Source organism: Oryx dammah, unplaced genomic scaffold, assembly GCF_014754425.2.
Source record: "Oryx dammah isolate SB20612 unplaced genomic scaffold, SCBI_Odam_1.1 HiC_scaffold_28, whole genome shotgun sequence".
Lineage (NCBI taxonomy): Eukaryota > Metazoa > Chordata > Mammalia > Artiodactyla > Bovidae > Oryx > Oryx dammah.
Window position 1 is genome coordinate 13,480,034 of NW_024070212.1, and position 133,231 is coordinate 13,613,264.

A 133,231-nucleotide genomic window follows, 5' to 3' on the forward strand; every position below is an offset into this window, starting at 1 on the left:
AGAATACTGGAGTGGGTTGCCATGTCCTCCTCCAGGGGGTCCTCCCAGCCCAGGGATCGAACTGGTGTCTCTTACACCTACCCGCATCAGCAGGCATGTTCTTTACCACTAGTGCCGTCTGGGAAGCTCCTATGACCACACAGGGGCTCCCTTGTAACCAGCTGATAGATGTGCCAGGATGACCTGTTGGCACTGGCATCAGTATGGCCTCACACAGAGTGCCCTAATGAACAGTGCTAAAGGGAAACCCTCCCAAGGGCCAGAGCTGCAACATACATCAGTCGTCCACTTTGCGTATGGGGAAAGGTGGTCCAGAGTAAGAATGGGCATGGACTACTAGGGAGTGGCAAGTGACTTGGTTAGTTGGTCAGGAATGTCTGGGACATCTCTTAGTACTTCCATGACTGGTGATGGGGCTTCCCAGGTGGCTCAGTGATAAAGAATCCATCTGCCGACGCAGGAGATACAGGAAATGAAGGTTCAGTCCCTGGATCAGGAAGAGCCCCTGGAGGAGCAAATGGCAACCCATTCCAGTATTCTTGCCTGGAGAAGTCCGCGGATAGAGGATCCTGGCAGGCTACAGTCCATGAGGTTGCAAAGAGTTGAATACGACGGAGTGATTAAGCATGCACTTAGTGAGGACTTACTGAATAGCTACCCTGGAAAATCCCATGGACCGAGGAGCCTGGTGGGCTACAGTCCGTGAGGTCGCAAAGAGTTGGATATGACTGACTAAGCATGTGCACACGCCTAGTGAGGACTGTTACTGAATAGCTGCAACCAACAAGAGCAGGGCAACTAGAGCATCTACACCTTTGGGGAATCAAAGTCTGACTCACCCCACCAGAAAACAATCCAGACCAGATGAAATGCTAAGTGAAGGTAAGGGCATCTAGAATGAGTAGCAGAGGAGGGAGATAATGACTGTCAAGCAGAGTTTTTGGATTAGTCACAGCTATGAGGATTGTAGCTTTTTTCATGAATCTTCTCACGTCAGTCTTTGAGAAAGACACCCTTGACCTCCACCTGGAAGGAGGCTATGTGACTGATTGTAGCTTCCCTCTTGGAGAGTAAGGATGTCTCTATTTGTGCAGAACAAACATAAGCCCTCTCTTGGGAGTGTAAGATCTGTACATAATGAGAAGGCACAGGGGGTAGACTGTGCAGGACCCAAAACTCGCACACCTCCTTAGACCCTTTTCATTGACTCCTTGGCTGCCTGCCTCCCAAACCACTTCCACTTTTATCAGAGCCCTTTTTTGTGACCTGAGCTGACAAGAGCCCAAGTTGAAGTCCTAGGATTGCATGGACTTCATACCTCACTTGTTGAACCTACCTCCTGAGTCACCCCTCCATTTCTGGTTAATATGAAACACCACACCATGGTCCATGGATCTGGCTTCCATAGTGGATACCAAGGGACAGGGCGTGAGGTCTCTAAGTTCCTGTGAGATCATCTTGACCAACAGGAAGTGGGAAGCATGAGCCAAAATAAGTTCCTCCTCCTTTCTCCCCTCTGTGAGTTACTGTGTGTGTGTGTGTCTGTGTGTTAGTTGCTCAGTCGTGTCCAACTCTTTGTGACCCCATGGACTGTAGCCCACTAGGCTCCTCTGCCCATGGCATCCTCCAGGCAAGAACACTGGAATGGATTCCCATTCCTTTCTCCAGAAGAACTTCCTGACCCAGGGTTACTCTAAGGGGTGGTTTCATCTTGTACCCTGTCTGGAGAAAGTCCTCAAGTGAAAATGCTTGTCAAGCAGGCGGATGTTTCTCTTTTCAGCTCATTTTGAGGATCTTATCTCAAGATGTCAAGAGGAGAGAAATGACTTGCCAACAGTTACCTAAGGGAGATTGTGGTGGCTTAGTGGTATGGGCTGGCGCTATGAGAGCCCACCTCAGAGGCTCCTAATCTAGCCATGTGTGTGCATGTGCGTGTGTGTGTATACAGGGTTGGGACATCAGAAGAGGGGACTGAGCTGAGCTGTGGAGGATGAGTAAGGTTGAAGAAGTTGGGGAAAGGTATTTGTAGAAGAAGGACGAGCATGTTCAGCTTCATGGAAGAAGGAAATGCGGTGGAGCAGTGGCTGTATGGTTGGAGCAGTGGCTGTATGGTTGGAGCGGAAGCTGGCTCAGGGGCTGGCAGCCAGGGTTTACCTAGCTGGAGGGTGCCAGAGCCAGAGTGCATGCTGCCTTGCACCCGAGAAGGACTCTGGAGTCCTGATTTAGCCTGCAGAGCTACTTCCCTAGCACCTCTGAGAAGTAAAGACGACCCCCAACATCACTGCTGGCCCAGTCACACCCACACTCCAAGGCCTCGCCTTCCCCATGAAGTTGAACATGCTCATCTTTCTTCTACAAATACCTTTCCCCAACTTCTTCTGATCCCTCTTCCCTTCCTTCAAAACTGCTGCCTTAGGGAATTTCCTGGTGGCCCAGTGGCTGAGACTCTAAGCGCCCAGTGCAGGAGGCCCCGGTTCCATCCTGGTCAGTGAACTAGATCCCACATGCCGCTACCAATGTTTGCATGCCCCAACTCAAGATCCCACGTGCCGCAACAAAGACAGACGATCCCACATGCTACAGCTGAGACCTGGTGCGGCCAAATAAATAAACATTAAAACAGAACAAAACGAAAAAACCTGTTGCCTTAGCCTTGATCCCATCCTCTTTCTCTCTGGACTCTCAGCACCAAGAACAGTGCCTGGCACGTAGTCACGGACCGTTGGCCTAAATCACAGTGAAGTTAGTCAAAGAAGATCTAGTTTTTAGTCTCAGTTCTGCCATGAACACCTGAGACACTGAAAGACCCAAGCCAGGGCACGTAACTTCTCTGAGCTTCAGTTTGCCCGTCTGGAAAATGGGGATAATGTTCCCCCATCTCCCCTTCATTAGTGAGGATCACAAGACAGAAATAGGACTGGTCCTCTAGGGTGGCAGGAGATGCAAGGCCACTGCAGATTTAAGGCATCAGCCTGGAAGTCATCAATAACAACTGCTGATAGTTTTGCTATTAATAATGACCTGCTTAATTGAAGGAAATCCCCTCTCCCTTTCTCCAGGATGGTTGGTTTTGTCCTAACCCAGTTCCATTACCTGCCTGAAGATGAAGCCAGGCTTCCTCCTCCATACCTCCTTGTCTCACAGGTTTCATAAGACCTCAGAAGGTCCTTCAAAAGTCTGACCCACATTCTTCCTGTTGCAGCTCTGCCCCCTCCCCTCCTCACGTGTCCTAAGAGCAAAGTCCTGCGTATGAATCTTTGACGAGCCTGAAGCCCCATCACATTACAAGGCTTAGTCTTCTGAAGTTGATGTTCCCACTGCCACTGCTAATACAGAGAGAGAGACAAGAGAGAGCGTGAGGAAGGGAAGCCCCAGTCTGGAGCGAGGGCGTGGAGAAAGAATCAGGAGGGATGGAGATAAGACAGCAGCACACCCAGACACACAATGACACAAACACCACACCGCCACCACCTCCAGTGCCTGGCTTCCGGGGGAGGGACAACTGTCTTACGGCTTTCCATGACGCGAGTCCTCCGCGAGGGCCGGGGCTGTGGGTGAGGCGACACTTCCTGCCCCAGGGGGCTGGGGTGAGAGGAGAGATGAGTTGCTGAGTATGCACACCTTCTGAGAGCCCATACACACACACCCTGCTCCAGGGGCTCCTTTCTCAGGCTGCCCCCCATGGAGTTCCCTCTGGCCCAGATATGCCCCCAAGGTAAGTGTGAAGTTGGAGAATGTGGGTAGGAGGGAACCTCAAGACCCCCACGACCCCTGCTCTCCTCCCCTCTGGGCCTAAGCTCCCACCTCGGAGGTGAGGGGCCACACCCTGGCCACACTCCTTGCCATACTCTGGCAAGGCTGACTGGCAGGAGGCCCGCAGCCCCTGCTCCTCCTCCTCGGATGCCACTTCCACACAGCCCTGAGGATAAAGGGGACAGGGTCTGCTGAGAGCTTCTTCGACAGGAGAGAGGAGGAAGCATGAGAATGAAGTGGGGTGGGAGGCAGAGGACCCTGGGCCAGAAGAGGGGCCTGCACTGAAGACATCTGCCTCCATTCCCGGATTCCGGAACTGCTGGGCCAGCTGGCTTCCCTGCGCTCCTCCCTGTGCCCAGCTTCCCTGACAACCCCTATGTCACCTCAGCCCTCTACGCCTCCTGGGCTCCTTACTCCTCCCTGAGAAACAATCTCTGCCATCCCTCCTGCCTTTCTCCAGCTGTCATGACTGTGCCTGTCCTTCAGGTCCCCGAAGCCTGGACTGCCGGGGCGGCGGGGGAAGTGGAGGGCCTGAGCCTGAGCCTGGGAGTGGTGGGCAGCAGAGAGGGACGCAGGCCCTGACTGAGAAACCTCTCTGTGCTGACAGGGAGCCGAGAAGCCCCGGCCATAACCTTCAGCACCTTCCAGCCCCTGAACTTGAACCGCAGGACCTGCCAGGGCCCGGGCTTGCTTCTGGGACCACGACTCCAGGCCCCCGAGGAAGCCTGGCCCAGCCCCAGGGGCCCAGCTGGCCAGGCTGTGGTGAGTGGAAACCTGCAGGGTGCCGCTCCCTCCTCTACTCCCGCCCTCCCCCGGGGGTGGGCTTGCAGGTGGACAGAGGCCAAAGCAGGAACGAGCAGGGGCTGCCGCCATGGCCGGGGGCCCAGAGGAAGGGCAAGGAGATGAGGAGCATCTCCTCCAGTTGCTGAATGGCCCACCCGCTTCTCCTCTGTCGGGGACAGGGAGCTTTCTCCACAAGTCGAAGAGCAAGTAGGTGTAAGGATAAGGAGGCAGCAGCTGACTTAGAGTCAGAGGAAGGGCTGCTAATCATGGCCACCTCTCCCCTCCTTGACCTCTTCTCTTATGCAGGCACCTCTACAGGCCCCAGGAGCTGCCTGCAGTCCGAAGGATGTTGGGAAGGAGGAGGTGCCAAGGGAAGAAGCTCTGATCCTACAGGCCGAGACTCGGGCTTGGTTCCAGAAGACCCAGGCCCATGAGCTCCTACAGCACGGGGCGGCCCCCATCTGGTTCCACGGTTTCATCACCCGGAGGTGAGTCACAGAGGAAGAAACAGGCTCAGAGCAGGGCAGGGGCCAGTCCTGGGTCCTGCCGTCAGTCAGGAGCAGATTGAGGCTACAAGCCAGGCTGTGACTCCTGGAGGCTCTGAGGCAACTTGCTAAGGCAGCTCTCCTGGGGGAGACCACGGAAGAGGCACAAGCCCAAAGGCCCTGCCCCGCGCCTCCACTTTCCTCCTGTCTGTAAGGATCCTAGTGCTCATTCTCCTCCTCGGCCTCCGTCTCTCTCCCTCCATCTTTACCCCGGGCTTTCTCCAGCCCTCTCCCCTCTCTTCCCTCCCTTGCATTTCCTCCCTTCTCCTCCACTTCTCAGCTTCATTCTCCTGCATCTATCTCTATGCTTACCTCCTCCATGCAACTTGTGACTTCTGAAGTCTAGAAATCTAATACCATCCCCACTGCTGCCGCCACAGCGCTGACCCCCTGAACCCCCCCCCACACTCCAGGCTGCCTTTCCAGGATGGGGCCAGGAGGAGGATGCAGGGCCAGGAGGTCTCCTGAGTGGAACGCCCAGTCCCTGCAGCGGGAGTGCGGTGACCACATCCTCTCTCTCCCGCCTCCACCCTTCTCTGTCCACTTAAGCAGGCTTGGTTGGGTGTAGGGGTCCCCTATGAGAGCCGAGGAGACAGGAGGTGAGGCTGGAGAAGTCTGAGCAGCCCCCTGTGTCTTCTCCATCATCCTCAGAGAGGCCGAGAGGCTGCTGGAGACTAAGCCTCAGGGATGCTACTTGGTGCGTTTCAGTGAGAGCGCCGTGACCTTTGTGCTGACTTACAGGTGAGGGGCCAGCACTGCGCGGGGGTGTGGGGTGTGGGACAACAAGAAGGCGGGACTTTGGGCTAATCAGGGGGCGGGACTTGGTGCCGGAAGAACGCGTGAGGGGCAGACTTCATGATGACCCCCAGCAGGGGCGGACGGGTCTAAGCCTAGCCCCCAGGCTACTAAGTATGGGAGACCCTGGCATTCGGGCGGATAGAGATCACGCCTCGTGCTGGTGTCCTGGCCAGAAAGAGGGAGCAGATCTGATCCTGACTGGTGTCTCCAGGAGCCGGACTTGCTGCCGCCACTTCCTGCTGGCCCAGCTAGGGGACGGGCGCCACGTGGTGCTGGGCGAGGACAGCGCCCACGCGCGGCTGCAGGACCTACTGCGGCACTACACTGCGTGCCCGCTCAGCCCGTACGGGGAGACGCTAACTGAACCACTCGCCCGCCAGGTACGCCATACCCACCCCTGGCCCTGACACTGACCCTGACCCCGGGGACCCAGGCCAGGGCCCCCCCAGCCTCACCCCAAGCAGAACTCAGGCCGCAGGACCTCGCCCTCGCCAGGCACTTTCCTATTCCCACAGAGGACGCAAACATCCCTTTTCCACACATCTCCACTGGTTGCCCTTCCAGAAAGATGCGTGCTGGTGCAGGGGTCCTTGAGAAACCAGCTCAGTCACACAAAGACTGGAGGGACTGGGAGTGGCCAGCTAGGCCCAAGAGTTATTTGTTTCTGTGGTTTCATTTTGGCCTTGCTGCCCGGCTTGTGGGATCTTGGTTCCCAGACCAGGGACTGAAGTCTGCAGTGAAAGCGCCAAGTCCTAACCACTGGACCACCAGGGAATTCCCGGGGCCATTTGTTTTTTAAATTAAGAGATATTTACTGAGACAAGACAGATGGGTGTCAAACCCACAAAGCTTACTTACCAGCGGCAAAGACAAACAATAGGAATCAAGTGTGAGAGTGTGATGAGAGAGGAAATACAGAGTGGGGTGCCATTTGGCTCGCATGGTGGGGAGCCATGTCAGAGAGTGCCTCCCCCAGGACGTTCAGGCAGTTCTGAGGGCCCACTCTTTGCCAGGCATTGGTCTGGACAGTGGGAACTAGCACCAAACAAAACTGACCCAAATGTCCCTACCTTCATAGAGCTTTCCGTCTAGTGACAGGAGACAGACAGTGAATGCGTAATACAGATAACAAACAGAGAATACTGGGGTTATTTTACACAGGGACCTTAGGGAAGGCTACTCGGGTAAGGGGACATTTGAACAGAGGTCTGAATAAAGTAAGGGGGAAAGTCATGCAGATAACTAGAGGAAAAACATTCTAGGTAGATGGCACAGCAGGTGCAAAGGCCCTATGGTAGAAGGATCCTTGATGTGTGTGAATAAGAGTAAGAGCACTGAGGAAGCTAGCATGAGCAGAGAGGTAGAAAATGAAATCACAGGGGCGAAGGACTGCCCAGTGGACTCTGGTGTGATTTGGGATTTTATTCTACATGAGATGCACTGGGCAGTTACAAGCTAAAGAGTGACATGATCTGGAAAGTTTGGGAGGGGCATAGGTGATCAGATGGAGGCCACTACAATACTCCAGGAGAGAAGACAGCAGCCTGGACCATGTTGGTAAGGGTGAAGGGGTGCAGAGCTGGAACACTGGGTCTGTTTGGAAGGTGGACCCAAGAGGGTTTTTGCAGGATTGAGTGAGGAACGTTAAAAGATGGAGTTGTATTGATTGAGATGAGGAAGGCTACAAGAAGACTAAGTCTGGGAGAGACGGGAGATCATGAGTTAGTTCAGTTTTGACATTCATGGTTTGAGACATTCATTCAGTATCCAAATGGAGATGTCAGTTAGGCAGTTGCAATATACGGACTGGGATTTGAGGACAGAAGTCTAGTTTGGAAATCAACATTTGGGAGCCATCAGTAATGTAGACGGATTCATTCTAAAGCCTTCAGGAGGGGTGAAATCTCAGGAATGAGCATAGATGGAAAAGAAAAGATACCAAGTCTCCAGCATTGAGAGTTTGCAGAAATGAGGGGGAACCTACAAAGACAATTGAGAAGGAGCAGCCAGGGAGAGAGGAGAAGAACCAGGAGTGTGATGCTCTAGACGTCAAGCAAAGAAAATCCATCAGGGAAGAGCAGATGCCAGAGGGTCTAGAATTAACCATTGGATTTGGCCAACAGAAGGTCATTGATGACCTGGGCAAGAATAGTGTCCTGAAGCTTGATTGGAGTCCGTTCAAAGAAGTTGGTAAGGGACTGTGCCTAGCGATGACTATTGTGTGGAATTTTGTGAGGAATAAGCAGAGACCTGAAGATTCCTAAGCAGTGGGAACAGGATGTAGGAAAGACTGGTAGACAGGGGAGCCAGCTGGAGTTGTGAGAACCAAAGGCACAGCTGTCAGAGACCAAGCTTTATGACCAGCCCTCGGAAGGTCTTGTCGCTCACATTCTCTGGAGTTTGGGCTTTATCCTGGAGCAACGGGCAGCCATGGAAGGATTGCTAGAGGAACTTCTGCAGGTTCATTCTGCTCATGGAGTGGAGAATGGGTTGGCAGGGCAAGATGATGAAGGAGGAGGTGATGGATTTAGGAGGCCTGAACGGGATCAGCAGCTGTGGGCAGGGAGAACGTGGGCAGATGTGAAGATATTTAGGCAGTAGAAGGAGCAGGGCTTGTGTTCCATGAGATGTAGGGAGGAAAGGAGGGAGGTGTCCAGGTTGACTCCTAAGGTGCTGCTGTTTCAGCAGCAGGGTACAGCTGCTTTTTTTTTTGGCTATGCCAGGTCTTAGTTGCAACATGTCAGATCTAGTTCCCCAACCCAGGAATTAAACCCAGGTCCCCTACATTGGGAGCGCAGAGTCTTAGCCACTGGACCACCTGGGAAGTCCCAGAGGTACTACTTTATATTCATAAAAGTAATGCTAAGACCTCTTAGGGGGTTAGGGCAGGGAAAAAGAATTCTGATTTGAATCCATGCAGTAAGTGCCTGAATACCGTCAGATAGGGACACACACTTGGCAGATTGCAGAAAAATGAGAAAAGCCCTATGGGCTGAGCCTCGCAAAAGTATCACATGTGTGGAGAACATTCGTGAACCCAGTGATAAATGCTGAGCTAAAGCACACCTAACATGGGAAGGAATCCTATAAGGCTCATCTCCCCTGAGGCAGTGTCTCTGTCCCTAAAATATCTAGCTGTTAGCTGTATAATGTACTCCTCTTGCAGCTGCAGAAGTAAACATGGGCACGGAAGTCTTGGAGATCTATCCCCAAGGTGAAAAATTTTAGGCTAAAGACTTGTAAAGCCTGGTTGCAGTTTTACAACCACAGGCACACATGGTCTGGGCCTGTGTTCCAGATGAAGTTAACATAAGTGCTAAATATCGCCTGTGAACAGAGCAATTGTCCCACCTCCCAGTCTCCTTGCCATCTCCATGCCCTCTGCCTCACTCAGAAACCCAGCGCCACCCAAATTTCTCTGCTGCACCCCGACCCTGACACTCTCTACATGGACCAGATTATTTTGCCCTCCTTGGATCACCTGTCCACTCTCACCAGCCATCCCTCCGGCACCACATCCCCAAGGCCTCTTTCTTCTCTCCACCCGCCCCCACCCCGTTCTCCCCGCTTCCCTCCCCTCCCAACCCCCGCAGACACCTGAGCCCGCAGGACTGTCCCTAAGGACTGAAGAATCAGACTTTGGAAGCAAAAGCCAGGACTCACAGTTTCAGTATAGCCCGATTCTCAAAAAGGAGCAAAGTACAGCCCCCACGCAGAAAGATGGAGCTGGAGAGCCAAAGCAGGTACATGACCCAAAGCGCTGGGAGAGAAGGCGGGGCCTGAGAGAGGGGCGGAGCCGGGGACGAAAAGGAGGGCGCGGCCTGTGGGGTAGGAAGAAGGCTTGCAGGGGCGGAGGCTCAGACTGGGTTCCAGCTCTGGCCCTGCGTGGGTTAGGGTGACCCACTCTCTGCCTTGGCATCACTGACTCAGAGTTTCACCAAACTCTGGGAGATAGTGAAGGACAGGGAAGCCTGGCGTGCTGCAGTCCAAGGGGTGGCAAAGTGTTGGTCGCGACTGAGCGACTGAACAATTCTCCTCCCTGCTCGCCTTCTCCCCTAGCCCTTCCAGCGGCCCAGGCCCAAGCCGCCCATCCCCGCCAAACCTCAGCTGCAGCCCGAAGTCTACACAAGCCCTGCTCCGAGACCGCGCCCGGCCCTGCCGCCCAATCCCTCCAACCCCATCTACAATGAACCTGATGAACCCATCGACTTCTATGCCATGGGCCGTGGCAGCCCTGGGGAAGCCCCCAGCAACATTTATGGCAGCCCTGGGGAAGCCCCCAGCAACATTTATGCCGAGGTAGAGGTGAGGGAGCCTGATTCAAGGAGTGAGGACCCGCAGTTCATCCTCAGGCATGAAGTCCTACGGAAGTGCCAGTCCAGGCCTGTCCTAGGCAGCCAGGTAAATGGGGCTGCAGAGAAAAGTGAGACCCCTAAGGAAGACTTCCTGAAAGCTAGATTGAGAACGTGTTCAGACTGGATGTCTGGGTCAGGGTGAATGAAGGTCAGAGATGGGAAGAACAGAGGGTTGCGACTGCCGACAACCCTCTTGCAGGCCCCTCTGTATTTGGAGTTACTGGGACCTGCCTCCCCTGTGTCAGGCCCCCACCCTCTCCACTTCTCAGAGAAAGCAGAGGGCCGTGCAGGTCCCCTCGGCCTTCGCCCACCTGCGCCTGTGTCCCTCTCACCAGGCTGACCCTCTTCAGAACCCCCTGAGATTGACCCCACCCTATGGCAGGACTCTTGACCTCCACCTCCCCTCTCCTCCCCAGTCTGAACTTGGGCCTCTCTCGTTCTGGCTCCCTCCCCTCAGCCTTCAGGGCCCTGCCTTCCTGGAGAGCACCTGAAGATGAGCTCAGGGGAGGGGGTGCCTGCATGTCCCCTCTTTCTGCACATGCCCCCTCTCCTGCAATCCTCACACCTGCCCAGTCTTCTCACTGATCAAGTGAGATCTCGTTTCGTTAGACTGCAGCTCCCACGCAGTCCCTCTGCCCCTGCCCCCCTCTTCCATCCCCCGCCCCAATCTGGCACCTCAGGCTCCCCCTCAGCCCTTGTGCCTGCTCACACTTATCCACACCCCTGACTGCCATCCTAGAGCTGATGTCAGCAGTCCACGTCTCTGTGTGAATTTCTCTCCCGGCTTCTGCTCAGCTCCCCAACATCCCACAGCCTTCTGGACTCAGCACAGCCAAGCGTCCTCACCTGATTCGCCTGATTGTTCCCTCCTGTGTTCCCTCTCCCAGCTGGTATCTCATCCAACTATTCAAGCCAGGTTCGCAGGGCTACCTTGACATGTCCCCGCTCTTCACCTCACTCCCCTATAAGTACTGATTCCTGCTGGGTCTTTTCCTAAATATATGTTTCCTTTCCTCAGTTTTAGCTCCCATCATCTCTCATCAGGACTTTCCAAGAGCTTCTTAAGTGATCTCCTGGCCAACAATCTTGCTACTTCTGATCCACTGCCCCAAGAAAGTCAGAATGGTCTTTCTAAACAGCTACCAGGCCCATGAAGCTCTCCATAATCAGGTGGGGTGGGGAGCCACCCCCTCAGGCTTACCACCAGCTGCACCATCCACCCTGAACTGGTCACATTTCTCCAAACTCACCAAATGGTTTCAAACCTTCCAAGGTTTTACACACGCCATTCCCTCTGCCTATAGCTACTTCCTACAAACATACCTTCCTACTGCCCAGCAACCTTCTAATCCTCTCCAGCTTGCCCACCCTTCCCCGCTTCTGCAAAGACTTCCCTGACCTCACCACAGAAGCTTTCTACATACCTGTCACTGATTGTTGATACCCATACCCACCTCCCCCAGCAGAGTATTAGCTCCCTGAGGGCAGGGATAGGACTTGTTCATCTCATTTCCAGAGGACCAGGCACAGTGCCTGGCAGAGAGCAGGTGCTCATGAAATGTTTGTTGAATGGATGAGAGAGGTTTAGACCTCCTCTTTGCAAGCCAATTTCTGTTAAGATCAGAGGCTGCAGGTAAGTCTAGGAGGCAGAAGGTAGAGGGTATGACCTGGGACCATCCTTCTCTCCACAGAATCCAGGTGGCCAGCAACTGCATTCTGAGAACTCCATGGCTGAACAAGGCCATACTGTGCCCCACCGGCCCCTACCCCGCTGGGGTCACACTCTCCCCCACAACCTTTCTAGACAAGTGCTTCAGGACAGAGGACAAGCGTGGCTCCCCCTGGGGCCTCCTCAGTAGCTGGTGAGTCTGAGCTGGGGAAGGATAACTTGGAACAGCAGGTCCAGAGACCTTCACACATACCTAGCCATCCTTCTCAGGAAATGTGAATGGAACAAACTGTAGGTGATCAAAGCTGGAAAGGACCTCAGCCATCATCTACTGCAAAGATGGCGAAAAGTGTCACCTTGGATGCCAACTCCAATCCATTGATTGTGGCTGCCTAGAGCACTGCTTTGGAAAGGATGTTAGGGTCATATCTGAACTCAGCAGAAAAGAACACCGTGATTGATTAGTGATGTCTGCCACGGGTGAGAGAAGAGGAGCAGCATCTCCTTTGCCCTTACTGATCAAGTCCAACTCCAGCTTTGTTTTTAGAAACAAACCCAGAAAGGGATGGTGGCTTAGTCAAGGTCAAGGACTAGAACCCAGGCTTCCTGATTCTTCTGTTTAGTGCCCTGTTCTGTACCCCACTCTACTAACTCTTCTCCATGGGAAATGTCTGAGATTTCCTTAGATAAGAAATCTGGCTGCTTTCCAGAGTTCTGCTGCATAGGGGCCTGGGTGCTGGTTCCCTTCCTCTAGATCCCAGCGTAGCCCTGTTCCCCTAACTGGTCTGGGCCCACACAAAGAAACCTGGAGGCCAGAGGAGCAAATGTGGGGTCTGCTTCCTTTTAGGGACACACCCTCTGGTTCCCTCCCAAGAATCCAGTGGCTCAGTGCTTGCCTCTAAGGAAGAGGGCTAGGAGGGCCCTGCTGGATCCCACTGCCCTGGTTTCCCCTCCTGAAGTCTGATTTCCTTGGCCCTTGAGCCTTTGAGTCTGGGCCCTGGTCCAATGCTGCTGCTGTCTGAGGAATGGTTTGGCGAGAACAGATGTTAGAACTTGTTTGTTGATTCTTGTCTGGCTAATAAATCATCACCAACCACCTCCCCCAACAGGGATTCAAGTACTCCAGGCTCCTTCTGTTCTGACTCTTATATTGTGGAAGGCAAGTTGTCAAACGGCCATTACAGTCAGGGGAGAACGGTTGGTGGTTGAAAGATACCTGGGCAAGGGTCACAGATCTACGGGCTGGGGGTGGGGAGACACCAAGGCAAGGGACACAGACTGCTCTCTGAAAAGTATTCCTTCCCTGACTGGGGTGGGCTAGGCAGCTAGGGGCAGAGGGGTGACTACATCGCCTGGGGGCTGCCAGGAGAGATAGAGGGGCAGGGAGGGGAGTGGTTGAAAGGTAGCCCCCGCACCTCCTTCCTCAACGCCCCTGCCAAGCACAGGACTGGAAGGGGGAGGGGCCTTCTTAACCTTTGTGTGTGAGCCCCTTAGAAGCATAGGGCCCCCCCTGGCAGCGGCTACCCCATCTTGGGCTTAGGCCTCCCCCATTCCTCTTATGAGGCTTCCTCTTCTCTCCCAGACCCACTTCAGGGCCTCTTGCCCCAGTGGCCAAGCTCCATAGTCTAAGCTTCAACCACCTAGAAGAATCTGCCTTGGGTTTTATTTTTGTCTCAGATGGGGGACTCTCTGAGGCAGGGCCGTGTCTGCCCCTGGATCACCCTGACGACTCACAGCAGAGACTGCCCCCCACCCCCACCCCAGGAACCCCTCACAAGGCTTCTGGTACTCCTGTGGTCCCACCCTGTTCTTACTTTCATTTCTAGGACAGTTCAGTCAAGACAATCAGTGTCCATCAGGGTCTCTCTCCCTCCCAAGGGCCGCTGTGTACTTTCCGAATCACAGAAGTCCCCCAGACCCCTCCCTGAAGACACAGTCCCTAGGTCTAGGTGCTGCTACCACCATGCCCCCTCCCCAGCCTGGGGCAGGGCCAGCCCCAGTGACTAGTGAATTCCCCTCGTTTCCACTCTGTGCTAATCAGCTCAAGGAGAAATACAGTTGCTGAGTCAACAGAGTGGGGTTCCACTTCCTTCTGTCTATAGGTCTAAACTCCCTCCTTAGCAAGAGAAGAGGTGGGAGGGAAAACAGGGTGGGGGGGGGAGGTAGGGGGGTGTGGAGGGGAGGGGAGGGAAGCAGATGGCTTTGGGGAGGGGAGGCTGAAAGTGCAAGAAAGGTCTTAGATTAGACTCAGGGAGTCACCTGGTGGCTGATTCCTTGTGGCAGTGGAGGAGGTAGAAAAAGGAGAGGCTTGCTGTATGGCAAGAGCTGGAAATCAAAGTCAGCAGATGAGATTTCCTTCGACTTCATGACAGAACAGGATGGGCAGGCTTGGGGAGGGGACCCACTCAGTGTCTCTGAAGGAGCAGAGCCTGCTTTAGGAAGGGGTGAGCGCTCCTCATTGCTAGGGGCAGGCTCAGCACGTGGGTGGGGAGACCCTGACCACCAGCATCGATCGGCAGACCGTGCTTCTTTGCTAGCACACTGCCCAATCTTTAACAGGGAAGCTTTTTTCTGCGCCACTGTTCCCTACATTCCTTTGAAATGGAGGGAATGTCTTATTTGCCTGTGGGGCTGCTGTACTCATCAGATGAGACCAGGCAAGCAAGGGGCTTGGCAGTGCAGGACTGTGGGGCTAGAAAGGACTTCGAACCCTTTGTGGCTTTTTGGTTCAACCAAAGAAAATGAGTTCTAGAGAGGGGAAATGACAGGGAACTGGAGGTAGTCAGGGAGGATCCTGTCATCCCAAGCACGTGCTTCCCCTTACACTGTGGGGCCCCTCCCAGGCCCTGGGATAAGGCCCAGGTCCTCCCCCGGGCTCCAGGTGCAGGCCCAGCCTTGATGGCGCAGGCAGTGGAACCTCCCTTCTCCCCGCTCTCCACAGCCACAGGCACCCCCACACCATCCTGCTGATTTCACTCCCTCGGAGGCCGGGGGCTACAGCAAGACCTCAGATGGAGAAGCCAAGTAACGTACAGGAAAGGGAGCCTTGCGATTGTGCTGGGCAGGTTACTCTGCCCCAGCAGGGACCACTCGGGCCAGGAGGCGAAGGGCATTTCCCAGCTGACTCAGTCTCCCCATGGTTATTCCATCCTACCAGCCTCCTCTAGGCAGGGCTCTCTCGGGCTCAAAACCCTCATATCAGAGAGGAGTCTCCTCCGGACCCCCAGATCCCCTTCATAGCCTGCAGAAGGCCCTGCGGCAAGTAAAGTTTCCAGCTTTGTCCTCTGGTTCCAGGCCCTTGAGCACCATCGGCCTGTTTCCTCCCCGTCTCCCTTAAGCTGTCCCCTTTATCAGGTCAGCTCCCTCAGCTAATGTAGTAGACAATCTTAGTAAGATACCCTGTAACTCTGGCTCAGGGGACCAGGGCAGGGGCAGGGGGCTGAAAGATGTTAACCCCCCCAATCTTAGCTATCCTAATTCTACAGCATGAACCCACTCAAGGAGGGCTGGGGGCAGTTACCACTTAGTCTCTACCCTTAGCTACCCCTACTGGCCTTAGAACATCTGTCCCCACCTGAAATGAAGCTGAGCAGAGGCAGAGGGAATACAAAAAAGGTTGGGAGCAGGCAGCAGAGCATTCCACCACCCTGCCACCCCTCAGAACTTCAGCCATCCCTGGAAGACTGCGGCTTCCTGGTCAGTAAGCTCAGCACCCAGCCTGAACAAAGACATGGCTGGGTTCCTGCCCAGGGGTCAGAGCACTGGGGTAGGAGCTGAAATGCCCTCTTCTGTGACAGCTGGGCCATCTCTGTGTAGTTCCTAAGTCTGCTCCTTGTGGATCCCAGCTTCCTCAGCTCCGTTGTCCTGGTCAACTTGGGCTTTGCCCCAGGCCCCTCCAACACCTTATAGGGCCATTTGAATCCATTTCCGACCAACACCTCCACCACCCTGTCCCCCGCTCCAGGCCCTCGGCTGCTGCTGCCATGCCAATTTTAGCCAAGTTATCCTTCTTTCCTCCTTTCATCTCCCTTATCCCTGTCTTCTCTTTCCTGTTTATGACGACTTGAGGTTATCACCTCAGGAAGCCCTCCCATTTTCTATTTCTCTTGGTGACCAGGAAATTCCAACCATCAAGTAAAATGTCATCTTATAGTAGGAATAAAAAGTGGCTTGGAACTTCCCTGGTGGTAGGTATTCTGCACTTCCACTGCAGCGGCATGGGTTCAATCCCTGGTCGGGGAACTAGGATCCCCCATGCTGCTCTGCCGTTTAAAGTTTACTACTTGTGGAGAACCAAAGGAGATGGGACACAAGAGGACGCTGCAAGATGTCTGGCTTCGATCTGTCCATTCGCAGAAGACACCAGGACCCTCCCTACCCACATGCCAGCCTCCCAACCCAGAGCACTGCCAGGTCCCCATGACGCAGCCCCTAAAACGACAAAGTTGAACCACTGAGTCCCAGGAGTCTGGCAACTCGGGAGGGAGTGTGGCAACCCCATCTACAGAGCCCTGGATACAGAAAAAGCAGCTGACTCCTTGGGACCTCAGACTTTGGGGCCCTGCTGAGCCTACGTCACCACCTCACTTCACTGTGACACCCAAGGGGCGACCTTAGTCCTCAGTGCCTCTGTGGATGGTGGGAGTGGTGGTACGGGCTGAAGGCTGGCTGGATGCAGTGACTTGGACAACTACAGCCTGCATGTCCCTGTGGGATGCAGGAGCCCGGTCTGGCTCCAACCCAAAGTAGGTCAGATTTCAGATAAGCGGGTGGTTTTCCTGTAAGTGATGAAACCCTCCTCTGTACTTAATGAGAAACAGACTCCTCAACTTACCCCAGCTCACAAGACCAGAAGCATGGTGAGATTCCTCACTTCCTTCTCATCCCCAAGTCCCCACCACACACTTCTTCAAAACTGCCCCTCAGGTCTCAGCCTCCCTCTGTCACCAAGACTGTCAAACACCAATTCCTCCCAGTGTTTTTCCTGTTCAGAATCTGCATCTTCATTCAGTCAGCGTTCCCTTGCCTGGCATCCAAGGCCTTTCTTTCCACAGGAGTTTAACACTCCCTTCCTGCACAAAGTCACTGCAATTAAGCCCTACTGGATTTCCAAGTCCCCTCAGTGTCTACAGTAGGATGTGCTTGCTGCTTTGTGACCAATATTCAGTATCTTCCATCTCTATCTGAACTGTGCTCTGAGAAGGAGGCATCATGCCACCATCTTGTGGCTCCTGGGCACCTTGGTGCCATAGAGCCAACTCAAGTCCACAGACCCTGCCATCTCCCTTCCTCATCCACCACCCTCCCCCTACCTACCCCATCCTCTCAAGCAAAAAGCTCGGAGTCCCAGTGGAGGCTCCAAGGGTATCTGTCTAACCCCCAATCTCCATGCAAAGCTTCCAAACCAGTCAGGCCAATAACAACCAGTAAAAATTTGAGTCATCTTTGGGGACAGGCATTTCACTACTTTTTCATGTCCAACAACTCTTTCACATCCCAGAAACAATCTCCTTGACTTCAAGATACCTGAGATCAGCAATACTTTCCATATTTGGGGTCACAGGCCCCTGTCCCAAACAAAACTGTACACACACTTCCTAGAGTCTTCAGTGGCCATGACCCCAGTTAAGATGGCCAGCACTCAGAAAAAATACAAAGTAATCACAAGATAGCTCACAACAGTTTGGAGGCTGCTTTACCCAAGGTAAAAACTAAGATCTAAGGACAGGACAACAAAAGAGAAGCGTCCAAACAAAAAAAAAAAAGAGAGAGAGAGACCTCACTTAAAAGTAGGAAAAGGTTCAGGGCACGCAGTGTCTGTTGGACTGAATATTTTATTTCAACAGACATCCCTGGTTTAAAAAAAAAAAAAAAGATGGAGGGAGGGGGGGATATCATCACACCCAACAGGGAGCAAAACTCCCATCCAAGAACTCAGAGCCCCTTCTGAGGCATCACTTGAGTCTTTGCTAGCTCCAAGACAGAAAGGAGCTGAATTTTCTAACTTTTGTTAAGAAAAATCTATCAAATATGTTCATTCTCGCAGAGGCGAGGGCTGGGTCCTCAGGGAAAGAGATCCTGGGCTTGGATCAGCTGGGGTCCCAGAGATGAAGCTGGGGGCCGAGCCAGCTGGGCTGCAGGAGATCCAGAGGCAGTCAGGTCCAGAGCCCTAGAATCCATATTTGGCTTGGGTCTGCCGGCGGCTGAGCTTGTTCTCCGACCAGGTGTTCTTCAGTTCCAGCTCCCGCTCCTTAGCCTGTGCAAGGAAGAGGGGGCAGGGGAGAGTCACACCAAGGCCCTAAGAAACGAGCTTCTCTTGCCTCTGTGTGCTTCCCAGTTTAAAGTCTTTCTGCCATCAAAGCAATTATGAGGAAAAAGTAAATCCCTTGAAGGATTTAATTTTCTTAATCAAGCAGAAGGGGAGGACCCTCAGAAAGCAAAGGAAAACCATCTCTTTGGGGAATTAATAGGATTCAAGCAGAAATTCAAGAATGCTGGTCCTGGGACTTCCCCGGTGGTCCAGTGGCTAAGACGCCATGCTCTCAGTGCAGGAGGCCAGAGTTCAATCCCTGGTCAAAGCTGCATGCCACAACTAAAAAACCTGCATGCACAAGAAAGACCTGCTGCAGTCAAATAACTAACTAAATAAAAGAATGCTGGTCCTTCATCAGCTAGATTTAAAACTGAAATGCTCAAATGGGAAATGACCAAATGAGAACTTGAATTTGGCATCTGAAAGGCACACAATCAGCTGCCTTGGATACCTAATGAGCGATGTGGGAGAAGACAGCATTAAAGTCCTGGACAGGTCAGAATAGGACACACCTACCAACAATGACTTAGTCTGGAGCCACTGTTTCGCTATTGTGTTGAATACAGTATATATGGTACCCAAGAAATTCACACCACTTTAGAGCACAAATTGAAGCTATGAAAAACTGACTGGACTGCTTTCCCCTTCTGACTGTGACAACTCCTAGCTCTAGGCTGCATCCTGCGAATGTACAAATGCCACCCTAGAAACGGGGCTCCTCAACCCCACGCCACCTGCTCATTTCCCCTGGGCTGGAGTAGGGTGCTGAGAGTTTGGATTTAAAAAAAGACCCCACAGGGGAACAGCAAGTAAAAAATAATTTAAAATTTAAAAAAAAATTTTTTTAAGACACTACCCTTAAATTCTTTCCCTACAAATAACAAGATAGGGCAAGGGTACAAAGGAGTCCATGAAAAAGAAGGTGAAAATATGGTAAGAACAATGAATGCAAGTTCTGGCACTGAAACCACTACCAGCATATACACTCTCCGGAAGTGACCAGGAAAGAGTCTTACTCCTTCTGTACTCTTGACAGCATTTAGTACACTAGATCTCAAAAAGTTATTTAATGACACAATAAATATTTGAAAGCTGCCATGTCCTGTCAAATAAATACCAAGAAATATTCCAATTCCAAAAGATATTTTTTAGATTATCTGTAAATTTGAATTACTTGCATTGATGTTTCCTGCCACAGAAATGAAGAACACAAAACCAACCTTACCTCTTGAGGTGTCTGTTCTGCTAAAAGTTGCTGAACCAGTCTTTCTTCAGTTTTTTAAATTACCAGATGAACTTGATATTTGAAAGAACCTTGTAAGAAACCATTTCACCCCCCCCACCTTTATATTTTAAATACCTGAATGTTCATTTACAGTTTATTCCAAGCACCTGTACTTGAGTCTTAATGAAGTGAGCCTGAGGCAGAGTAGGATAATTCTGAAGGACACATCCCCACCTAGTGGCCATGTGGAGAACTGGGGAGGGTGCCTGCTGGAAGCAGGTGTCTGACAGAGATCTCAGCCTTCAAATCCCCAGGTTTACAGGGCCCTCAGGCCTCTCACCTGATGAATCAGATACGTAATCTGGTGTTTCCGCCGCTGCTGGCCTGTTGGCTGCTCCCCTTTCTTCTGTAAGGGAAGAGAACAGTCATTAACACATTGAAAGAAAAGTGGACGTTTCTCATGTGCCCCAGTGGGACAAGGATGGGTATTAACAAAAAAACTACACAGCCCAAATCCTAGGGGGAAGAAGTCAGCTTGGAGCAGTTTTTAAGTCTATACACTTACAAGATAGTTATTTTTATTAAAGTTATTATGTAAAATTCTCAAGCTTAGAATACTTGCCTAAAAGAGTCTGCCAATATCCTCATTAGACTGGAAATACTTTGCGGTCAGGACTGCCTTCTGTATCTTTGGTAACCCACCACCCTCAGCACCAAGCATGGGACTCTGCCCACAGTGAACAGTTGACACCAGCTTTACCGCTTGCAGTCCGTCTAAAACAGTTTAAAGGTACAGGAGACCTCCCTCCCTTCTTATGTCCCGCCACGTCCTCTGCCCTTAAGGACCTCTTCATCTCTGTCCACTTCTCCCCAGTCAGGCCAGATGTCTAGTCTATCTCCTGCCTACTGCTTACTAAGCTCTCTCCCATCAATCACCTTTGGCTGAAACCCTACTCCCTCATTCTAGTAAGTACCAACAAGCAGCTTCCCTGGAATTAGATTTTCACAATCACCACGCCTCTCTCCAATTTTCCAGCCTTCACCCGTAACCGCACCGAACCCCTACCCAAACTTTGATGCAAATGATTTACTGTCAAAGTCTATATTGGTCTGGGCTTTCATTCTGCGGTTTTCCTGTCCTCTGCCAGTGCTAGTCTCAGACTAGAAGCTTCCTAATCAGCCCCACCCAACTCCCAAAACTCTCTGGAGTCTCCTCAGCACTTATGTAATCAATTTGCACCATAATCATTTATACTCAAGTGTCCTTAAAACTCTTTTTCTCAGCTACACTCTAAACCTGTCAAGGACAGGAACAGCATCCTTCTTTTTTTAAAAATCTAGCTCAATACAATGAGATGGTGGGAAAGAAATAAAAGACTTAAACCTGGGAAAACAGCAGACTCCAATTCCTTGATGCTATTTAATGTCATTTAATATGACAGTTAAAGATGACAAACATAAAACAGCCAGCTCCATCCCTGGTCTGCAGTGAGCACCAGCAACAGCAGCTACTACTGTGTGAGGATGCCTCTCCACCCAGTTAGCAGAGCATGCTCTCCTAAGTGGCTTTTCCGGTAAACAGTGATGGATCTATGCTGATCTAACCACAATCCTTTGCTCTGTCCTGTACGACCGCCAGCTTTCAGTTAAAACAAACGGCTGGGGCTCAGATGGCCATCTGTGGCCACAGAACAAAGCAAAGAAAATGGGTGGAGAAGAAGGGAATAAAATGCCCGACCTTGGCCCTGCTGGTGCTGGGCTAGAATCCAGGCTCCCCCACATCTTCCCCACTGTGGCAGGCTCATAAATGTCCATGTTTGCTGTACTCAGCTACTAGGGGAGGAGATGTTCATCATACTGACTGAAGAAACTAGCACAGAGAAGGCTGGAGTGTGGTGTGGGAAACGTGAGGAATAAAGCGTCTGAAAAGACCACAGCTGGGTACAATAAACAAGGGAAAGAAAGGGGAGAGAAGGGGATGCACACTCAGAACCCAGGACCCCAGGACTTCAGAGGCTCTGTTGTGCCCACACCTCAAAGATGTGCTGCACCAGGTCCCAACTGAACAGAATGGAGAGAGGGGTAGGACTGCGGAAAAGGGAAGAGCAGCTGTGGATTCTGTCCAGCCCGGAAGGAGCCGCACATACTGAGATCTTCCCAACTGCAGGACGGGAAACTGTTTCAGCCTTCCAGTCTCAGCAACCAGACTACCATCTAGATAGAGAGCGAAGTGCTGCAAACTTCTGGCAAGTAGGAGCTGTGCCTGGGAAGCTTGGTGTACACTGCAGTACCAAGCGGAACACGTGTTGCTCAAGGTGTAGGGACAGTAACACTGAGGTGAGGGGTCAGATTTTGCTCTGGGGACTCCAAGGTAGCCACCCAGTAGACCTTCCTTTCCCACTTACTTTGCTGAACGACTTCATGGTCTTCTCTTCTGTCAATGACTTGGTCATCCACTGCTGGGCCCCACTGAGCTGGTCATCACCTTTGATCTCCACAAAGTTGATCTCTTCCCTCCCTCGGTTCCTTTTGCCCTGCAGCCTCTTAAACTGGAAAAGGGGGGAAAAATTCAGGAGTCGGAGGTCTGGGTAGGGGATCAGGAGATATCACCAAGGATCCAGTTTATGGAATGATTTTGGGGCTCCCCAATTCCACTGTACCCTTAATTCTCTCTGTGCAGTATGTCCTTTCACCATGCCACCTACCAAGTTGACTGATGCCAGGTGAAGGGCTACTTCTCAGAAGTTCTCCTGGCCTCAGGGAAAAGAAGGCCAAAATGTATTCCCAAACGTGAGTGCAGAGATTCACTGGTATGAATTTTACTCAAATTATGTATAAACTGTATATGCCTAAAAGAACTGCACACTATTTTCAAATTAAGAATTAAAGGTACAAAAACAATTCTAGGGTTTCTCTTCTAAAAATTAGTTCTTTAACATGTCTGTTCTTTCTCATTGGTTCAGTATCACCAAATCAGCAGACCACACACCAGAATAGATATTAGAGGAGAATGTAATTCGAGATGCAGAGAGAGGAAGCCTCAAAAAAGAGCCTGGCAAAATTTCCAGGAGACTGCTACTCTTTCCCCTTCCTCCGAAAGAAAGAAAGCAAAATTATCACACTGTTAAGTCACCAGATGTGCCGAGGAGTGTCGGTGAAGAGGAATTAAATTCAAGAACACTTGGAAATCTGCAGTGAAACCCAGGTTGTGGTCTGAGCATCAGCAAGGCCTCTCTCTAACCATAAGGAGCTGACTTTTGCCACTGGATAAGCTCCCTGCTGCCTCCTAGGCTTAGAACAAAAAGGGCCTAACTACTGAACTCGTCAAGGAGGACATACACAGGAAAGTGGACGAACACAGGATTAACCACAGGCAGAAGTTTGCAAAGTTTCTGTGAAAAGGTGAGGAGAATGTTATTTTTATAAGACCTTGCATCCCCTATTTCTCCAACCCACTCCTGGTAGGCTGTGGCCTCCCTACAGATGGAATACTTTATCTCCTGAACATGACTGGATGGTCGCAAAACATGAGGTTTTCATCTTCCCTTGTGCCGAGTCAGGGAGAGGCTCAGCAGCAGGGAATAATACAGTGATGTGATGGCTGCTGTTCCCTCCCCAAAATTCACTCTCCCCCTCTCTGTTAGTATGAATGAACCCAACATTTTGGCTGGGCATCGTACCACCCAATGAAAAGACTACTACGTTCTCTTGCTAAATACGGCCATATGACAGGTTCTAGTCAGTAAGATAGAAGGAAAAGCATTCTTAGGAACTTTCAGGAAGTCTCCTAAAGGGGGAGGTGACTTTCTTTTCCCACTCTGCTGCCTGGTGTGCAGTAATGATGGCAGTGGTCTTAGCTACATTCTTATTCTTATCGAAGGGGGCTGGATCTTGACAAACTTTCGGAAGCTACCATACCAGCCTTGGCCTGCCTACCTCTAGCCTTCTTTTATAAAGAAAAAAGTTAACTTCCCTTACATATGCCATTATTACTTGAAGTTTCTCAATTACATGTTGTCAAACTGAATCCCAAATGAATACAGCTTTTTTGCTTTTTTAAAAAAAAGGAATTTCCTTTAGCTTCAGACTTGAAACCTGGTGTCTAGAGGTCAAAGACGGTCACTTGGGCTTTATTAACTTACTGCCTCGTCATCGATGAAGGACGCATCTGGGGCAATTTCCTGGGGGGGGACCAGAGCCGGGTCCTGTGCGGGATAGTAGCCACCACTGTAATAATCCTGTAGTCAAGGAGGGGAGAAAACACACCAGCTGAGGGCACAGTGCAGAGAACAGAGAAACCCTCATCTAAGAGGCAGTGGTGATACCCACACTATAGACCCCTCAAGCGGACCAGCCAAAGCACAGATCCTAAGGACCTACCCTACAACTCAAGAACCACAGTTTTTTCTGATCTACACCATCCAGACAGATGGATTTTTTTTTTTTTAGGGAAGAGATACAAGAAATAAAGATATTCTCTCCTGCTTTAATTCACAGCCTGCTCCCTTGGCTGCTTCCCCAGCATGACTGCTACTGCTGACCTCTACCGTGCCTCAGCTGGGCTCCTCCTGCTCAGAAGACCCCAATACACTCCAGTGTGAGCAGAGATGAGGAGGTGTGAGGCATGCTTCCTGCTTCTCGTCCGATCTAGCAGCCCTGGGCACAGGGGACTCCCTCCCTTAGCAGGCAGGGAGGTTGCAGATTTCTGATAAAAATAAACCACCATAAGGGTGGTATGGAATTTACAAAGCTGGGAACAAACCAGGTTTGCATTACCAGATTTTCAGTTCAGGAATTGATGACGCCCCTTTAGAGGTGAGCTGGCCAGATGCTGCTGTGGACCCTAGAGGAAGAGGGGTGAAGGCAAGGGCAAGGCCCTTACTGTGGCCAACTCAGGCAGCTGCAGGGCTGAGAAACTTTTTCCTCCCTGCCTGCACTTTTTTCTAATTCTTCCACCTTTGCCCCAAACTCTAAGAAATGCTCCTCTAAGAACATTCATTTTGTATATGAAAAATAAGGTTTAATATTAAATCAAAATAATACATAAAAAACTAAAGTAATTAAAGCATTAATTTTCATTAAAAGTACTGATAAAAAACATACATTTAAATTGAAGGGCCCGCTAGAGTAATTAGAGTGCTTTAATTTGCACTGCCTGCCTTCATGGTATCTGTAACTGCATACAAAATTCTAACTGTTATTCATTGGCTGAATATAAACTAGTGGGTTCTTACATTTTTCTCTTTCTTTGCTAAAGAGGTCAAAACATTCATCTTCCTCCTTCCGACAACATTGAGGAGAGATACACTGTCCCTGTGACCAGTCTACAGGACACAGCAAGGCTTAATGGCAAATAGGTTTCAAAGTCTTTGATCAAAACAAAGTGCCCTCAAAGTCCACCTACCATGGGTCCCTACACAGGCCTAGATTATAGACAAGAGTGACAGTGACCACTCAGAGAATCACAGTGGTTGAAGGAGACTGAAGTCTTGCAACCATCACACGCTGGTAGGAAAACTTGCTACAGCTGCCCGGCCACAGCACGAGCCAGCTGCCTCTGATCAACCACCACCGCGGCTGTGAGTTCCCAGACTCCTGCGAGCCCTCTCCATCTAAGAAAGCTCTGACCACTGGAAGTCTGTCTTAAACTACTCACAACCTGGCCTCATATATTCTCACCGTCTGAAGCCCTGGAGAACAATTTAAACAGCTCTTCCACGTAACATTTGAATAAAAGTTCTCATAACCATTTACTGAGCATTTGCTATGTTACCAATATAACTCTTGTAGTAACCCTGAAGTTCTATCATTCTTCCCGTCTTAGAGCTGAGAAATCTGAGATTCAGAGGGGCAGATAAGTAATTTGCCCCAATTCACATAGTTTGAGATTCAAAATCTAAACCCCATTTCCTGTCTCTGCCCAAACTATGGTCCCCCAGTGTCTTCTCTCCAGAGACTTAGTCCTTTGACTTTTCATGTCTCAGTCAAGGCCTCTCGCCATTCTCCTATTCCCTTTGCACTCAACTCTCCAGAGTCCCTCCTCTCCCTCCCCACTTCCTATGTTCTCAGCACGCCCCACCTCCAGAACTCTCCTTGGACTCACTGCTATCTAGTCATCTATGCCGAAGCTCTCACATCCTCTTCACCCACATGTGCAGAAGCTACCTGGGATCTCTAAGATTAGAGACTGCTCGTCTTCCACTTTCTCCCTATACCTCTCATCAGCTCGTACAATGACTCTGTGTTCAGAATAAAGGGGTCAATTATGTGGTTCAACCCGTCAGGCTTTGAGACTTAGGCAATTTTAGATCAATATGGTTCAGCATAAAGCCATAATGTTTGAGACCCGATAAGGAAAACCAAGACACCAGAAGACTCATTAGTTCAGCCAAAGTGATGCCAGAGAGGCCGATCACAGGCTCAAAGCTCTCCCTGACTGCCAGACTCCAACATTCCCCGGCCTGCCCTCCGTGTCGCCTACCCACCTGATAGTAAGCACCAGCGGCATTGGCATCGCCATATGTGGAAAACTGACTGTAGCTGTAGTCATCCCCAGGCTTAGGCATCCAAGGGGCCCCACTTGAGCCTGCTGCCATCTTGAATTCCAAGGGGGCATTGGCTGCATCGTCCTGGAAGGCCGGCTCTGCTTCTGTGCCTGGAGGCAGCTCTTCGGGGACAGTGGGAACGGGGTAAGGGTATGGCTCAACTCCAGGCGGCTCGGCCTTCTCAGGGAGGGAGAAAAAGTTCTCAGGGGCTACTTCCTCATCACTGTCGTCCTCCTCCTGCGTGATCTGTTTCGTCACCTGCAGGGCAGCACTCTTGGCGGCAGCCTTGATAGCTGAGGGCGACGGAGTGGTGGTTGTGGTGCCCACAACGGGGGCAAGAGAAGAGGACTTGGTCTTAGAAGCTTGCCTGGAGGGCTTAGTGTCAGAGGAGCCATCCGAGGGTTTCCGGGAGAAGGCGTGGGGCAGGAGCAACCTGTTAGTCTCTTTCACAGTCAGGTTTTTAGGCTGGGGAAGCAAGGCAGACAAGCCAGTCCCCTCACTGGATCCCTGGTAAGCCCAAGTTCGGGTAAGGAGGGAAGAAAGGTGGCAAGTGAGGTGTTATGATACATACTACTGACATGAAGAACAAACATTACAGTTACATGCTCCAGCCTAAAATCCTACCAGCCCTGTTCTGTCTGACCTTTGCCTACTAAGGTCATCCAAACTGGACTGGATTCCTCCTACCTCAGGCCCTTCTACTGTCCACTTCTCCCAGCTCCTCTACCACAAAACCTTTCCTGATTTTTATTTTTTTGCTAATATGATACAGTTAGTAAATACATTATCTTTCTTCTCCAAAAGCCCAGGGCTCTCTCCAGCTGATCAATGAATATCTCTCAATATCTTAAAGGTTCCTCTTAAGCATGGCAACTCCCTGCTTCCTTTGGATTGCCACTCAGAGTCAATAGCAAGGCTCTGTCCTAAAAAGACCTTCATACATCCCGCCCAAAGTTCCCTCCCCGCCCAAGGAAAGCCCTAGAGATGTGGTATATCCAGCTTGTTTATGCCAGAGTCAAGCATTTAGTTTATCAATTTGTAAGTTAACTGGCTCAGCCCATCCAGAGTCCCCGTTACTCACAAGAATCTTTCGGATTCTGCTTTCTGAATAACAAGGCCAGCTGGCCTAACTGTCGGGCTAAGGGAGGTACTGGTTTGAAGGAGAATGGAGTTAGTGTCACTTATGGACACTGTGTCACTGTCCTGGAGTAACCATGTACTTCAGCATTCTCGGCCAAGAAATGCCCAGAATGAGTAAACTAGGGCTTCTGAATCAAGCAGCCCAGGCAGAACTGTCCACCCAGAAAATGGGCTCTTCTCCCTGCTGTCTGCGTTCACAGACTTAGGTCATTCCATCCTGGCAGACACCAAAGGCTCAGGCTCATAAAAACCAGACTGAGGTGGAAGATGGAGCATGTACATCCTTCAGGCTCCCTTTGGAGCATGTGACTTCTCAGCTACATCTGGGATGATGGCTACATCCCTCTGCAGTGCTTGGTCCACACTCTGCCTTATCAGCTCAGAGGTTCTCTAGGCACTCATCTCTTCCTACCATCTGAAAGACAGCTCTTTACTCCTAGAGTGCGTTCTGAGCCAGTGTCCTCCCATCTCTTTAGGTGCCAGTTCACTTCCTCCAGGAAGCCATTCTGACAACAGGCAACAACCGGCTTCATTCAGTCCCAGCAAGTGACTATCTTTCACAATTCTTCCTCCATAACCCACGACAGACATGGACACAGCATCACTCTCATCAGTTATCTAACTTCCATGTGACTGTGTCCTTCTAAGACCTTCCAACATGGGATGTGACGCCTTAACAGACTCAGGGAAGGGACCACCTCAGGATCATACACCTGAATCAGGAGATAACCACCTTATAAAGGAAAAGCCTCTTTTACATACAATTGACATACAATTAACATGAGGTCAGAGGGTGTGTAAATCACTGAGTGTGGAGCTGAACAGGAAGAAACTCCTGGGAGGCAGAACAGAGGCCCTGGGACAAGGGAAACGGGAAATGGCAGCGAGAGCATCTCCCAGCACTGTCTGGTTAAGGACTTCTGGTCTTTACGACAAAGCAGCGGCCAAACGCTGCAGGTAAGAGCATGGACCCGACAGTGAGACTGCCTCAGTCCGATCGCAGCTCGGCCCCCACTAGTTGTCTGACCCTGGGCAAGTTCCTTAAGGCCTCATTCTCCTCATATATAATACAGGAATGATAGTGACACTCTGGTTTAGGTACTATTAAGAGGATAAAATCAGTTAAACACTGGTATAGCACTTGGTACTATTTAAGTTTCTTCTCCAGGTTAAAAATGAGACTGGGAGAAGACGGATAATTCTAAAGTTCATAAGTCCCATAACATCATTTTGACCAATCCATTTATTCTACTGTTCCTAAATAATCCTTTTACCTGAAATGTAATAAATCAAATTGAGTTCCAATTCATCTCCCTACCACGCCTGTCCTCTAGGAGAGGCAACGCCAGCACACTAAAGTCAGTGAACAGTGAGGGGAGGGCAGAAAAGCACAAGGTCTGATGTTACCTGGAAAAAACTACACTCAAATAGGCAGTCCTCGGTACCAATATCTGCATTTGCTTAAGCTTGATTTGGAAATTTCCCATCTTCCAGGAAGCAATATGGGGAGAAATGGCTGCTGTCACAAAGCTTACCTGAAGGACAGTTTTCTTCTTTGTGGGTTCATCTTCCTCAGAATCTGACTAAGAGAAAAATAAACAAAATAAGGCCTCGCTGTTTAAGGACAATAAGGAAAGCACTCACCTTAAATGAAGAAGAAATAAAGGCCTGGACAACAGTGGCTATCATCTGTCTGGGCCCTTCCTCTGTATGAGGGATGTATCTCCCAGGACCAGCCAAACAGCTTCAGAGAATGAGGCAGGCATTGACCTCCCCTGGTCACTCATCCTCAAACCCCCAGACCTGTTCCAGAGCCTTTTGCATCAATTTTGTCCTTTAAATTAAGACTACTTCCTCTCATTCAGTCTTTGGTGGCAAGAAAAAGCTATACCCATTCTTCTTCCTATAAATCTGTCCACTAGAAGATGAATGGGATTTGGCCCACAATCTCACCCAATCTCAGCTTCACTTCTAAAACCACTTATATAGACTACATAACCACAGGGCCAGGGAACTCCTGTGGGATTAAGTGGTGTGTTAACTACTCTTCTATGAGACATTAAAGGTCAAAGCCATTGGAGAAATCCATTCCTCTCCAAGTATGATCTATTGTTTAAGTATGCCAGACAGAGTCGTTCACGTCTAAGAAGGCAAGCAAATGATGACTGTGAGAATTTGGGGCAAGAAGGGAGGTCGCTCTGTGTTATCCCTCTGATTCATCAGGACTGTTTCTAAAACAAGCTCTCACACTGAAAAATGGCCAAACTTTTAGTTCAACATCAGCTCCTCAGCCATCTTCAACTATCAGAAAGATGCAAGGCATATGAAAAGCAAGCTTTAACATTTTATTTTAAAAAATTAATATCCAAACTGAGAACTTTAAAACTTTTGCATTTGTTGTTAAGACCCTGGTTTGGGGCACCTGTAAATAAAGGTGATTAGGCAGGAATCTACGATTCTTTCTTCCATCCCCAAGATTTTAAACAACTCAAATTCTCTGCCTATTTTTTTCAACTGAACCTCATATGTCACAAGTTCCCCACTGGATTCAACTGCTACAGGGACCTTTTGATCATCATTACTCAGAACCCACTGTATGGAAGACACTGTGCCAGGCACTACAGACACAGCTCCAGCTGGTGTCCTATGGCTGGGTTACAGGTACTACGATGATATTCATCCACGCAGGCAACAGGATAGGACTTGCAGCAGGCAGAGGCCTGGCCCACCGATTTCCAGAGGCACAACCTGGACTACTTTCTCCACTGTGCTTCAAAGATTTTCTTGTATGCCAAGACATGGGAAAAGTACCAGCCCTCAAGAAACTTGAGTCCAGTAAGAAGAAAGACAAGTACTCAGATAATTGTAATAAAAGCAGTTAAGGATAACGGCATCAACTGCGACTCCAAAAGCTCCTCAAAGAACTGGCCGAGCCTCCGCGGATACTTCTTTCACGGGAGCTCCCCACCTTATCACTCCTCCTGCAGGCTCCTGGGTGACTGCCACCCCTCACTCTCCGTCAGTCTGTACTCTGTTCCTCCTGACCTGAAACTCTGAGGCCTTCCTAAAGAGGCTCACCTTGCTCTTTTTCACGGAGCCCCTGTGCTGTTTACTTGTCTGGGTGCCATCAGGCTAACAATGACTCATTTGTGCTTGCTCTGTAAGTGGTGCCTTTTTCATGTGCATATATACTTGCCTCACTAGAATTAACACCCAAAAAAGAAGTCTTTTTCATTATAGGGGACTGGAATGCAAAAGTAGGAAGTCAAGAGATAGCTGGAGTAACAGTCAAATTTGGCCTTGGAGTACAAAATGAAGCACGCCAAAGGCTAACAAAGTTTTGCCAAGAGAACCCACTGGTCATAGCAAACACCCTCTTCCAACAACACAAGACTCTACACATAGACATCACCAGATGGTCAATACCGAAATCAGACTGATTATATTCTTTGCAGCCAAAGATGAAGAAGTTCTATACAGACAGCAAAAATAAGACCGGGAGCTGACTGTGGCTCAGATCATGAATTTCCTATTGCAAAATTCAGACTTAAATTGAAGAAAGTAAGGAAAATCACTGGACCATTCAGGTATGACCTAAATCAAATCCCTTATGATTATACAGAGGAAGTGACAAATACTCAAGGGATCAGATCTCATAGACAGAGTGCCTGAAGAACTATGGGTGAAGGTTTGTGACACTGTACAGGAGGCAGTGATCAAGAGCACCCCCAAGAAAAAGACATGCAAAAAAGCAAATGGCTGTCTGAGGAGGCCTTACAAATAGCTGAGAAAAGAAGAGAAGCAAAAGGCAAAGGAGACAAGGAAAGATACACCCATTTGAATGCAGAGTTTCAAAGAATAGCAAGGAGAGAGATAAAGCTTTCTTGGTGATCAATGCAAAGAAAGAGAGGAAAGCAACAGAATGGGAAAGACTAGAGATCTCTTCAAGAAAATTAGAGATACGAAGGGAACATTTCATGCAAAGATGGGCACAATAAAGGACAGAAATGGTACAGACCTAACAGAAGCAGAAGATATTAAGAAGAGGTGGCAAGAATACACAGAAGAACTGTACAAAAAAATCTTCATGACTCAGATAACTGATGGTGTGATCACTCACCTAGAGCCAGACATCCTGGAATGCAAAGTCAAGTGGGCCTTAGGAAGGATCACTAGGAACAAACCTAGTAGAAGTGATGGAATTCCAGTTGAGCTATTTCATATCCTAAAAGATGATGTTGTTAAAGTGCACTCAATATGCCAGCAAATTTCGAAAACTCAGCAGTGGCCACAGGACTGGAAAAGGTCAGTTTTCATTCCAATCTCAAAGAAAGGCAATGCCAAAGAATGCTCAAACTACTGCACAACTGCACTCACCTCACACACTAGCAAAGTAACATTCAAACCAAGTGAGGCTTCAACAGTACGTGAATCAAGAACTTCCAGATGTTCCAGCTGGATTTAGAAAAGGCAGAGAAACCAGAGATCAAACTGCCAACATCTTCTGGATCATCGAAAAAGCAAGAGTTCCAGAAAAACAGCTACTTCTGCTTTACTGACTACACCAAAGCCTTTGACCATGTGGATCACAACAAACTGTGGAAACTTCTTAAAGAGATGGGAATACCAGACCACCTTACCTGCCTCTTGAGAAATCTGTATGTAGGTCAAGAAGCACGTTAGAACTGGACATGGAACAACGGAAAATGAGGTTGGAAAATGAGTACGATAAGATTGTATATTGTCACCCTGATTGTTTAACTTATATGCAGAGTACATCATGAAAATGCTGGGCTGTGAAGCACAAGCTAGAATCAAGACTGGGGAAGAAATATCAATAACCTCAGATATGCAGATGACACCACCCTTATGGCAGAAAGCAAAGAGGAACTAAAGAGGAGCTGGAAAAGTTGGCTTAAAACTCAACATTCAAAAACCTAAGATGGTGGCATCCAGTCCCATCACTTCATGGCAAATAGATGGGGAAACAATGGAAACAGTGAGAGACTGTATTTTCTTGGGCTCCAAAATCCCTGCAGATGGTGACTGCAGCCATGAAATTTAAAAGACGCTTGCTCCTTGGAAGAAAAGCTATGACCAACCTAGACAGCATTTTAGAAAGCAGAGACCTTACTTTGCTGATAAAGGTCCATCTAGTCAAAGCTATGGTTTTTTCAGTAGTCACGTATGGATGTGAGAGCTGGACCATAAAGAAAGCTGAGTGCTGAAGAATTGATGCTTTTGAACTGTGGTGTTGGAAAAGACTCTTGAGAGAGTTCCTTGGACTGCAAGGAGATCCAACCAGTCCATCCTAAAGGAAATCAGTCTGGAATAGTCATTGGAAGAACTGATGCTGAAGCTGAAGCTCCAATACTTTGGCCACCTGATGCAAAGAAATGACTCCTTAGAAAAGACCCTGATGCTGGGAAAGACTGAAGGCAGGAGAAGGGAATGACAGAGGATGAGATGGTTGGATGGCATCACTGACTCGATGGACATGAGTTTGAGCAAGCTCCAGGAGTTGGTGATGGACAGGGAGGCCTGGCGTGCTGCAGACCATGGAGCTGCAAAGAGTCAGACACGACTAAGCGAATGAACTGAACTGATCCGTGAAAATGCAAAAAATGTATACTAACTAAAAATTTTTAACAGAATTCAAGGATTATTATTCTCTCTGTTCTGCCAAGAAGTCAAACACAATCGAAGAAAAGCCTTAAGCCCCGAACACCCACGCATTTTTTACCTTTTCTCTCTGTTCCAAACTCCACTGCCTCAGGGTTTACTGACCGTTTCCCTTTTCTTTTTTCTCCCCCTCACTCCTCCTTCCCTTGTTTTTTGACTATGAAGACTTTCTCCTTTTCAGCAGACCACACAGAACCACCTCACTGTGGGGTACACAAGGTTGTCATGAAGTCCCCAGGCACGTTTAAACTTTAACATCTTAGGCAATATGTCCAATGGAAACAATCTGAAAAGAAAATGTTATCAAGTTTAAGACGATTACATTCATAAAACCGTACAAGTATATTTTTATTTTTCAGATCTGTGACAAACAAGAAGTGGCTACTCTGAAATTGTAGGCAAACTGTCCTATGGCTAATAGAATTGAAGGCCAGATCAGCTGGGGGAAGAAAATTCAATTTTTCCTTAAATGTCACAGACGGTTTCCATTATACTGTCAACCTAAGTTTAAAGCTTAAAAGTACACACACGAAAAACTGTACAAAGATTTTAGGAACACCTTATTAATTCCGGATTTAGAGGACTGCTACGGTTAACTCACAACCATCCTTCTCTCTTTGAACATCTTGTACTAATCTACTGAGCCCCATTATAAATCACCTCATGATGGGCACAAACAAGACTCCCTAACACAGAACACTAAGACCCTCAAAAAATGTGCTGAACCCCTAAGCCCTTCTTAAGACTATTCATCTTTGAGAGAGGGGCAGAAATAAATCTTTACCTCTTAAAGCTGACAAACGGCTCTGAGACGTTCAGTAACCTGCCTGGGCCACAGAGGAAGTCCAGGGCCCTTGGGAGAGTAGGGAAGCAGAATGAGAACCACTTGTCCCGAGTTAACTTTAGCCAACTAGAGAGGCTGGAAACATGGAACTCACTGGTTCACTATGGAAAAGAGGCTGAGAGGCCACTCAAAGGACTTTCAGGCATGTGTGGGCTTGGATGAAAACAGGAAACCAAAGAAAGCTCAGCAAGGAATTATCCAAATACCTCACACACAAAAATAAATTTCAGTTCAGAGTACTAAAAAGGAGGAGATGAGTAATCCAAAATCTGAAAGAGGTGCCATGTATCTTCCAGTCATGGGGTCAGGGGCTCTCTTAGAGCATTTAAAAGGAAGATTAATTCCGCTTCTATCAGGAACCAATTAGAGGCAACAGGATCAGCCTAAGCACAGTATTTAATTTAGATACAATGAGAACTTCCTTGATGGTGAAAAGTACATGACCATACTGGGTTTTTCTTTCCCCTTTATCATGGTAAAGCATATATAACATAAAATGTATCATTTTAACCATTTATAAGCATACAATTCAGTAGCATTAAGTACATTCATAATATTGTATAACCATCACCACTATCTATCTCCAGAACTTCTCCTCATCCCAAACTCTGTACCTATTAACAATTCCCCATTCCCCAGTAACCTCTATACTACTTTCAATCTCTTCATTTGCCTACTCTAGGTACCTCATACAAATGGAATCATATAATGTGTCCTTTTGTGTCGAGCTTATTTTACTGAGCATGTCTGCAAAGTCCATCCATATTGTAACATGTATCAGAACTGCATTCCTTTTTAAGGTTGAGTAATATTCCACTGTATGTATATACCACTCTTTGTGTATCCACTCATCTGTTGCTGAAAACGTGGGTTATTGCCACCTTTCGGCTACTGTGAACAGTGCTGCTATGAACACTAGCATACAAGTATTTGTTTGAGTCCCTGTTTTCAATTCTTTTTACCTAGGAGTGAAACTGCTGGATCATTCTAATTAACTTTTTGAGAACCTGCCAAACTGTCCTCCACAGAAGTATATTAAAAGGAGGCTGCTGAGTCAACTCCTAGAGTGCTAAAGACCAGCGCAAGGCGATCCAAGTGGGTCTGTGTCATCTGACCCAGAGAGGAGGAGGATGCTAGAGATACAGGAGCACCGAGGGCTGGAAGAAGCAGGCTGAGCCAGAAAAGGCATTCCCAGGTTTTCGAGACACAAACTGGCTGTCTCTTAAGAACGACGTGCTGTATTTCTTTTTGGCCTCATAAGAGCCTGGCCTCGGTGGCCACCACTGTCCTCTCTGTTCCAGCTGCCAAGAGTGACAAGACACACACACCCCGAGACTGCTGAGCAAGAACGGAAACAGACATTTTCCATTAAGCCAGGCCCAGTGGGATCTGCTAATCTATGAGAGTCTCATTCCCCATGGCAGCCTCCCTCTTATCTTCCCAGGCTCTGGTTCTGACAGACTCCCTTTCCAAAAAGCAATCACTAGTTGCCAGGGCCAGAAGCCAAGAAGAAAATCAGAGCCCAAGCACAGACCACTGCCCCCCACCAACCCCCAGGCTCCAAACTCTAATCACTTACACACGCCTCTCTGCTATTATCCCAATTAGCTAGATTCATCAACTGTTTTCCCCTTTGGTCTCAAATATGTTCTTACATCTGCCCGTTCAGTTGGGCATCATTTTCTCTCCCACTTTTGCACTCCTCATAGTACCACTTTCCTAGTTCTGGTTGCTCAAGACTCTTCTATCTTTTTGGTAGGAACTATGATAGAAAATTTGGAAAACTCAGCAGTGGCCACAGGACTAGAAAAGGTCAGTTTTCATTCCAATCCCAAAGAAAGGCAATGCCAAAGAATCTGTCTCTTTGCAACCACATGGACTGTAGCCTACTATGCTCCTCCGTCCATGGGATTTTTCCAGGCAAGAGCACTGGAGTGGGTTGCCATTTCCTTCTCCAGAGGATCTTCCTGACCCAGGGATTGGACGCGGGTCTCCCGCACTGTAGGCAGACGCTTGATTGTCTGAGCCACCAGGGAAGTCCAAGAATGCTCAAACTACCGCACAGCTGACTCATCTCCCACGCTAGTAAAGTAATGCTCAAAATTCTCCAAACCAGGCTTCAGCAATACGTGAACCGTGAACTTCCAGATGTTCAAGCTGGTTTAAGAAAAGGCAGAGGAACCAGAGATCAAATTGCCAACATCCCCTGGATCATCGAAAAAGCAAGACAGTTTCAGAAAAACATCTATTTCTGCTTTATTGACTATGCCAAAGCCTTTGACTGTGTGGATCACAATCAACTCTGGAAAATTCTGAAAGAGATGGGAATACCAGACCACCTGACCTGCCTCTTGAGAAACCTATGTGCAGGTCAGGAAGCAACAGTTAGAACTGGACATGGAACAACAGACTGGTTCCAAATAGGAAAAGGAGTACATCAAGGCTGTATATTGTCACCCTACTTATTTAACTTCTATGCAGAGTACATCATGAGAAACGCTGGGCTGGAAGAAGCACAAGCTGGAATCAAGATTGCTGGGAGAAATATCAGTCACCTCAGATATGCAGATGACACCACCCTTAGGGCAGAAAGTAAAGAGGAACTAAAAAGCTTCTTGATGAAAGTGAAAGAGGAGAGTGTAAATGTTGGCTTAAAGCTCAACATGCAGAAAACAAAGATCATGGCAACCGGTCCCATCACTTCATGGGAAATAGATGGGGAAACAGTGGAAACAGTGGCTGACTTTATTTTGGGGGGCTCCAAAATCACTGCAGATGGTGACTGCAGCCATAAAATTAAAAGACGCTTACTCCTTGGAAGAAAAGTTATGACCAACCTAGATAGCATATTAAAGAGCAAAGACATTACTCTGCCAACAAAGGTCCATCTACTCAAGGCTATGGTTTTTCCTGCGGTCATGTATGGATGTGAGAGTTGGACTGTGAAGAAAGCTGAGCACCGAAGAATTGATGCTTTTGAACTGTGGTGTTGGAGAAGACTTGAGAGTCCCTTGGACTGCAAGGAGATCCAACCAGTCTATTCTGAAGGAGATCAGCCCTGGAATTTCTTTGGAGGGAATGATGCTGAAGCTGAAACTCCAGTACTTTGGCCACCTCATGCGAAGAGCTGACTCATTGGAAAAGACTCTGATGCTGGGAGGGATTGCGGGCAGGAGGAGAAGGGGACGAGAGAGGATGAGATGGCTGGATGGCATCACCAACTCGACGGACGTGAGTTTGAGTGAACTCCGGGAGTTGGTGACGGACAGGGAGGCCTGGCGTGCTGCGATTCATGGGGTCACAAAGTCGGACACGACTGAGCGACTGAACTGAAGATAGAAAGGAACACAACACACCTGGGAGCAAATATGACTTCTGCTCCTCTCAAACTACGTGATTTTAGCTCTGTTCTCTAAATTCCTATATCCTCACCTGTAAACTAGGGGTTAGACTGAACTTAAGAGTCGCTGATGTGCCCAGCACAGTGTCAGACACTCCACAGGTGACCCACAGATGTTGGCGCATTCCTCTTCCCCTTTCTATCTAGGGCTAAATCCTAGCTAAATTCACCGCAGTCAACTCTTAACAGAAGTGACCAAAATTAGTGAAATTTCAATTTCACAGCTTCAAATCTTTCACTACCTGGGTAAGCAATTTGAAAGGACGTGTAACACTAATCCAAGTAACTCTGAAATTTCTATTTGTGTTGGAAGGCATATTACATGACAGAAAACCCTTAGAGCAAACTTATTCCTCTAATTTTGTTTTTTTTGGTACCCTAATTTTAGAAGTCTGCATCTCCTAAGCCCACAAAATCAGCGGGCTGATTTTCTTAACCACTGTTCAGAAAAAGAACAGTAAGAAAGGAAAAGGAATGATGATTCCCCATTTTATGGATCATTCCTAATTTTTGACTCATGTAAGTCAAAAGCTGACTGAATTTGATATTGAAACGTACCTGGAGAGAGAATTTCCCCTGTTCCCTAACTGTGGCTGATCGATGAGCTGACTCAAATCAAACCAATCATAGTCTCTCTCCCAGAAAACCAGACCGAACTAAAACTATAGTTCAATCTGAGCCAATCACTAAAAGGAATAAATGAAAAACCAAGGAGGTATAGGTGGCCATCTTTCGTCTGCAACAAAAGTTAAGAAGTAGAAGAAACTGGTCTGCAGAGAAAGAATGAATTAAAGGTGCAAAGAGAAGCTGTGAGGGTCCCTGACAGATCTCCAACTCCTGATTCCAGGCCCTTTCCAGGGTACCTCAGTATATTTATGATGCATTTCCACTTATGCTAGCTTGGAGCAGTTTCTGATACTTGTAACCAATTAAATCTAACTAATCCCCAACCTGCTCTGCCTTTGTATTCCCCAAATAAACAGCACCACTACCCTCCCAGCTGCCTGAGCCAAAAGGTCAGCCTTGACCCCTCTCCTACACCCACGCTGCTACTGCTAAGTCGCTTCAGTCGTATCTGACTCTGTGCCACCCCACAGACGGCAGCCCACCAGGCTCCCCCAGCCCTGGGATTCTCCAGGCAAGAACACTGGAGTGGGTTGCCATTTCCTTCTCCAATGCATGAAAATGAAAAGTGAAAGTGAAGTCGCTCAGTCGTGTCTGACTCTTAGTGACCCCATGGACCGCAGCCTACCAGGCTCCTCCATCCATGGAATTTTCCAGGCAAGAGTACTGGAGTGGGGTGCCACTGCCTTCTCCACCTTCACCCACGACATCAAATCAATTCCCTGGCCCACGACATCCAATCAATTCCCTGGTCTTACCACTTCTCCCTCCAAAAAAAACCTGGAACCTCCAATTCTCTCCATCCCCACTACTCCCTCGTCCAGGCACCATCATCTCTCACACTGTCTCTACCAGTCTGGTTCCCTCCAGATCTCTTGGCACCCTGTGATCAGAGGAGTCTTGCTCAGACTTAAGGGCTCTTCACTACCCTAGAATTACGTGCAAAGGCCTTGGCATTGTATCCAAGGCCCATTATCATCTGGCCTCAATCTCTTTCTCTCTGGCCTCTTCTCTCATCACTGCCCCTGCCAACCATGCACTGCAGCCATGGTGCCTTACTAAAGCTTCCCACAAAGCGTTTGCCTTCTCTCACCTCTGGGCTTTTGCATTCCGTTCCCTCTGCCTGATGTCCTCCTCTTCATCGCCCCTTTCTCTGGCTACCTTCTGCTCACTTGTTTTATCTCTAAAGTGTAGACATCATCTCCTCCTGAAAGCCTCCCCAACCTCTAAAGTTGATTAGTGCCCCAAAGGAGAGCTCCCACGGCACCAGCTCTCTCACGGTCCTTCTGTTTTGACCTTGCCTATCTCCCCCCACACAGACCATCAGCTCCTTTTACAATAGGGTCTATCACGCTCACTACTGTACTCAGCACCTGGCACAGAGAATCAGCTCAATAGTGGATGAAGGAATGAACGAGAGTTCCGAGTTAACTGATCCCACTTCAGCACCAAATTCTAAAGGAAAATTATTTAAGGAAACCTAATTCATTCACTCAGATGTTTACTGAAAGCCCAATAAACACAAGACACAGAGCTTAGAACCACAGGACCTTAAACCCACAGATATTTCAAAGGCGAAGGTCACCCTCACCTATCCACCTTAGAACTCTCTTAGGCTACCTTTCCCAGGAATTACATGTTCAGAAAACAAAACACTAACTTGTACATAACAAAAATGGGAAACTGAACCAGTTAAGGGCTAGGATTTGGTTTTATTCTAATTATCCATCTCACAATTTATCTCAGGAATTTAGCAAATTATACTTACAAAGGAGGGATAGTTAAAAGTCCTCAGAATTTTCCGCCACTTCAGCCGGCCTAAATGGAAGATTCTACAGCCTCTACCAACAACTTTTCCTGATGCTACCTCTGAGGACCTAAAAATGAGTTTTTCCACTGTCACTGGAGGGAAGCAAGCTAGCTCAAAGTGCCATCTTCCCCCATATATCATAATTAGGCTGAAAGGAAATTTGGGAAGAAAACTGTGAAAACAGAATGCCCCCCAAAATGAATCTATTTTCCTCTGTCTTAGGAACTTTCCTTTGTTCCAGGTTAAATCAAGAGCAAACAAGTTTCAATGGAGCAACAGAAGGCTTTTTGGAACCCTAGTCTTAGAAATAACAGACTTGGGTAAAAAAGAAGGGGGAAATGATTTGGAAAAAGTTTGGAACAAGATAGTAAGAGAGATTCTGGAAATACCTTCCATAAAGAATCCATAGTCATTTGAATTCATTCACTCAAAATATTTAGATAGTACTCAGTATGTGCCAGGCATTGCTTTAACCACTAGGAATTCAGCAGTGAAAAAAATAAACAATAAGCCCTGTCTTGTCTTCATGGAGCGTGTATACTAGCAAAAGAAGTGAGGCAAATAAAATAAACAGTATGTGAGATGGTTAGTATGTCATCTCATACATAGCAAAGTAATGCTCAAAATTCTCCAAGCCAGGCTTCAATAGTATGTGAACCATGAATTCCAGACATTCAAGCTGGATTTAGAAAAGGCAGAGGAACCAGAGATCAAACTGCCAACATCCCCTGGATCATCGAAAAAGCAAGACAGTTCCAGAAAAAATCTACTTCTGCTTTATTGACTATGCCAAAGCCTTTGACCACGTGGATCACAACAAACTGTGGAAAATTCTTCAAGAGATGGGAATACCAGACCACCTGACCTCCCTCTTGAGAAATCTGTATGCAGGTCAGGAAGCAACAGTTAAAACTGGACACAGAACAACAGACTGGTTCCAAATGGGGAAAGGAGTACGTCAAGGCTGTATACTGTCACCCTACTTATTTAACTTCTATGCAGAGTACATCATGAGAAACGCTGGGCTGGAAGAAGCACAAGCTGGAATCAAGATTGCCAGGAGAAATATTAATAACCTCAGATATGCAGATAACACCACCCTCAAGGCAGAAAGCAAAGAACTAAAGAGCCTCTTGATGGAAGTGAAAGAGGACAGTGAAAAAGTTGGCTTAAAACTCAACATTCAGAAAACTAAGATCATGGCATCCAGTCCCATCACTTCATGGGAAATAGATGGGGAAACAGTGGAAACAGTGAGAGATTTTATTTTCTTGGGCTCCAAAATCCCTGCAGATGGTGACTGCAGCCATGAAATTTAAAAGACGCTTGCTCCTTGGAAGAAAAGTTATGACCAACCTAGACAGAATATTAAAAAGCAGAGACATTCCTTTGCCAACAAACGTTCGTCTAGTCAAAGCTATGGTTTTCCCAGCACTCGTGTATGGATGTGAGAGCTGGACTATAAAGAAAGCTGAGTGCCGAAGAATTGATGCTTTTGAACTGTGGCGTTGAAGAAGACTCTTGACAGTCCCGTGGACTGCAAGGAGATCCAACCAGTCAATCCTAAAGGAGATCAGTCCTGAATATGCATCGGAAGGACTGATGCTGAAGCTGAAGCTCCAATACTTTGGCCACCTGATGCAAAGAACTGACTCATCTGAAAAGACTCTGATGCTGGGAAAGACTGAAGGTGGGAGAAGGGGATAACAAACAATGAGATGGTTGGATGGCATCACCAACTCTATGGACATGAGTTTGAGCAAGCTCCAGGAGTTGGTGATGGACAGGGAAGCCTGGAGTGCTGCAGACCATGGGGCTGCAAAGAGTTGGACATCACTGAGCAACTGAATTGATCTAGATAGTGATAAAGTATCTTAGATGGTGGTGCTATGGAGAAAAATAAAAGAAGTGCGGTGGGGTGGAGTGGGTGACGGAAAGTAACAACCGAAATAGATGGTTAGCAAGTCCTCACTGGGAACTTGTCTTTTAAACCCAGATTTGAAAGAGGTGAGTGAGAGAACATTCAGACATCTGGAGGGAAGAGAACAGAAATAGCCTCCAGGCTGAGTCGGAAGTCTGAAGAGAAGCAAGGGCGAAAATCAGCTCTCTGAGGGTTACCAGAGGTGAGCGAGGCATGGACCAACTGAACTTTTAGAAGTGAAAGAATGGGAAGAACTCCAGATAACTCTAAAGTATTACCTGCCCCTAGATGTCTCTTCTATCTCCCAAGTGCTCACTCCAAAATAGGTCTTCAATTTTTCTGATCCAACATTCAGAAAACGACACAAGCTTGGTTGCCTCTTCTATATGTAAACAGTGAAACTGAAGCATAGGCCTGCAGTTCAGCTAAACCCTGAATCTTCACTCTGCCCTTCACGAGGTAAGATCTTACACAATGGACACCTGTTTCTCATCTGTAAAAATTAGAATGTTATCTCTCACAGTTCTGTGGTAATTCAAGGAAAGGGTCAACTCCTGGCAAATAATCTGTACTCAATAAATACTGAATTTCTTCATAACTTCGCTCAAAAATAGAATCCAGGATTCCTATCCTTTCTGCTCAGACCCTGATGCTTTTACGTTCAGAGGCAAAGCAAAAGGTTAGTTCTGAATGTTGGCCAAGGGCTCAGGAATTGTCTCCTGTTACCTCTTCAAATGCCACATTTCATGCTGTTGTGAGTACTGCGGGGGTTTGGGGGTGACCTGCGGTGACGATGCAACAGAAGGAATGCAATCAAGGGGCCCCAGGCCTGGCCCTATCAGCGTCAGGTGATGGTGTAAGGCCTTTCCGCGGGCGGGTCCAGCTTGGAGAAACACGCAAGGACAAATACCCTAAACTCCCCAAAGCCGACAAACTTCAGCTCGACTAATCGCACAGTACCAGGAATCCAGTGGTCCGGAATCAACGGATGCATTTACAGGAGAGAGTCTCCGAGCCTCCACAAGTCCCTCCCACAGCTGAGCCCATGCCCAAACCCAATGGACAGTGGGGGTGCCCTCCCCGGATACTCACATCCCCTTTATGCAACTCTGGCGCCGCAATCTTCACCGGCTCTGTCCTCTTCTTTGGCTTCGGAAGCCCCAGGGGGGGCCCGGCACCGCCGATAGGGGGGGGCAGACTGAGGCCAGGGCCTCGGGGCGAGGGCAGCCCCAATCCGAGGCCCTCCCCAACTCCCGCCGCTTCAGCCGGGCTCACGCCAGGAGGTGGGGGGAAGCCTCCCAGGCCGAAGGGCAAGGGGGGAGGAGGCTGGAGCCGGGGGTCGCCGGTGGGTGGGGGCAGCAACAGCGGCGGGGGAAAGGCTGGGGCCAGCATCTGGGGGGGCGGAGGCAGCAAGGCCGGACCCTTGGGTGCGGGAAGAGAAGCGAACAAGCCCCCTAAAGTGGGCCCAGGAGTAGGGGCCGCCGCCTCCTCCTCCTCCTCCGGCTCCGGCTCAGCCTCATCCGGCTCACTTTCATCGCTGCTGGCGTAAGCAACCAGCGACATGGCGCCGCCCGCCTTTGGGGCGCCCTTGCCGGCAGACGAGGCCTACTTGAGACCGGGGATGTCCGGAGGCCTAGTGTGCCCCCCCCACTCGGCGGGGAGGGGAACCAAAAAGCCCGCCTTCTCCGTACTCTAGGGCTAGCCCCGGCAGAAGCCCATGCCCATAGTTGATTTCCACCGAATAAGGCTTCCCCCTTCACTTAAGCTCCTAGTCCCGGGCAACTACACACAGCTAATGGCCGCCGAGTCACTCCGCCTCCTCCTCGCCTCACTAATATAAGAACTACAACTCCCAGAGAACACTTTGGCCACGGCACCATTATCCGCCGCAGGAGCGCGGCGCAAGGCACGGCGGGAGTTGGAGTCAGAGGAAGGATTGAGGGGCCTGGAGAAAGACAGGCGCTAAATCCGCCTCTGATACTAGGACTCCTGGGATGAGTAGTTTGGGGTTTGTTTGGGTTTTTTTCTTTTGGTCCCCTGACAATTCCTAGATAACTACAAGCCCCATCGGTCACCGCGGTAGTCACGGAGACAGATAGGAGAGCATTTCGGTACTTGAAGTTCTCTAGGGCAGCTGCTTGGGCGCTAAGATTTATGGGAAACGTAGTGCTCTTAGAAACTGCAAGTAATGTCGGGACTGCCCCCCCCCCCCCCCCCCCCCCGGCCCCCCCCCCCCCCCAGGGTAGCTTAAAGAGAAAGTAATCTGTAAATGAGGCTGATGAAGTCTCCTAGTCCACTGAAACCCCAAGTTAGAATAAAACACCCCAAGAACAAACAGGGCTCGAGAGACCTGTACGAAATTGGGCTGCGAGCCAGAAAGATTCAAGACCTTAGGCCTAATTAAAAACATCTGAGAGCTGAAATAAATGTAACATAAGTGAGTGTAAGTGATCTTGCCTTTACCAAGGTGCACATCCAAGAGCACACCTCGCCCTTCCAGCCGGGGTCCTGACCTCACTCGGCAGTGAAACAGAAAGATGGGCAAGGGCCCTGGAAGGCAGAGCTTGGTACTTCAGGTTAATCCCTTCAACTCAGCCTAGTGGGGATGGGGGGGGCAGCTACATCTCAGTCCCCTTCACAGATTTGAGGCATCCCTTAAGTTCACCCCTATCTGCCTGTGCCCCCAGCTATCTATCTGCATATGTCCTTTGTATCTGTCTCTGTGCTTGGTGTTCCTTGTGCCTTGTTGTATGACTTGTCCATTGGTCTCTGTGAGTGCCTTTTATATCCACCCATGTTTATGTGTATCCTTTTCCACCTTTCATGTTTCTGCTCGTGATTCTGCAGCTGTCGTCTGTCCACCGTAATTTCGTGTCCTTTTCTTATATATTCATCTTTGCCCCTTCCTGCTGACTGTGACTGGGTGCCCTCCATTCCTCAACTATGTGTGTGTATTCTAAACCACCTCTGTGTGGGCTCCATCTCCCTATTCCCAGAGCAGAAGGCTTTACTGAGCTCAGCCCTGAGAGACTGTTAAGATTTAGGGAGGAAGCTAACGAGGAAGATGGAAAGGATGACCAACGTAGGTGATGATGATGGCAACGACAAAGAGGGACAGTGGAAGCCTAAGCGCGACTTCTGCCTTAGACAAGCCTGCTATGGTCCCCTCCTCCCCAACTTCTCCACGTGTCTAAAGCTTGCCCTGCCTTCACCAACAAACTCATATGCTGCTTTCTCCATCTGTTTGCTTAAATCTGTCTGCTCCCTGCTCTGGATGCCCAGAGCATTTTTCTGCCCACCAATTCTTAAACTTTAATGTGCCTAGGATCACTGAAAGACTTTTAAAAATGCAAATTTCTGAATTCCAGCCTAAGAGATTCCTCTTCAGTGGGTGGGGCCCAGAAGTGGGACCCAGAAGTCTGGATTTTTAAGCAACTCCTCTGTTGATTGCAAAGCAGGTGTACTAAGGACCAAACTGAGAAACTAAACTCTCCAGTGTTACCTTGCACCTGGAATGCTTTGCACACTGCTGCCTTCTAATACCAGCTTTTCCAATCTAGCCTCCCCAACCTACTTTCTGGTGAATTTGGACAGTCACTTCTGTGAGTTTCATTTTCCTCCTCTGAAAAATGGGTAGAGTATGACAGGAAAGAGAATGGGAAACTTTCAAAGGGAAATGATTATCCTTATTCCTGGTCAACACATCTGCCCTGCAGTGAAGAGACACCACAAAAGGGCAGAGATCTTTTTTTTTTTAACAAATATTTTCTAAGCAGGGTCCTCTTACTGTAAACATTAATGATTTCCCTTAATAGGTAGATAGCCTGTCCTCAAAGGGCTATTTTCATGCAAGAAATTGGTTAAAGAAATTTGAGGACGAGGATGGGAAGGAGATTTATTTCTCACTGCTAACTCCTTTAAATGTTTTGAAATTTGTAACTTGTGCATGTATTACCTATTCAAAAGTAGTAATAACATTAATAAAGTCTTCCATTAAGATAGTAAATTGAATAGACATACCTCATTTGGTTCCCTCCTGAAATTCTACTAAAACTTCAATTAAAGGAATTTTTCTAAGATATCGTCGACTCAATGGGCATAAGTTTGAGCATCAGGAATTGATGATGGACAGGGAAGCCTGGCATGCTGCAGTCCATGGGGTCACAAAGAGTGGGACATGACTGAGCAACTGAACTGAACTGAACTGAAAGATCATTTTGAAAAGATTTGAACCCACAAAGATGGGGACGTGAGAAGAGGAGAGCACAGTGACATTTTGGAAGGTGGAAAGCATCGACGATACTGATTTGACACATTCAAGAGAGCTGAGAAGCAAGCTGGCCCTGGGGAATGGTGAGACTCAGTCTGAACTATCTGCAGAAACCTCAGAAGGCTCCGGAGTATGGCATCAAGTACCTCCAGAAGGGAAGGGAACAAAAGTGAGAGCTGGTTAAAAGCTGGTTAGCAAACATTAGATCCCTGAATCCCCTCCCCCACTTCATACTAATGGAAGACTGCCTCTCTGCAAACCCAGACAAAATAAAGGAAGGTTTTGGGGGTTTTTGTTTGTTTCCCAGAGGAATAAAACAGAGAGGGTTTCTGCCATGAAGAAAACCAGGCACAGTCAAGGGCATGGGTATTTTATAGACATCAAAGAAATTAAAGCAATATGCACATAGAGTACTGAGACCCCAGATCTGTTTTTCCCAGAAGGTTGGCCAGCAGCCTTTACCCTAAAGGCTAGATACTGGGGGAAATCTCCACAGGAAATGTGTTCAGCCCAAGAGGAAAGATCTATGGAATCCCATATCAGAGATTCCCCCTACAAATTTCCCATCCAGAAAACCCCCACACCAAGTTCTCAAATGAGAAGCTCCAACCACATGCCCACAGGTCCAAGATGCCTTTTTAGTCTCTCACTGTTTTTTAAGTCCCTCACTCAAACACGAGTAGGCACTCTAACATGAATGATAGAGACAAAACAAACAAGTGAAAATAGAGAAACTGCAGGGAAAAGAAAACTTCCAAAATCTATCCTCTTTCTCAGATAAGAGAAAATATTGTATACATGAAACAAGAACAGGATGCCATAAAAAAGTAACAAGCAGAAAATATAATAGAATTCTTGAGAAATAAAAATACAAGAGCACAGATAAAATTCTCACTGGAAAAGTTGGAAAAGTTCAGAAAATCAGAGAACCACCCAGAAGGTGTTATATCTGAACAATAAGAGTTCCGCTACCTCAAAAAAAAAGAGGGAAGGAAATATCAAAGGAATAATTACAAAAAACCTCCCAGAAGTGAAGGACAAGCTTTTTTTTTTTTTTTCCTGATTGGAGGGGCCCACCCACTGCTCAGCATAGCGGTTACAAATGGATCCGCACCAGTATGAAACTTCAGAACACTGAAGACAAAGAGAAGATCTTGAAAGTTCCCAGAGAAAAAAAAACAGATCTCTTAAAATGGATCAGGACAGAATGTAACATAGGTGAAAATGGAACAAGAGCTTCAGAAATCCAAAAGAGGGACTTCTTTGGTGGTCCAGTGGGTAAGAATCCATCTTCCAATTCAGGGGATGAGGGTTTGAGCCCTGGTTGGGGAACTAAGATCCCACATGCTGCTCGATTGCAACTAGAGAAAGCCCACACTTTGTACCAAAGATCCAGCACAGCCAAAAAAAAAAAAAAATGTTTTAAGAAAAAAACGTAAAAAAAAAATCTGAAGGAAAGATTCCAATCTAGAATTCAACACCAAGCCAAACTATCAATCAAGTGAGAGAGTAGAATAAAGACATACTCAAACATGTAAATTCTCCAAATTTTCCATTCCAAGTATTTTCATTCAGGAAGCTACCAGAGGATGTGCTCCATCAAAAAAAAAAGTGGGGGGTGGTGATGTTTAACCATGAAAGGGTTTTCTAAACCTAGAGCTTAGAAAATACAGGAGACGAGTGAAGGAAATCCCCAGGATGCTCAGAAAGGGAGATTCCAGGAGGAAAGTTAGAGACCAGACTACTCACTCCCAGCTACCTGTTCATCTTCAGACCTACCCCTTCCCCCCAACACTCCCCCAGGGCCTGGCACAGCACTTGCAAATGCCCTAGGGGTATATGTGGTAATGAATGAAAGAGGCTTCAGGCCCATGGCAATGTGGTGGCAGAAAAGGCCTTTCACTACCTCCATTGCCATCTGTGCCCACAGAAGCCATAATCAGCCTCCTCCAGCAGGGCCAAAACTGTTAGTCTCTCTCCCTCAAGGGGGAGGGGCAAAGAATCCACTGGGGCTCAGTCTTATCATTCCAGAAAAGGGCACTTGGCCCTGCCTCACCCATGCACTTCCCAGGCTCTTCTCCTCCCCAGGCCTCCCCACTGTCTCCGCGCAATGCCCTTGATGGGAAGGGGCTGAAGAGAGCAGTCAGACGTGATCAGAGCCAGTTATTCTGTCAGCCTGACTCTGGTTCCCTTTAAGTCTCAGGGACCAAGGGAAAAGCAGAGAGACCCGGGGGTTGTGGCCGAACACAGTGGGGGCTCCTCATTCAACCTTAGTTGCCTCTGTCTATAAATAGCAAGGTTACTTCCAGCACTATCTGTCACCAAACTCCTGTAGATAATGTCACTGAATGACCTTTGTGTGTGTGTGCTACGTCGCTTCAGTCGTGTCTGACTCCACGCAGCCCCATGGACTGTAGCCCACCAGGCTCCTTTGTCCATGGGGTTCTCCAGGCAAGAATACTGGAGAGGGTTGCCATGCCCTCTTCAGGGGATTTTCCCGACCCAGGGATCGAACCGGTTTCTCTCAATCTTCTGCACTGGCAGGTGGGTTCGTTACCACTAGCGCCGCCACCAAATGACCTTTTTCATCTTGCAAATTGGAAAGGGAAATGGTGAGGATCCTCACTGCTGAGATGAAATGGTACAGTATTATTCTCTCCGGTACTTGTTGCTATTATCAAAAGAAAGGAAAAAACCTAAATGCCCATCAACAGGGGCTAAATACATCATTTCTGATACAGAAATGTCATGAACTATTATGCAGTCATAAAAATGAATGTGGACTGGCAAATCTTTGTGGACTGAAATGGAAGGAGTTAAGATATATGTTAAGTAAAAGGTAGTAAAGTGTGGAACAGTGTGTATGGGATGCTACAATTTGCTTAAAGGAAACAGCTCTATATTTGCTTGAAATTTATATCGAGAGAATACTGCTAGAAGAAGACATATGAAATTGGTAATTTTTTGACTCTAAGAAGAAAATTGGGGTGGCAGGGCATGGGGAGGGGTAACATGAGATGACTTTTCACTAAATTATCTTCTTGACTTTCTAAATTTCGTATCATATGCACATATTAATTCCATATACAAAAATAAGCTGAATTTTAATTTTTTATCTTATTTTTTGGCTTCACCTTTTTTTTTTTTTAATTAAGCTGATTTTTTTAAATGGCATCTACAACTCACGGGGATCTTGAGGTGTTCCAACTCCCTACTGGGTTATTTGTTTGTTTGACCCATGCCTCTTGGAATGCAGAATCTTAGTTCCCCAACCAGGGATTGCTTCCCTGCAGTGGAAGCGTGGAGTTTTAAGCAGTGGATCGCCAGAAAGTCCCTCCTTCCCATTTTATGAAGGCTGAAGTCCTCTCCCCTGAGGGCTAAGGAGCTACTGCCACCATAATTCTTGGAAGAGTGGAGAAGAGAACCCAGGAATGCAGCTCCCAAGCCCCTTCCACATGTGGGGTCATACGTCCCTCAGCAGAGACCACTGCAGTACCTTTCTGTGACCTGGCAAGTCTAAGCCCCTCCACATCCATGCTGCCTTCAGATGAAGCTCCTGGAAGTTCACCTCTGCTCATGCTTCTCTCCTACCTAAACCATTTAATAGCTTCCACTGTCAACCAATTAAATTTAAACTCTGAGGAGTTGGGCCCGGGGATTAGTATTTTTTAATTCTTCAAGTGACGCCAATGTACAGCTCAAGTGGGAAGCCATGGCCTTGGAACAGTGCTGTCCTTGGACTGCTGTGATAATGAAAATGTTCTATATTTGCGTTGTCCGGTACAGCCAGCAATAACCATATGAGGCCACTGAACACTTAAAGAGTGCCTCATATGACTGAGGAAGGGAACATTTAATTTTAATCAAAGTTTAAATAGATATGTTAGAAGAATAGCTTTAGAGAATGAATCTGATGATTTTCACTTTCAAAAACAGAATCTAGGAGTTCCCTGGAGGTCTAGTGGTTAGGATCTGGGCTTTCACTGCCATGGCCCAGATTCAATCCCTGGTTGGGGCACTGAGATCCTGCAAACTGCATGATGGCCAAAAAATAAAAATAAACAACAACAAAAAACAGAACCCTTTTTTAAAAATATTTTTATTATTCAAGATATTATATGTATGGAAGAGTTATACAACATAAGCATTTTTAAGAAAATAGCTAATATAATTTAATATAAATATATTAACAGCTAATATCTGGGATACCTGAATATTCATTGGAAGGACTAATGCTGAAGCTGAAACTCCAATACTTTGGCCACCTGATGGGAAGAACTGACTCACTGGAAAAGACCTTGACCCTGGGAAAGATTTAGGCAGGAGGAGAAGGGGACGACAGAGGATGAGATGGTTGGATGGCATCACTGACTCAATGGACATGAGTTTGAGTAAACTCCAGGATTTGGTGATGGACAGGGAGGCCTGGCGTGCTGCAGTCCATGGGGTTGCAAAGAGTTGGACAAGATTGAGCAACTGAACTAAACACCTGGGAATTCCCTGGTGGTTCAGCAGTTAGGACTCTGCACTGTAACTGTTGAGGGCAGGGCTTCAATCCCTGGTCAGGGAACTAAGATCCCTGTCCTAAGCCTGTCCTAAGCATTTATGAATATCAACGTATTCATTGATTTGTCAACATCCCCCTTTACAGATGTGAAAACTGAGGCACAGAAGGGTTGAGTAACTTGTGGCAGGTCACGCAGTAAGTGAATGGTGGAGTGGGACTCAAACCCAGGTAAACGGGTTTCCAAGCCCATGTGAACACCCACACCCATTGTAGTAGTGCCAGTTTTACCGGTGCATAAGGCTGGTACCTAGAAGCTCACTGCAAAGGAACCCATTTTCTTGAACTAAATATTATTCAAAATCTAATACAAATACAGTGGTAAGTGATTTTAATCAAGCACTTACCATGTTTCTGGGCTCTATTCAAAGCACTTTAAAATACATTCAATTCATTCACTCTTCACCACAACTCCTTTTTACAGACCATTTTAGAGATGCAAGCTGAGACTGGGGGCAGTTAAGTAGTTTTCCTAAAGAGACATAGTGTGTCACAATGGTGAAGCAGGTACTTAGACTTTGTTATCTCAGACTCTTTTTTTTAATCTCAGACTCTTAACCACTCTGACTCACTGTAAAATGCATAAAAGCATGGGTGGTTTTTTTTTTGTTTTTTTTTTTACTTTGGGTGGCACCAGTGAGAAGGGGCAACGGAGGCAGTTTTGAAAACTATTGGTCTAAACTATTTATCATCCTCGCCTCCATTTTCCAGAAGGGGTAACCAGGGCCAAGAAGAGGTAATGGGAGCAGGTCACATGGTGCTGAGGGCTGGGACAGAAGCCAAATCCCTCAACTCTCCTTTAGGAGTTAAAGGGAAGGAAACTGACATTTCCTTTGAACCTAATGAACAGGTAAGGTTTTCGCTCAGATGAGCTCCGTTTCTTTTCACAACCACCCCATAAGGGTAGCTATTTGTATTAGTATTTTTGCAGTAGAAGAACACTGTCTTTAGAAATTCTAGTTAAGTCAACTGTTAAAAGCAAATCTCAAACCCAGGTCCCTTGACATGCAAACACAGTTTCCCCTAGACCACATTACCTTCCTCTAGTATTCTAAGCTTCACAACCCTACTGTTGTGCCAGTTCCTCCTTCTGTCTGACATGGTCAGAAATAAGTCCCTCACCATCTCTCCTTGACCTTGCCCCTCCAGACTCACTTCAGAACTCTAGAGCCAGATCAGCACCCACAAGTCTTCTCTGCCCTAGGGCCCCAAGTCCACTGACTTCTTTCTTGACCTTCCTCCCACACAAATGTAGAACCAACACCAGCGTCAAAGGAACCATTTCACAGAGACATCTGTGAACTAGCTCCAAGCTGAGCTAGCCATCTGGGGGCCGTGACCCTGTGTTTTGGACCTTACTAATCAAACGGAGGTTTAAATCAGCAGCAGGACCTGGGATGATGAAACAGAAATGCAGGCGACCCCAAACCTACTGAGTTAGAATCTGCTTTTTAAGAGGTTCCCCAGGTGGTTCATTTGCACATTGAATTCTGCAAAGCACTAAGTTAGACCTGAATCCCAGGGGATGCAGGCTTACACCCGCCCCTGTAACTGACCCTCTTCAGCTCTTGGCCCGGTTGTTAGAGGCAGCTGTGAATTGGTTGATGATGTTATTGTAAGGAGAACTTGGATATTAAATTGCAACCAAGGCCTGGGAGATTACTGCAACAAAGGGAACGCTGGTTGTTTTATTTCAACCAGCATCTGCATGGTGGGCTGAATAACAGGCCCAAGAGATTTGCTGCAAAATAAGAATTTAAGAACCCTTTTGCCATCTCCACGCAATAAAGTGGAAAAATGGATAGGAGTCTGGCTTGAACTAAATTGGGGTGGGCTAAATTGGAAAATAGTTTAAAAATGCATTGGTTGCACTGAAGCAGCATATTTATAATACTGGCCTGGACACTAAAAGGGAACCAGCTGTGACACTGGATTTACTGAAATATCTCTAAGAACTTGTGACAAGATTCTCCCCTAATAACAATAAGAACAACAAAGAAAGGTATTAGACTGACAGAATCTGGACTATCACACTGACTGCATTTCAAACTGGAATGCATGGTAGAGTAAACACTAACTGGAACCTAGCTGCTCTGTTGCAACAAGTTTGGATTTGCTATTGAAACAAATCGGCAAGTCTGTGGCTGAGGGCATGCATAAGGACCTTACAACGTGTCAGGCTGTGCCAGCAGCCTGAGTCCTGGAATGCCTGTGGACAGGGCCAGAGGGACTCCTATCACAAGGCTGGATTATGCTGAGGCCATACTTTATAAAGGCAAAACTTGTGAAATGCATTGCCATGGACATAAGGACAACCAACTGATATGAAGGACCATAGGAAACAAGCTCAGGCCTTGGCTAAAGATAAACAGCCATTCCACGTCTGTGATGTTGGCAGGAAAGTAATGTGATCCCATCTCAAGCTGAGGAAACTGAGGCTCAGGGAGATGTCCAGAGGGTAGCACAATTCTCACTACTAGTGAACAGCATGATAGGATGTGGCCCTGGACCTGGGCCTTTTGGCTTCATCTTGCAGTTCTTTATCAGGGAGACTCTGCATATGCTTTGAAGTAGGATCAGGAAATTGTGGGAAGAAAAACACATATTTTCTCTCTTCAAATCTAGAATATTTTGTTGCAAAATTTTAAGAATCTAGACAATACTTTAAGATCCAAATATCTTATTTTCTAAGTTACCACAGGTGTCTGGAATTTCGGCAAATCCAAGACCAACACAGTAACAGCAAAATAAAGATGTAATTATGGCAAAGTTTTGTTTGGTTTAATGGTAAAACCCGAATCCAAGTTTTGGCTCTATCATTTCTTAATATATAACTTAAAGCTGAAATGTAGTCTTTGGAATCCAGCAAAATCACACTCTTGTCCTTTAAGGCCCAACTCAAAGTCAACACTTTCGTAAAACCTTCGCAGATTCTCCCAGACTCTCACCTCCACCTGCGCCTCCCCAAGAGAGGTAGTGACTTCATGCTTCATGGAAATTGGATTGGGGTTTATTGGCATTCTACTGTTTATTCCCACTAGAAGGGAGCTCATCTTTGCAGGTTTAGCTGGCGGTGAAGCCCAGATCTCTTTTGCCAGAAAGTACAGGGAGAACAGAGTTCTATCTAATGCACACGGAACGTGGCCACTTTGTGCCACAAGCACTCCGAAATCTCCTCGCTAACAAATATCACAAAGGCCGTCGTAGGGCGTAATGCCCGACATTTCAGGGAACACCTGGCTGACTCTAAGCACGTCGAGGCCCAGGCCGAACCTCTGTGTGCTCAGTGGCGCCGTACCTAGCCCTCGCCCCAGCGCCCAGCACGCAGCCACGCACCGGGTACGGAGCTAACATTCACCGATAGGGATGGAGCCGAGGGCAAAGAGGCATGACGCCTAAACTTCGACACTTGGCTGCGCTGAAGCCGCGGTTGGGAGCGCCCCATGGGCCCGGGGGAGGGGCGCCAGGCCGCTCCGTCCAGCCGGGCGCCAGCTCCTCCCGGGCGCGCGGGCGGGCCGGCACCCACCGACAGCGGGCACACAAAGCCTACTCGGCTCGCTCGGCGATCGGCTCCTCACGCCTGTGTCGCCGCGCGCCGCCAGGCTGCTCTAGGTTGGGCGGCGGGCAGTGGCAGGCACAGGGCGTCAAGAAGCTGCACGCATCAAACCGCCGCGGGAGGGAGCGCGGAGGGGGGGAGGAGGAGGAGTGGGAAAAGGAGGAGGGAGGAGGAGTGGGGACCGGGCGGGGGGTGGAGGAAGAGGCCTCGCGCAGCGGAGGGAGCAATTGAATTTCAAACACAAACAACTGCACAAGCGCGCACCCATCGTACCGGAGCTTTGCCCCAGATCCGCGCCCGCCCCGTCCGTGCGGCGCGCGGGCGGAGTCGCCGTGGCCGCGCCGGAGCCCGGGCCGGGGGCCACCATCGAGGCGGGGGCCGCGCGAGGGCCGGAGCGGAGCGGCGCCGCTACCGCCGCACGCGCAAACTTGGGCTCGCGCTTTCCGGCCCGGCGCGGAGCCCGGGGCGCCCGGAGCCCCGCCATGTCGCGATCCAACCGGCAGAAGGAGTACAAATGCGGGGACCTGGTGTTCGCCAAGATGAAGGGCTACCCACACTGGCCGGCCCGGGTGAGCAGCGCGGCCCGCCGCCTCCTATCCACCTCCAGGCTTGGGTTGCATAACACCCGGGAGGGCACGAGCGCTGCGCGCGGAGGGGTTGGGAGTGGGGGCGGGGGGCGTCTGAGTCCCCGAGTCTTAGCCAAGCGACTCCAAACCCACCCGCCGGTTATATAATGGTGGAGGCGGGGTGGTGGGGCGGCGGCGGCAGCGGCGAACACCTGGCCACACGGCGTCCGCGCGTAGTGGCGTGTGCGCGGCGTGGGGAACAGAGAGCGCCGGTCACTTTCCGGCCCCCGGCTCCGCGTGTTCAGTTCCGCCCCCAGCCCCCATACTCCCAGCGGTTTCGGGCGCGCTGCACGGGCACGGGCCAGTCGTGTAACTCCTCCCACCCCCCCAAGCGCCACCGCTACCCCCCTCAGGGACCCCCTTAGAGACCCCCAGTTTCTTCACTGATTGTTACCCCTGGTTCAAACTCTCCTCTTCCTGGATGAGACGGTTAAGCAGGAACTCAGCCCAGAAAGGGATAAATGGAGGCGGAGTTCGCTTCTACAAAACTTTGGTTTGGGGCATCCGTAAGAGATCTGAAGCTGGGAGGGTCGAGGAATCGTTGTGAGGGGACGGAAGAAGGAATTTGTCTGGTTTGGAAATCACCCGCTAGTACCCTTCACTCCTCAACCCCACAAAAATACTCCTTCGTGTGCTGCCAACTCAGACTTGGGGCTGAGGGTGGCAGGGCCCTTGTGGGATTGAGAAGTCCAGTCCTGGCTGCCCTCCCTGTGGGTGGAGGTGGAAGAAACCCGAGTTGCTTCTCCTCCCCATTTCTTAAGCGTCTCCCGCCAGAACGTCCAGTCTGCCATGTGGTTGATTGAGCCCGCCAATATGAGGCGCCCCACCACCACCTCCACCCAGCACCTGGCCAGGTGGGAGGGTGGGGCCCAAAAGCCCAGCCTGCAGCATTGGTCGTGTTTCCCCTAAGAACTGAGACAGGTGAAGTAACAGTATGGGAGGTTGCCAGAGGTTGTTGGAGGAGGTTGGGGGTGTCACAAGGGACAGTGCCTCTGGCAACTTATTTCAAAGATGGTGTAGGGCCTTTGGGTTTGGCCCTAGAATCTAGAGTGAAATCCAAGGGCAGAGAGAAGTAGAGGGAAGGAGTCTTCTGGGCCAGGGGGCCAAATGCAGAACTGCGTTACTGGCTGTGGGTTGCTCTTTTCCGTGTGAGTCTGTGTCTTCATCTGGGCCAGACCCTGCTCTGAGGAAAGTTGGTCCAGCCCCCCCGCCTGGGTCCTGTTCAGAGTGTGCAGACCAACTTTGGGGCCCACCTGAGAAAATCCAGGAGACCCTCACTCTGTACCCTCTCCTCAGGAATGTGCCTAATCCCATATGCCTTGAGCTCCTTGTTCCTGGAAACTTCTAGATGTCTGGCCTCTGGAGTGGGAGTGAAGTCTAGAGTGAAGCAGGGCTCTCCCAACTTCCAAGGCCTCCTAGGGGACTTGGGTGGTGGTGGCGGCGGGGGGCAGTGTGAGCAAGCAGCCATGGTCAGCTGTGTGTGTGCATGTCTGTGTGTGGTGTGTGGACACTCGTGTACTTTACCCCTGCACCTTTGATCCATCTGGCTTCTTGGTTCAGATGCCAAGGTCCTGGTGGGCAGGGCAAGAACTGAACCCAGATCTCTACTGCTCCTACCTCCTGGGGGTGGGAGAAAGCCCAGAGACTGGGGAGGAGGCTCAGCTGGAATGTGGGTTGCAGAGGACCCCTTCGGGCTGCAGAGAGGGGAGGGCCCCATATGGACGCATTCTGGCCCATATGAAGAAGACCTTCGGGTTTCTGGTGGCCTTGGAGTAAGGGCAGCACCTGGGGCTGGGAATACTATTTCTTCTTCATCCTGGGACAGGGGGCCAGTCTGTTGCTCAGTTGAGGGCTGGACCCTTTAGATAAAGTTAGAGTTGGGGGAGGGGGACCAGACTGGATCCCAAAGAGAAAGAACCCCACCCTTTGCCTGCACTCTGGGTCTTGAGTATGAAAATTAGCGGGAGTGGTACACCCAAGGTTGTTATGTTCCGAATACATTCTGCTTGAATGCCAAAAGAGCAGACAAATTGGGGTCTCCTTACCATCCTTGGATGCTGTCTTAGTTTATAGAGTGGCAGAGCCTGAAGAGGGTCTGGCTCTTCCTGAGATGGAGGAGGACTCAAAGGAGTCTTGCTAACTGTTCAATATAATAGGCAACCGGAGCCCTCAGCCATGGTGAAGGCAACTGTGTGGACTTTTTTTCCTTAGGCCCTACTTCTGAGGAGGGTGACTGACTCTGGGTGAGACTGGAACAGTCCAGTGCTTTCAGAGTCCAGCCAGAGGGACCACGTGGTAGGCAAGACCTGCCTGGAAGGACGGTGTGACTCCGTCTTAATCTTCTCCTCTTCCTTCTGCCTAACTTCCCCGGGGGATCTCCAAGCACTTAACAATTAACCTGCAAGACTCAGGGATTTTTCCCCTTCGGTTCCTTCCTCCTTTCTCCACTTCCTGTTTCACAGTCCCAGAAAACCTGCGCAGCCAGAGGGCCTCACCCATCTTTCCTCCCTCTGCCCCTCCCCCACACCCAGGCACCACCTTTTCTGCCACTCCAGCTTGCCACACTTTCCTGGCCCCAACTGTCTCCTGCCCCAGATTTTCCGGTTCCTGGGTCAGGTCAGGCCTGGGCCCTGGGTGTGGTGGTCAGAACCCTGGCTGGCAGTCAGTGTGGGCTTAGCCTTCTGGGCTGCCTTCCTGTATGCTGAGCCAGGCGCCCCTGGGCCTGGATTGGGTATGAGGCTGGGGAGAGGTGTTTAATCTTCTCTCACCACTCCTCATCTGGGAACTTAAGACCTTAGAAGGTGTCCATGGGCTCTGGCAGGATGGGACTTCCTGTGCCCCGGCCTGTCTGTAGGAGCCAGGCAAAGGCAGTAGGCAGGCGTGGGAGTGAAGAGCCCCAGCCAGGGGGAAGTAACTTGCCAGGATTCCTAAAATGGCTGGGAAGGAGCAGAGCCCCCTCCCCTGTTGGCCAGTGGAGGAGGTGCAGTGGGGTCTCCAGCACTTCTCTGGCCCCACCCTGACCCACTTAGCCTTGACTCACTTGTTCTGAGTCACAGTCTGGATATAAAGGCACCGCCTGGGAGACACATGTCTGTACTGGGGGTACAGGCCTCCCCTGAGACCTCATATCCTCTATGTCGTGGATGAAGAACCTCTTTTCACTTCCAAATGCAAGATAAGACATTTCCTTTGTGGCTTGAAGGATGAAGGGTCCACTGGAGAAGGAATGTCTCCCCTTTTAGGGGTGAGGGGTTAGGAATTCCATTAAGTGAAAAGAGCACTTGCTCTCCTGGCCCTTCCGCCACAGGTGCCTATTCTCAAGGTCAGATGGGGTGGGGGTGGCATTACCCTTTTGGGGGTAGATGCTCATCTGCCCAGGTCCTTGGCCTCCCCCTTTGCTCTCGACCCAGGCTTTATTTTGTTAGAAGTCAGCAGGGTGGGTATATCTGGTGTGTCTCGTTCTATTTTTAATTCCCATCCATTCTTTTGTTTCTCCCCCGCCCCGGAGGCTGGGCAGCTGGTGGCCTCCTGGATCCCATCACAGTGTTCAGCCACCTCTCTCTTTGAGTTTGTTTCCCACGGGAATGAGACTGAAGGCCGGAGTGCTGCTTTGCCTGGTCTCAGCTCCTTGAGAGAACCTCGTGCATGTCTCCTGTTTCTGACCCCTTTGCTCACCCTACCCCCTTTCCTGGGCCTCAGTTTCTGCCCTTGCATCACATGTTTCCTACAAGCCTGTTACTGCCTGGCTCAAGTGTGGCACTGAAAACGTGGAGCCCATATGAGTTCCTAACTGGGACCCTTAGCTATCCCCCCACCCCTCACCCCCAGTTCTCTTTCCTGGTACACAAAGATCCACCGAGAAGAGGCCTAGGAAAGGCCTTCTGCTATTATTGTCTTATGCCTGTCTCCTAGGATTTCTGAGCCCTGGAGCCTCTCATTTTATTTTTTGTTCCCCACTCTGAGAGGAGGGTGGGGAACTAGCTGGCAACAGGACCCAGGTGTCCTGGTGGAGGCTGCTCCTCCTCTGCCCACACCCCAGCTCTGGCTTCCTGAGCAGGGCCCCGGCCCTCAGCCCTGGCTGGGGTTTCAGGCACAGCCTGGGACCCAGGTGCCAGACTCCAGGCCTGGGGGTGGGGTGTGAGTTAGTGTCCCCTCCTCCCCAATCTGGAGAGAGGGCCTGAGGGGGGGAGGAGCAGTCACATTCCTGGTTGCTGAGTGGCCCTGGGGGCGGGGTTGGGTTGTCATGGCGATGGGGATTGAGCTGGGGTGGGGGGACAGCATGCCTTTCCACCCCCTGCTCTCACACCCCAGTGTCTCTGGGTGGTGAGGAGGGCGCAGTTTGTGCTGGGCCTTCCTGGGGGGAGGGGCTGGACCTCTGTCCCCAGAGGCCACAGGGCAAGGGGGGGAGGTGTTCAAGAGCCTAAAGACTCCATATCTGGAGCAAGATGCCCCTCAGATTCTTGCCCAGGTTCCACCCCCTCTCCTGGGTGTGTGTCAGCTTATTTCCATCCACCCAGCCTCCCTGTCTCCCCAGGTCCCTAGTCAGACACACTGTTCTACTTTCTGTGTGTTTAATCACTGCTTTGGCCTGTCTCTCCTTCCTATCTGCGCCTGGGGCCCCAGTCAACATGGCCACCTGGCCTCTGTCCGGCGGGAAGCCAGGCCGCTGGGGCCGCTGCAAGTGTTGCTGGGAGTTGTAGTTCTCCTCCCCTAATTCAGCTTGGCCTGGGCTTCTAGGGCCTGATGGGGAGAAGCTGTGTAAGCCACTACATCTCACTATTTCCCTGGCCTCAGACCTCTGCACCTTCTCCATCACAGCATCAGCAAGTCAGGAGCTGTTTCTGAAATCTGGCCCTCCCTAACTTGTCCTGTCTTTTTGGGTAAATCACTTTTCTGAGCTGCAGTTTCCTTGTCTATAAGATGAGAGTCTGTATCACACAACTTTCAAAAAGAGTTTCCCAAAATTCCTTCGGGGAGCTGCTACTGCTGGGTAATACTAAATAGGCAGCCTCTTGGCCTCGCCTCTTCACTTTCAGTCAGAGCAGTCTGCTCTCGTCTGTTTCATAGTCATCCACTGACTATTTATTGTGTACCCACTGTGTGCTAGGCACTGCTGGACATATAAACAGACTTCTCTGATCTTGGGGACGGTATAGTCAACATAGACATTAATACTGGAATTGTAAAAAGCACTGTGAAGGAGATGTGCTGAGAGTTTTATCTGGGAAGCCGATCAGATTGGGAGAGCTGGGGAAGCTTTCTGGAGGAAGTGATGATGGGCCTGAGGTCGGAAGGCTGATCAGGAGTTAGTGAGTATAGAAGACTGAGATCAGTGTGGCTAGAGCAGAGAGCAGGACAGTGTGCTGGGAGAAGATGATAACGAGCATATATGTGGGATGGACCACGGTATGATCATTTAAGCCTTACAACCCTTGGACTGTGACACTCCCCATTTTACAGATGAGAAAACTGAGGTTCTGTAAGTTGCCCAAGGTCATACAAATACTAGTGGCAGCACTGGAATTCAGACCTTGACATTATGGATAGTGGCGAATGGGTGGTCCCTAGACTCCTGAAAAGCCACTAGCAGGGAGAATGCTCAGACCCGCACTTGGAAAGGCTCCCCCTGGTGGCAGCATGGAGAATGGGTTGTAGTGAGACAAGAATGGAGGCTGGTTTCAGTCCAGGCAAGAGGCGGGACAGTGGGTGGACCGGCCAGGGTGATGGCGGAGACATGGAGCCTTGTGGATGGGATCTGTTTAGGGATGCTGTTTGGTTTGTGAAGGAGAGGGAGGATTTCTGCTGGGCTTTTGTGTCTGACTTCCTTTGAACAAAGTCCCACTGCTAAAAAATGGTTTAGAAACCCCCTTGGTGAACTCCTGGGTCCCTCCAGTCTGATTTTCCAGGTCTGTGCCTTAGAGGTCAGCCCCTGCAGCACCTATCGTCTGGCCTCCAGTTCATGACCTCAGGACTCCAGCTCATGCTCCCTTTCCTCATTTTGCTCTCAGATTGACGAGATGCCGGAGGCTGCCGTGAAATCAACAGCCAACAAATACCAAGTCTTTTTTTTCGGGACCCACGAGACGTGAGTGAGGGGGCAGAAGTGGGAGGGAGGGCCGGCTGTGGGGGAAGAGCGGTGGTGCCAGCACCCCTTGCCTGTGGGGCTGCACAGCTCAGATGCAGTGAGGGGCTTGAGAGCACAGTCTCCCATCTCTCACCAGGGCATTCCTGGGCCCCAAAGACCTCTTCCCTTACGAGGAGTCCAAGGAGAAGTTTGGCAAGCCCAACAAGAGGAAAGGGTTCAGCGAGGGGCTGTGGGAGATCGAGAACAACCCCACCGTCAAGGCTTCTGGCTACCAGGTGAGCTGCCAGCCGCCCCCAGAGACCCCCCCCCCCACCTTTGGAAAGCAGGTGTGGCCATAGGTGTGATCACACAGGGCCTGCGTGTGATGCTTAGTCTTCATGAACAGGGTGGGGCTCAGAAACCAACTCCAGGGCTTTCAGAGTAGGCGCTCATGGGGTGAGGGGTGGGGGGCGTCCTGCAAGAGGGCATGGGGCTCTGGGTGAACAGTGTAGCTGTGGTGAGGGGCCACTTGTTAGCACCTGGGAGGGGCAAGAACAGGACCGAGGCGGTAAGTGGGGGCAGGCCTTTGACGGGCCCAGAGTGAATAGAAGATGTGGCCTCAACTCTTTCCACAAAGGCTTCCAGGAGGAGGTGCTCGTGAGCCGGGCAGGATGAGGCGGGAGGGTGGGGGGCGGGGGTTGGCGGGGAAAGGGTCCCAGCTCCCTTTGGGAGAAGTTGACCCGAGGTTTTGCCTCCTGCTCCAGCCCTCCCCCCTCCTGCACAGAGCCCTGCCTGCCCGGCCAGTGGGTTTACCCCGGGGCTAATCCGACAGAGGTGGGTCTCAAATCACTTGTGAGACTGGGCACCTGGGTGGGGGCGGGGGAGAGGTGGGCGAAGGAAGGAGTGAGTGGCCGAGGGAGGGGTCTGGGGAGGGGGCCCTGCGCGGCAGCCGCTGGTGCCACTCAGCCTCCGCTGTCTCCACCGCAGTCGTCCCAGAAAAAGAGCAGTGTGGAAGAGCCCGAACCCGAGCCCGAAGCCACTGAGGGTGATGGCGACAAGAAGGGGAATGCCGAGGGAAGCAGTGATGAGGAAGGGAAGCTAGTCATTGACGAGCCAGCCAAGGAGAAGAATGAGAAGGGAGCCCTGAAGAGGAGAGCGGGGGACCTGCTGGAGGTAACCGCCCTCTGCCTGGGCTCCCAGAAGCAAGGCCCCTGGTCTTGAGGAGAGAAGTTACTACTTTTTCAGGGAGTGTCCAGTCCGAGAGGCTCAGCCGCTAGTCCTGGGGGGAGGGGGGGTCCCTCCTGAGAAGATGGGCCACAGGAGACAGTTGAGCTGGCAGAGGGCTAGAAGAGCGCTGGGCTGCCCGGGAAGGAGCCTCTGGGGAAAGGAGGGGGAGGCGGGCGTTCTCCCCGTCCCGCCTCAGCCGTGCCTCATCTCTGCCCAACCGGCACAGGACTCCCCCAAACGCCCCAAGGAAGCAGAAGACCCTGAAGGGGAGGAGAAGGAGGGGGCCACCTTGGAGGGTGAGAGGCCCCTTCCAGTGGAGGCGGAGAAGAACAGTACCCCGACTGAGCCCGGCTCTGGCCGGGGGCCTCCTCAGGAGGAAGAAGAGGAGGAAGAAGAGGAAGAGGCTGCCAAGGAAGATGCCGAGGCCCCGGGCCTGAGAGATCACGAGAGGTGAGTGAGCCCCCTGCCCCTTGGCAGTTGGGCTGGGAGGGCCCAGCCCTCTGCTGAGAGGAGGGGGAGGAGGGCCTGCAGCAGTCAGCCTCTCGGGAGGCAGGGGGGGCTCTCCCAGAAGAATGGCGCTGGCTGGGGCCTGGCCAGGCCAAGGCCACACCATTAACCCTTCTCCCCTCCAACCCTCCCCTGCAGCCTGTAGCCACCAATGTTTCAAGAGGAGCCCCCGCCCCGTTCCTGCTGCTGTCTGGGTGCTACTGGGGAAACTGGCCATGGCCTCCAAACTGGGAACCCCTTCCCCACCCCAACCCACTCTCCTTTTCCCACTCACTCTCCCCTTCTGAGCTCAGACCCTGGAGATTGACCCCGATGGGGCAGGCCACGTGGCCCTCACCTCCGTGTCCCCACACACCTGTGACCTGAGTCAGGTCCGTGTCTTCTGCTCTGTGGGATGAGATGAGGCCATTGTGTCCCTCCCTGCCTGGAGTTGTTTCCCAGTGTACTTGTTAGGGCCTGGACCGGCTATTTCCATCTCCTGACACCCCTCGCCCCCTTCCCCGGGCATTCTAGACGTCTAGGTTGGCTGGGATCAGGGCTATGAATGGAAGGGATGGAGAATGAAGAGCAGGGTGGGCTTCTGGGGTCTGGGAGGGGCAATCTTCAAATTGGGGTGGGGGGATGGGTACGAGGATGACATCTCCCTGAGCTCCTGTCCCTTCCTCCCACACCTATTATCCCAGCTGCCTGGATTCAGGGAAAGTGGGACAGCTGGGATGGGGGCAGTGTGGGGAGGGGGAGAGGTGCTCCCTTCCATAAATCTTTGATGATTGACAGTGCCCAATTGTCTCACTTATGCAGATCCCAGGTGTCATGGGAGTTACAGTTTATCATCAAAAGATTTGGGGTCTTCCAAGTTCTTTGGGTCAAGGACCTGATCTGAAGGGCTGACTTCACCCAGCTTGGGTGGGAGTATTGAGGAGTATCCATCCACCTTTAGATCTCAGGCCAGAGATGGGATGCCCTGGGGAGACCCTTAGCTACCCTTTTCCCTCTTCTCACAGTGCTCAAGGCCAGCCTACAGTCACACACGTCACCCAGACATAAAGGAAAAGACACATTTTTTAGGAAATGTTTTTAATAAAAGAAAATTACAAAAAAAAATTTTAAAGAACCCCCCAACCCTTTGTGTGCCCCCCACTCTTGCCCCCATTTCTGAGGTGCACTGGGAGGCTCCCCTTCTGTTTGGGGCTTGATGACTTTTCTTGTTGTAGTTGGAGCTTTGGTGTTCCTGCTGATGTCATTTCCCATCCACATACCCCCGACCTGGTCCACTCAGTGTTGTCACGAGATCCAATTTGTAACCCACTGAGAGGCCAGAGGGAAATAATCACCCTCTCCCAACCTCTTTCTAGTGGTCTATTTGCCTCTTCAGTTTCTTGTCTCTTTCACCCTTGCCCCTCTCCCTTGGGCTCTGATGAAAAATTGCTGACTGTAGCTTTGGAAGTTTAGCTCTGAAAACCGTAGATGATTTCAGTTCTAGGAAAATAAAACCCATTGATTACTACATTGGATTTTGACTGATTCTTTGGAGGTGTGTTGGTTAACTGATGGTGTAGGGGAGTGGGGAAAGAGACGACAAATGATTTCCAAATTCACTTCTCAGATTCAGGTAAGGAGTGCCAGCTTCCTCCATTCTCAGTCTGTTAGAAATACCTAAAATAGAATTTCACTCTTGAGAGTCTGGAGATCAAACCAGTCAATCCTAAAGAAAATCAATCCTGAATATTCATTGGAAAAGACCTTGATGCTGGGAAAGATTGAAGGCAAAAGGAGAAGGGCACGGCAGAGTATGAGATGGTTAGGTAGCATCACTGACTCAATGAACATATGCTTCAGCAAACTCTGGGAGAAAGTGGAGGATAGAGGATCCTGGCATGCTACAGTCCATGGGGTCGCAGAGTCAGACATGACTGAGAGACTGAACAACAGCGAAATTTCCACATGAGGGCAAAGTCACAGAATACTGCACCCAGTACTCTGGTTCTGCCCAGCCAGTTTAATATAGCTTCCCCTTAAGCACCTGGGAAAGTTTTTTTTAAGTTTGCACACGAAGTAGGTTCACAATGGCCAGGAAAGAGAGGGTTGGGTCTGGTTGTAGAAACAAATTGGATGCTCAAGGGCAAGCTAGGGATGCCTGCTACCGATAACTGTTGAAGGATGAGGCGGTCCATAGCATGGAATCCTCTCAATACTCCTGAATTAAGTGGAATTGTTGGATTTCACCCTCTCCGAGGTTTCTTCCAGTCTGACATTTTGTGACTAGTTCATCCACTAGCACCGAAAGGCCCAGGTTTCATCGTTTTAGAAAGCCTATGACACTGGTCATCTGCCTTGGGCAGATGAGGCAGCAGAGAAGGGCGGACGGGGAGAGTACTGACTGGTCTCACGAGAAGGGAAGGCCCTCTGCTTTGAAGAAGCCGCAATCACCTAGAAAATGGAGCCATGGTCCCTGGTAACTACAATTCCCAGCGGCCTCCACGTAGAGCACGTGCAGGAATGTGCCTGGCGCCGCAGCCTATCCGACTTTGCCTCCAACTCCCGACGTGCTTCACGGTGCTCTTACGCTTCCTCGATTTCCGACCCGGTCAAATTTCCTGCTTCCCGCTTGCTTCGTAGCGGCGGACTACAACTCCCAGTATGCAGAGAGGCTAGGTTCGTTGTTGAGCGTCCATTGTACAATTAGACTACATTTCCCAGAAATCTGAGGGATGGGCTTGGGCGGGGCGTGGGTCCCACGTGCCTACGGGACCCGCGGAGGCCAGCGGATCAGCGGGAAGCTGAGGTGAGGATTTCGTGAACCAGAGATTTCGGGATCTCTGGGCTGGTCGGGGGGGGTGAGAACGGGAAGGTCCTTTACCCCGGTATGGCTCAGTTGCTTCGTCTGGGGTCTCCAAGCATCGGAAGCTCGGAGCGGCTGGGTACTGAAGACCGCTGGGGGCTGATCATTACCCGCACCTAGGATGGGACTGGCGATGGAAGCAGCCTTTGGAGCTGGGGCCTGGGGGATCACTACCTACACAACAGTTCCCCTAGAGCGTGCAATGGAAGCCCCACAGCGGAAGGTCACCAGCCTCTCCAGGGCTTGGAGAGAAAAGAAAAAGACCTAAGCGGGGTGGCTTCTGGGATCGCTTCTCTGAGCTTCAGATCTAGAAGGCTGAGGTTAAGGAGAGTCTTATGGCAGTCATGCAGGAGACTCAGGTCTTGAGATTCGCGCTGCTACTCTCAAGCTGTATGAACTAGGGCAAGTCACCAGCTCTCAGGGCCTTGGTTTCCTCGTCTCTTGTCAACCTACCCCCAAACAGCAGTGTGACCATCAAATGCCGGGAATGGTAGGGTTCCTGACCTTAGATCTGTCACATAGTAGTGCTCCCTAAGCATTTTTTAATTCTGAATGAACGAACACTGAGGCCCTAAACTTCAGTGCAGTCGCTCAGTCGTGTGCGACTCTTTGCGACCCCATGAACCCTAGCACGCCAGGCCTCCCTGTCCATCACCAACTCTTGGAGTTTACTCAAACTCATGTCCATCGAATCGGTGATGCCATCTAACCATCTCATCCTCTGTCGTCCCCTTCTCCTCCTGTCTTCAATCTTTCCCAACATCAGGGTCTTTTCAAATGAGTCAGCTCTTCACATCAGGTGGCCAAAATATTGGAGTTTCAGCTTCAACATCAGTCCTTCCAATGAACACCCAGGACTGATTTCCTTTAGGATGGACTGGTTGGATCTCCTTGCAGTCCAAGGGACTCACTCTCAAGAGTCTTCTCCAGCACCACAGTTCAAAAGCATCAATTCTTCGGCGCTCAGCTTTCTTCACAGTCCAACTCTTACATCCATACATGACCACTGGAAAAACCATAGCCTTGACTAGACAGGCATTTGTTGACAAAGTAATGTCTCTGCTTTTTAATATGCTATCTAGGTTGGTCATAACTTTCCTTCCAAGGAGTAAGCGTCTTTTAATTTCATGGCTGCAATCACCATCTGCAGTGATTTTGGAGCCCAGAAAAATAAAGTATGACACTGATTCCACTGTTTCCCCATCATGCCATGAAGTGATGGGATCGGATGCCATGATCTTAGTTTTCTGAATGTTGAGCTTTAAGCCAACATTTTCACTCTCCTCTTTCACTTTCGTCAAGAGGCTCTTTAGTTCTTCTTCACTTTCTGCGATAAGGGTGGTGTCATCTGCATACCTGAGGTTATTGATATTTCTCACAGCAAGCTTGATTCCAGCTTGTGCTTCATCCAGCCCAGCGTTTCTCATAATGTACTCTGCATAGAAGTTAAATAAGCAGGGTGACAATATACAGCCTTGACGTACTCCTTTTCCTATTTGGAACCAGTCTGTTGTTCTGTGTCCAGTTTTAACTGTTGCTTCCTGACCTGCATACAGGTTTCTCAAAAGGCAGGTCAGTCTGGTATTCCCATCTCTTTCAGAATTTTCCAGAGTTGATTGTGATCCACACAGTCAAAGGCTTTGGCATAGTCAATAAAGCAGAAATAGATGTTTTTCTGGAACTGTCTTGCTTTTTTGATGATCCAGGGGATGTTGGCAATTTGATCTCTGGTTCCTCTGCCTTTTCTAAATCCAGCTTGAACATCTGGAAGTTCATGGTTCACCTATTGCTGAAGCCTGGTTTGGAGAATTTTGAGCATTACTTTACTAGCGTGTGAGATGAATGCAATCGTGCGGTAGTTTGAGCATTCTTTGGCATTGCCTTTCTTTGGGATTGGAATGAAAACTGACCTTTTCCAGTCCTGTGGCCACATCTTCATCCAGCATTAATTTAAAATAGTACTAGGTCTTTTGTTTACTATATTGAGAAGTATAGAGAAGAAAAATGACCCAACATCTCAGTATTCAGATAAACCAGTTGATATATATTTTTTAATGTATGTAGTTAGAAAATGCAAACGTTATGGAAAGGAACAGCTCTCCCAAACTTCCTCTTCCCCAAAACAAGTACTTTAGTTGGTCCCTGTTTCCTTCTGGTAAATATTTATGCCTATGACAGAATATGTATTTTTAAATTTACTGAGAAAGGATAGTACTATCCACATAATTCTGTCTTGCTTTGTTAAAATATTAGAAATAACTTGAATGACAGAAACAGATCCGTAAAATTTTATGGATAATGGAACTGAGCTCAGAAGACAAAGGTCACAGAATGAGTTGATGGTGGAGCAGAGACTAGATCTCAGGTCCTCTGACTACCCAGTCCAAAGCTTTTAATGTCATCATAGTGAACTTTAATTGTTCTTTGAATTAGGCTTCATTCTTAGCTACGGAGCAAGGTGAATGGTGCCTCTTTCGTCAGTTGTCCTTGGGGTTAAATGAGATGACACAGGAGCGCACTTAGCATGGCCGCTGGAAGGCAGCAAGTGCCCATTGGGTTAGTCCACTTTCCTTCAAGAACTGGGAAGCTTAGAGTACATACTTAGTTTGGAATTGTAGGTCTCTGTAATCCGACAGTCTTGCTCTGGATCATTTTCCTTTAGAAAAGAAACTATCTCAGGGGGAAGTGATTGTTTCCTGATTGAGATTAGGAACTGGAAGTCTTACAGGGCCAGGGGAGCCTGGCAGGCTACAGTCTATGGGGTTGCAAAGAGTTTGGACATGACTGAGCAACTGTGCATGCACATAGGGACATCTTAATCCCAATTTTTACCTCTGCTACCTGTTTGTCTTACCCTATAATTGCCTGGTTTGGGGGCTTACGCCAGTGTTTTCTTTACATCTTGGAATTGGTGTATTTACTGAAAGACTTTTTTTTGAGTATCTAATACATGACAAGGGTTTCCCAGGTGGTTCAGTGGTAAAGAATCCACCTGCCAATGCAGGAGACTCGGGTTCAATCCCCCTGGGTCAGGAAGATCCCTTGGAGAAGGAAATGGCAACCCCCTCCAGTATTCTTACCTGGGAAATCCCATGGACAGAGGATCTTGGCTGGCTACAATCCATGGGGTCACAAAAGAGTCAGACACAACTGAGCGACTAAACAACACGTGCCAGACCCTACTAGGATCTTCTAGATTCAGGGGCAATCTAGATAACATGGTCTTGGCCTCACTGAACTTTTTTGGACTTTGAAGTCAGGTATCTGTGGGTTTGAATGCCGATTCTCCCCCATGGTAACTTTATGACCGTTGACAAGTCACTTAAATTCTCTGAGTCTGTGTCATCATCTGTAATAGTGAAGACAGTAGGAAGGTCATGGACTTATGAGGATTCAGTAGGAGGGAGTCCCTTGAGCCATGGAGCAGGTGCTTAAAAAGGTGTTTCTTCCCTTGTTTCTTTGCCCTCTTGTTTCTGTCTAGCTCAGAGCTGACTAGGAAGATTTCTGGGTCTTTCGCTGGCCAGGGGACTTCTCACGGCCTCCAGCCATGCGGCTCTCTGCTCTGCTGGCCTTGGCATCTAAGGTCACCCTGCCTCCCAACTACCGCTATGGGATGAGCCGCCCAGGCTCCTTGGCAGATAAGAAGAAGAACCCTCCAGGGACCAGGCGGCGCCGGGTGGCTGTGGAACCCATCCCTGAGGAAGACTGGCATCTGTTCTGTGGGGACAGGGTGAGAGTCTCAGACAGGGTTGGGTGGTGGAGTGCTCCCGGGCAAGGATCGCCCTCCCTGACGCTCGCTATCTTCCCACAGGTAGAGATCCTAGAAGGCAAGGATGCCGGGAAGCAAGGCAAAGTGGTTCAAGTTATCCGGCAGCGAAACTGGGTGGTTGTCGAGGGACTGAATACAGTAAGTAAAGAGTGAGGTGGTGATGCTCAGGAAGCCTGTGCCATCCGTCCCTGTCTATGAAGGATGGCACGGGGAGGAAGGAGACTGGCTGAGGAGACGGTGCGGCAGCCGAGCCTCCGAACCTTTCACTTTTCAGCGTGGACTGAATGCTCTGAGTTGCGGTAGACAAGCCGCCTTCACACCCTTTGGTTTCTGATAGCCACCATCCCCCCTTCTTTTGGGCAGCATTACCGCTATGTTGGCAAGACTGTGGATTTCCGGGGAACCATGGTCCCCAGCGAAGCACCCTTGCTCCACAACCAAGTCAAACTTGTGGATCCTATGGACAGGCAAGCCTAAGGGGCTCTGGTCAGAGGGTTTCCTGCCTTCTGTTGGAAAGTTGTTGACCATATTTATCCAAAGGGAATGGTGGGTTGGATGTGCTGGAAACAGAGGGGCCATCTCATGGACATGACCTCCTGTAGGAAGCACCAATCCAGGGGTAGCAGGGAAATAAGATGGTGACTTTGGGGCTGAAAGATAGCAGGGAGACTGCTCTCTGGAGGTCTCGCTTCTTCTATCTACTAGGAAACCCACTGAAGTGGAGTGGAGATTCACCGAGGCAGGAGAGCGAGTACGAGTGTCCACAAGGTCAGGAAGGATCATCCCGAAACCTGATGTTCCCAGAGCTGATGGCATCGTCCCTGAAACATGGATTGGTGAGGCTGGGTGAGGGGCAGGAACAAAAGTAGGGGTGGGAGTAAGAGATGTTAAGAAGCCCTCCCACCCATCTTCCTTCCTGTGGTTCAATAGATGGCCCCAAAGACACATCAGTGGAAGATGCTCTAGAAAAAACCTATGTGCCTCGTCTAAAGACATTGGAGGAGGAGGTGATGGAGGCGATGGGGATCCAGGAGACTCGGAGACACAAGAAAGTCTATTGGTATTGAGTCTGGGGGAGCCACTTCTCTCCTCGTCTTAGCCTTGAAGTTTGCAGCCACCTCTTCTTCAGACGCTAATAAAGAGCCTTGGGTCCTCTGTCTTCTGGTAAGACTTGCACCCTGACCCCTGTTTCAGGGGCTGAGGGAGGGAGCATCTGTCCTGATGTTATGACAAAACCTGGATGGAAGTTAACAATCTTAAGGGCAGGGCCTGCAGATTTCTCGGATGGAGGTCGAAGGGAGAGAGCTTCCCTTCACAGAGACCTCTGAATAACAGGGCGCTGCCTGTTAGGAAGACCGCAGGGACTGGGAGTATGAGGCCTAAATTAGAACCTCAGCAGGATTCAGTAGGGAGGGTGCTGGCCTGTCCTTTCTACCTAATAGAAACGGTAGACAAGATTTCAATTTTTTAATAAATTGAAAATAAACTTCTGCATAATATTATATAACATACACAGGGAGAGAAAGGGTATGACGCTGGTTTGCAGGGAACCCAGATGCCAGGGAGGATGCAGGATGCTGGTTCTCTGGCTGAGGAGGCAAAGACTGCCTCCTAGCGTGGTACCTGGCAGTTTCAGATGGGGGCTGAGCTGCGCCTTTCCTCTGCCTGCGTCAGCTGTCTTCAGTCTCCAGAAGAGACAAGGCCTCACCCAGAGGCCCTTTGGTGGCCACCAGAACCAGGTTTCTTGGAGAGAGTTCGGGACTGAAGATGGGTAGGAGCTCAGCGTGGAAGCCTGTGAGAAAGGCAGGGCTACTCAGGAGAGAAATGAAACAAACTCATAGCCACTTCCTGCCTGACCTGTAGGCATAGCTCCTCTCCGCACAGGAGAGGCCCAAGGGGATCTAAGGAAACCCCGCTTTCTACCAGGAACATGAGTGCCCGAGACGCTGACTTGGGAGGAAGCAAGCCTCAGTACGTTGTAGGGATGCTGGCTTAAGATGCACCTCAGGGATGTTTCACCTATCCTATGGTGACAGGCTTCCAGATTCAGCAGGAATTTGCATTAACAGGCCCCCCCAACCCCCGCCTGATGCTGAAACAGCTTTGGTCCTAGAATCACCATGGTGATGGGCCAAGTCCCAGCAGGTGTAGGGGTGGGGACCTGAAGGAGACCTTTAGAGCTCTAGCCCCTCTAGCCCTGGGTCCCTGGTGTGGCCCCCCTCACCCTGCTCCTGAAGGTAGAGCAGCCGGTCCAGTAAAATCAGAGTCTCCACCAGTGGGGCCAGCAGTAGGGCCAGGCTGAAGAAGGCCACCACACGGTTCTCCTGGGCCTGGTGAGCTTGAAGGGCAGCCACATTCAGTGGCAGGTGGGGGTCCAGCCCCACCCGCTGTAGCCCCCGCTGCACATATCTGTTGGGTCAGTCATAGACAGCACTCAGCTTAGAAAGTCACTCCTCCATTCAAACTGTCCATTTCTAATTCAATTCCAGCTCTGCTTTTCTACCTTAAGGTGTATTTAAATATATATATATATATTTGGCTGTGCTGGGTCTTGGTTGTGGCATGTGGGATCTAGTTTCCTGACCAGGGATCGAACCTGGGACCCCTGCATCGGGAGTGCCACTGGAACACCAAAGGAGTCCCTTAAGATACATTTTTGTTTAAAGAGTTTTCTGGCTGTGATCTGTCCATTCAATAGCAAATCAATCCAAAAATTTATTTTTAGACAAACCTGTCCAATTATTTGGGCTTCCCAGGCGGCACTAATGGTAAAGAACCCACCTGCCAATGCAGGAGACTAAGAGATGTGGGGTTCGATCCCTGAGTCGGGAAGATCCCCTGGAGGAGGGCATGGCAACGCACTCCAGTATTCTTGCCTGGAGAATCCCATGGCTAGGAGCCTGGTGGGCTACAGTCCATAGCATTGCAAAAAGTCAAACACGAGGCGACTTAGCATGAACACATGTCCAATTACTTAGCCGTATTTTTATCATTTCAAAAATTTGATAAAAGAGTGACAACTGCCTTTTAAAGAAAATCTGAAGCTGTCTCAGAACTCAGTCACTACCCCTTCCTCTAACCCAGCACATCTAGATTTTCTTTAGGACATGCTAACAAGTGAGGGTGGGAGGGGAATCATACCCCCAGTAGGTGATGCCCCCCATCTCACCACCGCCCCCCGCCCCCGGCCCCCAGCCTCACTCTTCAATCTTGAGCTCGTGGACCCTGGGAATCCCCTGCACGCCTGGCCGCCGGAGCTCAGGCTGGGCACACCGGATGACGGTCTCCAGTGCCGCGCGGTAGCAGTGGGTTCGGAGGCTAGGGCCTGCTTTCTGTAGCCGCTCAGCGTACTCCTCCAGGGCATGGCAGGCCCCCTCCCGAAGCCTGTAGGGCAGTTCATAGCCGGGCAGCCCAGCCACCCACTGACTCAGTGGGTAGCCACCAGGGTCACTCAGCTTCATGTAGCAGCAGCCCACTGAAGCCAGGGCCACCACCTCAGGGCAGCAGGAGAAGTGCCTCAGCAAGGCCACACTCAGGTCCCCACAGGCGTGGAGGCCTGTCAGCAGCAGGCGGGCCCCGCTCTGAGGGGAGGTCTCCAGCGGAAGCAGGAGGTCCTCACACAGGGTTGTGGGGTCCACCCACCTAACCACGTGGTGTGGGGGGTGACGAGGGCCAGTCTGGACCACCTGTGGAGGCAGGACAGAACAAAGGCAGATGGGAGGCCTGTTTCCTGTCCATACGCCACCTCAGGCCACAGGAAGGGATCTGTCCTGAGTTCCTTCCCAAGGAGGAAGGTGGGAGAGCAGCTGGGGCAGAGGAAATGGGATAGATTCTGTGTCTGTCATTACTAACTGCAAATCTTTTCATCTCTGAGTACCAGCTGCCTCATTTGTAATGAGGCTGATACCTGATTGGCCACTTTGTACAGGTGGCTGTGAGAAGGATGTATTGGTGTAGAAAGCACTTTTTAACTAGAAAGTGCCTTTAAGATGAGGCTTTGGTGAAGGAGGTAGCAGAAACAGGGACACACCACCTCAAGCTGAGACACTTAAAAGAATTCAGCCTTGGTGCCTGGTTTCAGCTAAGTCAATCCTGGTCTCATGGTCCTGGCTGCATGAAGGGCTGGTCTACCTTTGGGTTCCTCTTCTCCTCTTTCTCCAGAGTCTGTAGGAGCTCCTGGTCTAGGCGCTGGGCTCTCTCCACCAGTCTCTGATCCCCTTCAATGCTCTTTACCATCAGCCCCAGCCCCAGGGACATGAAGCGGGAGAGATGGCCCTGGAGTCAAGAGAAGGAGGTTAAAGACAGTCCTGTTCAGGGTCCCCTACATAGTCCCCATCCCTATCTATGGTCTGGACACTTGGGTACCAGCCCCCAGAGGCTTAAATTCTGCCCAGCTTATTTCCTGCGCTCCTTATTACCTGCACCTCTGGGCACGTGGCCTGACAACCCACCTTCTAGTTGTTCTATCCCCATGACCAAAAAGACACAAAAAACAAAAGCAGACTATTATGGGTCTGGCTCACCTGGCCTGAGCCTACATCCACAACCTGGGTGCAGCCGGTGAGGTCACTCAGCTTCTTCACCAGCTGAAAGAAGAGGGAACAAAGGCCCCTGGCCATTGGTTGTTGGCTCCCAGGGCAAACACTCATAAGGAGAGCAGGGAGCAGCTGAGGATGGCAGAGGACGACGGGTAGGGGGTGCCACGGGAGAGACAAGAGACATGGAAACCAAAACAGGGAGTGCTGACCCCAGGCTCAGGCTACTGTCTTTGCTCCTCTCAGGACAGTGATTCAGTCCCCACAGAACAAGAGCCCTGCTGTGACGCCATCAGCAGATTGTGAAGATTATCAGAACAAGAATAAGACAGTGATTCAACTACAGCCGCCACCAACCCAGCAAAAGGATGAAGATAGGATTATAGTACACCTGCCAAGGAAGGGACCTTCTAGGGCCTCTGGCCCTATAGGTGATAAAAGGTGCCCAAGCCTTTGTAACCCATAGGCTTAAGGAGTCCCCAAGGCCCCCAGATACTACGTGAACCCCAGCCATCTGCTCACCTCTCCCAGCCTCCGAATCTCATGCTGCTTCTTGGGCCTGACATGTTTCCGGAATGGAGCTGTCAGTCGGGAACTCTGGCTGGGATTCTCCAGGAACTCTGAGGGGGTCTGAAACCCAGGCGTCCGGGTAAAGGCCAGGGCATAGGCTGTGGACTTCAGGGCCAGCAGGGTGAGTGGCCACACCGACCTGTACCTGAGATAGCCCGCCCAGGCCCCCAGTGAATAGTCCCATTGTGTCCCGAGTGTGCCAGCCTACAACCCAGGAAGCCCTCGTGAGGCTGAGCAGTGGCTCCCTGCAGGGCTCAGCCCCGAGTCCCCCGGCGCAGGGCCCCTCTTGCCCATACCTGGCCACTTCCCCTTCTCTGGGCATCCCCAGCAGCAGCGTGGCCAGCTGTGGCGGGTTCAGTCCATCCAGGGCTTCCTGCCATGAGCAAGGGAGTGTGCCCCACAGGTTGTCTGTGAAAAATTCCTGGAGGGGAAAGGGAGAAGCAATCAACGGGCTACTTCCCTCCCACTCCTCCCTGCCCACACCACACAAGGCCACCAGCTGCAATAGCAGGAACCTCTCCTCATCGGAGGGACTTCTCTGCAGTCTGCTCTAGCCTTCCCCTCCTTCCTGAGCCCAAATTGCATTCTGGACACACTTCTCCTTTTAGCAGTGTCCCCCTTATTTATATGTGTGTCTGCCACTCAACTGAACTGAAGGGCGTGTGTGGTGGCTTTGCACCTGCCTCCTTAACACAGCAGTGACTAACACTATCAGTATGTTACCATCTAGTAACCTACTGTTACATGTGCCTGACACCACAGACGCCAGACATTATATATGCCAAAATGTTGGTTTTTATTTTTGGTCATCACATGACATGTGGGATCCTAGTTCCCTGACCAGGGGCTGAACCTGGGCTCTCTGCAGTGAAACCACCAAGCCCTAACCACTGGACCACCAGGGATTCCCCGCCAGAATGCATTTTTATTCATTTATTTGTTCAACACAAATTCTGGAGCTTTGCTTAGGCATCAAGTTCTATCCTAAGCTCAGGGGATACAAGCAACAACACAGACAGACAAGATCCCTGCTCTTGCAGAGTTTACACTTAAAGAAATTATTTCAAGTAACATCAAGTGCCACATAGACAATAAAACACTAATGAGACAGTAACATAATGGAGAGTTGGACAGTGTACTCTTAGAGTAATACAGCACATGTGAAACACTGCATGCTTTGGTTGCCCAGAGGCAAGGGTGGGGTAAGTAAAATAGGTGAGGGTCCAAAAGTACAAACCTCCAGTTACGATGTAAATGTTATGGAGATGTATAGTATGGTGACTTGTAAATACTACTATGTTGTATGTCTGAAAGTTGCTGAAGAGTAGATCTTAAAAATCCTCATCATAAGAAAAAAATTACGTACAGCGATGGATATTAACTGATGCAAGAGATGGTTAGATAGCATCACTGATTCAATGGACATGAATTTGAACAAACTCTGGGAGATAGTGGTGGACAGGGAAGCCTGGTGTGCTGCAGTCCATGGGGTCACACAGAGTCAGACACAACTTAGCCACTGAACAACAATTATTTCATAATATATACAAATAGGCATCATTACATTAAATGTTACATGTCAATTCTATCTCAACTTTTAAAAATTCAGGTAGTAGTAAACACAGAGTACTTTAATATGCCAGACACTGTCTGAAACATTTTATCTATGTTAATGCATTTCATTAATCCGTCCAGGTCAAGAAGCTAGTAAGTAGTACAGCTGGAATCTGAAACCAATTCAACCCTAGAGTTTTGCTGTTAACCACCCTAACTCAATTGCCTTTCTGTTGAGGAAAAAAACATTCCAGGAAGACCAGTAAGTGCAAAGGCCGTGATCAAGCCAGTGTAGATGCAGTTTAGTGAATGTGGGAGAGAATGAAATGTGATCAGGTTTTAAAGGGAGCTTGTAGGGTTTTATAGGTAATGGTAACTACCATTACCTATAATTAGGATCCAGGCAAGAATACTGGAGTGGGTTGCCATTTCCTACTCCAGGGGATCTTGTCAACCCAGGAATTGAACCCACATCTCTTGGGTCTCCTGCTTTGGCAGACGAATTCTTTACCACTAGCGCCACCTGGGAAATCCCAGAGTACCTAGGAAGCGAGAAATGTCACGATCAGATTTACATTTTTAGAACAGTCTGCCTGTTTTGTGAAGAAATGGGTATGGAAGGGAGGAAGCAAATACAGAAATCAGTTAGGAAGCAGTCCAGAAGAGAGATGATGTTGGCTTGGCCTAGGGTGGTAGCAGTGTCAATGGAGACACATGGGTGAATTTGGTATCTGTTCTGGAGGTTGAATCAACAGACTTGTTGAAAGAGCTGAATCAAGGATGGCTTCTGGGTTTGGGAATTGAATAATTCAGTGGATGCTGGTGGCATTTATACATCATCTCATTTATTCTTCACAATGATCCTTCAAAATGGGATCCATTTTACAGCTGAGGATCTGGGGCTAGGAGGAATTTTTATGCCTAATGTTAATACGATAGGGAAAACGGGACTCTAGTCCGACTCAGTCGACTTCAAAGTTGGAATTGTCCATTACACGGCAAAACCAGGAATTTATTCAAAACCTGAATGAACGATCATGTGTGTTCTTGAAAACACCTCACATGTTCCTGGGAAAGTTCAACATTGCCGCAGCAGCATGGCTCAAATGTCCATGCGCTTTATTACTGGACGCGAGAAGATTAGAAAAACAACCTAGATACTAGAAATATTAATATTTAGGTCATCAGGAAAAAAAAAAAGAATCGGGGTTTTTGCCCCAGCTTTAACCCTTTCTTGTACAGACAAAAGACTGAAAAAAACCTATTAGAAAAAAAGATCAGACGCTAACTCTCCAGATTCTCCCCTAGTCGTGGCTAGGTAGCCAATCACACAAGCAGGAGCACCCCACCCACATCCCTGTGGCCTCACGATGATGTAGGCGTCCAGGATGGAACGGTAGAGCGTCACGACCCGGGTGAGGTTCACCGCTAACTGTCTCCTCTCTTCATGAGAGAGGCGCCGGGCGGAGACCCCGGGCATTCCGGGGCCCAGACGGTGGCGCGGGAAGCGAGAAAGCAATGAGGAGAGGACCAGGGTCAGAACCACGCGGGTCCGGGACCCGGGCTGGGCTCAGCACTTCAGGTGGTCTCAGAAGTAAAAGTGCGGAATCTGGTGCCCGATGCTGCCTTTCCGGGATTCCAGGCTGGGGTCGAAGACTTCAGGCGCACCCCTGACGTCACAGGTCGCGACGCCCCACAGCGCCAAGGTGTCTACGTCTGAGACTAGCGGGGCGGCGGTGCCAGCGCAGTGACGCCACAGAGGCGTCGCGCAGTGCGCTGCTCACGAATAGGGGCGGGCCAAGTCCCAAGTCCCGCCTCCAGATCCCGCCCCTTCCCGTACACTTCTCTCCTCTCCGGAAGTGAGGCCGGGGGTTGTCCCGCGCGTTTCAGTTCCCGTTTGTCGCGGCTTCCCCACACCTTCGAGTTGTACCTCCACGGGGCTAGAGGGGCCGGGGAGCGCATCCCGCCCCCGCCCCCGCCCCCGCCCCCACCCACACCGCCGCCGCCGCCGCCGCCGCCGCTGCCGCTGCCCATACACTCCGAATCCCTGGCCTCGCTCCCGGAGGCGGGGGCCGTGCGGGTACGCGGGCGCCGGCCTCCAGCGCGTTCCAACCCGCGGGCCTGCCGGCCTGGGCATCGCCGACGCGCGCCAATTTCCGCATCCGGCTCTTGGCGCTTCCGGTCTTAGCGGACCCATCTAGGAGGTAGGTGAGTGAGCGTGCGAGGTTGGCTCCGCCGCGTGCATGGCATCTGTTCCTTAGACTCGGTTCCTTCCCCTACCAATGTGTTGTCAGAAGTCCTTTCGTGGCACAAAGACTTGAGTGAGATGCATGTGGAGATTTCCCCCACCTGGAAACGAGGGAGATGAGTGCCTGAATTTGGATCTCCACTTGTGAGACCCGCGTGGGGATGCTAGGGTAATCCAGAGGTCAGCTTTGCCAAACCTGTCACTGCCTTTGAGCATACCTAGACGTTCCCTCCATGGGCAGATGATAGAGTTCACCTATTCTGGCGTTGTAGATCGCTGTTTCAGCTAGTTGGCCCTGCGACCCCCTAAGTTTACAAATGTGACTGAGATCTAGAGAGGAGACCTGGCCTTCCTAATACCATACAGCTGGTGAATTGTGGAGCTTTCTAGAATCCAGGCTTCCTGGTTCAGAATGAAGTTCTCCTTCCGTCATATCACATTATTTGAGAGGTTACTCTGATGTCTTTCCCCTCTCTTAAGCCCTGCAAAGATGGGTCTTATTGATTCCCAAGCCTATGGGCTCCGTTATCAGGATCGCTTTCTTCCCTAGGGTATGCTGCAAACCTCCGAATGCTGGTCTGTGGGATGCAGCAGATGAGCCTTCTGTCTTCCTCTCATCTGTAAGCTGTTCTTCCCAACTGTCCTCTCACCATTGAGTGTCATCATGTCTACCTTACTCCTCAATCTGGATTTTGGCGAGCCTCCCCCCAAAAAGGCATTAGAGGGAAATGCCAAGCACCGAAAATTTGTCAAGAAGCGGCGACTCTTGGAACGGAAAGGCTTCCTCAATAAGAAGAAGCAGCCCCCTAGCAAGGTGCCTAAGCTGCACTCAGAACCTTCAAAGAAAGGGGAAACTCCCAGGGTAGATGGCACTTGGAAGGCCTCTCCCCTTCCAAAGAAGAAGACAACAGCTGCCTCCAGCAGTGGGTCAGAGCAGTCCCTGGACAAGAAAGCTGCAGTGCCTTGGCTGACTCCTGCCCCTTCACAGAAGGCTGGTTCTGTTGTGGCTAAAGTAGATTTGCTGGGGGAGTTCCAGAGTGCCCTACCAAAGATTAAGAGCCACCCAACTCGCCCCCAGAAGAAGGGCTCCCAGAAGAATCCTCCGCCCAAGAATGGTCCACAGAACTCCACCCAAACACATTCAGAGAATAAATACTCTGGGGCATCCCAGAAGATACCGGGGAAGATGGTGGCAATTGATTGTGAGATGGTGGGTACTGGACCCAAGGGGCATGTCAGTTCCTTGGCTCGATGTAGCATTGTCAACTACAACGGAGATGTGCTTTATGATGAGTACATCCTGCCCCCTTGCCACATTGTGGACTACCGGACCAGGTGGAGTGGTATCCGGAAGCAGCACATGGTGAATGCTACACCCTTCAAGATTGCTCGGAACCAGGTAAGAGGCATGAGGGATGGTGGTAGCAGCGAAGCAGATAGGGTGAAGTCCAAATCATTTTTCAGCAAAGGATATCACTCTGGGAAGGTACCAAAGGATTGTGGAGGGAGGGTTGGAGTGGATAGAGTAGCAGATAAAGAAGGCTTTTTGGGGGGGATGAAGAGTGGTGAGAACCTGGAAACTTAAAAATAGCTGGTGTAATAAACTGTATTAGATCTGTTTTAGATCCCAAGTGGAATCCTCATCTGGATAATTGGGACTCTGTTAGAAAAACAGCAACCCATGATGGACAGAGTAGCAGGCATGAGTGCCAGGGGGAAAGGGTTCAATTTGAGAATACCTTGTAGAGGTGGGTCTAGGGTTGAGAACAGAGAGGTGGAGGGCGCTTCCCAAGCAAGAAGTGGTCTGTGGCAGTGTGGAAAGTTGGTGGAAAACTGGAACAGGCAGCCTGCAGTGAAGGGGGTAAAAGACACAGGGCTGATATGTTGGGGTTCTCATCTCATTCACTGAGCAATCCTAGCCACTCTAAGCTCTATGCTGAAAACTGGAGGCACGCTGAATGAACAAGAAAGGAAGATGAGCTGGTAGAGGGGAAGGGGAAAGGAGCTGCTGGTCTTGGAAGGCCTCCAGAGGGCACCCTTGGTCCACTTTGTAATTTCAGCTCTGCATTCTTTGTCTTGTCTAGACACACTGTTCCAGTAATCTCTCATGTGCCAGAGCAGTCATTTGGAGGAATTTCATCAGAGGTAGCACAGCTAGATTTTAGAAAGAACATGAAGAGTTGAAGAACATCCTCTGCACCCTCAGGGGCATAGCTGAGCAAAGGCTTGGGAGAGTCAGAAGATCGGGTGGGTCTGAAACAGCACATCCACTTAGCTTTAATGAAGGCTGTGTGTTGAAATTAATGCAAAGTAAAGGTGTTAGTGGTCAGCAAACTGTAGGGGCAACTAAATACCAAGTTGATTAGACTATATCTGGTTTTCATCATAAAAATCAGTGCCCAAGCTGGGGTATGAGACCAAGGTACATTCAGATGAGTCTGTACCCTTCCAAGGGGTCCCACTGGGAGGCCAGGCATTGATTCCAGGCCTGTTAACTCTTTCGCAGTCTGTTTGGAACCCCATTTTGGTAATGGCCCTCAGAGTTCATGGCATATTCTTTAGTCGTCCTCATTGGAAGTGAGTCTTTATCTTTTTTTAGGGGGTGGGGCATACCTCGAGGCTTGTGAGATCTTTGTTCTGTAACCGGGGATCAAACCTGGTCCCCCTGGCAGTGAGAGTGCTGAGTCCTAACCACTGGACTGCCAATTCTTAATTCCCAATTTTTAATTTTTATAGCTTGTAGGCCCTTTGAGAGTCTGATGAAAGCCATAGATTCCCTCCCAAAAAACAAACACAGAAACATATGCATATCAATTTGCATATAATTTGGGGCTTCCATTACCTCCCTAGAGCCGATCTTTACAGTATTTGTCCCAGCCTGTATCTAAGGCCAACGTAACAATTATCATGGTTAAAGAACTTCAAGTATCAAGCCAGGACTGAACTAGGTAATTACATGAACATCACACTGAGGTAGAAATTAATGTGACGATAAGGAACCACTGGCTAGGTATGTCCAAACGGTTACACCATGAAAAATGCCTAATTTTACCTCGGGGAGAGGAGATGGATTTCAGGTGAAAGAAAACTTGGGGGAGAAGGCATTTCAAGGATGAGGCAAGTGAGGAAGTGGTGAAAAGAGCCTAGAAGGACTTAGAGCTGTGCTGGACTTTTAGGATGCAGAGGCTGCATCTGTCCTCTCCTCACCACCTCCTCTTCCATGTCTGTTTCAGATCTTGAAGATTCTCACAGGGAAGATAGTGGTGGGGCATGCCATCCACAACGACTTCAAAGCCCTTCAGTACGTTCATCCCAAGTCCCTCACCCGAGACACCTCTCATATCCCCCTCCTCAACCGTAAGGCTGACTGCCCAGAGAATGCCACCATGTCTCTGAAGAGTCTCACCAAGAAGCTGTTGAACCGGGACATCCAGGTAGCGTCTCCCCAAAGGCTGCCAGACCCCTGGCTTGGACGGGAAAAGCTGGCTGCTGCCTCTCTCCAGGCTCTGACACTCAGATTCCTCTGATTGCAGAGAGATCCAGGGGGAGGTGCTCTGATGGGAAGAGCTTTGGGCAGAGAGGCCCATCTCTACTTAGGCGTAACAGTTCTTGTTTCCTACCTCCCAGAGTGTTCCACAGGGTACTTGGAAAAGGAAAAAAGCCTAAAAGTGGGACTAAAACCCTAAGTAAGAAAAGAGAGAAGCAGGTAGTTGTGGTGGCCTAAATGACCATATAGTGGCTTCAGGGGCCTCTTATGTATTTCATATGTTTGGCAGTCGAAGAGGGGGTGGTCTGCCTGGCATGAGGGTATAGACACATGTCATACAAACATTAGTTAAAGAACTAGGGAAAATGGAAGACTCAGAAGGTCTGTCTATGATCTGGTCTGTTCTGCTTCTACAGAAGAATGTAGAACAATATGGTGTGTACTTGTTGCCACAGAAAGGACTGAGGCAGACCGTAGTGTAGGAGTTGAACCCCTGAAATCAGATGATGAGTGGGGCCCCACCAGAGGTCTGCCTTTGCAGCCCGCTAACTGCACAAGCAGCAGCATCATTGAGGTTGGAGAGCACCAGTTGGGAAGGGAGGAAACAGTCTCTTGTAGCCTCATGCTCTTTTCTTCCTCCCTTGTTCAGGCTGGGAAAAGTGGACATTCCTCAGTGGAAGATGCTCAGGCCACCATGGAGCTGTACAAGTTGGTTGAAGTTGAATGGGAACAGCACCTGGCCCAGAATCCCCCTAAAGACTAGTGCCAGCAGGGACACTGGCGATGTGGGCAGGCGGAAGCAGCACCACACCCAGGACGGGGCAGTGGGCCACGGACCACTCCACCAGCTCCACGCCTTTGGAAGCTAGGGGGTTTGGGGAGAGGGAGGCCACACCCCAGACTTAACATCCATTGAAGTCCACTTCAGGTGTTGTGTGTCTGGTTAACCGTTACTTGGAAGGAGGACGCCTCCATGTCAGAACCGACCCCTAGGCCGTTTACCTCTTAAATGGTGCTAACTGTGTGTCCCAAGGTGCTTTGCTTCTGGGAAAGTCTTTTGACTTTCAAAGGGCACAGCAAACCGGGAAATGTCTTTTCCCGAACTGCCTTATCACTAGGGTGGCTATGTGTCTCATCATGCCTTTCCTTTCAAGCAATTAACAGCACCCTCTTTCACTCTCAGAAGTATCCTGTTGGATGATAACTGGTATGATCATAATGCGTCTCTCAGACTCTGCTTTCTGCTCAGAGTCTACATCTGGTTTGTGTTGGGATATCACCTGTTCTTTCCACCTTGAATTCCGCAGAAGCCATTCCTGGTGAGGTTTAGTTCTCCTTAGGGTTATGTTGGAAATCAATTTTTCTGGTTTAGGAAAGCAGTTTCCTAAAGTGATAGAGAATTTATTTAATTTAAACGCCACTTGCTAGGTTAAAGAAGAATTTTAAAATGTTTCAGTGAGTTTTAGTCTTTTACTTTGCTAAACCAAGCCTCTGAAAATGCAAATTATTCCCTTGATAAATTTTTTATAAAGGAAAAACAATTGTGTGGTGTTTTCCTTATAACTTCACATTAAATAGCTTTGTCACAGACTCCTTAGTGCTGTAATTCTGTTGGGGGGCTAGAGTCTCTGTGGATGACGCTGAATGGATCCTGGTTTGCTGGAAGTCATCCAGAAGTGCTGACGAAGCCTTTGTCTGTGGCCCATGTGCTCTGTTGCCTTCTCGCCCCACCACAGATCAACAAGCACACCCAAAATGACACTGAAGCTGCGCGAACACCCTCACACAGGGTATGTGACCAGGAGAGTGACTCAGAGTGGGCATGTGGGAGGGATGGAGCGGGAGAGAATGGGTGCTCAGTGACGCCAGCCTGGTTGCTCCTGCCAGCTCTTCCTTGGTGGTACACACCCTGATGTTGGGAAAGTGAGTCACAGGTCTGACCTTGTGGCTGGAATCACTGTCTGTGCTCTGTCTTGAGAGAATGCAGACTCCGTGTATACACCGAGACTCGTGCCCTCTTGAGTGGCTATTTTGGCTCCAGAGGCCAGAGTCACAGTTGTGGCTGCCTATAGAAGGGAATTTGCTGCAGCCAAATGAGACCTCGGACGTGGTCTTGCTGCTGTGTCCTGCATTACGGCATCTGCTCGAACAGGCAGCTGTTGAGCTCTGAGCAAGTTGGTTCCTGTTGAACCCAACATAAGCAATGTCCATGACACTTCACAAAGAAGCGCTAGGCGTTCTTACACACCTCTAAGTGGGAATAACATAGGAAGGCCACACCAAAAACTGGGGTTACAAGTCTTAATTGAAATGAATGTGAGTCTTAATTGCATTGCAGTCAGGAAACTAGAAGCTAAGTGGAAAATTCTCCTTTGAGTTCAGGTTTTAGGGTACCTGGCTTAGTAATTTATTTTATGAAGTACACTGTTGATTTACAATATTGTTTCTGATGTCCAACAAGGTGACTCAGTTATATGTAACAATCATATAGTCTTTTCCATGTTATTTTCCATTGTGATTTATCATACGATGTTGACTATAGTTCCCTATGCTTCACAGTAGGACCTCGTTCACTCTGCATCTAATGGTTTACAGCTGCTAACCCCGCGCTCCTGATCCATCCCTCCCCGCCTCCCTCCTTGGCAGCCGCACGTCTGTCCTCTGTGAGTCTGTTTCTGTTTCACAGATAAGTTCATTTGTGTCATATTCCACATATAAGTGATATCATATGGTATTTGTCTTTCTCTTATTGACTTACTTCACTTAATATGATAATCTCTAGTTGCAGTTGGCTTTTATGCTCTACTTCACCCCCCAACTCAGGCACCCTCAGTCCAGCATTGGGAAGGGCTAAGTCTCACTTTTGCTCACCAAAAAGAACCTGGAGACCACAGGACCTTGCAACCATTTTCTTGCTCTTTTCTCGTGTCATATTTCCTGGTCAGAGCCCAGCTCACCCTTCAGGGTACCTGGGGATCCCTGTACTTTAATCCCCTTCTTTCTCTGCCCCTTTGTTTGCAGGCTTCATCCAGTTGATGACAGATAAGCCCCATTGCAGATTTCTACCTAAATACCAATCAGCAAGTCCTGGTTTGCCTTAAGTTTGAGGCCCTTTAGAGCATATGCACATAAAAACAAATGTTCTTCCGATAATACTCTTTCCATGTCTTGATATTTTCTAATGCTGAACCCCCTTCTGCAGGTGAGAATGATAAAGGGCAAAAGAATGTGAGAAGTATATCCTGCCAAACATACTGATCTTTTGAAATTTCATATAGTAAAGTGATTCTTGGAAGGGGAAGTGTATTTGGAAATTTCAGGTCATAGTGCTGCCATTCTCTCTACCCTTAAAAGCCACTGATTGAGGGAATTCCTTGGGAATCCAGTGGTTAGGACTCCATAGTCTCACTGTAGAGGGCCCAGGTTCAATCCCGGGTCAGGGAACTAAGATCCCACAAGCCACGTGGTACAGCCAAAAAAAACAACACTGATTGAATCAAGACTCTAACAAGGAATCATTTGATTCCTAGTTGAACAGATGATTACAGCTGACAGCAGGAAAGAGGAACAGTACTATAATTATGAACTTGCCCCGAGGCAAATTAGCCCAAGTCCAAGTGTAGAGACAGATTCCCATGTGTGCAAGTGCATTTAGGAATATCCTGCATTACACTCTGTGTATTGTTCACAGTGCACTTTCATTTACCCTGTAACTTAGGGCAAGTCCACCAAACAGTTGATAGCAGAACATCATTTTATTGCTATGTAGATACCAGGCATCAGTTTTGATTTTGCTAGTTACTCAATTTGTGCTGGTAAATCAGTTTGCTTCTTAGGAGCCTCAGTGGTCCGAGTGTTAAAATCCTGGGATTCTCTTCTAACTTTGAAGCCTAGCTAATGGTTGCTGTCATCAATAATAATAATGGCAGCCATTTGTCGAGTACTTCTCTGTGTCAGGTACTGTACTGAGTCTTCAGGAGTGTGGTCCTATTCTCTGTAAGGGAGATGGTAGTATTCCAATTGAGCAGTTGAGGAAACTGAGGCTGACAAAAAGTAAGAAGTCTTTCCTAGGCTAAATGGCTGGAAGTTGGCAGTGCTGGCACACAGACCTGCCAGGTCTGTGTGTCTGAAGCCTCAGCTCTTAACCACTCTCCGACTCGGTTGGTAACACAGCCAGGCAGCATCTGATGAGGTTGGAATCCTGCCACTCATATGTTTATTATTAAACACTTGCTATGTGCCAGGCATTGTGCTAGGCACACAGAAATGACATGTCCCCCCCAAGTTGCTTACAGTAACCTGAAGCAGAGAAACCAGTAAATTAATATCAATGCCCTGTGGCAAGCACTGTCTAGAGTCACTGAAGAATTTAAAATAGGGGAGTGATGTGATCAGATTTCGGTTTTAGGAAGACAGTGCTGGCAGCCAAATGGAAGCAGGATTGAGTAGGGCCAGAACATGAGTTCTTCTGTTTGAGTAATCTGATGAGCAATGATGTAGTCCTGAATTAATGAAGTGGGAAGGTGCATATGAGCGTCACTAAGCGGGTAGAGTCAGTAAGATTTAGAGATCAGAGCAAGGTTGCCTTGATATTTCTGAACTACAGTGAATAGACAGCATTGTTAACCAAGACAGAGTGTATGGCAGGCAGGAGAGCAGGTTTTTGAGGAAGATGACTTGGTATTGATTGGGTTGACTTTGAGCTTCTTGAAGATACCCAAGTGTAGATGTCCAGCCAGCAGCTGGATGTACCAGACTGGAGTTTAGCAGAGTAAATGAGATCTGGGGCTGGGACCTAAGACCTGAGAGATAAGAGTATAACAGTGAGATAAAAGCCTTGGATTGGAAAGGTATATAAAGAGCAGGTCAAAATCAGAGTCTCAGGAAGTACCTGTCCTTAGAGGCTGCTGGAGGAAGAGAGGTCTGACTGAGAGAGGATCATCAGGTAAGAGGATAGCTAAGGAGACTCCTCCCAGGAGGGAGGAGGTAGCATTAACAGCATAGACAGCCAGTCCACTGAGAGCAAACAAAAGGGTCTATTTTGCAGCAATTCAGTGCCCTTCATCTGAGCAGTGTCTGAGGAGGGCAGCAGCAGCTCAGGCAAGGCAGGCTGGAGAATAAACAAGGCGAGGAAGGAGTGGCTGTGGGCTGTTCTTTCTCGGCTCTGAGGAGAAGCAGATGAGGGTTGCTGTGGGAGTGTGAGGCCTGAAGGCACCAATACACAAAGCCAGCAGAGCATAACTTGGCTCACGAAAGAGCAGGTGAATTAAGCTACAGTGGATCCTGAAAGAGTAGGGGGGAGGGATGCCAAGCTTAGCCTTGGCCAGCAATCAGGATCCCTTGTCTGCTGGGTCAGAAGGGAAAGAGGAAACGGTAAGGCAGATGGCAGATGGAGATGGTTGGTTTTTTGTTTTGTTTTGGGGGGTGCTTTTTGGCCACGTGGCAGCTTGTGTAGTCCTAGTTCCCTGAGCAGGTATTGAACCCAGGCCCTTGGTGTTAAGAGTGCAGAGTCCTAACCACTTTACTGCAAGGTAATTCTTGGAGCTGATTTGGGATGATGGTGGAATAAAATGATTAGGACCTGGTGACCTTGCTTGCTCATTAAATTGGAGGCAGAGTGGTCGGCTGAGTATGAGAGGGAAGCCAAGGGACAGAAACTTAGAATAAAGATAATGTGGAGCAGCCGCTAAGAAGACAGGAGAGTGAGCTGACTGAGATCACAAGGAAGGGCCTCTGAGCAACGGCAGACTTCCTGATTGAGGGCAGAAAGTGAGTTTTCAGGGCCCCTGCAAACTGCTTGTCACATTTTTTCCTAGCATCATTCAGCAACCCAAACAGAAAAGTGAGTTTAAATGTTCACAGCTATGTTCACAGCTAACAGTGTGTGGTCCCCAAGGCAAGTGCCTAAACCTAGATGGAGACGTTGATGGAGTCTGTGGAGTCAAGGACCTGAGAGGCTGACCTGTTGAGTAGGTGCTGGAAGCCCCCAGGGGGCCACAGGATTTCACACATATATATATGTATATATATATGTATGTATGTATATATATATATATATGTATATATATGTATATATATATGTGTATATATATATATACATATATATAGTGGGGGGAAAAGTTGGGGGGTTGTGCCACGCAGTGTGTGAGGATCTTAGTTCCCTGATTAGGGATGGAACCCATGTGCCCTGCAGTGGAAGCCCGGAGTCTTAACCACTGGACCACCAGGGAATTCCCCAGGACTAGAAACAGGAGGATAGGGAGCTTGAGCTAGATCCTCAGGGACCTGAGGTGGAAGATGCTGCAAACAAGGAGTTGAAGATGCAATAAACACATGGCGTGAGCCTTAATGAGCTGGGTTGTGATTTCTAAGAGGGCAGCTGAGGCATCATGGAGAGTTCTGAACTCCCAGCCAGTGGGCATGGCCTCTGCCACGGCTGTATCCCTCTCGTTTTCAGACCTGATTTTTATCAGAGTACCTCTTTCATGCACCTATCAGTTCAGTTCAGTCGCTCAGTCTTGTCCGACTCTGCAATCCCATGGACTGCAGCACGCCAGGCCAACTCCCGGAGTTTACCCAAACTCATGTCCACTGAGTCGGTGATGCCATCCAACCATCTCATCCTCTGTCGTTCCCTTCTCCTCCTGCCTTCAGTGTTCAAGGACAGTTAAATAAATGACTAAATCAAGAGCAAGTGTACTAATGAAAGACAGACATTTTTTTCAGCCTTAGCCGTCATTGATTTTGGCCGAAGTCATTCACTTTTCATCCATTTGTTCAAGAAATATTTACTGAGCACAACCCAGGTGCTGCTGTGGGCCAGTGAAGTCTGCACAGACCTCCCTTGTAGTGGGGATGATGAGTGATATGAAGAAAAGCAAGGGGATAAGGCAGATATGTGTACATAAGATTTTAGATGGTTTGTTTAGAGGAGGCATTTTTGAGGAAGTGGCATTTGAGCAGACCTGAAAGAAGTAAAGGAGCAAGTCAGGTAAATATCCGGGGGAAGAATATTCCAGAGAAAGAGATCAGTGCAAAGGCAGGAGTGATGCTTGATATATTTAAGCAGCAGCATGGCTGGAACAGGGGAAGCCAAGGGGCAGGGGGTAGGGGCTGGGGGGTCAGTGAGCAGGGGGCGATATAGGCCCATAATATAGACACTTGTAGGCCATTGTAAGAACTGGGACTTACTGTCTGCATGAAACGGGCCCCAGTGCAGGGTTTTGAGCAATGGTGTGAACTGACTCAGGATTTAAAGGACTCCCCCTGGGTGCTGTGACTGGAAGAGACTGGGAACAGAAAACCAGAGCGGAGGTTCTTGCTGTAATCTACGCAAGAGATGACAGGGGTTGAGGCCAAGGAGGTGGTAAGTAGCCTTATCTGAAACTGATTAACTTTGCACACATAGATGATCTCTTGTGTGGTTGATGCTGAACAGACGTTTAAGCCAAGACTGGCATCTTTGGCCTTTCAACTCTCACCCAAGTTCCTGTACACACTAGCACACCAGATAGCTCAGGACATACACGCACCCTCACCAGCAGGGGACCCGTGTGTGATCAGGGGTGGAGGTTTGCCGCCGTTTCTGGGTGGACAGTCAGGGTTGCACCATCTCCTCCAGCAGTGACTGAATGGGTAAATGACATCTAGCGGTACTGCTGAGCTCAGGGAGGGGTCCTGGTGAGCCCTTGCCACCCCTTCCCCTGGTCTTTTGGAATTGCTGCACAGGTTTTTTTTCCCCCACTCTGCTCTCTGCCCTCCTACCGCTTCACTGTGCTGACTTTGCTGGTTTTGTTTTTTTCTTTAATATGTGAGGCTCCTAGCCTTATTTAGGGATACCATCAACTCTGTGCTTTCTTTGAAAGAGTGTATATAATGCATAGGATTTTGAGAGATGTGGGGGTGGAGGGAGAGGCAGAGAAAGAAGATATTTTTAAGAATTTGGCATGGAAAGACAAGCACATCTTAATCCTCTCCCAGGCTTAACCAGATTCCATTCTGAAGTGTTTAAGAGCTTTGGGATCAGACCCCAGGCAGCATATAGGAAGTTCTGGCACATTGGTGGGTTCAGAGCCACTCTTCTTCCAGACCTGGGCACTGAGGGTTGGGCCCTCGCCCGTGACCCTGACCCTTCTGTCCCATTGCAGCACCAGGAACCTAAACTGTCTGGCATCCCCAGACCAGAGGCAGCTTCACCGAAAGTCCAGGTCCTTCACTCCCTTCTATCTTGCGGAATCCTACTCAGTCCCTTCTTTGGAAAGACTCCGTGAGATGGATCCAAACCACAACCAAAGGAGGAAGAAGACAGATTGCCCCTGCCCTGGGAGCTGAGGAGGGAGATGGAGCCCACACCCAGGACCAACGGGAAGTCAGAGGCAGATAATCCAACCTTGGCAGCTTGAGACCTCAGGCTGGGGCTGGGATGTTGGGCTAGGTTGGCAGAGTGGGTGGATCTGGGAAGCTTTCCTGAAGGGTGGGAGGGTGGATCTGGGGTCGGATCAAAGAAGCCTGGGCTAGAGCAAGGGTAGAGTGTTCTGTTGCCTTCCTGCTAGGTTAGAAGCCACCCCCATGCCCACTCTCCATTCCAAGACAGGAACTGCCTCCTCCCAGGTTTGGAATCAATTCCCTGGGACTCCTAGGAACCTGGTACCAGGGGGTCTGGGAGCTCATCAGAGGAGACTTGGCCCATGGAGACCACACTGCCCCCAGGCAGGGAGAAAGGCACACCCTGTGTGTCCTCCACTCAGGGTGGCACCTTCTCTATGCCAGCTGCTGCAAGCTCAGCTGGAAGGCTAACAGGAAATCCAGATCATCTGGAAACCTGAGCGCTGGGAATCAAGAGGCGTGAGACCGTGGCGAGGAGGTTGGCAATTGTGAAATCCAGGATCTGCTGGCTCTTTTGACCCCCCAGGGACATGTCCCTGAGGATCCCCAAGTGCCAAAGTTCCCGTCTGGATGTCTTTCCTAGGTTGGTGGAAAAGACGCAGGCAGGGAGAGATGGGGGCTTTGTCCAGACAGTGTGCGTCCTCAGCCTAGTGAACTGAAATTCACAGGCACTAGCCAGCCGGGTGCCCCCTGGGAATCTGGGCAGGCAGTGGGAGGGGGGTGCTGGTGGATCAGGAGGGGTGAAGGGGTATTGGGTTGAGGGAGGCAGGGGGACTGACTATACAGTCTCTCTTTGACAGCTAACATTTTCCAGAGCTGGCGCCCGCAGGGGAAAGGAAATCAGAGCTTCCCACCTCACACATCTTTTTCCCATTTTGTTCATGCTGCCCAGGGAAAGCCATTAGGGCTAGGTCAGTCTGGGGCCTCCCCTACCCGCCCGTGTCTCCAGCCCTACTATAAGGAGGGGTAGGTTGGTGGGGTCACTGGAAGGACAAGGCCCTAGCCTGGTGAAGGGGCCAGACTCTGAACTCTTGTATCCCTTCTTAATTCCCTCCCTGCTCAAGATGGGAGGATGGGGGCAGGGACTAGGAATCTGGGCTCCTGGGGCCCACCCTTACTCTGCTCAAATCCCCCTGCAGCTCTGATTTTGTCTCTGGGGAGTCTGGCCCACTGTCCTGGGCCTGGTCTGCAGCAAGAAGGGCCCTGGGGTTAGGGAAGCTGGTCCTTATTACCCAGCTCATGGGGGTTCCAGCCTCCTCCCTGGAGCCATTAGCACAGCCAGCTTCCATAGGAGCCCAGCTGGGGGCCAAACTACCAGGTCTTATCTGGAGAAAGTAGCTGCATTTGGGGGAAATGGGAGTGCTAAGGAGCTTTGAAGAGGTGTTCCCCCCAAGCTGGCCGATATTCCTGAATCTGATCCATCAGTCCCACTTACCCTGTGCCCCAGGGACAGTGGGTCCAATACTCTCTATCTCCATACAGAACCTCAAAGCCTAGGCCTAGGGCCCCCTCAGTCTCTTCTCTGGGATCTCACCCTTCTCCCCCACCACTCCCTACTTCTTTCCTCTTCAATCTCAGAGTCTGATTATCTGGCCCAGTGCCCACCTTCCGCAGTTCAGGCCAGAGGAGGAATGTAGCCCTGAATCAGCCTGCAGCCCTATCGACTTCTTTCTTCCTCCAAAAACTCCAGATCGTCTCAATGGACAGAGGGGTTCTGTGGAGCCTTGGTTCTTCTTCCATTTCTCATCCCCAGAGAGTGGGAGAAGAAATAACTGGGAGGGGGCTTGAACTCCCCAGAAAAAGTCTTGGGCTGGAGCGCAGGCTGTTCATCTTTTCCAGGGTTAGCCACTGTCCCCAGGTACCATGCAAACCCAAGGTCCACTCTGCCAAGCTTATCATACCTACAGCCTTCTCCCTCCTGCCTTGCGCTTCCAGGGGTTAAGGGGCCAGTGCCGAGAGTGGAAATGGCAGAGGGGTCTGGCCCTAGTCACTGCATCATAAAAGCCAGGAGTTTAACAGCAGGTCACAGGGCTGACTGGCTTCTTCATCCAGCAGTGCTGCCCTGGGGGGATTCCTTCCGGAGAGGGGAAGGGGCCACGGCTGGCCAGAGTCAGGCCCAGGGCCATGTGGCTTCAGATGTTGGCAGCTGCCACCAACAATCCCGGCCACACTGTATCCCCACCTCAGCCTGGAGGTTCTCTGAGAAGCAAGGAGGCTCTAGAGGAAGGGGGGTCAGTAGGAGAGAAGACGGAGCAGGGGCCTACGTGGGGGAAGGGATTGAGCACCATAGCAGACCGGCCAGCACATTCTGGGTGGTGGAGGCAGGGTAGAGGAACAGAAGAACAAAGAGCCCAGGCCTTGTGCAGGGGTTCTCCAGGCTCTTTGATGACTGCCCACACCTCTGCGCCTGCCCCTGAAGAGGCGAACAGAGCCAGGGGCCTCTCTCAGGGGACAGAGATTCGATCTCCGGACACGTCTTCCACCAGTGCACCCCCAGCTCCTCCTTCCCCCCTCCACTGCTCGGCCTGCCCGGCTCAGTGCACCCAGCCCAGCCCTGAGGAGAGCGTTGGCAGATGGAGCTGGGAACCAGGTAGCAGAGCCAAAAACAACAGAGGAGCCGCCTGGCTGCCCGGGTGCCTGCAGATTCCCCTGGTCTAACTGTGATCCCTCCTGGCACAGGCAGCCCCCTCCTCGCATTCTGTGCTTCTGACCCCACCTGCCTCCCCCTTTGCCAGGGCCCCAGGGCTGGCTCCGGAGCGCTCGCTGTTCCTTTGAGTCTGGCTGCCCCTGCCCCCATCACTCAGATTCTCTGACCACACCTTCCCTAGTTCCCAGGATCTCTCTCCTGTGCCCAGATGTTCCTGGGAATGAGTTGCCTCTTTTCTATTCTCTGACTCCCAGCTTGCACTTTAGCTTGCTGGAAGCTCTTTTTTTGGTCTTGCATCTATCCTGTTGCAATGGCAATTTCATTTGGGGAGGATCAGAGCCGGGCCTTAACAGATTTGAAAAAGGCTGGGTCCTTAAGCCCAAGGAGACACACGAATGGAACATTTCCTTCAATGTTGAGGATTAGAGCAGCCCTGGAGGCAGGATGCTTAAGTCTATGCTCGGTGCTGCACGGAATCCTGAGGGCTCAGGGAGGCCAGGAAATACAGCTGTCCGGCCCAGGGGAAGGCCCAGCACCCTCTATAGAATTCCTGCTTCCTTTGCGGTCCCTACCCTGTATGGCAGAGACCTAGGTGTCCAGCCCCACCTGGGTTTAATTTCTACATGACTCTCAGCCAACAAACTCTCTGATCCAGCAGATGTAATAACACTGCGCAGGGTGAGGCCCTTCTACAAGTGCTGCGTTTGGCTGGAGAATCTCCCCGTCCCCATTGGGGGTGAGGGTGAGGGGTTCACAACACTCCCACTCTTGCCATCACTCCTCCCCCACTCAGCCTCAAGGGAATGATAGAGAGAGGTGGGGCAGCCTCCTCTTCCCAAGCCCCCCAGACCCCTCAATCGTGCATACATCTACATCCACTCACACTCATACTCTTGCAACCATTCAGGAGCCTGCCCATCTGCATTCCTTCTGCAAAACCAGCCATTTTCCACATAGCCACACTGCAATGGGAACAAAGCTCCAGAATGTTTCTTTCCTAACTCTAGCTTGTCTGTTTCTTCCTCACCCCTATCCTGCCTCTGCTCCCCCACCTTTTCTCACCAATCTGGCACCCCCCCCAACTTGAGTCTCCAAATTCCTGGGGGAGCCCCAAGAGAGGTATGACCCAGGCTCCTAGAAAGGGGAACGCATTGCCCCAGGCAGATCTGCAGCAGATTTGGTAATAATTAAAAGGCCAGCGACATTAGGAAATTCCTTCTCCTTATGGATCCCGGCGGGAAATTAAAGCCACTTGTGTGTGACTGAGTGAGTGATGCTGGCTAAGCTCCTCCCCATCACCTGGTTCCAGGGCTCTAGCCACTACCCCTTGCCCCTAGGTTCCCCCAGCCTCCTCTGTTAGGCCCCTTCCCCAGTGCCCCAGCCCTCGCATCCCACTACTCCCCAACCTCATGCCCCCCAACCCCCTTCCCCTGCATTTTTTCCTAAGTATCCCTTACACATGTGCCTCCATGCTCCTATGGTAACAGGGCTGCTGGAGGCTGAAACCTCCAGCCTGGCTGTTCAGCACCATGCTCTGGACCCTCTGCCCAAACTCTCTTAGCCAGGGTTGGGGTGCAGGGGCTGGAGCTCAGGCCCAGAGCTGCCAAACCACAAACACTCACATCTGGAAAAAATTCTCCTCCCAGCCCAACTTCCCTTTGTCTTACTTCTGTCTCTTTGGTAATTCTGGCTGCCTGGCCAGTGGGGGGTGGGGGTGGGGTGGGGTGGGGTGGAGGGAGTGAGGAAGTGGAGGGAGGGGAGTGGGCCCAGGCTGGCCTGCCTCCACCCCAAGGAGCCTCCACCTCCAACTCATCTAGTTCCGTCAGCCAGACCACATCCCTCCTCTGTGCTCCTGTAGGTCCAGGCCCCCCTCATCCTGCTGACCATCTTTTGGGTGAGGTTTCTACATCCTTGGTCACAAGCTTGCGGAGGAGAGGGTCAGCCCTGGCCCTTCTTTTTTGCAGTAGGAGAGATGCCTACTGAGGAGGAGACTGGACTCTTCTGGCTAGGGGCTCAAGAAGGCTGGAGGGGAGAGGGACAGGCGACCTGGATGTAAGAGGCAGAGGGCAGTGAGGGGGCAGGAGAGGCAGCAGGAGTCTGGTTTCTGCCCTGTTCCCTCCCCCAGCCTCTCCTCATCCCCTTGGCTGGGAGCCTGATTTCACTGTCAAAACCTAATCCCCCTCCCTTTACCTACAGCGAAGCTGCAGAGGAATGATGGGGGAGGAGCAGTGCCTCAACCCCAAGCCTTAAGCACCCCCCAGGGACCACCCCTTCCCTCCACCATCTCTGCTTTTGTCTACCCATCTTCCCAGAGCCCGCTGCCCCCTCACTTGCAGAAGACCAGTCCAACCCCCACCCAGCTCCCCACAGTTAAAGTCTCCTACACAAAACCTGGAACCCTAAAACCAGGCTGAAGCCTCCAGCTCCTTTTTCAGAATTGACATTGGTTTTTGAGGGGGGGGAGCGTCAAAAAGCCCTTTCTTCAGTCTAATCTCCATCCTTCCTGTGCCAGAGTCACCCTAGTTTCATTATCTTCCCCTGCTGCTGCTGCTGCTGCTGCTGCTGCTGCTAAGTCGCTTCAGTCGTGTCCGACTCTGTGCGACCCCATAGACGGCAGCCCACCAGGCTCCCCCGTCCCTGGGATTCTCCAGGCAAGAACACTGGAGTGGGGTTGCCGTTTCCTTCTCCCCTACACACCCATTATTCAGAAGTTTTCCTCTTTACAGCACAGAGAGCTCCAGAGTGTTCTCCAGTCTTTGGTAAATCCTCCAGCCCCTTTCCGCTGGCTCTCCTCCACGGGGGTCCTCCCCAACTAAGGCCCCTAACTTCCTAGACTGTTCCAGAGCTCTAAAGGAAAGGGCCTAGAATTTCGCAGAGCTGGTCCTCTGCTCCACCCTTGGCCACGCTGGCAGGGTGGGGCCAGGGATGGGACCAGATGTGGGGATTTTTCTCCCCGCCTCGGAAGAAGGTGGAAGGACAGCTCCGGGAGCGCGGCGGGGCTGGGGGTGCGTTAAGGGCATCGGGACCACGTGCACCGATCCGCCGAGGGCAGCGGGGCCGCAGCGTCCCTCAACTCGGAACAGGCCCCCGGGTTCCACTCGCTCAGGAGTAACGTATTCCCCAGGCCCGACCCCGCTCCTCTGCGGTCGGCGGTCTACGGGCTCCTGGCCTGTCTCCGAAGCTCCCTGCCTGACTTCCATTTCTGTTTGTCTCCCGGCCCTCTCCCTCTTGTCTCGCCCACTCCCACTTGGGTCTCCGCGTGGAGCCGTGCCCTACCCCCCTCCTTTGATCTCCCACTTCAAAGCCGCTCGCCGAGGGGCGGCCGCTCCTTCCGCCGTTTTACGGCTCGGAATGGTGACACCTGAGACCCTGCTCCTCCCCTTCCCGGGGCACCCAGCCCCCGCTCCCCCGCCCCCTCACCCGGAGGTGGCAGCTCGGCGCGCCGGGGGCTCAGCGCCTCTGTCCCCGCCTCCCCTCCCTGCCGCGTACCGCGATCCCCTCGGGGGTCTGGGGCGCAGAGCGACAGAGAAAGCGCCTTAATAAAGAGCTCGTGTCAAGTGATTGGCTGTGACCTCTGCCCTTCGCAGGCTCGAGCTCAAGGCTCCTGTTTAACCCTTCGAAGCCCGCCCAATTCTTTAAGAGGAATGAGTCTCCCTGCGCCAACTTTCAGCCCACCAGGCACTACTGGAGCCCGAAACCCGGGTGGGGAGTCTAGGGCGGGGGGCGGGGGTGAACCCCCTCCCAGCGTCTTCGAGTTGTTCCAGCAGGGGGTGCCCTTGCCTCACTTAGGTGCCTGGTCCCTGAACCCCAGGACTCCCCAGGCTCTCTCGAGTTCGGAGCGGTCATCCTGGATCCAGCTTCAGCGGAGCGGAGCTCGGCCGCCCCAGCTCCGACTCGCGAGTAGTTCACCAGCTGGTGGTGTCGCCGGGTGTCCGGCGCCAAGGAGCAGAGTGCACAGTGTCAGGTTGGGGAGGGATGGGGAACAGGCGAGATGCGACCCTGCGCCTCGGACTGCAGACGTGAGACCCCAGCCTCTGTGCCCCGGACCCGGCGCCCTCTCTTCTCGGTTGAGAGCCCAATCCTAGGTCTCGCCCCCCGTCCGCCTCCTCATCCACCCACCGGCGCGGGAGCCAGCAATCTCGGGCCCCCTCGGCGAATTTTGGACCCGCCCATGGGTCTAGATCCAGAGGCCGTAGTGGGGGTGGGGGTGGGACGGTAATGAAGGGACCGGGCTCAAGGCCCCCACAGGTGGGGAGGCGGGCGGGACGGGAGGCGGGGCCACCTCGTTGTGGGGCAAGGGCGGGTCCGCGAAGGGTATAAAAGCTGTCCGCACAGGAGCCCAGGCCGGCTTTAGGGTTGTCCTCGGACGTTCCCGGTTTCCTGAGTCCTGCAAGGCGGCGGAGACATCTCTTTTGAGTAAAAGACTCAGCGTCCAGTGCTCCAGCGGAAAGATCTAAGGGGTCCGCCACTAGCGCCGCCACCATGCCCAACTTCTCTGGTAACTGGAAAATCATCCGATCGGAAAACTTCGAGGATTTGCTCAAAGTGCTGGGTAAGGAGATTTTTGATCTCCAGAGAGAGGAGAGGGGTTGCCGAGGCATCGGAGGTGGGTATGAGAAAGAAAGGGAAGCTGGAACCAGGGCGTGGGAAGCTGGGCGCCTACATCCCCAAGAATAGGGGCCAGACGCCTGGGTCCTGAGGCGCTGGGCCGGAATACCTAAATCCTTCTTTCTCCGGCGGGACGCCCACCGGTGCCAGCTGCTGCGGTGACTCAGCCTCTGAATCAAGTAGAAACCAGAAGCACGAGGTCGGTATCTCTTGGGGTGAGGCAAGGGGGTTCTCCACTGTTCAAAAGCTGCACACACTGCGTCCAGTCTGAGTGCCTGGGTCTCTACCCAACCGAATCCCCCGGAGGCATTCCTGCCTCCTTCTCCTTTGCCCCTGCAGGTAACCCAATCTCCGGGGGCAGATTCCTTACCTCTTTGCCTTGGGTTCCGCCTACTAGGTGATCCGTCACAGCAGGGCCCCCAGATTCCCTTTTCTTCCCCTTTCAGAACTTTTCCACTGTGCTCCCCCCACCCTCCATCTGTGAGACAAATATTTTCCTACAGCGAGCAACTAGAGTCCTAAAATCGCTCTGGATAATTATCACTTTCTTAGATTTCAACAAATGGCTTCGTGTGAAACCCCAGCCACCCCCTCCTTTTTGGAAAATCCGAGTTCTCCTCTCCCTCCCTCCCTCCCTGGAGAGCCGGGCTGCAGCCCAGCTGGTTAAAGGTGGACGAAGTTGAATCTACCCAGACTGCCTGTCCCAACTCCTGTGTGCCCTCCAGTGTCTGGGGTTTGGGTGGCCGGGGGAGCAGGAGGGCAGAGAAAGCCTGGACTCGCTGAGGAGAGAGTTTTGAAGAAACACGGAGATTAGTCAAGAATTCAGCGACTCAGAAGCCACCTGGAAACCTGGAGCCCTCCATTTCTGGCCTGAACAGACTCTGCCTGGACTGGGCAGAGGGCACCCTGCATGGGGCAGGGAGCTGTAGAAATGAGTTAGGAATGAGGAAAGGTCTGGAATGCTGTGAGGAAAGCGAGGATTTCCCCACCCTGCCTCACTGTTCTTCTTGCAATCTGACCACATATTCCTCGGAGTCCTGTCAACCTTTCTTGCTCTACCCTTGTTGAAATGAAAGGAGAAAAGTTTTCCTTTTGGAAAGCCTGGATGCCGTTCCCTGCCCCGTCGTCTCTGGATGCTGGCCCCTCTCCCTAGTGAACGAAGCAGTGGACTGGAGCACCCCCAGGCCCCAGCTGGAGGATTAGATCTCAAGCCCAACCCTGTTGTCTGTCTGTCTTCAGCCTGTTTGTACTCCCTGTGGGGTCTCTCAGAGCCACGTGCCCTCCTCAGGGCTTGCTGAGGGGACAGATTGAAAACAGACCCATTAGACAAACACGGTCCTGAATCAGCCAAGGTCAGCTGAGCCTGGCCCCAGCACCACAGGCACCAGAGGCCACAGGAGGGGTGTCCCCTCTGAACCTAGCCTTGCTTCCGCAGGAACCTCAGTCCCTTCTCACTCCTCTTGGTCCTATTCAAGGGTCTCTCCCCTGGGGAGGGATGCTCAGGTATTTGGAGGATACCTGTCCCTTCCCTTGTGGCTCAGCTGGTAAAGAATCTGCCCGCAATGCAGGAGACCCTGGTTCAATTCCTGGGTGGGGAAGATCCTCTGGAGAAGGGATAGGCTACCCACTTCAGTATTCTTGGGCTTCCCTTGTGGCTCAGCTGGTAAAGAATCCTGCAATGCAGGAGACCTGGGTTTGATCCCTGGGTTGGGAAGATCCCCTGGAGAAGGGAAAGGCTACCCACTCCAGTATTCTGGCCTGGAGAATTCCATGGACTGTATAGTCCATGGGGTCACAAAAAGTCTGACACGACTGAGCGACTTTCACTTCTAACTCACTGCACTTCTTCGTCCCATCCAATATGATGGTCAGGGCACATAGCTTCCCAGGTGGCACTAGTGGTGAAGAACCTAACTGCCAATGCAGGAGGTGTAAGAGATGCAGGTTCGATCCCTGGGTTGGGAGGATCCCTGGAGGAGGGCATGGCAACCCACTCCAGTGTTCTTGCCTAGAGAATCTTGTGGACAGAGGAGCCTGCGGGTTATGATCCATAGGGCCACAGAGAGTTGGACACGACTGAAGCAACTTAGCACACATGCATAGCACATAGCTAGCAGCTCCTGTTTCTGTAACGGGAAAGCTAATTGTTAGATAGCAGGATGGACTTCCCAGGTAGCACCAGAGAGTGAAGCAGTCTGTTCAAGGAGTTGGAGCAGGATGTGTCTCTTTTCCCAGATCAGTTTGTCTTAGAAACCTCAGTCATTGCTCCCTGGTCCCAAGAGATCAGCAACCAAGAAGTGGGCCCCTGGGCTCCCGAGGGACAGGCCTTCCTCCTACTCCCTTCTGCCTGCAGGAGAGTGGGTCTGTGCTGGTGCCAAGGGGAAAGGGGATTTGTTTCTCTAGGGATCCAAGTCTGGAGGAGAGCAGGGGGTCTGGCTCACATCAGGGGAATCCCAGGCCACTCACCTGGCCCAGCCCAGTTTGGCCCCTCATCCTTACCCATTGTTTCCCAGAATGGTTCTGTTCCAGTTCAGGGTTGGAGGCCAGGCCAGGTGAAGCGGTGCAGGGCTTGGACCTAGGCCCCAGCTAGAGGTGCCTCCTGGCCTGCTTGACTTCCTGGCAGAGGGCTGCTCTCTCCGGCTACCCCATTCCTTTTAAATAACTAGGGAGAGGAGAGAAGGGGTCCAGTCTGGGAAAGGACAGGGGGACAGGCACAGGGACTCTGAACCCACAGAAGCTGAATGAAAAGACCTGGGCCCTGAAGTAGGGTGGGTGATCCTGGAGTCGGGGTACATCACAGGAGAGGAGGGGAGTGTCCCTTTCTGTCCCTTGAGGGGAGAGGGACGTAGATGTCTTCCAGGAGGGCAGGTGAACAGGAAGGAGTCTGATGCATGGAACTTTGAGCCCCAACTCTGGCTTTTTCTTTGCCTTCCTTTGATCAGTAAAAACAACAACAATAAGACTAGCTACTGTTTGAAAACTTACAGATGTGCCTGGCACTGTGTGTGCTCCAGCCTAAACACACATTGTCCCATTTGATAGGCTCTTGAAGAAGCTGTTATCTCCACTTTACAATTGAGAAATCTAAGCCTCGGAGAGGTTAAGCCATTAGCCCAGGGTCACCCAGCCTGAAGGGAGGGTGAGCCAGGTGGAAATCATGGCCTAATGGATCTTATTTCACAGCCTGTGGCTTCCCCAGGCTACAGACCATTCTGTAGGGGGACACAGCTGCCACACCCCCTCCCCTGTTGAGAATCCCTGTTCCTTCTCATTCTGGGAGGGACAGAGACTCAGCAAATCAAGGCCACCAGACAGGGGAGGTGAGTAGGCACAGAGGGAAGTGGCCCCTACTTCAGGACATGAGTAGTGAGGGCTGGCTGAGGAGGGTCTGCCCTGCACATGAGTCGGGGTGTGGACACAGTGACTCTGATGAGCCCACCCCAGCAGATGGTCTCAAGCAAGGTGGACAAAGGACCTAAAGTGAGGTGAGTGGGGCCAAAGGGAGCTGTAGCAGGCTGAAGGGACCGGGGAGAACTGACTGCAAAGCTGAGACTTGGGGATCCCAATCCAGGGCTGCTGACTCATCCAGGTGGAAGCTAGAAGCAGAAATCCCAAGGGAGGGCACTGCCTCTCTGCCCCTCCTCGGTGAATCCACCAGCCATCAGGGCTGCACCACCTGCCCTCCCTTCAAGGCTTTTTGGACACCCAGGAAGCCTCCCCCTCTTCCCAGTCGACTCACAGTTCAGCTTGCTCCTGCTGTCTCCTGGGAAGGGTATGAGGCAGGTGCCTGGAGCGTCCATCCTCTCCCCTCCCTACAGGGGTGAATGTGATGCTGAGGAAGATCGCCGTGGCTGCAGCATCCAAGCCAGCAGTGGAGATCAAACAGGAGGGGGACACTTTCTACATCAAAACCTCCACCACCGTGCGTACCACAGAGATCAACTTCAAGGTTGGAGAGGAGTTTGAAGAGCAGACTGTGGACGGGAGGCCCTGTAAGGTGTGTGCAGGGGTGGGGTCCCTCGGGGTCGGGGGGTCCGTTGCCAATGGATCTCTTCCAGTCTTTCCCTCGAGTCTCTCCTCCAGTTCCAGTGGCGAGAGTCCCTAGGTAGTGTTGGTGGGTAGAAAGGTGGCGCTTCCTCTGTCCCTCTCACGGCCTTGTCCCGGCTGTGGGCCCAACTCACCTGGCCACCCTCTCATACAGAGCCTGGTGAAATGGGAGAGTGAGAACAAAATGGTCTGCGAGCAGAGGCTGTTGAAGGGAGAGGGTCCCAAGACCTCCTGGACCAGAGAACTGACCAACGATGGAGAGCTGATCCTGGTAAGGCTTTTTCCTGCTTTTCTCCAAGCTCAGACAGAGCAAGCCCAGTGCTACCTTCAGAGATTTTCCAGGACATTCCACGGTACAGGAAATTTAAGAACAACGGTGGCTGGTCTCTCTGTCTCCTGATGGAGCTGCTGGGGCTGAACTAGGCTGTCTGTGTCCCAGGCAGTACCCTTGTGCAAATGCAAAAGGGTGTCCCTTCCACGTGGAGCAAAGGACTTGCTCTGAAAGGCCACAGCAGATCTCTGGGGGGGCGGGATCTTCCTGGCTTGGGGAGGGAGATGTAGAATGGACCCTGGGCCTCTATTGTCCTCCATCACATGATGCCCAGGCATTTTGTGAACCGTCCTGAGCCAAGAAGTAGGTTTGGACCTGGAGGCCAAGCAGAGTATTTCCACGCAATCTTCCTGCTCCCAAGCACAGGAACCAGGGGCCTCCCAGGCTAACAATGACTTCTCTCCCTTCAGACCATGACGGCGGATGACATCGTGTGCACCAGGGTCTATGTCCGGGAGTAAGCGGCTGCGCCCCCAGAGCTGCCACCGGGCCATGCTCCCTGCCTCCTGCCCCACCCCTTCCTCTAGGCTAGCTCTCCCCTCACCCCAGTCACTTCTGGGGGTTCTGGGTTGCCTTCTGCAGGGGCTCTCCTTTTATTGACCCCTCCTCTCCTCGCATATATCAACACGATGGATGGAGCCCAGATCACCGATTCCAGGATCACTCCCCCCACCCCCGCCCCAGTCCTAGCCCCAAACCCGCCCATAGCACCCTCTCTCTCCTTTTCTGCAAGGGGACCCGAGGGCCTAAGTAGGAAAGACCGGCCCTCTGTCTTCCACTCTGTCCCTGTAGCCCATACAGTGTAGAATATTTATTGGTTAATTTTATTAAAATGTTTTAGGAAATAAAACCTGTCTCTGGCTCACTGGGAAGGGGCTGAGTAAGTCACCTGAGTCCAACTTCGCCTTTGAAAGGCAGTGTGAGAGAGTCTGATGTTTCAGCAGCACTGGTGCACAGTTCACAAGGGAGAGGGAACCACCTGGCCTCCACCCTCCTCATCACCATCCCTTCCTTTGCTGCAGAATCCACGACCATCACCTTCACTCCCCCTCCTCCAGCCTCCTTTGTCCCCAGCTCTGGCTTCCAAAGTTACTAAGGCTTCATCCTCTGACTCTTAGCAGGTGCTGAGGAACTGACTCCCACCTTCTCCTGCGATGGTGACATAGCTCCCTCCTCCTCCTCTGACTGTTCCTTCTCTCTCTTCCAACCCCAATCTGTGGGCGACCCCAGGCCTGGCCTTGGCCTCCCATATGGCTCCAGATGACTCATCACCGCCCACAGGATGGCCTTGCTCTTGCCCATGTCTCTCTGTGTCTGAGACAAGCCTATCTCTGCCTTGAGATCTCTCACTCTGCCCCATCTGCCCCATCTCTTGGATCTTCCAGGCCCCTTAGGTCCTCCTCCCACGCACCTCCCTGAGCCTCCACACTCAGTTCTGTGTCTTCCCAAATTCCATCACAAGCTCTTTCACACGCCACTGCACTAGACCCTGCTTTCTCATTGCTCACCTGGTTTATTCAGCAGCAGCTCCTAACTGGTTTGCCTGTTTGCAATTCATGTTATCGCGATGTGATTGGAGCCAAGTGAGCACAAGTGATAAGAGAGGTTCAAATCCTGGTTCTTCCACTTGCTAGTTGTGACTTCAGAAAAGTTACCTGGTTTCCCTGAGCCTCAGTTATCTGGGTCATTGTTTTTAGTTGAAGTATAGTTGATTTTGGCACTGGCAGGCAGATTCTTTACCACTGCACTAGGGAAGATCCCCTGAAGTAGGAAATGACAACCCACTCCAGTATTTCTGGAAAATTCTGTGGATAGAGGAGCCTGGTGGGCTACAGTTCATGGGGTCGCAAAGAGTTGGACACAGCTTTGCACACATACATGTAGTCGATTTACAATATTGTGTTACTTTCAGGTATATAGCAAAGTGATTTTTTTCAATTTTCCATTACAGGCTATTACAAGATAGTGACTATACAGTAAATCCTTGTTTATTTTATATATGTTAGTGTGTATCTATTAACATCATTGGAGAAGGAAATGGCAACCCACTCCAGTATTCTGGCCTGGAGAATCCCATGCACAGAAGACCCTGGTGGGCTACAGTCCATGGGGTCACAAAGAGTCGGACACGACTGAGCGACTAGCACACGTTAATATCATACTCGTAATTTATCCCTCTCCCACCCCTTTCCCCTTTGGCGACCATAAATTTGTTTTCCACGTCTGTGAGTCTATTTCTGTTTTGTAAACAAGTTCGTCTGTTTTTGTTTGCTTGTTGCCACACTTTGTGGCTTACGGATCTTAGTTCCCCAACCAACCAGGGATCTAACTCTGGCCCCTGCAGTAGAAGTGCCGAGTCCTAACCACTGGGCCACCAGGAAATTTCCTATATTACTGTTTGGATGCCACATAGAAGTGATATATAATATTTGTCTTTGACTTACTTCACTTAGAATCATAATCTCCATCCATCCATGTTGCTACAAATAATACTTCATTCTTTTTTGTGGCTGAGTAATGTTCCAGCACATATACCGCATCTTCTTAGGCCAGTTGTCTGTTAATGGGTACTTGGGTTTTTTCCACGTCTTGGCTATTGTAAATAGCGCTGCTCTGAACATGGGGGCAGAGTACATGTGTATTTTTGAAATGTCTACATTTCCAGACTAGAGTTTTCATCTTTTCTGGATCTATGGGATTGTGGAATCAGTTATTTGGCTTTTAAAAAACACAAAGCAATGTAATTGAAAGGCTTACGTCCTGGGACTGGGAAGTTTCATTTGGGTCTAACTTCAGGTGTGGCTGATTCACCGACTCAAACACGTACGTCAGCCGCTCCCTCTGCATCCACATCCTGGTCTTCTGTCTGTTTGTGCACTGGTCACCTTCAATCCTGTCACGTAGAAATGATCTCTAAGTCATAGGAAATGGGTTTCATATGCCTCCAGCTAACACGGTAGCAGCTTGAGATTCCACAAGAAGTGGGACTCTCTCCCAGAGTCTTTATCTTGAACATCCTGGGATTCAGTTTGCTTCTGCTTATACCACATGACCATCCCTCGGCCCCTTGCGCTAGTTGCTGTCCACAGGGCAAGGGGCCCACTGATTGGCCAGGCCTGGACCTCACACCACACCCATGGCCAAGGAACAGGTCTGGCAAGGTGATTAACAATCCCATCAGGATCCCATGGGATGGGAAGAAGCACTTATCCAGTGAAGAGGGCTGCTATGAGTCTTAGGCTTCTAATCTAGAAAACAGCAATTCTATATAACATCTACCTCACAAGGATGTTGTAATAGTTAAATAAAATAAATCTCATTAAGTATATAGCACTTAGCAATAGTAAACTCTTGGTGTCTCTGATCTATCCTTCACAATGCTGCCAGGGGATCCTTCAAAACATATTGGGGCACTTCCCTGGTGGTCTAGTGGTTGAGAATCCACCTGCCAGTGCAGGGGACATGGGTTCTATCCCCGGCCCAGGAAGATAGTACACGCAGTGGGACAACAAAGCTTGTGCACTGTTGTAGCCACGCGTTCCGGGAAACAGACTCACTCGGAAGGACGATGCAGATAGTGGAGTGCAGTTTATTACACCTTCCGGGCCCAAGGCAGAGTCTCCTCTTAGCCAAGGACCCCGACCAGTTTTTGTGAAAACCTCATACAGCCTAAGTGTACTTGCTCAAACCCACCTCCCCAAATTCCTTGAAACTAGTCTGGACAAGGTAAAAGAGAGATATGATCAAAGTTAACTCATGATTCATGTGTCACAAGACCAGATAAACAGTGGACATTTATCAATAGGCCTGTGGTCATATCCCAAAAAAACATAATGGAATTTACCACTCAGTTCTGTTACAGAGATAATTAGCATATTCTTTTAGGCAACGGAGAGTCCAAGTACAAGTCCTGAGGCTCTTTTATCCGGGGGTCTGGTTTTCCACTGGTATGCCATTTCTACAGACACCAGGCACCACATTCAGAGTCCACTGGGAGGGTGACCACGCGTGTAGCCCAATGTTCGCAGCCTGGCCTAAGACGGAGTCCGGCTCTGTTTCCTCCTTCAGCGCTACTGAAGCTGCACTCTAGAGCCTGTACTCTGCAACAAGGGAAGCTACAGAAAAAGGGGAAGCCAGCACATTGCAGCTAGAGAGTAGCCCCTGCTCTCTGCAACCAGAGAAAGCTTGTGCACAGCAGTGAAGACTCAACACAACCATAAATAAATAAACTTTGAAAACCCCACTGCCCCCCCGCCAAAAAATAATTGAGATGGCCAAAAAGTTCATTTGCATTTCCTCTAACATTGAACGAACTTTTTGGCCAACCCAGTATGTTTTCTGTCAATCTCCTGTTAAAAGGGCTTGGGGTAGAGAACCCTCCTTCCAATGCAGGAGACGTAAAAGACACAGGTTTGATTCCTGGATGGGAAAGATCCCCTGGAGGAGGGCATGGTAGCCCACTCCAGTATTCTTGCCTACAGAATCCCATAGACAGAGAAGCCTGGCGGGCTACAGTCCATAGAACTGCAAAGATTGGACACGACTGAACTGACTCAGCACACACAACCTGTTTAAAAAACAATAAAAAAGGTACAAAATCCCCTTAGCTGCTGCCCCTCATTTTGTCCAAAATAAAGTCCAGACAGGTATTAGAAGCTTTTCAAGACGTGGCCTCTGCTTTTTCCTGCGCTGCTCTTCGGGGCAGGCCTCTGCACCCACCTCCCCTGCACGGCATGCCGCCCTCTCGCCCGGCCCTTGGCACCCAGATGCGTCTTCAAAGCCTAGCACCGCACATAGCCTGCCTGAAGGAGCCTCTCGCATCAGTGCTGACACTCAGTGGCCATGCTTCAGAGACTCTGTGTTGGCTGGGGAGCCTACTCTGTCTACAAGACCAGAGTGCCCTGGGGCAGGGCCTCCTGCTGCAGCCCGAGAGAGGCCACAGGCTGCGGCTGAGGTCAGAGCATCAGAACCAGGGGGCAAGGAGACAGTGTGCAGAGTCCCCGGGCAAGTGAGGCCCCTCTCTGAGTGTGGGCTGGGGCAGGGGAGGGGCCCGTTCATTTATTCATCCAACTATTGTTTCCTGAGAGTCTCCTGGGTGCTGAACACTCTACTAGATGCTGAGAACACCGAAATAAATAAAATGGGCAAGATTTCTGCCCTTATGGGGCATGTGGCGGGGTAGAGCGAATAGATCTCAAGTAGGAAAAGATGATTCAAAATAAATGCATCAATAAATATGCAATCACCTGTTGTGGTAAGTGCTATGAAGGAGAAGGGGAGAGGAGGAAGAGAGTGCCATAGAGAAGACCTCACTCCGAATGGGAGTGGGTAGAGTGTCAGAAGAGCAGGTGTTTTGGAGGACAAAGCGCTTAGGGACGCCCTGGAGGCCTCAGTGGGGTAGAGCAGAGGAGAAGGTGCTCTAGGCAGAGAGAATCACAGGGTGAAGGCCCTACCCACAGTTCGGGCAGTTCAAGGTCCTATCATTGGGGTGCAGGGCAGCTGGGGGCCATCAGTGACTCGATTATGGAGAGCCTGAAGAACATGAGGGCCACAGTAAGTTTTTCGTTTTTTTTTTTTTTTTTTTGGCCTGAGACTTGCAGCTTGTGGGATCTTAGTTCCTGACCAGAGATTGAACCCCAGCCCTCAGCAGTGAGAACTTGGAGTCCTAACCACTGGATGGCCAGCGAATTCCCAGCATTTCTTATTTTAAGAGCCATGAGAAGTCACTGGAGGATTTTTCTAAGGGTGTGGCATTCCATTTGTGTTTTAAGGAGCTTCTTCTAGCAGCCAGGTAGATAGATCAGAGAAACAGGGGGGTGAAGGAAAGCCATCAGGAGACTGATGAGATGCTCAGGCAGAAGGTGGAGAGAAATCTGGTGGAGGGTGCAGACTTTGAGGCATTAGAAAGGAGGAAGAAAAAGGAAGGTGTCAAGAATGGCTATCTGGGGACTTTCCTGGTGGTTCAGTGGCTAAGACTCTGCACTCCCAAGGCAAGGGTTCAATCCCTGGTCAAGGAACTAGACCCCACTTGCTGCAACCAAGAGTTCCCATGCTGAAACTAAAACCAGGTACACTGCCAAATAAATAACTTCTTTTTTTAAGATACTGCTGGTTTTTCCTGTGGTCATGTATGGATGTGAGAGTTGGACTGTGAAGAAGGCTGAGCGCTGAAGAATTGATGCTTTTGAACTGTGGTGTTGGAGAAGACTCTTGAGAGTCCCTTGGACTGCAAGGAGATCCAACCAATCCATCCTGAAGGAGATCAGCTCTGGGATTTCTTTGGAAGGAATGATGCTAAAGCTGAAACTCCAGTATTTTGGCCACCTCATGCGAAGAGTTGACTCATTGGAAAAGACCCTGATGCTGGGAGGGATTGGGGGCAGGAGGAGAAGGGGACGACAGAGGATGAGATGGCTGGATGGCATCACCGACTCGATGGACGTGAGTCAGAGTGAACTCCGGGAGTTGGTGATGGACAGGGAGGCCTGGCGTGCTGCGATTCACAGGGTTGCAAAGAGTCGGACACGACTGAGCGATTGAACTGAACTGAAGAAAACAACAAAAAAGAATGGCTGTCTAGCTTTGGTTGCTGCTTGTGCTGGTTTCAGAAATGGAAAAATGAGGAACTTCTCTGGTAGTACAGTGGATAAGAATCTGCCTGTCAATGCAGGGGTCGTGGGTTCAATCCCTGGTACGGGAAGATGCCACATGCCACAGAGCAACTAAGGCTGTGCCCCACAAATACTGAGGCCAGTGTGCTCTGGGGCCTGAGAACTGCAGCTGCTGGGCCTGCGTGCCACAAGCCGCTGCGATGAAAGGCCTGCATACCAAAATGAAGAGCAGCCCCCACTCACCACAACTAGAGAAAGCCCACACAAAGCACCAAAGCCCCCGAGCAGCCAACAATTAAAAGAAGAGGAAATGAAAACTGAATCAGGCTGGGCCTTCTGGATACTAGTTTTGTGCTTGGTTTAATCCAGAAGAGCCCTAACTCGTCAGCCTGATCCCTTCCTTTATCTTCTTTCTGCATCGCCTCCTCCCCTCCCACCCCATCCTTGACTCTGGTTCTGTCTGACCTGCATCCAGTTGCTGGCTCCCCAGCCTACCCATCCCCCCTCAACCTGACTGCTCATTCCCACCCTGGAGAAACCTTTCTTCCAGCCTTTCCTGCACCTTTCCCAGGCCCTTGTGGGTGGAGCTCTGTCTATCTGTTTGGCGCATCTGCTCTTGTTTCTCTGCCTAGTTTGTCTCTGGATACAGCTGTTGAAAATCTCAGGGAGAAGACACATTTCTTTTTCCCAGATCTCGGAGGGCAAGTACTGGGTCTCCCCCCTCAGAATGGGGGTTCTCTGGAAACAGTAGCGATTTATCTACCCTGCGACGGGGGGCCCCACTTTGGGCAGGCCCTTCCTCCTGGCTCTGCTTCTCCAGCACTTCCCTGCCTGCCAGCCTGAGATGACAAGGAAGTTACAGCCCTGGACACAGGAGATTGGATCAGGGAGTGGCCACCTCACCCATCTGGCCCAGCCCAACCTGTGAGAAAGTCCCTCTAGCTTTCCCTCCCACCCCAAGGCCTCTTGGGCTCCTCTTCCGTTACCTGCCCGTATTAGTCAGTGGTGCATTTGAGGGAAAAGGCATAGGAGCCTCCACCTCCTGCCTGTATCCTGAAAATTCTGTGAAATCTCTGTGGGCAGAGTCTTCTCGAGAGTCCAAGCTTCTCAGAGGGGAAGGAGAGGGTGAAACCTCTGAGGCAGCTACAGAGGGGCCTGCCTGGGTCACTGAGCCCCCGCAAGGGTCAGGACAAGCAGAGCCCAAGAGGAAAAGAAGGCAAAGACAAGGGAGGGTGTGTGTGTGATTCTCTCCTGGGGTCGGCGCTGCACTCAACCCGCAGGGGCACTGATGGGCACCGAGACAGTCTACATCAACATCTCAGGGAAACTGAGGTACACAAACACACAGACACACACGCACACACCAAGAAACAGGAGCATGGAGCTGAGAGAAAGGCCTAGAAAGGCCTCAAAACCAAGAGAGGCAGGACACAGCTGAGACCAGAGAGGAGAAAGCTCTGGGGAAGCCAGGGCCCGGGGTACCGCTGAGGCCCCCAGAACCTAAGGGCAGCTCTGTGCCCATGTGTGGCAGGAGGAGCCAAGTTACTCCACATGGGAGGGACTGGCAGAAGTGGGGCCACAGACAGGAAGCCTTGAGAGAGGAGCAGGGAGGAGGGGAGAGGGAGAGAGAGGGAGGGAAGGGAGGAGACCAGGGGAGGGGAAGACAGGAGAAGGCAGTGGGCAGGGATAGGAGGAGATCTAGGCTGGAGAGGGCTGAGATACTCAGGAGGAGGGGAAGAGGCTGGGAAGAAAGGGCCCCAGGGCTGGGGGTCAGAGGAGAGGAGGCATGCTGGTCAGGGCCTCTGACCCCAAGTCCCAACAAAGGTCTGCATAAGGACCACCACAGGCATAAGATGGATGGGACTGGGGCCTCCAGGCCCTTTGTGGCAGAGGATTAAAGGGAGCAGGCTCTGAGGAGAGTCCTTCAGAGTCCCCCCCCTCTTGTGGGCTCCCCTACCTACTCCTCTCCACAGTGACCTCAGGACCCTTCAAGTGTCAGCAGAAAGGGAGAGACTGGGGTGGCAAAGTCGGAGAGGAGTCCAACCAGGTATTTCTCTTGGCTGGGCCAGTCATACCTGAAAAAGATGAGGGACAGGGTAGCCGGACAGCCAGGGGACCTGGGAAAGTCCTTCGGCCCATCTAGAATCTCCCTGAGCCAGGTATCGAACCTGGGTCTCCCGCATTGCAGGCAGATTCTTTACCGTCTGAGCCACCAGGGAGGCCCAGAAAGTGATTCCATCATGTGCAAATAAGATGCAAAAGCGATGCCTATGGAGGTGCCAGGAGGAGTCTGGAGATTAAGATGGCTGCTGTAGTGAAGGTCAAGGGTCCCGGGGTCAAGTCTTCCCACCTCTCCTTCAGACCTGCTGCCACCCTCCTGACCTCTTGGCTTCTTCCTGTCCTTGTACCCCTTGGCGCTGTCAGTCGAGAAACCAGTTCTGTTCCTGCCCTGGATAAAGATCTCTGGGCTGGGCTCTTCCCAGGCGGAGGCAGAAACCTGGCCGGCTGACAGCACCCCCACTCCTAGCCTGGGCTGTTAAGAGCTCCCTACCCCAGGCCCACCTGAGGTCGGCCTGGCCCTTTCCTCACCATCCCTCCCACAGTCCAGCCCCACCTTCCTTCCCAGCCCCATACCCACTCAAAGAAAAGTTCTCAGAGTGGGAGCTTGTAGGGGGCAGAGTCCCTCCTTTGCCTTCTTCCTTGGGTCTCCCATCCACACTCCCCGTTCTGTTTGGGCTGGTGGGGTTTGTCTCTACCCTGGTCTTCCTCCACGCCCCACCCGCTCCCCACTGGACCATGGCAGGAGCTCCCAGATAGCAGGCTCAGCCCCTTGCCCGGTCACCGGCACCAAAGGAAGCAGGGTGAGATAGGGTTGACCCCACTTAACCCCAGCCCCTGGTCTCCTCTTGAGCCATCATTCATGTCCCCTGACATTCTCGTCCTTTTCTCGTCCCCTGGAGCCGCCTGTCCCCACTCCTCCAACTGGAAAGGACTTTAAAAGGTCATCTCCATTCTTCTGCCTCCTCATCAAACGTCTGCCTGACCTCTGCCCCTACCCAGCACTCTAGAAACCCTATTCCTCCTGTCCCAGCCCTCCACAGGGTTGGGCAGACTCTCCCAGCTTCCCCCAGGGCACTTGCAGGGAAGTGGAAGATCCAAAAGTAGAGAAGAAGGCAGTAGTGGCAGCCATCGGGGTGATCTGGGGAGGTCTGGGGGAGCCTGGACTCAGGTCTCAGCTCCCACCCCCACTCCTTGAGGTGAGCAGGTGTGGTCAGGTCAGGCTGGGATTCAAGCTGGTGACTCAAGCTGGAGCGGCCCGACAGCTGCACGGTCCTCGGCGGTGAGCCCTCCCTTCCGGCCGCCGCGAGGTGGAATCTTAGAAGCTGGGAACTCAAGAACCAGAGCACAGAGTCCCAGAAGGAAGGGCCTTCAGGGATCATGCCTCTCCTTTGTTCAAAAAGAAACTGAGGACCAGAAAGTGGTATGGCCCGCTTAGGGGGTCACTCAGGCAGCAGGGGAATTGTTGGTCCTGGTAAGAGGGGGATGCCTGATCCCCACAGATGTCAGCTCGACCCCTCCACACCCTCTTTCTCCACAGCTGGGGACGTGGGTGCTCCAGGGTGGAGAGGTATTACGCTTCCCCTTTGGCTCTCCTCCATCTCTCACCCATGAGGGGGACAAGCCTCTGCCCCTTGCTGGGCCTCTCCTCTCCTTCCGGGCTGAAGATTGCGAGGCCAGGACAGGTGTGGCAGGCCATCAGCCTCAGGTGGGGGATTACGGGCTAAAGTTTCAGCAGGAGCCTAAGGGGAGGGGATCCTTCCTGGGTTCAGCTTAGAGCTGCCCGGGGAGGGACAGTCTCCTTCCTTGGCCGGGCTCTGGGGTGGGACACTGGAGTTTCCTCAGAGGTCTGATCATCCAGCTCCGATACATCTCATGCCACCCGGGGGGTTGCACCAAAGTGTAAGGAGACCCAAGGGCCAGATGGTCCTCCTGTTGGGTGAGCTATGGCACAGGCGTCATCACTGTTTCCGCAGATGCTGACAAAGGCAGGGCCCGGGCCCGGCCTTGGGAAGATGGGCGGCATTTATTTCCTTGATAAACATTTACGGAGCATTAGCTATGTGCCAGACCCTGTGCTGAGCAGGGTCAATGTAGTCCTGGATTTTCAACCATCCTCTCATCCACTGAGGAAATATCCTCTGACCTTCCCTTAGGTGCCGAGCACATCATTCTGGCTGCTTGACCTCAGTTCCGCAGCCAACATGGAGCCCCCACAGCAAGCTCTGTGGGACAAGGTGTCACAAGGGAGGGCCCTCTCTTCCCATAGCCAGCCTCTGCCATCCTCAGGCTGCCTGGGTCTCAGTGTCAGCCCCTTTCCTCGAAGCTGTGTCTAGAAGCTAAATCTTTCAGTAAAACTTTCCTGCAATTGTCCTTCTGTCCTCACAGCCCCGACTCAGGAATCAGACAAGGAAACAGAAAGGTGAGGTCATCCTTCCAGTAATCTGTGTTAAGGCAAGAACATGGGTCACAACCCAGCTGAGTCCCAGCACTTAACAGAACAGGAGAGAGTCCCCCTCCCACAGTCCACTTTGGCTCACTCCTTCTCTTGCCCCCATTCCTCCAGGGAAGTCCTTCCTAGAGGCTAACTGGAGTGCCTCCTGCTGTAGCTCTGACTCCTCACTGGCAGCTGGAACCCAGAGGACAGGCTCCTTCCCTCAAGCGGGCTCAGGGACTGGCAAGAGGAGCAGTGTGGGCACTCCCCCGTGGGCACTTTCTCCACCTCTCTCTTCTCTCTTCTCCACTCTGATCCTTTCCCCTTCCCTCCTCTCTCCTCAGTCCCGGACTCCAGCTCCTGGCTGCGTGCCAGCATTGTTCCTGCCTGGCTCCCCGCTCCCCTCCTCCTTCCCTCCCTGCCCCCTCCAGCCAGACCAAGGGGCACCGGCCTGCCCAGTCCCTGCCCACCCCACCCCCCCCCGCGCCCCGTAGCCCCAGGCTAGAGGGTGGGGGTGAGACGAGACCTTTCTGGTTCCATCCTCTGCTTCCTCGTTGCTCTGCTTTCTAGTCCCCACTGACGGCTTCTACTCTGCCACAGAAGCCTGGAGAGCTTGGATTACTCAGGGGCCCTGGTTATTTTTAATGCCCTGGGCTCGGAAGATAAATATACCTCCCCTCCCCCCAGCTGCCCGAGACAGACCGACACCTCCTCCAGATTCCCTCCTTCTCCCACCATTTATCCAGTCTCCTCAGACTTGATAAATGCCTTCCCCTGACAGTCCCTCTTAGTGGGTCTCCCAGCAGGAAGACAAGTTGACCCCCAAACCCCATAGATGAGGTGGGAGGTGTCCTGGGTGTCCTGGCTCCACCTAGTGGCTTCTTGAGCCATCACCCCCAGCGCGCCCTCAGGAGGCTGCAGCAGGCCTCAGAAAGCCCTGGGAAGGAGGCTCTGTCCAGGAGTCACTCCTTGGCCCCAGCCTCCGCCCTTGGACCCCTCTTCTACTTGACCAGGTGAGGGGCCGGTGGCCAAGAGCCCACTGCTTCTTCCTCTCCCTTATCCCACTTCATTTCTTCTTGATCCCACAAGGCAGAAAAGGTCTTCCTGGAATTAACTTTCAGGCCTCTTGCTTTGGCTCAAAGAACTGAACTCTGGCAGGGAGTTCCCTGGTGGTCCAGTGGTTAAGACTCAGCGCTTTCACTGCCACAACCCTAGCTCAATCCCTGCTTGGGGAACTGAGATCCCACAAGCTGCTCAGCACACCCAGGAAAAAATAAAACAACTGACAGAACAAAACAAAACAGAATAACTGACAGTTGTTCCTGGCTGGAACTGCAGCTTTCCAGAGAGGACATGGGGGGGGGGGGCGGCGGCGCGGGTGCCTGGGGTCAAGACAGACTGTTTTTCATTCTTGAAGTGTTGGAATCCCCAGGGTTGAAGAAGCCACCAAGGTCCTCTAGGACAGAGCCCAGAATGGATCACCCTAGAGTGTCCTGTCCCCCAATAACGGGGCTCACACTCCATCTGGTGGCAACTTCCTCCAGGACAGAAAAAAGTCCTGTGGTCACCTCCTTTGTCTGGGCTGGCATCTGGGCCCATAGCTTCTACCCATCAGGTCTGGTTCTCATTTCTGGGCCCCCTAAGAAAAGTCTGGGCCCTTTTACCCAAGAGCCCTCAGCCCCTCACACACTCCATCAATAAAGAATTACCTTATGCACAGAGGCGCACCTCTCCATTCCCCTTACATCTCCTCCCTTCTCCCCAGAGGGAACCACTATCCTCTCCTTTTTTATTCAAACCATTATTTTGCCTTTCAAAAATATTTTTACTACATATGTGCATATCTCTAAATAACACATGGTTTACTGTGCAGGTTTTACTGCAGCTTGCTTTTTTCTCTTAACAAGATGTTTGTGAGGTTCATCCACATTTATGCATTTTCACAGTTGCATAGAATGAACACACCTCACAACTCTGGAAAATTTAATAACCTGATTAGTACCAAGACAATGTGGAGCAATGGGAATTCTGTGCACTGTTGGTGGAGAGTAAGCTAGTATGCCCACTGTAAGAAATGGTGTGGCGGGAATTCACTGGTGGTCCGGGGTTAACACTCCATGCTTAGTCGGGATCAGACAAGCCTCACTACCAAAACAAAATGAAAATCCACTGATGTGACGGTGTCCAGTGGAGGTGAAGATGTGCCTTCCCTCCCAGCAGCGATTTCCTTCCAGTTGGCTCCCAAGAGAACAGGATGCACAAGCACACTAGGAGACCCAGCAAAGAATGTTTGCAGCAGCATGGGGGGTAACAACCCAACACCCCTCAGCTTAATCACTCATTCATTCATTCCACAAACATACACTGAACGCCTGTTGAGGATCAGGTGCTTGGACAGACGGAGGGGTGACCTCTCTGTGCTCAGGTAGGGTGGGTTATTATCGCCCCCATTTTACACATGAGGAAGCTGAGAACCAGGGTAAGTGTCTCTCCAGGACTCAAGTCTGCCACCAGAGCCTGCACTCTTTTTTACAATTAACTAATTAATTTGTCTGCATTGGGTCTTAGTTACAGAACATGGAATTTTTCATTACAGTGCATGGATTCGCTAGTGGTGGTGCCTGACCCTAGCCCTAGCCTTAACCTTGACCCTTGTGCTGTGTTTACTGAAGCCCACGCACTCTCTGCTTCTGGCAAGCGGGTTTAGTTGCTCGGGGACATGTGGGATCTTAGTTCCCTGACCAGGGATCCAACGAGCGTCCCCTGCACTGCAAGGTGGATTCTTAACCACTGAACCACCAGGGAAGTCCACAGAGCCTGTGCTGTTAGCAGTCTTGCCACTCAATGGGTACATTATGGAGTGTCTGTGCCCCTCTTCAGAGGGGTGCCCAGAGCCAAACTCAGCTATGGAATGTGGCCAGACCAACGTGGGTTTAGACAATCAGTCAGCAAACACCGGAGGGGACCTCAGTGCAGGTAGGGCATCAGGTACCGCCAAACACAGATGGCACCTTCCGTGTCTGTTCTGGGATTCCAGCTCGGTCCCAACCCTGGCCCCAATTCCACACACACACACACACACCCGGAATATTACTCAGCCATAAAAAGGAACGAAATGTGGTCATTTGTAGAGACATGGATGGACCTAGAGACTGTCCTACAGAGTGAAGTAAGTCAGAAGAGAAAAACAGGACTTCCCTGGTGGTTCCGTGGATAAGAATCCGTCTGCCAATGCAGGGGACGCAGGTTCCATCTCTCGTCTGAAAAGACTCCACATGCCGTGGAGCAGCTAAGCCCGTGTGCCACAGCCACCGAGCCCGTGCACTGCACCCACTGAAGCCCATCGCCCAGAGCCTGTGGCCTGCACTGGGCAACGAGAAGCCACCATGGTGAAAGGCCTGTGCACCACAGCGAAGAGCAGCTCTGGACTGCCGCAACTAGACAAAGCCCTCTGCAGCAATGAGGACCCAGCGCAACCGACAGGCAAGTGATTTTTTCAAAAGAGAAAAACAAGTACCATATGTTAACGCATATATGTGGAATATGAAAATAAATTGGTGTAGATGACCTTATTTACAAAGCAGAAATAGAGACAGACATAGAGAACAAACAAACGGATGCCAAGGGGGAAAGGGGGAGACGGGATGAATTGGGAGACTGGGGTTGACATATATACACTGTCAACTACAAATTGGCACTTGCCATATGCCTCGACAAGGATTAATTCATGTGCTACTGCAGCTGCTGACCTTCACCTTCAACACCCCTGGAATGAGTTCAGGGTAGAGAGCACTCAGGGGGGAAAATTGGCACGACAGGTCTTCAGATAGTTAGATATTTTCAGGAGGCATTTTATGAGCCCAATTCTTGTATCTCCCCATATCTAGAAAAGCACCAAAGTCCTTCATGTTGATGACTATTCCTCATGACTAGCAAAGCTTCCCAAGACTAGCAGAAACCTTCTGGAAAAATACGTGCTTGGTGGCATGTATTCCTTCTTCACCAGAATCTCATATGTACTGACATTTTCCTCTCTGCCTCACTGGAGCCATTTCTCAGAGCTAATCTGAGGTGCTGTCTCCCAGGCTGCAGTTCTCATTTTGCCCCCAATAAAACTTAACTCGCAACTCTCCTGTAGTGCATTTTTAAAAAGTTGACAACACTGTTGACACTATGTATAAAATAGATAGCTAAGGAGAACCTGGGGGCTTCCCTGGTGGCTCAGATGGTAAAGAATCCGCCTGCAATGCAGAAGACCTAGGTTCAATCCCTGAGTTGGGAAGCTCCCTGGAGGAGGGAATGGCTACCCACTCTAGTATTCTTCTTGCCTAGAAAATCCCATGGACAGAGGAGCCTGGTGGGTCCATAGGATCGCAGAGTCGGGCATGACTGAGTGACTAACACTTTCACTTTCAATGAGAACCTGCTGTGTAGCACCGGGAACTCGACTCAGTGCCCAGCGGTGGCCTATAATTAAAGGGAAGGAAATGCAAAAAAGAGGGGACATATGTAAATGTTTTTAGCAGATTCACTTTGCTGTACAGCAAAAACAAACACAACATTGTAAAGCAACTACAACAAAATTTTGAAAAAATACTAAATATGCATTCTAGCCGATGAGATTTCACCATGAAAGCAGTATGGTCGAAGTTTTGTATCAAATTTATTTTATCATGTATATTAAAAAAATAAAGGAATCACAAACTTGTCTGTGAAAAAAAAAAAAAAAAGTCTTCCCCACGTGGTCCTCTCTGATTCATCCTCTGACCCCACGGTGCACCCCTCACCCCACTCCTCTGCCCGCATCATCACCTTTTTTCCCATAGGGAAGTACAGGCTGAGTCAGAACTCTGAGTTCAATTTCTATTCCTGTAGTCTTGGATAGGTTACTTATGTTCTCTGGGTTGTTTCCTTTGTAGGAAATCATGAATGACAATGATAATATTACCGGCCTCACTGCTGCTGCTGCTGCTGCTGCTAAGTCGCTTCAGTCGTGTCCGACTCTGTGCGACCCCATAGACGGCAGCCCACCAGGCTCCCCTGTACCTAGGATTCTCCAGGCAAGAATACTGGAGTGGGTTGCCATTTCCTTCTCCAACCGGCCTCACTACCCAGATATAATTTTAAAAAGAAACCTTGCGCGCGCGCTCAGGATTTCCCTAGGGAATGTAGCTTTTCTTGAGGCAGTAGCGCCCCCTGGTGGCTGTGCCCCACTGCAGCCCCTTTTAATATTTTGCGGGGGTGGACACCCGAGCTGAGCCCGAGTCAGGCGACTGCTTCTTTGCAAGTTGCTCATCAAACCACAGACCCAGAGAGTCAGAAGGGAACAGCTCATTATTCTGTTCTCTATCTTCCCTCCCTGAATGACCTAGTCCATGCCCACAGTTCCCCTTATCCACTCCATTCATGCATCCTCTTTCTAAATGTGATCCCCAGCCCTGCACATTAAGCATCTCTCCCTGGGCCACCACCCCTCGCTGCCCTAGGGCCACGCCACGTGTATGGGAATCTTCCCTGCCCTCCTTCCTCTCACATCTAAGTCTTCCTGGAATGGATGCACCCTAAGTATCCTCATACTCTTCCCTCCTCTGCATCCCTAGGTTCCAGTCTCATCACCTCTGAGGTGGCAATTGCCTCCCCATCGGCCATTAGGTCATGACTGTCTCCTCTCCACCCCACCTGAATTCTATCTTTCTAAGATGCAGAGCTGATCAGGTTACCATAGGTTAAGTTTAAAACCTTTTCAAGGCTCCTTGCTGCCTGGAGGACCAAGGCCCAAACTTAAACATGCTGCAATTTCCTTTGTCCCCTCCCCACAGTTCATCATGTCAGTCAGTCAGTCAGTTCAGTCACTCAGTCGTGTCCGACTCTTTGCGATCCCATGGACTTCAGTACGCCAGGCCTCCCTGTCCATCACCAAATCCTGGAGTTTACTCAAACTCATGTCCATTGAGTCAGTGATGCCATCCAGCCATCTCATCCTTTGTCATCCCCTTCTCTTCCTGCCCTCAATCTTTCCCAGCATCAAGGTCTTTTCAAATAGTCAGTTCTTCTCATCAGGTGGCCAAAGTATTGGAGTTTCAGCTTCAGCATCAGTCCCTCCAATGAATATTTAGAATTGATTTCCTTTAGGATGGACTGGTTGGATCTCCTTGCAGTCCAAGGGACTCTCAAGAGTCTTCTCCAGCACCACAGTTCAAAAGCATCAATTCTTTGGCACTCCAGCTTTCTTTATAGTCCAGCTCTCATCCATACATGACTATTGGAAAAAACATAGCTTTGACTAGAAGGAACTTTGTTGGCAAAGTAATGTCTCTGCTTTTTAATATGCTGTCTAGGTTGGTCATAACTTTTCTTCCAAGGAGCAAGCGTCTTTTAATTTCATGGCTACGGTCACCATCTGCAGTGATTTTGGAGCCCCCCACAATAAAGTCTGTCACTGTTTCCACTGTTTCCCCATCTATTTGCCATGAAGTGGTGGGACCTGATGCCATGATCTTAGTTTTCTGAATGTTGAGCTTTAAGCCAATTTTTTCACTCTCCTCTTTTACTTTCATCAAGAGGCTCTTTAGTTCTTCTTCGCTTTCTGCCATAAGGGTGGTGTCATCTGCATATCTGAGGTTATTGATATTTCTCCCGGCAATCTTGATTCCAGCTTGTGCTTCATCCAGCCCAGCATTTCTCATGATGTACTCTGCATATAAGTTAAATAAGCAGGGTGACAATATACAGCCTTGACGTACTCCTTTCCCGATTTGGAACCAGTTCCAAATCAAGCCTCTCTACCCAGTTGCATTCTACAGTTTCCACCTCTGTCTTCCAACATGCCTATTGGCTCCCTGAGGATGAGGCTCCCCATAGTCATTTTTTAAATTCCTTCATAATATTTATTTAGTGCCTCTGGTGCACCTGGTATACAATATATGTTTTAGAAATATTATTTGAATAAATTAATATGGAAACCAAGACCCAAAGATGTGAATTGACTAGTCCAAGGTTGCATAGAGAGACAAGACTTTTTTTTCGCTCCATTTTATTTTTAAAATTTTTATTGGAGCATAGTTGCTTTACAATGTTGGGTTGGTTTCTGCTGCACAACAAAGTGAATCAGTTGTACGTATCCCTATATCCTCTCATGGTTAGATTTCTTTCCCTTTTAGGTCACCACATAACATTGAGTAGAGTTCCCTGTGCTGTACACTAGGCTCTCATTAGTTCCCATCTTATACGTGTGTGTGTGTGTGTGTGTGTGTGTGTGTGTGTGTGCGCGCGCGCGCACGCGCACGAGTGAGCGCTCAGTTGTGTTGGACTCATTGCGATCCCATGGACTGTAGCCCACCAGGCTCCTCTAGTGTATGGAATTTTCCAGGCAGGAATACTGGAGTGGGTTGCCATTTCCTCCTCCAGGGGATCTCCCCCAACCAGGGATTGAACCCAGGTCTCCTGCATTGGCAGGTGGATTCTTTACCACTGTGCCACCTGGCAAGGCCATTTTACATATTATATATCTCCCCTAGAGAAGGAAATAGCAACCTAGGCTAGTATTCTTGCCTGGGAAATCCGGTGGACAGAGGAGTCTGGCGTGTTACAGTCCTTGGAGTCAGACACGACTTAGCAAATGACAACAAAGTGTACGTATGTCCATCCCAATCTGAATCCATCCCACCTTCGCTTCCCACCTGGGTATTCATGTTTGTTCTCTACATCTGTGTCTCTAACTTCTGCTTTTCAAATGAGTTCATCTGTCCCATGTTTTTAGACTCCACATGTGTTATTAGATGATATTTGCTTTTCTCTTTCTGACTTCATCTGTATGACAGTCTCTAGGCCCATCCATGTCTCAGCAAATGGCACTGTTTTGTCCCTTTTCATGACTAAGTGGTATTCCATTGTATATATGGACCACATCTTCTTTATCCGTTCCTCTGTTAACGGACATTTAGGTTGCTTCCTTGTCTTGGCTCCTATAAAAAGTGCTGCAATAAACATTGGGGTGCATGTGTCTTTGAAAAATATTTCTGTACTTGGCCTTAGTTATAGCATGTGGGGTCTTAGTTCCCCAACCAGGAATCATACCCAGGCCCCCTGCACTGGGATCAGGGGAAGTCTTAGCCGCGGGACCACAAGGGAAGTTCCCTACATGTGTTTTTGAATTGTGGTTTTCTCCAGGTATATGCCCAGGAGTGGGATGGCTGGCTCATGTGGGAGTTCTATTTTTAGTTTTTTGAGGAAACTCGGTTATGTTCTTCATAGTGGCTGTGTCAACTTACATTCCCACCAACAGTGTAAGAGGGTTCCCTTTTCTCCACACTCGCTCCAGCATTTATTGTCTGTAGATGTTTTGATGATGCCCGTTCCAGCCGATATGAGGTACCACCTTACCCTTGTCATAGATTAGGTGAACATGGGTGTGTGGGTTTATCCCTGGGCTTTCCATCATGTCCCACGGATCTCTATTTCTATTTTTGTGCCAGGACCACACGAGAGATCAGGCTGTTTGTGCAATGCTTTTCCCTTCCTGCTTGCAGTCCCTCGGTCCCTCCCCCAGCATGGAGGATGGGGAGGCCATCTGGACTGTTTGGAGACTTAGCGAAAGGAGAAGGGTGCAGAGCCACGCCAGCCCCATCACCCCTCCAGCTAGGAAAGGAGAAAATGAAGAGAGAAGAAACATTTCTGTCTCCCGGCTCCAGCTCCAGCTCTAAGTCTCCCTCATGTGATGGGGAAGAGCAAGATGGAAAGGCAGGGCCCAGCCAGGACCCAAGGCTCTCAGGCCAAAGCCAGACTTCCCCCGAGGGGCCCTGGGCTAGCTCTCTGCTCTGCCGATCACTTCCTCAGCACCAGCTGTCTTTCCCTCTCTAGTTCTCCAGATCTCTTGGTACAGAGCTTCCCAAAGTTGTCATCTCTCTTACCATCTGGTCTCCATCCTGCTCACTTCCTTCTTCCCATCTCTTGTTGCCAAAAGACTTATGGCTCTTTGCTGATGTTACGCCTGCCACACATGTCCAGCAGGACCCATCTAGTCTCGGAAGTGGAGGGGAAGAGAGAAGGGGGATAGGGAGATAAACAGGGGGGGCCAAGTTAGGAGCGAGGCAAGAGTGACTTCTCCCGACTTCTCTGGCAGTCCAGCGGTTGGGACTCCACGCGTACAATGCCGCGGGTACAGATTCCATCTCTGGGTGGGAACTAAGATCCCACATGCTGCATGGCCAAAAAAAGAAAAAAATGGGTGACTTCCCACCCCTGCCTTAGCCTCTGCATTAAAAACAAAGAAGTGGGAGGCAGGGGAGTTAACAGAATGAGCAGCTTTAGATCTTTCTGACCACTGCCGGAAATGACACTCTGTTGTGTCTCCCTCTTTTGTCCCTTAAGGACATTTTGGCAGGCCCCCTTCTGAGACCTCCTTCTCTGAAGGAGGGGGCAAGAGACAGGAGTGACTGGCACTTATCCAGTGCTACAGCCAGACTCCCTCAGATTCCCTTGGGAGTGGTGATTCCCACAGCTTCCTGCCCATCGGAGAGCTTCTTACAGAGTCCTCTTGGCACACAGAACCTCACCTGTCCCTCTTGGTGGTCCCCTCTATTCCTAGCCACCTCTCTTCAGCATCTGTGTCTTTTACTCAGCAAGGCCCAGGGAGCAGATGAACCAGGCCCCTGCCCTAGAAGACAGCTCCCCAGAAGTGGGACGCGAGTGTGCCTCTAGTGGGATGCCCAGTCCTGAGGAGTCAGCCCCTTGAAAGGCCTCACTGACTTGCCTCGGTGGGTGTCACCTTTCCCCTCTGAGCAGAAGAGGGGAACCCACACCTGCTGTCCAGGGCTGGCCACCCTGCACTCCAGTCCTGCTGCATACAGCCTCTTTGCCCTCTGTCTCTCTCTCTCTCCTGGAGACTGGGACACGGGTATGCCCTTCCATATGGGTCTGCCAACTTTCATTAGGGTATGTACGGTGCACAGAGCCTGTTATGTTTTAGTTTGAGAACATACCTTTAATCCTGAGACATGGGTAGATTCAGAATGTCTTCATCGGGGACTTCCCTGGTGGTCCAATGGCTAAGACTCTGAGCTCCCAATGAAGGGGGGGCCCAGGTTCAATCCCTGGTCAGGGAACTGGATTCCACATGCTGAAACTAAAAGATCCTACATGCTTCTACGAAGACTGAAGATCCTGCATGCCCCAACTAAGACCTATTAAAAAAAAAGAGAAAATCTTCATCAAACCGTATTCCAAGCTGGCTTACTAACTGCTCATCTTCCTCTGGGATCAATTCCAACCTGCCAAATTCCCTCTTAAAATACTGTGTCCAGAACAATATTCCAGAAGTGGAGGGCAACAGGCGTGTCACCACTCCTGATCTGGATGCCTTACATCTGTTAATCACTTGTATCCTTCTTACTTTTTTAGGTAGCTTCATCATGGCCCTCGGTTCACGATGAGGTTGTGGTCTGCTAAAATCCCCAGGTTTTCTTTACTAGATAGACTACTCTTTCCTTATGCTGTTGATTTTTTTTTGAAATCTAAATCAGATTTTACATTTATCCTATTTAAAATTCACCTGGTTCATTGTTTCTCCTATTCTATCAAAGCCTAACTCCCATTTCCTGAATAATATGTAGACTAATATGTAGATTTAACCAATACAGTTTCTGTGATTTCATCCGTCTTTATTAAAAGTTTGTGATCTTCAGGACCAAGGACAGAACCCTGAGGGCCCAGGGAGCCCTTGGCTTTGTCATAGACGTCTCTGGGGATGGCTACTGAAATGCGTGTTTTGTTTGTTTGTTTAAATTTATTTATTTTAAATTATTATTTTAAAAAATATCTATTTATTTATTTGGCTGTGCCAGGTCTTAGTTGAGGCATGTGGGATCTAGTTCCCTGACCAGGGATCGAACCCGGGACCCCTGCATTGGCATTTTGGAGTCTTAGCCACTGAACCACCACAGAAGTTCCTTAAATTACTTTTTATTGGAGTATAGTTGCTTCGCAATATTGTGTTAGTTTCTGCTGTACAGCAAAGTGAACCAGCTATACATGTGTCAGCTATACATAACCCCTCTTTTTGGGACTTCCTTCTCATTTAGGTCACCGCAGAGCACTGAATAGGGTTCCCTGTGCTATACAGCAGGCTCTCATTAGTCATCTAGTTTGATGACTACATAGTAGATAGTACTGTAGGTATGTCAATCCCAATCTCCCAATTCATCCCCGCCTCCTTTTCCCGCTTTGGTATCCATAGATCTGCTCTCTGTAGCTGTGTCTCTATTTCTTCTTTGCAGATAAGTTCATCTGTATCATTTCTCTAGATTCCACATATAAGTGATAATGAACAATATTTGTTTTTCTCTTTCTGACTTACTTCACTCAGGATGACAGTCCCTAGATCCTTCCATGTCTCTGCAAATGGCATAACTTCATTCCTTTTTATGGCTGAGTAATAGTCCACTGTATATAGGTACCACATCCAGGTCTCCTGCATCGCAGGCAGATTCTTTACCGTCTGAGGGCTTACTGGGGAAGCCCTCAACATCCCATTGTATATCGGTACCACAGCCTCTTTATCCATTCCTCTGCTGATAGCCATATAAGTGGAGTGAAGTCGCTCAGTCGTGTCCGACTCTTTGCGACCCCATGGACTGGAGCCTACCAGGCTCCTCCGTCTGTGGGATTTTCCAGGCAAGAGTACTGGAGTGGGGTGCCATTTCCTTCTCCGGATAGACATATAGGTTGCTTCCAAATCCTGCCTATTGTAAACAGTGCTGCAGTGAACATTGGGGCTCACGTCTATTTTTTAAGTTTTTATTTGTTTATTTTTGGGTGGGCTGGGTCTTCACTGCTGCGTGTGGACTTTCTCTTGCTCCAGGGAGCAGGGCCTACTCCTTCTTGTAGTGCCTGAGCTTCTCACTGTAGAGGCTTCTCTTGTTGAGGAGCATGGGCTCTAGAGTGTGCTCTCAGTATCTGTGGCTTATTTGCTCTGTGGCATGTGGAATCTTCCCCAAGCAGGGATGGGATCCATGTCCTCTGCATTGGGGGGTGGACCACCAGGGAAGTCCCCTCCATGTGTCTTTTCGAATTATGGTTTTCTCCAGGTATAGGCCCAGGAGTGGGATTGCTGGCTCATGTGGGAGTTCTGTTTTTAGGTTTTTGAGGAACCTCCATACTGTTCTCCATAATGATGGTACCAATTTACATTTCCACCAACAGTATAGGAGGGTTTCCCTTTCTTCATACTCTCTCCAGCACTTATTTGTTCCGTAGATTTTTTGGTGATGCCCATTCTGACCGCCGTGAGATGATACCTCATGGTAGTTTTGATTTGCATTTCTCTAATAATTAGTGATGTTGAGCATCTTGTCATGTGTATTTCGGCAATGTGGATGTCTTCTCTGGAGAAATATCTATTCACATCTTCCACCCATTTTTTCATCGGGTCATTTGTTTTTGATATTGAGCTGCATGAGCTGTTTGCATATTTTGGAGATTAATCCCTTGTCAGTTGCTTCACTTGCAAATATTTTCTCCAGTTCGGAGGGTTGTCTTTTCATCTTCTTTATGGTTTGCTGTGCAAAAGCTTTTAAGTTTAATTGGGTCCCATTTGTTCAACGAATGAACTTTGTATCCACTCACTGTAGAATCAGGTAGCCTATGTGTCTTGGGCCCAGGGACATAAAAAGTGCAAGCAAAGGCCTCACAAAAATCGCAGTAAGAGTGCAACCCCGCCCCTCCGCCTCAGGGAAGGAGAAGACACCCGGCCCGCCTTGCACCCACTGTCTCCTGGCCCATGGAGGGCCTCCTTACCCTCAGCTTCTCATCACATCAAGTAGTAGTTTTCTGTTTAGAACTGGCTGGGTCTTGGTGTCAGCTCCACCAGCTGTGGTTGTGGGACCCACCTTCTCCTGCCTCAGGAAAATCAACATCCCTCCCTCTCATCTCCAGCATTTCAGATCATCTCTGCTTCCCAAGAGTCCCCAAACTCACAAGAGTGGCTCATGGAAAAGGTTTGCTCTAGCTTGATGGCTTTCATAGCGATAGTCCTCAAAAAGGCTTTTTGTACAAAGCACTTCCTTGTACCTGATCTTGTTTGATCCTCAGAACAACCACCTGGATATGGATAAGTATTAACCTCCTTTATAAAACAGGTGAATTGAGGGTCAGTTGGAGAACCTATGTGATTTGCCTAAGGTCAGTCAGCTAGAAAGTATAAAAGTCAGACCCAGGGCTCTCTGCATGAGACACAGTGCCAAATGTCTTGCCTCTGGGTGACAGTGGGGGGCCCAGGAGAAAAAGTCTCCACCCCCCTGCCACTCCCATGTCTCCAGGGGACCCCCTCATGGATCCCAGGGATCTCAAGTATCATCTCTCTCTGAATAGCCGGGAAGTGAAAAGGGAAGGAGAGACTCCAAGTCAGCATTCCTGGGCACAACCCTCGGGAGGCCTCAGCCCAAACAGAATGGCAGGATTTGTGAGGTAATGTGGGGGTGGAGATGCCTCAGCCTCCCACACCATGCCCACTGGCCTCTGCCTTCCAGTGGATCAGTGAATTCAAACTCCACTTGGCCTAGTGGGATAGCCTCCAGGTCATTGATCCTGCTGTACTCCCTTCTCAGAAAACCTTCTCCATCCTCTGTGCTCCCCTGGGTCTCCGTGGACTCCTCAGATGCTAAGTATTATCATAACCTTATTGGTTACCCCCACCACCATTTTTGCCCTCCCATTACCAAATCATGAGCTCCTCCAGGGGTGGAACAGACTGCTGACACAGAGTAGGTTTCAAGCTAAATTGGATGCACATGAGCAGAAATTCCTTCCCCCTTCAAGGAATCTCATTATTCTCCGCTCTCCCCCTCTGACGCTGCTTCCCCTTTACAAGCCCCAAATCCCACCTCCTTCACTACCCATTTCAAGGACCTCCCCTCCTCCAGAAGGCCTTCCCAGCTACTCCCGCCCTCAGAGAGCTCTTTGTCTCCTGAACTGTGGAGCTCTCAAAGGGATGTTTTGCGGATTCAGTCAGATAACATAAATAAAATGTTAGAACATGATTTGGCACATTCTAAAGGCTGGATAAATTTGGACGCCTTGTGACTAAGAGATGCCTCTTTCTGCTTCCTCTTCTTGGCACAGTCTGAGAGCCACCAGGGGGCGCCCTCTGCACAAAAAGCCCTGTCACCGAGGACGGGCCGGAGTGTCCTTCCTCCCCCCTGCCCCGCCACCCCCCACGCCACCCCACCCCCCGCGAGAACTGAGAGTGAGAGGTGGGGTTTTACTACCTAAAAGCTGGGTATATGAACTTCAGGTTATATGAAAGAGGAGTAGAAAGGATGAGGTGAATAATGGAAAGAACACCCCTTTTGCCTGCCCTTGTTTCCTGATGGAGACTGAGGACATAGGGTGTGCGTGCATACGCGGCGTCTCCCAATGCCACATACTTGGTGTTTTCCAGGCAATGTGTTTTCTGACCTCTGTCTTCAATGCAGCCTTCTCCCAGTATTTCAGGAGGGTGAGTCTTTGCTATTTAGGAAAAACACGGCCACACCTATCCTTTCAACCGTCCCATGAGAGTTCCATCAGCGCTCCCATTTTATGGATCAAGAAACTGAGTCCGAGAATTCAATGAGTGACACTTTTCTTGGATGCCCTGAGTAACAGACTCGCACCCCCTCGCAGGCCTGAATCCCCTGGCACCCCTTCCACAGGCTCAGTTCTGTGTATAATCTCCTTTTATCTGGGGTGATGACCTTGCCTCACTGCCTCCTTCACCTGAAAGCCACCGCCATCGGATCGGATTTTCCCGGCACGGGTTTTCCTTTGGTTCCGCTCTGCAGTACCCCGGGGCGGCAGGGACAGAGGCTGCTGCCGTCGCTCTGAACCCTAAGGGGTTAAGGCCTGGGTTCCCGCCCCTTTTCCCGCCAGGCTGGCGGGAGTATGAATAGCCTCGCTCCCACTCCCGACTCCCAGTCGCTCCGGTCGCTCCTTGCCCCGCCCCGTCATTGTCCCCATCCGCGTCTTTTCCCTTACGTCCCCAAAGCTTTGAGAGCTGCTGGCTTCTCCTGGTGCTCCGAGTCTCTCCACCTTCGGTGGGTCAGACGAGCAGGATGGAGGGCTGCCTGGGGGAGGAATCTTTTCAGATGTGGGAGCTCAACCGGCGCCTGGAAGCCTACCTGGCCCGGGTCAAGGCGCTAGAGGAGCAGAATGAGCTGCTCAGCGCGGAGCTCGGGGGTCTCCGGGCACAGGCCGGGGATGCCTCCTGGAGGGCTCGTGCCGATGACGAGCTGGCGGCCCTACGGGCCCTCGTCGACCAGCGCTGGCGGGAGAAGCACGCGGCCGAGGTGGCGCGCGACAACCTGGCAGAAGAGGTGGAGGGCGTGGCGAGTCGGTGCCAGCAGCTGCGGCTGGTCCGGGAGCGGACCGCGGAGGAGGTGGCCCGCAGCCGGCGTGCGGTCGAGGCCGAGAAATGCGCCCAGGTCTGGCTGAGCACCCAGGCTGCGGAGCTGGAGCGCGAGCTGGAGGCTCTGCGCGCGGCGCACGAGGAGGAGCGCGCCGGCCTGAATGCGCAGGCTGCCTGCGCCCCCCGCGGCCCCGCTCCGCCCCGGGGGCCCCCCGCGCCGGCCCCCGAGGTGGAGGAGCTGGCTCAGCGGCTGGGCGAGGCGTGGCGTGGAGCAGTGCGCGGCTACCAGGAACGCGTGGCGCACATGGAGACGTCGCTGGGCCAGGCCCGCGAGCGGCTGGGCCACGCGATGCAGGGCGCCCGCGAGGGTCGCCTGGAGCTGCAGCAACTCCAGGCAGAGCGCAGCGGCCTTCAGGAGCGCAGGGCCGCGCTGGAGCAGAGGCTGGAGGGCCGCTGGCAGGAGCGGCTGCGGACCACTGAGCAGTTCCAGGTGAGGAAGTCGGGGGCGGGGACTGGGCAAGAGAAGGGTTCAAGAAGTCCTTTTGGGGTTCAGAGACCTGGGAAGGGGAGTGGGCAGTGGGGGTGGCTGTAGATTTAGGGGCCACTTCTTAGAAAACCATGCCTGGTACCACCAGCCTGGACTCTTCCAACTCTAGTGCAGGGTTGGAGGTTCAGAGTCCTCTCAAAGCACACCTCGAAGGGCCGAGCCCAAGACGTTGCAGCAGTCTCCTCCCTGTCTGGATGGCACCCTCCCACCCTGATGGCCTCTGGGCCCTTCCCTAGGCTCTGCTATCACTCAGAAGATGCTCAGGACTTGGCCTCTCAGTCTCCAAGTTCTCAACAGCCCTCCTCCCCTTGGCAGCAGAGGGTGAGGGGCCCTGGATGAGGGGCCACCAGCCCCTTCTCCCTTGTCAGGGCTCTTCAGCTCCTGAGTACATTCCAGAGGCCTGGGACAGCTGCTCCCCCTCACACTGCGCAGATGTGACCAGCAGCTGAGAAAACAGCCTCCTGCCTGGCCCAGACAGAGGTCTCACTATCCCCCACTCCCCCTTCAGAGGAGAAAGATTCCAGAACCTGAGAACGTGTGGGAAGTGGAGGGGGCGGGGCCGCGTGTGGGGAGCGGGAAACAGTGGCTGGGACCCGGGCTGTTTGGCTTCCAGTCCTGCAGGCTCCAGGCCTGTTGATTAATCGTTTTTCCTTCTGCTTCCACTTTCCCCCCTTCTCCTCTCTGTAACCCATCTCCTCTCCTCCCTCACCTCCCCCTTCCTGAGGGAGTTGAATTCTGAGCCGCATGTGCTACCATTTAATCAGCATCCTCAGAGGAGGAGCCAGGCTGTGGGATAGGATTGAGAGGGCCCTTCGCAGAGGCTCCAGAAGGGGGTTCTCTGGGCAGGGAGTGGGGTAGGGGAGGCAGGAATCTGCTCTGCGGAGAAGTTAATCAGGAAGCGAAGCTGCTGCTGTAGCAGCCAAGGCAGACGGAGGTGAGTGCGGGGAAGGAGCCCTCGCCTTCGCTGACTGCCCCGGCTTGCTCTGCAGCTGGCCGTGGAGGCCCTGGAGCAGGAGAAACAAGGCCTCCAGAGCCAAATCGCCCAGGTCCTGGAAGGTCGGCAGCAGCTGGCACACCTCAAGATGTCCCTCAGCCTGGAGGTGGCCACATACAGGTAGAGCCTGACCCTGACCCGTGCGGATGCACAGATACACAAGTCCATGTGGGGGCAGACTCCTCGCCTGAAGGGGCCCAGAGCCACGGGTGGGGTGGGGTCTCTGCCACCACTCGGTCCTGCGCCCCTAGGCTGATCCCTTCCACCTAAGCCCACCTGCTCTCCTGTGGGTTCAAGACCGGAGAAGTATCCTGTGCCCAGGAGACTCTCCAAGGAGCGGTGATACAGCTGAGTGGGACAGCCTTGAAGGAGAAGGCTGGACACCTACAGGTCATCTGCATCCAGAACACTACCCTCAAGGGGCTGGAAAGCCCAGTCCCTGTGTGTGCACTCACACCAAGAGGGTGATGTCCTTGAGCAGCCTCAGGAAGGAGGAACCGCAGGTGTGGGCTGGTGGCACCGACTTGCCACCTGACCTGGGCCTCAGTCTCCTGGTCTGGAGGATGAGAGATGGGCTAGGTGACAACCAAAGTCCCATCCATCCTGAATGTCCGGGGGCCTGACTCCTCTCAAGCCTTGGTGCCCTTGGCCTTGCCCTTGCCCAGCCCTTCTACTGACCATACCCTGTTGACTCAAGAAAGGTTGAGACCAAGGAAGTGCTGCTTCTCTGGCTCTGTGGCCTTGGGCAATCCCACAGTCTTGCCTGGGAAACTGACCTTGTTAGCCAAGGCCCCACTGATGGAGCCTGAGGAAGGAAGGGGCTTTGCCATGGTGAAGGCAAGCCCACAGGGTGGGGCCAGGGCTGGACAGCCTATGAGGACAGTGCCCCCAGAATCCACAGACGAACAAAAGCAGGGGCCCTGGAAAAAGCTCAGGAGGGGAGGGGAGGCAGGGCCCAGAGAAGGAAAGTCAGTGAGGCTCCAAGGATGAGAAGGGAGGGGCTCCACCTCCACAGAGATCGGAGAGCAGCGCGGTGCTGCAGCAGGAAGCGAGAAAACGTTAACCAGACTCAGAGATGAAGAAGAGCACAGAGGCCACAGATGTTCAGCATAACTTGTCGAACTGATTGGTCCTCCTCCCCCGCAATTGGTCCCCTCCTTCTCAGTCCCCATGGGACACTAAGGCAGGGGCATGGACACAAAGACCGTCATTGCCCTGAAAGGCTTGGGATCCAGAGTACTTAGAGATCCCCAGATAAGAGCCTTGACCCCTAGTCAAACCACTGAGGGGAAAGGTCTGGGCAGGCTTAACCTGGGTTTTGAGGCATGAAAAGGATTTGGAGAGAGGGAGCTGAATTCTTTTGTTTTTGTCTGTAACCAGCTCTGGGGGCCCTGGGGGAGGAGGAGGGGGAGGAGGGAGCCTATCCCATGGGAACGGCCTGAGAATTCCCACTGCCCCAGGGAAGCCCCCTCCTCAGACCCTCCAGATGGCAGTGTGGACAAAGGCAGCAATTAGCATGAGAATCGGCCCCCCACCCGGAGGATGAGGTCATAGGCCTGGGATGGGGAGGGGACTAGTCTTAGCGATGTGTGGGGGTGTGTGTACACTGTGTCGACTGTGTGGGAACCGCTTGTGTGTCTGTGAGTCCAGCTGTGTGTTCAAATAAGTGTGTGACTCTGTGTGAGCAAGTGTGTGCTATCTGTGGGTGTGACCGTGTGATTTCATGTGCAGAGCCAAGTACAGCCCCATTGTGGCTTTTGTGTGATAGTGGTGAAAGTGAGGAGGAGGCCTGCCAGGCGGGGGCTGTGACTTTCCTCTGGCTGGCTGGCCTGCTGGCCTGTGGGCAGAGGGTTGACCCAGCTTTTCTTCCCTCATCTCCAGGACCCTCCTAGAGGCTGAGAACTCGCGGCTGCAGACCCCTGGAAGCAGCTCCAAGGCTTCCCTCAGCTTTCTGGGTAAGAGGAGGGGCCAGGTTTCCCCCAGAACTTTACCTTTGCTTCGTCTTCATAGCCCAGAGCGATTCATTTTCTGAGATGAGAAGCGAGAAAGCCTAACTCTTGACTCCGTGGCCCCTAACATCAACAAGCATGCTCTTAGCCCAGCCCAGAAAAGGCAGGAGCGGGATTAGGGTACTCCTCCCCATCCCAGCTGATGTGTCCTGACACCATTTTCCCTCCTCTGCCTTTCCAGACCCTAAGCTGGAGCTACATTTCCCTGGGACCCCAGAGGGCCGGCGTCTGGGACCTCTGCTTTCTGTCCTGAGCCCTACTCCCCTCTCTTCACCTTTGCCTGGTACCCTTGAAACACCTGTGCCAACCTTTCTGAAGAGCCAGGAATTCCTTCAGGCCCGCACCCCGACCTCAGCCAGCACCCCCATCCCACCCACCCCTCAGGCTCCCTGCCCTGCTGTAGATGCCGAGATCAGAGCCCAGGATGCCCCTGTGTCCCTGCCCCAGCCACGTGTTGGGAGGCAACAGGTGCCAGAAGTCATGTGGGCTGAAGCCCAGGTGGTCACCCCTGCCAGCATCCTGCCGGGACCAGAGGAGCCTGGGGGCCAGCAACAAGAGCCCAGTCCAAGCCAGTCCCCTGAGGATCATGCCTCCCTGGCTCCAGCCCTCAGCCCTGACCACTCCAGTCTAGAGGCCAAAGGTGGAGAAGCCAGTGGGTCTAGAGAGTCCAGCAGATCCCAGGAGGAAGATGAAGGCCAACTCTGGGGGCTGGCAGAGAAAGAAACAGTGGTAGAGGTCAAAGCAGTGAGCAGCCTGGAGCAGGAAATGTGGCAAGAAGAGGCGGATCTGGACAGGAAAGAAATCCAAGATGCCCAGGGCCCTTTGGAAAAAGCAGCTCTGAACTATCTGGAAGAAGAGATTCAAAAGCCATCAATTCCACTGGAAAACCAGAGCCATGAGACTGTAAGAGCTCTAGAGAAGGAGAATCTGGAATCCCTGGGGTCTTTGGAAGAAGAGAACTTAGAAACACTAAAAATACTAGAAAAGGAGAATCAAGAATTGTTGAAGTCTTTAGAAGCAAAGGAGACGGAGGTAGTGAGATCTTTAGAAAAAGAGACTCTAGAACTACTTAAGCCTATAGGAAAAGAGGATCCACAGACATTGCCATCTCTAGAAAAGGAGAATCAAGAAATAATGAGGTCTCTTGAAGTTAATGTAGAGACATTTTTATATCCAGGAAAGGAAAATCAAGAATTAGTGAGGTCTTTAGATGAGGATAACATTGAGTCATTGAGAACTCTAGAAAAGGAGAGTCAAGAACCACTGAGATGTCAAGAAGTACAGAACCAGGAAACATTGAGACTCCTAGCCAAAGAGAATCAAGAGCCATTGGGGTCTCTAGAAGAAGAAGACCAGGAGACATCAAGACCTCTAGGGAAAGAGAATCACAAATCCCTGAGGGCTCCAGAAGATGAGAATCATGAGGCTTTGAGACCTCTAGAAAGAGAAAACCCAGAGTCACTGAGCTCTTTAGAAGAAGACCAGGAAGCAATGAGACCTCCAGAAAAAGAAAACCAGGAGCTGCTGAGGTCTCTAGAAAAAGAAAACCAGGAGCCGCTGAGGTCTCTAGAAGAAGACCAGGAGGCAATGAGACCTCCAGAAAAAGAAAACCAGGAGCCGCTGAGGTCTCTAGAAGAAGACCAGGAGGAAATAAGAGCTCTAGAAGAAGACCAGGAGACAGTGAGACCTCTAGAAAAAGAAAAACAGGAATCACTAAGGTCTCTAGAAGACCAGGAAGCAATGAGACCTCTAGAAGAAGAAAACCAAGAGCCACTGAGGTCTCTAGAAAAAGAAAAAGAGGAGGCAATGAGGTCTCTAGAAAACCAGAATTCAGTGAGACCTCTAGAAGAAGAAAACCAAGAGCCACTGAGGTCTCTAGAAAAAGTAAAAGAGGAGGCAATGAGACCTCCAGAAGAAGAAAAACAGGAATTACTGAGATCTCTAGAAGACCAGGA

The 133,231-nt window shown here is 50.7% G+C and overlaps 8 protein-coding genes across 17 annotated transcripts in view; 6 read left to right on the plus strand and 2 right to left on the minus strand.

Moving 5' to 3' along the window:
- Positions 1 to 3,602: 3,602 nt before the first annotated feature.
- Positions 3,603 to 13,023, plus strand: SH2D2A (SH2 domain containing 2A). The gene is made up of 8 exons (XM_040230229.1): positions 3,603 to 3,715; positions 4,361 to 4,515; positions 4,843 to 5,024; positions 5,733 to 5,822; positions 6,091 to 6,259; positions 9,473 to 9,622; positions 9,939 to 10,280; positions 11,926 to 13,023. The coding sequence occupies exons 1-8, from the start codon at positions 3,682 to 3,684 to the stop codon at positions 12,091 to 12,093; spliced, it is 1,290 nt and encodes a 429-aa protein (XP_040086163.1). The 5' UTR covers positions 3,603 to 3,681; the 3' UTR covers positions 12,094 to 13,023.
- A 4,694-nt stretch (positions 13,024 to 17,717) lies between these two features.
- PRCC (proline rich mitotic checkpoint control factor) lies at positions 17,718 to 43,256 on the minus strand. Its single transcript, XM_040230231.1, has 7 exons — positions 42,500 to 43,256; positions 28,662 to 28,709; positions 25,927 to 26,493; positions 23,584 to 23,679; positions 21,847 to 21,990; positions 19,782 to 19,847; positions 17,718 to 18,159 (listed from the first exon to the last, which is right to left on the minus strand). The coding sequence occupies exons 1-7, from the start codon at positions 42,968 to 42,970 to the stop codon at positions 18,073 to 18,075; spliced, it is 1,479 nt and encodes a 492-aa protein (XP_040086165.1). The 5' UTR covers positions 42,971 to 43,256; the 3' UTR covers positions 17,718 to 18,072.
- Positions 43,257 to 53,964: 10,708 nt separating this feature from the next.
- On the plus strand, positions 53,965 to 63,730 carry HDGF (heparin binding growth factor). 3 transcript variants are annotated; one of them, XM_040230232.1, is made up of 6 exons: positions 53,965 to 54,366; positions 60,432 to 60,508; positions 60,645 to 60,783; positions 61,475 to 61,660; positions 61,941 to 62,164; positions 62,360 to 63,730. In XM_040230232.1, exons 1-6 carry the CDS (start codon positions 54,280 to 54,282, stop codon positions 62,364 to 62,366), a joined length of 720 nt encoding a protein of 239 aa, XP_040086166.1. In that variant the 5' UTR covers positions 53,965 to 54,279; the 3' UTR covers positions 62,367 to 63,730. The 3 variants fall into 3 exon arrangements, with proteins under 3 accessions (XP_040086166.1, XP_040086167.1, XP_040086168.1); XM_040230233.1 differs by lacking the exon at positions 53,965 to 54,366 and adding an exon at positions 57,021 to 57,039; XM_040230234.1 differs by lacking the exon at positions 53,965 to 54,366 and adding an exon at positions 60,307 to 60,329.
- Positions 63,731 to 64,926: 1,196 nt separating this feature from the next.
- MRPL24 (mitochondrial ribosomal protein L24) lies at positions 64,927 to 70,000 on the plus strand. Of its 4 annotated transcripts, none has more exons than XM_040230242.1 (6): positions 64,927 to 65,006; positions 68,545 to 68,793; positions 68,875 to 68,970; positions 69,196 to 69,299; positions 69,538 to 69,668; positions 69,763 to 70,000. In XM_040230242.1, the coding sequence occupies exons 2-6, from the start codon at positions 68,611 to 68,613 to the stop codon at positions 69,897 to 69,899; spliced, it is 651 nt and encodes a 216-aa protein (XP_040086176.1). In that variant the 5' UTR covers positions 64,927 to 65,006; positions 68,545 to 68,610; the 3' UTR covers positions 69,900 to 70,000. The 4 variants fall into 4 exon arrangements, with proteins under 4 accessions (XP_040086176.1, XP_040086179.1, XP_040086177.1 ...); XM_040230245.1 differs by having other exon boundaries at positions 64,935 to 65,006; positions 68,550 to 68,793; XM_040230243.1 differs by having other exon boundaries at positions 64,947 to 65,055; positions 68,543 to 68,793.
- Positions 70,001 to 70,285: 285 nt separating this feature from the next.
- Positions 70,286 to 77,435, minus strand: METTL25B (methyltransferase like 25B). 4 transcript variants are annotated; one of them, XM_040230235.1, is made up of 8 exons: positions 76,861 to 77,435; positions 74,234 to 74,358; positions 73,890 to 74,082; positions 73,356 to 73,418; positions 72,964 to 73,107; positions 72,034 to 72,518; positions 71,057 to 71,241; positions 70,286 to 70,624 (listed from the first exon to the last, which is right to left on the minus strand). In XM_040230235.1, exons 1-8 carry the CDS (start codon positions 76,969 to 76,971, stop codon positions 70,503 to 70,505), a joined length of 1,428 nt encoding a protein of 475 aa, XP_040086169.1. In that variant the 5' UTR covers positions 76,972 to 77,435; the 3' UTR covers positions 70,286 to 70,502. The 4 variants fall into 4 exon arrangements, with proteins under 4 accessions (XP_040086169.1, XP_040086172.1, XP_040086170.1 ...); XM_040230238.1 differs by having other exon boundaries at positions 73,890 to 73,997; positions 76,861 to 77,178; XM_040230236.1 differs by having other exon boundaries at positions 73,890 to 74,042; positions 76,861 to 77,169.
- Positions 77,332 to 82,816, plus strand: ISG20L2 (interferon stimulated exonuclease gene 20 like 2). 2 transcript variants are annotated; one of them, XM_040230240.1, is made up of 4 exons: positions 77,332 to 77,695; positions 78,290 to 79,138; positions 80,973 to 81,173; positions 81,876 to 82,816. In XM_040230240.1, exons 2-4 carry the CDS (start codon positions 78,404 to 78,406, stop codon positions 81,987 to 81,989), a joined length of 1,050 nt encoding a protein of 349 aa, XP_040086174.1. In that variant the 5' UTR covers positions 77,332 to 77,695; positions 78,290 to 78,403; the 3' UTR covers positions 81,990 to 82,816. The 2 variants fall into 2 exon arrangements, with proteins under 2 accessions (XP_040086174.1, XP_040086175.1); XM_040230241.1 differs by having other exon boundaries at positions 77,382 to 77,695; positions 78,397 to 79,138.
- Positions 82,817 to 96,567: 13,751 nt separating this feature from the next.
- On the plus strand, positions 96,568 to 102,094 carry CRABP2 (cellular retinoic acid binding protein 2). The gene is made up of 4 exons (XM_040230246.1): positions 96,568 to 96,810; positions 100,685 to 100,863; positions 101,068 to 101,184; positions 101,655 to 102,094. The coding sequence occupies exons 1-4, from the start codon at positions 96,741 to 96,743 to the stop codon at positions 101,703 to 101,705; spliced, it is 417 nt and encodes a 138-aa protein (XP_040086180.1). The 5' UTR covers positions 96,568 to 96,740; the 3' UTR covers positions 101,706 to 102,094.
- Positions 102,095 to 127,291: 25,197 nt separating this feature from the next.
- The window catches only part of NES (nestin), a 9,048-nt gene continuing 3,108 nt past the window's right edge, over positions 127,292 to 133,231 (plus strand). Inside the window, 5 exon segments of the mRNA XM_040230247.1 lie at positions 127,292 to 128,216; positions 129,263 to 129,387; positions 131,149 to 131,222; positions 131,458 to 133,229; position 133,231. The exon segment at position 133,231 is cut by the window's right edge and continues 3,108 nt beyond it. Of these exon segments, the coding sequence (XP_040086181.1) occupies positions 127,434 to 128,216; positions 129,263 to 129,387; positions 131,149 to 131,222; positions 131,458 to 133,229; position 133,231 (2,755 nt within the window). The 5' untranslated portion in view covers positions 127,292 to 127,433.

Coding starts and splice junctions, on each gene's coding strand:
- SH2D2A (XM_040230229.1), top strand. CDS start 3,682: ATGGAGTTCCCTCTGGCCCAGATATGCCCCCAAG. Junction 3,716..4,360: donor GGCCCAGATATGCCCCCAAG/GTAAGTGTGAAG, acceptor CTGTGCTGACAG/GGAGCCGAGAAGCCCCGGCC. Junction 5,025..5,732: donor CACGGTTTCATCACCCGGAG/GTGAGTCACAGA, acceptor CATCATCCTCAG/AGAGGCCGAGAGGCTGCTGG.
- PRCC (XM_040230231.1), bottom strand. CDS start 42,970: ATGTCGCTGGTTGCTTACGCCAGCAGCGATGAAAGTGAGCCGGATGAG. Junction 28,710..42,499: donor CAGAGTTGCATAAAGGGGAT/GTGAGTATCCGG, acceptor TTTTTCTCTTAG/TCAGATTCTGAGGAAGATGA. Junction 23,680..25,926: donor CCGCTGGTGCTTACTATCAG/GTGGGTAGGCGA, acceptor CCTTGACTACAG/GATTATTACAGTGGTGGCTA.
- HDGF (XM_040230232.1), top strand. CDS start 54,280: ATGTCGCGATCCAACCGGCAGAAGGAGTACAAATGCGGGGACCTGGTG. Junction 60,784..61,474: donor TCAAGGCTTCTGGCTACCAG/GTGAGCTGCCAG, acceptor TCTCCACCGCAG/TCGTCCCAGAAAAAGAGCAG. Junction 61,661..61,940: donor GAGCGGGGGACCTGCTGGAG/GTAACCGCCCTC, acceptor CAACCGGCACAG/GACTCCCCCAAACGCCCCAA.
- MRPL24 (XM_040230242.1), top strand. CDS start 68,611: ATGCGGCTCTCTGCTCTGCTGGCCTTGGCATCTAAGGTCACCCTGCCT. Junction 68,971..69,195: donor TTGTCGAGGGACTGAATACA/GTAAGTAAAGAG, acceptor TCTTTTGGGCAG/CATTACCGCTATGTTGGCAA. Junction 69,669..69,762: donor CGTCCCTGAAACATGGATTG/GTGAGGCTGGGT, acceptor GTGGTTCAATAG/ATGGCCCCAAAGACACATCA.
- METTL25B (XM_040230235.1), bottom strand. CDS start 76,971: ATGCCCGGGGTCTCCGCCCGGCGCCTCTCTCATGAAGAGAGGAGACAG. Junction 74,359..76,860: donor TCCTGGACGCCTACATCATC/GTGAGGCCACAG, acceptor TTTCCCCTCCAG/GAATTTTTCACAGACAACCT. Junction 70,625..71,056: donor GCTCTACCTTCAGGAGCAGG/GTGAGGGGGGCC, acceptor CCTTTCTCACAG/GCTTCCACGCTGAGCTCCTA.
- ISG20L2 (XM_040230240.1), top strand. CDS start 78,404: ATGTCTACCTTACTCCTCAATCTGGATTTTGGCGAGCCTCCCCCCAAA. Junction 79,139..80,972: donor TCAAGATTGCTCGGAACCAG/GTAAGAGGCATG, acceptor TGTCTGTTTCAG/ATCTTGAAGATTCTCACAGG. Junction 81,174..81,875: donor TGTTGAACCGGGACATCCAG/GTAGCGTCTCCC, acceptor TCCCTTGTTCAG/GCTGGGAAAAGTGGACATTC.
- CRABP2 (XM_040230246.1), top strand. CDS start 96,741: ATGCCCAACTTCTCTGGTAACTGGAAAATCATCCGATCGGAAAACTTC. Junction 96,811..100,684: donor GGATTTGCTCAAAGTGCTGG/GTAAGGAGATTT, acceptor CCCTCCCTACAG/GGGTGAATGTGATGCTGAGG. Junction 100,864..101,067: donor TGGACGGGAGGCCCTGTAAG/GTGTGTGCAGGG, acceptor CCTCTCATACAG/AGCCTGGTGAAATGGGAGAG.